General features: G+C 42.6%; 1 protein-coding gene and 1 pseudogene across 2 annotated transcripts; one reads left to right on the top strand and one right to left on the bottom strand.

Moving 5' to 3' along the window:
* Positions 1-43930: 43930 nt before the first annotated feature.
* Positions 43931-103587, bottom strand: ZNF800 (zinc finger protein 800). Of its 2 annotated transcripts, none has more exons than XM_062204288.1 (6): positions 103486-103587; positions 102899-103017; positions 95846-95941; positions 81215-81358; positions 75031-76723; positions 43931-44117 (listed from the first exon to the last, which is right to left on the bottom strand). In XM_062204288.1, the coding sequence occupies exons 2-6, from the start codon at positions 102957-102959 to the stop codon at positions 43931-43933; spliced, it is 2181 nt and encodes a 726-aa protein (XP_062060272.1). In that variant the 5' UTR covers positions 102960-103017; positions 103486-103587. The 2 variants fall into 2 exon arrangements, with proteins under 2 accessions (XP_062060272.1, XP_062060363.1); XM_062204379.1 differs by lacking the exon at positions 43931-44117 and adding an exon at positions 72115-73835.
* A 36795-nt stretch (positions 103588-140382) lies between these two features.
* LOC133762174 (coilin-like) lies at positions 140383-141892 on the top strand (annotated as a pseudogene).
* The last annotated feature ends 2287 nt before the right edge of the window (positions 141893-144179 follow it).

Here is a 144179-nt window from a genome sequence, read left to right as displayed (position 1 = left end):
CAAGTCCCATCTCTAATCTTCGGTGGCCTGAACTACAAGTCTATAGTCACAGGCATGTTCTGTAGTAGTTTTTCTAAGGTAGACAATGCCCATGAGGAAAATTATATTCTCACTTGAAAATTTTCTTTCCCTTTGGTCTGAAAGGGAGGTTTTTTCTACTTACTGTATACTTTGCTGATGGCGAAGTGAATCTAGCTATGAGATTAATATTTAAGTTCTTATTTTGGCTATGCTATTACAGAAAAATGTTAGCCATATCTTTTATAAGGTCTAAAGATTAAATTGTGCATCCTACAGATTCCTTCATAATAGAATTAGTTTCCTACCTTGAAGAGAATAGAGAAACGAAAGAACAAGTTGGGCTTAGAATAGAGAAATGAGGGAGCAAGTCTTAGATCACTTGCTGACAATAGCAATGTTACATGAATACTTAGCAAACCGTTTCAACCATTAGATAACAACTTAAGAAACATTTACCAGAAGGTCCAATGCCTTCTATAAATTTTAAGAATCATGTATTTGAAAACACCTCTTAAATATCTAACATGGTGTAGTTTGTTTAGCCAGTAAACTTAAGCACAAACATATAAATTGTTTTTAGTTTCTTTCTACCAACAAGTTTAAAACATATGACACAGAGATTCAGGCCACATGAATTAAGATGTATCTTTGATTAATTTTAGCAGCTTAAAATAATGGATAATCTTATCTACAAGCCAATTAAAATAACTCTTAAGAAAATTTCCCTATGTGGACATACAATATGTACACACATAAAACATAACATAATAGACCAATATAGCAATTTTAATAATAGCTTTTAAAATCTTTAACTTTTTGTAAATTGCCAATTGATTTGAATTGCTTTTTGTTTTTAGTAACTTTGCCCTGCCATTTGCCAAGGATATTTTCTAATATATACTTTGAGCTTACTGTGATCTTTTGCTGTGAGGTTTCCTTCCTTTACCTTCTTTCATATTGATGACCGTGTTTCTGTGTTTCTGTGTGTAACACATCTTTAAACATCTTTTGCAGGGCTGGACGAGTGGCAACAAATTCTTTCAATTTCTGTTTGCTATGAAAGGTCTTTATTTCACCTTCATTCACAAATGAGAGCTTTGCAGGATATAATATTCTGGGCTGGCAGTTTTTCTCTCTTAGTACCTGGGCTATGTTTCGCCATTGCCTTCTAGCTTGTAGGGTTTCTGATGAGAAGTCTGCTGTGAGTCTAATTGGAGACCCTCTGAGACTAATCTGACGTTTCTCTCTTGCACATTTTAGAATCTTTTCTTTATGTTTCACTGTGGTAAGTTTGATTACAACGTGTCGTGGTGAGGATCTCTTTTGGTCATGTTTACTAGGGGTTCTTTGAGCTTCCTGTACTAGGATGCCTCTGTCCTTCTCCAAACCCGGGAAGTTCTCTGCAAGTATCTCACTAAAAAGGCCTTCTAATCCTTTCTCTCTCTCCATGCCTTCAGGATCTCCTAGAACTCGAATGTTGGGTTTTTTAATAGTATCCTGTAGATTCCCAACAATAGTTTTTAGATTTCTAATTTCCTTTTCTTTTCTTTGGTTTGACTGTATACTTTCCTGTGATCTGTCTTCTAAGTCCGATATTCTCTCTTCTGTTTCACTGACTCTGTTTTTAAGACTCTCTAATGTGTTTGTCATTTGATCTATTGAGTTCTTCATTTCATTTTGATTTCTCTTCACTATCACACTTTCCTGTTCTACTAGTTTCTGCGTTTCATTTTGATTCCTCCTTAAGATTTCATTTTCTCAAAGGAGATTTTCTATCCTGTCCAGTAAGGAATTCCGTAGCTCTAGCATTTGTTTTTGAAAACTTCTAATTGTTTTTATCATAAATTTTTTGAAATCCGTATCTTGCATTTCTTCCATCTCATCATCTTCATAATCTTGGCTTGAGGTGTCTTGTTCATTTAGGGGTGTCATGATGTCTTCCTTGTTCTTGTTTCCTCTGTTTTTGCGTTTGTTGCTTGGCATTGTAGAGATATTCATTGGATTCTTCTTCCCTCACTGTGCTGTTTTTTCTTGTTATACTATGACTGTATTAAGTGGACTGTCTGCTTTTGATGGAGCCTTAGAGGCTTGAGATGGGTGTGGCCTGAGAGTTCTGTTTGGTTCCTCAGGGTTAAGGGTGTGCCAAAGGTGACACTCCCAGGTTAAGCATGGTAAATCTCTCTTTCTTTCTTTCTTTTTTTGATTCAAAAGGGAAGTAATTCCACACAGCTCTCGTTCCAGCGCTGGTGTGTTGATTCTGCCACTGGTGTCCCAAACCGTGGGCTCCCACGGTCTCTACGCAGGTCCACTGTGAATCATTAGTTCCGGAAGAGTTTCCTCTGCTGTTTCTTCCCCTACTCTTCCTTGAACCTGCAGTATTTCCACTTTTATTAAACTGTCTCTTCCCGGACTATCAGTGTGCTCCCTTCCTATTCCGCCATCTTGCTGCTCTCTTCAGTACTTGTAGTATTTAAATATCCAACTCTAATTATATGTTCACCTCTGTAGTAATGTATTATTTTACTGTAAAAAAATCTACATTTGAACTTATTTTGTGTACATTTGTAAAGCAAAACTAGTGCTCATTATTTATTCCACTTATTGCTCAGTTCTACATCTCTCCATCATTAAGTTCTCATGACAGCACCAGTCCTTCCTAACTTCTCGTCCTCAGAAACTTGAAATATAACTTCCACTCCCATCCCATTGACTCTTCACTCTTCTATAAAATTCCTTTCCTAAAGGTCACCAGTGACTTCTGAGCAACTCAACCCAAGAGGCCTTTCTTAGCCTTCTCTCTCTTCATGTGCTTTGATGTGTGACCATGTGGACATCTGCTTTCTTAAAAAGTGCATCAATAATCATTCATTCATCAACCGTCTTGTTTTATCAACTCTCATTCTTACTGGATTAGTTTGAAGCCAATGGCAGCTATTGTACTATTTCATTCATAACCAGTTTCCTTATGAATCTCTAAAGACAAGAACTCTGCATATCATAAACACAACCCCACTACCACTTTTTAAAAATCATTCTGTAATATTCAGTAGCCATTCTGTAATATTCAGAAACCCCACCTGTTTCATGGTCAAATTGTTGGATCCAAATAAATCCATAGATTGCAATTGGTCAATATTGGACCTGAGTAGTTACCTGGCAAAATCCTAACCAGAGTTAAACCAAGCCAACCGCTTGCCTGCAGAGAGCCACACAACTGCCCTCCCCTTGCACATGTGATGATGGCAGAGTAACCTCTAGGGCTTGGGGTGTCCCGCAGAGCAGACACACCCAGAGCAACAATACTGGCCTTCCTTTCCACCACTTTGCTCATTGCTCTGCCTCCCCGTGGTGCTGGTGGGGGGGTGGGGAGCAGGGATGTCAGGATGCTCAGAGTAGCTTGCAGCTAAGTAGCAAGGCCTAGAGCTGAGATCAGTCAGTCTGATTCCTGGACTATTTCTCAATAGGTCTGAAACAGGACAGAACAGAGAGAGTGCTATTTATTTTTAGGGAGACCACATATATACCCTATTGCAGCTTTACCCACTACGCCACAGTGCCAACCCCTTTAAGTCTCTTCTAATCTACAGACTTTTCCCTCTGAGTTTTTCTTTCCCTGATATTTTCCCTGCTGGAAAATTCATGCAACTTGACTCGGTTTCCCAGAGTCTGGGTGAAGCTAGTTGCACATGCGTAGAGCAGTTCAATATGATCTTCCATCCTCTGTGTTTCCACAGCTAGATCTAGGGGCCTGGTTCGACTCAGCATAAATCCTTTAGGGAATGCTGCAGTTCATTATTCAGCCTCACTTATGAGGCTAGCAGCAATCAATGTTCATTGTCCAGAACCATTAATTCATTGGGAGTAGTAAAATAGTGAGATTCTATGACTATCATTTTATCATTATTTATTAGCTAGAATGATTTTATAAACACAAGAGGGCTCAAAACATGGAAAAGCCACACATGGATTTCAAATGTTCTTGCACCAAAACAAATTTACCTTTTAATTTTATTTTTTCATGAACTTTAAAAAAAAAGTTTTGTTTATTGGGCCAATGTTGTGGCATAGCAGGTAAAGCTGCCACCTGCAATGCAAGAATTCCATATGGGCACCAGTTCGTATCCCGGCTGCTCCACTTCCTATCCAGCTCCCTGCTAATGGTCTGGTGAAAGAAGCAGAAGATGGCCCAAGTGCTTGGATCACTACTACCCATGTGGGAGACCTGGAAGAAACTCTTGGCTCCTGGCCCAGCCTAAGCCATTGTGGTCACCTGGGGAGTGAACCAGTGGATGAAAAATATTTTTCTGTCTCTCTTCTTTGCAATTCTGACTTTCAAATATTAGAAGATCTCTCTCTCTCTCCCTTTCCCACCTTTCTTCCCCCCCCCCAGTTATTTGTAACACCATATAAGCATACCTATTATCAATCCATCTTCAAAAAATTACCTTGAGCCTAAATCCCTCCATAATCACCACCCTGATTGCATGGTCCCCTTCATAGAACATTCAAGGAATATGCTCTCTGTTTTCTTTGCCTCCAATATTCTACTTGACCAACCCACATAAATCTTTGTTCTTATTGAGCTACTGAAATGGCTTTCATTAATTAGTAGTTATATGCATAATAAATTAATTAATATCAATTAATTTACTACTGTAATAAATTACTTTATATTGATCAGTGTAAATAATGAATTATGTATAAATAATACATAATTAACAATAATTAATAACTGACCTACATCTTTTTTATTATTATTTGCTAAGCAATGAGACAGAGATAGACAGAGGGAGAGAGATCTCCCGTACACTGGTTCATTTTCCAAATGCCCACAATAACCAGGGTTAGGCCAGGCTGGAGCCAAGGACTAGGAACTCAATGCATATCTCCCACAGAGGTCCAGGGACCCAGCTACTAAAGCTATCACCGGCCGCCTTCCAAGGTGTGTATTAGCAGGAAGCCAGAATGGAAAGCAGAGCTGGGATTCAATCGCAGGCACTCCAGTATGGGCTGCAGGTGTCCTGAGCAGCACCTTAACCAGTAGGTTAGATACCTGCCCCTGACTGCCACTTTGACAGTGGGACTATTGGCCATGGTGATCACTCCATTGTGCTAGAAAATCCTGCTGTGACCCCTACACCTGCTTGGCTTTCTTCCTGCTTCAAGGGCTCCTTTTCTCAGTCTCCCCTGCTGGATCCTTCTTCTCTCACAAACTCCTACAGGGTGAAGTGACCCAGAACTACGCCATAGCCTTCTTTTCTTCCCTTCCCTCAGCTCCTCACTCTCTTTCTCCATCCCATGACTTCAGTAGCACCAGTCTAATGGGCCCAAAGCCCCCTGCCCTGTCTAGCTCCTTGTTCTTGCTCACCACCTGCACTGTGACATCTAGGAGGCATTTCAAATCAATAGGACCAGAACAGAGCGATTGATGTTCCTTGCTTCTCATCTGAACCAAGTGTTCTCTCCTCCCCACAAATTTCCCCTCACATTAATAAATGTCTAATAGTGTTTCACTAAAGACCAATTTTCTACCCACCTTCTCTCCCACACATACATCATCAGCCCCACCGTTTCTCCATTTCTTGGTGACTGGCTCTTCGAGTGAAGGTAGATATATTTGGGCAATATTTGTAGCAAAATCTGCCTTAATTATGATCTCTGTTTGATAAAATAATTTTTCTAGGTAAAGAAAAATTAAGGGTGGTGTAGAGCTTCTGGGCTAAAATCAACACCTCATCAAGGAGCACTGCCTTTGGGTCTCCTGTGCTGGGAGCCTAACTCCAAACACAGTAAGCATCACAGGCAGCACACAGCTGCGGAAGAGCTGCGACAGACAGGTGTGACAGGTGTGACCAGGGGCCAGTCACTGCCTCTGTGGGTCTCGGGTTCCACACCTCGGTCAAATGAGTTTTCCAAGCATCCTTCAGCTTTATAATTTTGAGATTAAGACATCTTGGATTATTCAGAAACATTTGGAAACATTTAACAGTAAATGATACATTCTTTTTCTATTGTACTTTTTTCTTAAAGATTTTATTTATTTGAGAGGTAGAGTTACAGACAATGAGAGGGAGGGAGAGAGAGAGAGGTCTTCCATCCACTAGTTCACTCCCCAAATGGCTGCAATGGCCGGAGCTGCGCTGATCTGAAGCCAGGAGCCAGGAGCTTCCTCTGGGTTTCCCACGTGGATACAGGGGCCCAAGGATGTGGAACAGCTGGGACTAGAACCGACGCCCATATGGGATGCCAGCGCTGCAGGCAGGGCTTTAACCCACTGCGCCACAGTGCCAGCCCCTCTATTGTACTTAGTACCATTATTATGACATTTACCAAAAACTTTCCTTGATCAGAACTAGTCCAGGAATTGTACGACTCTTGCCTTCTAGATTAAGGACCCCTGAAAAGAAAGAATACACCCTACTCGTAGTCTTTCTCCCCCTCAGCCTGCACCATTGTATAGATACTGGATAGATTTCCTGGATTAAATTGCACTACAAGATTTAAGAGCTTACAGTCTTAGAAGACTATACTGTTGGATGAAACTTCTGTATTATGGAGATGTAATTTGAGGCATAGCTACTGGTAACCCAATGTAGCAAATAGCTTATTTGGTAACATGGAGGAGGAAAAGACAGGAAACAAAACCCCATTTCAAACTAAGCAATTAAAAAAACAAAAAACTGGCAGATCCCTTATGCATTCTGCACTCTATCCTGTACTTTCAGAGCCTCTCAGAAACATTGAACCACACCCCTTTCTTGTAGGAACTAGACAGTGCTAAGAAGATGGAAACCACTTCAATTCAGAACATTCCAAGTTCATGGCCCATTTATCCCACGATTCTGCTGCCATGCAAATAGGCAGGAAGACAAGGAATGGCACAGGCTTTTCAAGTTCCTGTCTCCTGTTGTGGGGGAAGCTAAGAAGGCAGCCCCCATATATGAGCTTTGAAACTCCTTGATAGAGTTGAGCCATGGAGTACAATGCAGACAGGCACACATAGGACTTGGCCCTGCTCTTTGTCTTCACGTTCAGAAAAACTGAAGAGCAGAAGCAATTTCCTTCTGTTGCAAGAATTAAAAGAACATGAATAATGTTAAAATTATTTGGCATCAGTGTGTTCAAGATGGATTATAGCCATATGCTGGTTATTTAAATAAAGCAAGAGACAATGTAAGCATTTAGCAATTGTTTAATGAAATGACTTGCTATAGATCTCTTACTGCTCCGTGGAAAGCCATGTAATTATTGGCTTTCCTGTCAGGGAAAAAAAAAAAGACATCTTACTCCTAACTTATGCTTTAAGAAGCTTATCAGTCCCACAGCGCATTAAACATAAAAATTCTCTGTTTCAAAGATAGTTTTTAAAAGACTTCTGCTCTGGAAATATGTAGATACACTTTTTTTTCTTTTTCTTTTCTTTCTTTCTTTTTTTTTTTTTTTTTTTTTTTTTTTTTGACAGGCAGAGTGGACAGTGAGAGAGAGAGACACAGAGAAAGGTCTTCCTTTTCCATTGGTTCACCCCCCAATGGCCACTGTGGCTGGCACAATGCGGCCGGCGCACCGCGCTGATCCGAAGCCAGGAGCCAGGTGCTTCTCCTGGTCTCCCATGCGGGTGCAGGGCCCAAGCACTTGGGCCATCCTCTACTGCACTCCCGGGCCACAGCAGAGAGCTGGACTGGAAGAGGAGCAACCGGGACAGAATCTGGCGCCCCGACCGGGACTAGAACCCAGGGTGCCAACACCACAGGCAGAGGATTAGCCTATTGAGCCGTGGCGCTGGCTGTAGATACATTTTCAATAAATGCTATGAAAAATCTAGGTGTTACATATAAAATAAATGTAAAATGACTTGCTTGAAAGAGACAAGTACGTTTCTTTACCTTACATTAAATGGATGCCCTGCTTCAAGATTCACCCTTTAGTACCTTGTTCTGTATCAATTAGTGTCATGCTGTTTCATTTGCCCAAATAGTGCCTATGAGGAAGGTCTCTTTGTCAGGTAGTTCTGTGGAAGGCATTTCACCACAGGCCAATTGCAACAATGTTTGTTTCTCTCCTTGATCACCTTGGACTAAGCAAAAACAAGCAGACTTCAAAAGCATCCAAGTAGTGGCAAAGTCATAGTCCCAAGTAGGTATGAGACTCCTTATATGGCCTGATATGTGGTCTGTTCTGGGCTGAGAATTTTCAAAGTCCCAGAGCAATCAATTCTTCCTCTTACTAATAACTAAGTATCAGCTCTGTGTTATCAGCTATGATTCTTCTAAGTGCCTTAAGTAGGTTAGTAGATTTAATGCTCAGCCTATGAATTAGATCTTTTTATTTGGAACACAGAGGAACGGAACGGTGGCATAGTTGCTCAAAGTCATAGAGAAAGTGGAAGAACCAAGATCTAGACCTCAAGAATCCAACCTCCAGACTTCTCCAGCTACATGCGTTAATTTGTGTTTTTCAAGTTTGACCCAAGGTATTTGCTTCAGGATCGTAAGGCAGAGGGAACATTTGTCATGGAGCCGATTCCTGGGTTCCATTCCAGCATTTACCAAATCTGAACTCCATGGGTAGGAGTGATTCTCATATACTTCAACTCCTGTGAGGGAAAAAAAAAAAACAACTATTTCCGAGAGAAACCAGACACAAGCCCCTCTTGGCAGCCCAGAGAGTCTTTTCTTATTCCATTCCACGAAAATGGAAGTCAGAGTCAACAAGTGAGCCTGGCTGCTCCAGCACAGAGTTCTGGAGATGGGTGCTGGGTGAACACCATGCACAAAGGAGTACGTTTCTGTTTTTCTTTGGAGCTTTAGTCCAGGATCCTAATAACACTCCACTCCCAGCAAATGAGCCAACCATTTAATGATCAATGGACCTGATTAGAAAAGTCTTAGTATGCTGTTTGCTTATTTAACTGAATTTTATTTTATGCTTCTGACTTCTATTCCAGACCATGTTTCTTTTTTTAAAAACAAAACAACCAAGTGAATGAATAAGCAGATCAATACTATGTACAAGCCATGCAACAAAATAACTCACAATTTTACCTTTTACTTTAAGCAACATCTCTGGACGTACCACCACTTACAAGTGGAATTACCCGTGTTAAAACAAAAGATGTTATCAAAGTTCATTTGCCCAGAGAGCAGTTGTCTTCTGAGCCATTTCAGATGTTCATGGAAATGGAATAAAAAAGATAGAAATAAAAAACAAACTTAACTTCTCAAGACGCATGCCATCACATTTCAAGCAGACAGCAGCCATTCAGTTCCTCCAAGAGCTGAGGGCCATGTTTGTATCCGTATGGTCTTTTTTTTATGCTACTAACTGAAAGAAAAATAGGTGATCTTTAAAAACATTTTATTTATTTGAGAGGTAGAGTTACAGACAGAGAGGGAGAGACAGAGAGAGGGAGAGACAGAGAGGTTCTTTAATGATTTTTTTTTAAAGATTTGGGAACAAAAAGAAGTCAGCCCAATCAGGGTTGTAGGGTGGAGGCCTAATGATTTCCCATCAAAACTCTCATCACATTGCCCTTGTTTGATGAGAGGAAGGAGCAGGAGCACTGTCTTGGTGGAGAAGGACTCTCTGACAAAGACTTCCCATTTTTTGCTAAATGCTTGGCCAACTTTGTCAACAAGTTGTCACCATGATTTGCCCTCCCCCGCCTAGAAATCTGGATCAGACTGGTAAAGCCATATTTCACCCGTTACAGATCTTCAGAGCAATGCTTCCGATCTTGATCTTGTGGGTTGAAAGTGTCCGCTGTAATCTTTGTGCTTTGCTGCAGATAATCTGGAAACCCATTCAGCAGAGAGTTTGCTCCACTGTAACTTTTCAGTCAGAGCTGTGTAGGCTGGGTCAACCGGGAAGTCTGTGGCATCGGCTATTGTTTCCTTGGTCAATTGTTGGTCCTCTCCACTAGAGCATGAACAAGGTGGATGCTGCCTTTGTGAACTGATGTGGATGTTCTGCTACAGGCTTCATCTTCAACATTATCTTGTCCCTTAAAATGAATTATTCAGGGACGGGCATTGTGGTGCAGTGGTTAAGACGTTACTTTAGATGTCGTATTCGGTATTGCAGTGCCCGGGTTCAAGTCCCCAGTCTGCTTCCTGCGAATGTACACCTTTGGAGGCAGCAGGTGATGGCTCAAGTACTTGGGTCTCTGCCATCCTGGTGGGAGACCCAGAAGGAATTCCTGGCTCCTACCTTTGGTCTGGCTCAGCCCCAGCTGCTATGGGCATTTGGGGAGTGAACCAGTAGATGGAAGATCTGTGTGTGTGTGCGCATGTGTGTGTGTCTTTCAAATAAATAAAAATGAAACAAAATGAGTTATAAATTCATTGTTTGGGCCACTGTGCCCATAAACTTTTCACAGAGCATCAATGATTCCACCATTCTTCCCCTCAAGCTTCTTCACACGAGGCAGAACTCACGCTGCTCTGCCAAGCACCCTTTTCAAGCTGACATTTTTTTCCTTCTTAGTGCCTCAACCTAGATCCTGCTCAGATGTGTGATAACAAATGAGTAGGAGTGGCCGGCGCCGTGGCTCAATAGGCTAATCCTCCACCTGCGGTGCTGGCACACCGGGTTCTAGGCCCGGTCAGGGTGCTGGATTCTGTCCCAGTTGCCCCTCTTCCAGGCCAGCTCTCTGCTACAGCCCAGGAAGGCAGTGGAGGATGGCCCAAGTGCTTGGGCCCTGCACCCGCATGGGAGACCAGGAGAAGCACCTGGCTCCTGCTTTAGGATCAGCACGATGCGCCTGCCACGGCAGCCATTGGAGGGTGAACCAACGGCAAAAGGAAGACCTTTCTCTCTCTCTCTCACTGTCCACTCTGCCTGTCAAAAAATAAATAAATAAACAAACAAATGAGTACGAGTTTATACTGGGGCAAAAAAAGTTTTTTGAAATCCATGCCTAGTTTTTTCATAATAGGAATTTTCCTTGAACCATTAAAAATTTCATATAAGTATGTCTTTTATGATGTAAGATTTCAAAGCTAACCATTTCCTCAAGATAAAAATTGATGGGATTGAGTTGGGAGTAATGGGAGAATCATTGTAAATGTTGGGCTAGGGGCCAGTGATGTGGTGCAGTCATTAACCCACTGTGCGGCGCTGGCATGCCAAAAAGGCACCGGTTCGAGTCTGGGCTGCTCCATTTTCTATCCAGCTCCCTGCTAATGTGCCTGGGAAAGCAGCAGAGGACAGCTCAAGTCCTTGGGCTTCTGCACCTACCTGGGAGACCTGGAAGAAGCTCCTGGCTCCTGGCTTTGGTCTGGCCCAGCTCTGACTGTTGCAGCCATTTGAGGAGTGAACCAGCAGATAGAAGATATGTCCATCTGTCTGTCTGTCTCTCTGAATTCTGACTTATAAATAAATCTTAAAAAAAAAGTTGGGCTAAAGAAACTAAATATGTCTCTATAGATAACAAGTATTGTTAAAGTAAGTACAGCCATTAATATGGAAACATCAATGGCCTAATGTAAAAGACAAACCTAAATAGAAGTATCAGGAGTTTTCTTTGGGTAATGCTTATTGATAACCATGCAAACATATTTGATGGAAGCACTATGTTTGCTGTAAACTGAGGCTAAGATTAGTAATTAAAAATTAAGAGTTGGTGGGAAGGTCTAAGAAGATGGATGGGTAATAAACATTTAATAGAAAAAGGCTAACATAAATTTTGTGAAGTAGAACTGGAGTGGAGGCTCATGTTTTTCCAAACTTAGGCTATAATGCATTTGTGCACTGGACTCGGGTACAAGGTTGGACTATTTGGATCCCCAAGGCCACATACATAATGAAAATATCATTGGCTATGTAGTCTAGTGACTCCTAGATTCAGATCCTACTCACTAGCTGTGTTATTGCAGCCTGGTTACACAATTTCCCAGAGTCTCCTCTTCCTTCCCCATAAAATGGGCATACTAGAACATACTCTGCAAATCCCAGAGAGCTAATCAATGAAATATCAAGTGTTGAGCACCTAGCACAGAGGCTCACATGCATCAGCACTCAACACCTGTTAGTTCCCTTCTGTCTTCCCCATGCAAGCAGCCACAATTAGCAAAATGCAAAAATAAGGCTCAGATGCAGGCAGGTTCACAAAAAGGGGTTCCTTGACACGCAAGCAGAAGATAGCATTCTATGGAAGTGTGCGTGCAAAGATTCATTATATACCCGGCATTCCTGAATAAAGAGAAAGTGATTACTGAGCTTAGCTCTTCTTTTGAAAAACATGGCTTTCAATTTGTGTGATTAGTGGGACTTCCCCCCCCCACCATAGATTAGTAAAAATAAAAATTGCAAAAACAATAGCTTTCTGCTGGTTTAAAAAAAATTATCTTCTTACAACGACTGTTAAGTACATACGGAAAACTCTAGCTGTCATGCAGCAGGCATCTTGAAGTTACTGGAATGAGAAGTAATATGAAGCTCTGAAAGCTCCCTTCCCTCACAGGCTGCTTCGGAGGTGGCATGGCCAAGGGAGGCAGCTTAGCTGAAGGTGTTGCTGCTAAGGTAGGGGGTGATGTACAAAGCAGTGGAAACAAAGATGGGGGAAGTGTGGAGGTCACTGGGCACCTGGCAATAAAGAAGCCTGAGCAATAAGGAAATGAGTAGAGTGGAAAAGCCCCTAGTGATCTGCCTCCCAGATTATAATCCACGTTGCAGCTGTTGTCGGCATCCAGCTGGCCTGCAGCCTCCTTGCAGAGTGGAAAGCAGGACTCAGAGCCTACCAGACCTGCTTGCCCGCCGCACACTCCCAGAGGGTTTTAACCAATCTAACCCTGCTCACTCCTCTCTGAGTTCTACTGCTCTGGTGAATTCTTGCAGCACCCATGACACGGGTCTCAATCAGCTGCTCCCTGGGCCAGTCTGGTGGCCCAAACAGGGACTTCTCCTCTGGTCGTGAGGAGCTACCCTCCAATGTGGGGGGCAATAGGCAGTAGCAGCTCATCCAGGTGAACCCACACATGCCATTGGCCCTCTGACCACCTCAGCCCTTTCTTCTCTTCCGTTTCTGGTCCTCAAAGATTGGTTTGCCAGGGTAGGGGGAAACTGGAGGTTTCTAGTTAGGGCCACCAACCAGACCGTGTAACTCGGGATTGCCACACCTTGCCTCCTGGACCCCGTCCAATTTGAAAACAGGAAAGCTGGAAATGGAACTTCCCTTTCTCCTTTGTGTGAGGGAATCATTGTGCAACCAACAATTCCAACTGCAAGGTCATCCAAGAGAATGGCGAATGTCCTTGTGTCCATCTCCTGACCACAGCAACCCAATGAAACAGAAAGAGGCTGTTGCGGTCCAGAGGTTATGCTAGCTCCCATGTTTTCCGTCTCCATGGCTGATGCTTGAGTAACCCAGGGTTGGCAGTTAGAAAATGGAGCTCTTGGTAAACAGCAGAGTCACATACTCAGCCCTTCCCATTATAGGCCTGAGGCCAAGAATGGACAGCACTGTAGAACTCTGTCCTACCTGTGTCCAACGATTATGACTGTCATTATTAAATTTATCATTTTAACCATGACCTTTGTTCAATCTTTTGCCATCTGTAATTCCAACTCTTCCCTAGGAAAAATTGCAATCAGACTCATGGAAAAGACTAAGAAATGTTCCTGGGGAACAGGTTTCTGATCGCTTTAAGACCAAAGAACTATGACCGGCGCCGCGGCTCACTAGGCTAATCCTCCACCTGTGCCGCCGGCACACCGGGTTCTAGTCCCGGTTGGGGCACCGGATCCTGTCCCAGTTGCTCCTCTTCCAGTCCAGCTCTCTGCTGTGGCCCGGGAAGAGAGTGGAGGATGGCCCAAGTGCTTGGGCCCTGCACCTGCATGGGAGACCAGGAGGAAGTACCTGGCTCCTGGCTTCGGATCAGCGCAGCGCGCAGGCCGTAGCAGCCATTTGGGGGCTGAACCAACGGAAGGAAGACCTTTCTCTCTGTCTCTCTCTCTCACTGTCTAACTCTGCCTGTCCAAAAAAAAAAAAAAAAAAAAATCAAAGAACTAGATAAGACTTTCCAGAACTTTGAGGAAAAACCAGAAAATCTGCAAACAGCTAATAGAGATCAAACCAGACAAAGATTAGTTACTTGAGACTGAATGAACTAATGAAATCTGTAAAACAAACAAAAAAAAGTTTTGTATTTAAAGGTTTCTGCTTCTAGCGTCGGGAAAGCCTTGCCCTGTGGTTGCAGTTGTTCACAGCGCTTTGGGATAGCTTCATAATCAGATGGGTGCTTACTTCTCCACCTTGCTAATTCTCTAAAATTTAAAAGCTTTTATGAAAACTCTTGATTTTTTCATGGCAATGTGATTGCCTGCATGATTCAGTAAGATTCTGTTCTCTGTGTAACAGGATATAGTTGGAAATGTAAGCATATCTAAAAATTATGCACAGAATGCCTGGCCGCAGGGGTTCCCAACCTTGCAGTGGGTAAATAAAGTTGTCACTTCTTAGTGGGCCCTGACACTTCAAAAGATTAGGCACTATAGTTAAAAAAAATCAAATTCTGCCTTGGGGTAGCTTTTTGGAGAGTTTTCTGAATCTATTATTATTATATGGTAAGGCAACATTTGTTACTGTGCTTAATACAACTAGTCAATCAACAAACTAAAATACAGCTCCCTTTAGAGTATAACTGTTCATTCATTTTTGGCTTGTTATCTCTGATTTTCTTGTTGGTTTTGAACTTTGTCTATTGCCTGTCAGAATTCTACAGAAGTACAATTTCCAGCAAGGTGATGCTGGCCTGGAACTCTGGGGATGATGTCTGGTGTCTACAGAGTAGATAAAGCTAAGATTAACAATGGACTCCAGGTAAAGTTAGCCTAAGGACTGCTCCTTCTAAAGCTTCTTTGTTGCTCAGTTGCAGCTGAAGGGGTTTTTGACACTGATTCCTTGTGGTCGAATATCCTCCTCCCAGTATGGAATTGGATCAACATCCAGGTCAAGCCCAACCTGGCAAGGAGGGACAAATGGAAACTGGCTACCGTGTGACTGACCAGCAGAGTACTCAGAACAAGACCTTGAATCACAAAGGGAACAAAAGTCAAGATGGAGTCACTGGTGTCAACTCTAAACAAAATTAGATACAGGAGCCAGTGCTGGCACAACAGGTTGAAGTCATGACCTACAGTACCTTCATCCGATATGGGCACCAGTTCGAGTTCCAACTGCTCCACTGCTGATCCAGCTCCCTGATAATGTGCCTGGGAAAGCAGCAGAGAATGGCCCAAGTGCTTGGGACCCTGTACCCACATGGGAGACCCGGAAGAAGCTCCTGGCTTTAGTCTGGCCCAGTTCTGCCATCATGGCCATTTGGGGAGTGAACCAGTGGATAGAAGACCTCTCTCTGTCTCTCTCTCTCTCTCCCTCTCTCTCTCTCTCTGACTCTCCTTCTCTCTGCATAACTCTGTCTTTTAAATAAATACAATAAATCTTTAAAAAATCAGATATAGCCAAGAGGTGATAAAGGAGTTGGTATGCAATATTGCCCGATAGTAACTGTCATGAAAGACTTGCTACAAGCATACCTTCCAGAGAGGGCCTCCATTTCTAAAGAGATCCAAAACTGACACTCTACTTGGTATCCTCACACCTAACACTAAGAGCTACACACAACACCCACAGTGAAGGGTTGAGGAAGTTACCTCTTTGTACCTGGGAAGCAAGGATTATGACTGGGAATAGAGACTCAACATTGGGAAAAAAATAAAATGACTGATGGTGTATACTTCAAACATCTGAACCTTGTCACTCAAGACTTGCTGATGCAGCTACTTTATGCTATAGGAGACAGATCAATTCACTTTTGAGCAGCTCACCACAGTGCAAACAGCTCACTGTGTGCTGCCATTTTTGCACAGAGTTGTCCTTGTTAAAGCAGTTCTCCAAAGCAAAAGTCTCTAGACATCATTACAGCTGCCCAAGGGGAACCTGTGTCCTCACTAAAATAGAATGTTGTGTAGATATCTCCCTAGCTCTTTAAATATACACACCCAGATTAGTGCTGTGTCTGATCCCACACTCAGTCTTGATCAAAGGCTTTCCTCCTGGTTTTGGACCAAAGTCCAGAAAGCAGTAGCAGAGACTACTAATTGTTCTGGTTTTCATTATTAATACAGGAAACAGTAGCACTGCCACAAGGTATCTAGCCTGGAAGGCTATACTCCAAGCCCTCGCCATGACTTAAAGGGGGTATAGCAATGCTCGGATGTTGTTGCCGTTATTTTTGTTGTGGAATGTGGATGCACCTGCATCATGATGCAGAATCTCTTCCGATGAGCCAGAAACAGGGATTTTCTTAAGGAGAATGTTTACAATCTCCTATCCTTCAATCCTGACACATCTTTCTTTCACTCCTTTTAACAGCAGGCAATAGCCAGAATGATAGGATCAGCGCCCCCACTCCTATAGATGGAAAAGTAACCAGGAATGGGGGGATTGAAGCTAAGCTCTCAACAGTGCAGATGCCAGATCTCATTAAGCCCCACTCTTGTAAGCTTAAAGTCTTTCTTTTTTTAAAGAGAGGCAACGGCCGGAGCTGTGCCCATCCAAAGCCAGGAGCCAGGAGCTTCTTCTGGGTCTCCCATATGGGTGCAGAGGCCCAAGGACTTGGGCCATCTTGTACTGCTTTCCCAGGCCATAGCGGAGAACTAGATGAGAAGTGGAGGAGCCAGGTCTCGAACCAGCGCCCATATGGGATGCTGGCGCTTCAGACCAGGGTGTTAACCCACTGTGCTACAGCACCAACCCCTAAAGTCTTTTTGTCCTGCCTTTTGATAGCACTAAAATTAATTCACTGCATTGAGGGAGGAGTACAGCTGGCCCTACAAGATCCCAAGCACCAGACTCAAAATCATTTGCTTCTCTAATAGATAACACTTCATGGTCACAGGATCTCATATCAGGGGAATTCCAGGTCTGGGGCAGAACGTAACCACCATCTGCCTGTAAACCCCCCGACTGACTGAAGGCCATCATAACACACCCTCGAGAGCAAGGTATCCCTGACCCACCACAGGAAGGACACGGCTGTAACGCTGCCTGGACTCAGCACTCCCAGAGGCTGAAGAGAAAAATCATCCCTCACTAGATCTCTGGGTTATGTCACTGTTTTTCAGCTAGACTTGGTTTCTGTCCTGTGTATGTAAGTCCTTATGCTGTTTTATCAAAGTGAACCAATGCAAAGTAAATGATATGTGCCTAAAATAATGGTTCAAAAATTATATTAATCCAAATGCTTGTTGGTTCACAGAACTAAAGTAAATCTTTGATAGATAAGCTGCTTAAATTTTTTCCTTTAAAAAGGCAAAAGTATTTTCAGAATTGTTAAACCTATTGTGCCTGGGTTTACTGGCTATTGTGTTTCATGTATATATTCTTCTACTAAAAATGTTTCTTCTTACTTTAGAGATTTTTTTAAAGAATAATTTCAAAATATAAATTAAAGGAACCAGTAAATAGGAGAGAGAAACAGAAAGGAAGCTATAAACATGAGAATGTGTTCTTGGCAAGGAAGGTTCAAGAAATAATTTTATTTAAATGAAGAAAGGCATTGTATATGAAATTTTTGTCCTAAAGTAAAATAACTGATCTGGAACAGGAAAAGGCAGGACAAATAACTGAGGGAATATGATGTAGAAAGTCAGTGAAGTTGAATGTTGTGTGAGATGAGGTTAGAAAGTCAGAGACCCTAGATATGGGTTCTCAACTCCCTGTGCAGAGAGTTTGATTGTCATTTTCTCTCCTGGCCCCAAAGATTCCTCTAATAGCTTTTCTCCTTTCCCTAACTCTTGGGCCTCCTGTTTTGAACAAACTAATTCATCAGTTTATCTCATCCAGAATGCAGCAAATCCAGCTCCAAATGGTAATACAACTCTTTCACCATCAAATTCCTAGAGATGTGGCCGCCCACAGTCCCCTGAATAACACGGCAGACATTTCTGAAGCAGATCAGCCTCTCTTCCCTGGGGCTCTACCACCTGCTGGATCCCTATAGTCAGGACCCTGGAACACCCTAGACCCCTAACATATCAATAGTCTTAGGGCCAAGGCAAAGCCCCTGTCTCAGCATGAAGCAGTTACAGAAAATGAGATCTTCACCCAAATTCCAAAGATTTGTCATTGTGACTCTTGGTGGGGGAGGGAGTTGTGGAAGTCACTGGGACCCCTAACAATAAGGAAGCCCCTAGTGAAAATCCCCAACAATAAGGAAATCTCTAGTGATGGAAAAGCCCCTAGCCATTGGCAGTCTGCCTCAGATCTGTATCTTCCAGATTATAATCCATACGGCAGCAGTAGTCAGCTTCCAGTTGGCCTGCTCACCTGCTCCTGCTTGCAGTGTATTTTGACAAATCTAACTGTGTTCAGTCTTAGTGCTCTACAGTGCTGGGGAATTCTTCTCAATCCCCATGGCACTACCTCAATCATTCCCCTTTTTGTGACAGGAAGCAGGACTGAGATTGTCACAACCCTAGAATGCGCGCTGAGCATGCTGGGGCTTGGGTACTTATGCAGAGGTACTTGGAGAGGTGATCCTATCACATCATCCTCTCCTTTAAAAAAGAAACCTCTGGGAATGTGGTTTCCAATAGGTGAGAAAGAGATCGAAGGTCACTAGTAGTGGCCATGCTGTCCTAATTTGCAGCTTTAGGAAGTCCCTTACTGAACCTGGGAAGCCATTCCTCCCCGAGTCTCATGCTGCACCTACCTGCCTGCAAAGTGTGCTCCTTTTGGCTGTGTCTCTCCTGCAGGGCTCTTTCCCAGAAGCCAGTGGTCATATTTCCAGGCCCAGGGGCTTAAACCCAACTTGAACTGAGATGGGATCACTACGGTGGCTCTCAAGCCTTGGCCCAAGTCTATCTCACCCTGAACCAGCTCCCATACGGCAGAGCACAAAGGAGTCCCTCTCGCCCTCCCTCCAGCCTGTAGTACCTTGCCTTTGTCACTGGCCAGTGTCTCTCTCAGTCCTTTCCCCTTGTTCCACTAGTTCAGCAAATGAGAAGGCTCCAAAGTTTGCTTCCTGTAAGTCAACAGCTGTGGTTCCTTGTCTTCAAATCACCAACCTCTCTATTGTCCATTCTCAATCATGTTGTCCAGCAGGGGCAGGAACAAAGAGTCAAGGTCCCAGCTTTGAGTTGCATTAGAGCCTTGAAAGCTCTGATGATTCATTTTAAGAGCCAGGTATTTGTGAAAGAAAATATTTAGGGGGAAGGAGTTGAAGGGGGTGAATTTCAAGATCTGCGTTTGAATTTCAGGGGTAGATCAAGAGGATTCTAAGAATAGCAGTTAAGGATGTGTGTTCCTTGCCTGCTTCCTGGAGTTGATTCTCAGCTGTAGAGGACAGGAAGTTGAAATTCTCCTATAGGTTGGGAGTTGTTCCTGCCCATCATAGATCTCTGCAGAAGACAGCCTCAACAGACTCCCCACCCCAGGGAGCCACAGCAGAGTGGACGCTGGGAGCTCACCACTCAAGTAGACATGGGTGTGAGATGAACATCACTCCCCAGCCTCAGTACTCAAGACCTCCAAGAGGCCCAAGAGGGCAGCTGGGAATTGCAAGTCTGCAAAGCAACAGTGGTTCCAGGCCAGCTGACTCCTATTGAGGATGTAAATGGACCAGGAAGGACCCAGAGAATATTGATGACTCTCAGAATAGCAAGGCCCAACAGGAGCCGCAGTGGGGAGCTGATATGAGGAAGGAGATGCTGAGCTCCTGGGTAATATTTTCTGGGTGTGGCCTGTGCCTCAGAAAATTGATGAGAACTCATGTGGATGTGGAAACCAACGGGGAGCCACACAGCATTCCGTGAATGCCAGGATAATGGCTAAAAGCTCTGGGACTTAGATCACATCCAAAGAGAAGAACAGGAGAGGAGCAATGAGGACTGCATTTGACAGTGATTGATTGGTTTACCTTGAATTGGCCTGGTTGCCTTTTCCTCTATTGATTTTGTTGTAAATTAAAGATCATATTTTTGAATGGAGGAATCTGGAAAACATCATGCTGAGTGAATTAAGCCAGTCCCAAAGGGACAAATATCATATGTTCTCCCTGATCGGTGACAACTAACCAACCACAAAAAAGGAAACCTGTTGAAGTGAAAGGAACACTATGAGAAACAGTGACTTGATCAGCCCTTGTCCTGACTGTTGATGTACAATTTAATACTTTATCCCTTTTAGTATTTTTTTTGTTCTAGTTAATACTATTGGTTGAACTCTGTAATCAACACACATTTATTCTTAGGTGTTGAAATTTAACTGAAAAGTAATCCCTGTTAAATATAAGAGTGGGAAAAAGAGAGGGAGGAGATGTACAATTTGGGACATGCTCAATCGGACTTGCCCCAAATGGTGGAGTTAGAAATGTGCCAGGGGATTCTAATACAATCCCATCAAGATTGCATGTACCAATGCCATCTCACTAGTCCAAGTGATCAATTTCAATTCACAATTGATCACACTGATAGGTCTAAGAGTCAAAGGGATCACACAAACAAGACTAGTGTCTGCAAATAGTAATTGATAGAATCAAAAAAGGAGAGAATGATCCAACATGGGAAGCGGGATACACAGCAGACTCATAGAATGGCAGATGTCCTAAATAGCACTCTGGCCTCAGAATCATCCCTTAAGGAACTCGGATCTGGCTGAAGAGCGCATGAGAGTATTTTAGGCATGGAAAGCCAAGACACTCTGGAAAAAAAAGACCTAAATGAAAGGTCTCTGTGAGTGAGATCCCAGTAGAAAGAACGGGCCATAAAAGAAGGAGGTACCTTTCTCTGAAGGGAGGAGAGAACTTGCACTTTGACTATGACCTTGTCTAAATAAGATTGAAGTCATCGAACTCAAGAGGCTTCCATAGCCTTGGCAACTCATGAATAGAGCCTAGGGAGATTACTGATGCCATAAACAAGAGTGTCAAATTGTTAAGTCAACAACAGGAGTCACTGCGTACTTACTCCTCATGTGGGATCTCTGTCCTTAATGTGTTGTACAATGAGAATTAGTGCTATAACTAGTACTCAAACAGTATTTTACACTTTATGTCCTGTGTGGGTGCAAACTGTTGAAATCTTTACTTAATATATACTAAATCGATCTTCTGTGTATAAAGATAATTGAAAATGAATTTTGATGTGAATGGAATGGGAGAGGGAGCGGGAGATGGGAAGGGTGCAGGTGGGAGGGAAGTTATGGAAGGGAGAAAAAGCCATTGTAATCCACAAACTGTACTTTGGAAATTTATACTTACTAAATAAAAGTTAAAAAAAAAAAGATCATATTTTTGATCACTTGAATTTTGTAACTCTGTATACATCCCGCCTACCACAAACAAGAAACTCATTATGTATTTAATAGATGTCCTCTTCTCCCCACTTCTCACGTCTCTTTCTGCTGCAGGCTAGGAATTCAAATTTCTTAATTGGCCCCAAGAGGAACACTTAGCTTTGTAAAACTCCAGTCTTTTTTGTTTTTCAACTTTGGACTTGCTGCATTGGTTTTTGACTAAATGTTCTCGTAGAGTAACTAGTGGTAAATTGATTTCAGAAACTATATGGCCATTTATAAAGTTGGAATAAAATGGATCGGTGACCAACAACGTGGAGGGTGGCCCCAGGGCATTTGGTGGAGTCCTCTAAACTAAAGATGTTGCAGGCTCCCCAGTGTCACCCAGATAGAAATGACCTACTCAGGAGAACCTACTGGGAAACTCACCCTAACTGAGGAAACACAGCAGTTACAAGTATGCTTCCAGGATGTGGTCCATACTGCAATGGACAACGTCTGGCTGGCCTTTCTGCTGCTCCCTTGCGGGCACATGGTAACAGTCACCCAAGTAACAAGGGCCTGCGGCTGCAGGTACGCCTCTCAGATTCCACTCCCTCTTGCAGGGTAGTCAGCCCCTACCCTCCCTGCTTCTCCACTGCTTCCTGGTAGTGTGTTCAATAAACGTAGCACTGCCCAGTGCCCGCTCTGATGAATTATTTCACCGCCCACAACAAGGCCCACAACAAGGCCAACAACAAGGCCTCAACTGGCCACAGCTTATGACAACCAAGTTCTTTAGAGGACAACAGAGTGTCCATGTGACAGTGAGGAAGTGGCAGCCACATTATGGCTCTTGTGACCCTGGGAGCCTCAACAGTGGAAAAATGAGCTTCCTCCACCCTCCGACCCCCAACCCCCAGCCCCCAATATCCTTCCCAGAGGTAAGGGCGATTTTGGTAAAGAGAGGAGTCTATACTGTGGACTGCTTAACTTGGGGAATAAAATATGAAAATGTTTTGTTTTACAGGCTACTAACTCATCTGAACAATTTCAAAGTTGAGATTCTTCCTGAACATGAAAAATTTAACCGTGCTCTAACCCTGTAGTGGGCTGGACATAATTCAAGGCCTTCCATAGGGCCTGTATTGTTTCACATTATCTAGAACTGACATCATCAGGCTCCATGACATTTCCATAACACTAATAATGCTAACATCCATTGCTATTTATGTATTGCATTTACTTATGTCAGGAACTGGACTAACGACCATAAGTTAATTCATTTAACTCTACCAATGCTACCATTTTCATGTCCATTATACAGATGGAACAGTAATTGAATTTAAAGCCCATCTCAAATCACAAATTCCTGTTTAGGTTTGGTCTTTATAACCATCACTTTTTTGATACTTTAACTAAAATATCTGAGAGGAGCGTCTCAGGAAAACAGAAGATTAATTTTGGCTTAGGGTTTTGGAGGTTCAAAGTGCAAGGCTGAGCAGGCCCCATCTGTTCAGTCACTTGGTGAGGCTCGGGTGTGACAAGGACAATGGCAGAACAACGTGTGCAGAGGGAGGATGGCTTGGCTAGCCAGGAAGCGTGCTCTTCCCGAATAACCCACTCTCTCCTGAGAGCTGACTTCCTTAAAGACCTCCTGCCAGGCCCACCTGCTGCAAACAACAATCAGATCAAGCCTCTACCTTTAACCCAACCATTCACATTAACTCAGCAACTGTGAGGCTGTGGGGTCTAAATAGCTGCATGAATTTGGGGAGCGAAATCCTGTCCAAGCTAACAGTCTTCAAAGCGTTGTAAAACTCTTTGAAAGTAGGGATTGTCTTCCATCCGTACTACCTATCGTAATGAGCAAAAAAGAAATGATTTTTAACATGATCTGGCTTATAGAAATGAAAATATCATCGGTCCACTTTGTGGCTCTAACACAAACCATCTTATTTAACAATTGGCTTCACAAAAGAATCTCACTTTTGGTCATCTTATTCCAATTCCTGATGGGATACAGCTGTAGGAAAAAAGTCTCTTCCATCTTGTGGTAGGAAAATAAAAAGTTTTGATTTGACCTCTCTGAAACACACTAGTACCTCATTTTCATCTATTCAGAAGTCTTTATTTGTTTAACCAAGGCCTAACATTTACTTAAAACAGACATCTCATAGGAGTACTTCTTGCCATATGTGGTAAACATTTATTCCTGGAAAGCCAGGTGATCAACTCGAATTACAGCTGCATTTGGAAAATGTATTTCTTAGATGCAGTCTGTGTTGAACCTTCTATAAAATAAAACCTTATGCTTATCCTCCGCCTAGCGGCGCCGGCACACTGGGTTCTAGTCCCGGTCGGGGTGCCGGATTCTGTCCCGGTTGCTCCTCTTCCAGGCCAGCTCTCTGCTATGGCCCGGGAGTGCAGTGGAGGATGGCCCAAGTCCTTGGGCCCTGCACCCCATGGGAGACCAAAAGAAGCACCTGGCTCCTGGCTTCGGATCAGCGCGGTACGCCAGCCGCAGCGGCCATTGGAGGGTGAACCAACAGCAAAGGAAGACCTTTCTCTCTGTCTCTCTCTCTCACTGTCCACTCTGCCTGTCAAAAATAAAAAACAAAACAAAACAAAACAAAAAACCTTATGCTTTTAACTTTTGAATAATCTATATAAGTTACATTTGTGTTGGTCTCCTTGGAAAAGGTGCTCTGTTCCCAGCAGCCTAATTAGGTGGCTAAAGCCAGTATATCTCTTGGTAGGTGAAGGATGCCTCCCCGAACTAAATGTTGGGTAAGGTCCTGCAATCTCTTCCGTGAGGCTCTTCCTGGGGTGCCTCTCAGAACACACCCATCATCGCTCTCAAGTTCCTGGGTGAGTCAAGAAAAACCGAACACTAGCAAATTGCTCATTGGCTGGGCTTGCCCCTGCTTGGCTTCTGGTTTCTGTTCCCCAGCTGACTCACTGATAACCTTCTCCTGTAAGCTCAGGCGTTGCCTGGAGGCGTGTTAACATTTGCATTGGCTGCAAGCCTTCTTACCCATTAGGGGCAGGCAGTGAAGTCTCCTGCAGGATTCAGGAGCCAGCTACAGCTGCTGGGTTCTTCCTTTGGTACCAGCCATGTCTCCACCCCACCTAGGCTTTCTTTACACACCACTGGGTCGTGTGTGTGTGTGTGTGTGTGTAAGTCATTTGGGCATCTTTCAAATGGAAACAACAACCCAACAGCCTCTTTTACAGCTAAGAATTTCTGTGCCAGACCAAGATGCCCTAGGGATGCACCCAGGGCCTGCCTTGCTCTAAACCGGCCTTTTGTTGCCATTGGTGGTGAGAACTGAGAGTTGGAAATGAGCTCAAGAGAAACAATAGTCTCTCAGCCTGGCCGGGCCAGGAGCTTCACAGCTGCGCCTTGTGGCAGCCACAGGAATCCTCTACTCCGAGCTTTTACTGCAGGGTCTGGAGCCAAAGCATTGGTGCACACTTGCAGACTTCTGTCCTCTGCGCCCATGTTTCTCTCAGGTCCCTTAAAAGTGGCAAGTTGCTTCAAGACAACATTTACAGATATTTTAATTCCATATTCTCTTCATGACTTATATTTACATAGAACAGGGACTTCTGACCAAATATTACTATTTTTTTAAGATTTGTTTTATTTATTTAAAGGCAAAGTGACAGAAAGAACCAGGGAAGACAGTGAGGGATCTTCCATCTGCTGGTTCACTCCCCAAATGGCCGCAAAGGCCAGGGCTAGATTAGTCCGGAGTCAGGAGCCTAGAACTTCATCCGGGTCTCCCACTTGGGTGGCAAATGCCCAAGTGCCTGGCCATCCTCCACTACTTTCCCAGGGGCGCTAGCAGGGAGCTGAATCAGAAGCAGGGCAGCCAGACTTGAGCTGGTGCCATACTGGATGCTGGCATCACAAGTGGTGGCTTAACCTGCTGCACCACAAAACCAGTCCTTACCATCTTATTTTCACTCATGATTCTGTATCCCTAGCATGCTGAAATAATCCCTTATTTATGTTATAATTCAACTTTTTTATTAAAAACTGTACTGTCTGGATTCTAAAAGTTCTAGCTAAATTCTTCTAATTTAGTATAGAATATTGGATAGCTCAAAGTACTTCATGACAGATGCCAAAAAAATTTTTTAGTACACTGTATTTATCTAACTGAATTAATATTCTTAGTTGTTTTATTGGAAGAGTAAAAAGTAAAGAGCAGAGCTCCCCAGAGCTGAGGTTAAGGGGTATTTGCCTGCATTTCCACGGATTGATTCCAGTGGGGATAGATGTGCACCACCAACAGCCCGAGGGGATGGCTTCATTTTTTGCAGGGAACTAACAACATCTCCGATGGTCCCATTGATCTTCTGCTCACAGCAGCCTCAGACCATTCTTTACTTCTTAATAACAGTTCTTTTCTCCTTTCTTAGGAAGAATTGATTTTTCGGTTTACTCCTTGCAATTTGCAGAAGAAAGATATGAAGATTTTTGCCTTTAGAAGATGAAAGATCATGAAGAGAATGTGGAATTAAAATGGATTCTTATTTTTAATATAATATCCTTTCTGAAAAATCAATATGGTTTAAAAAAAAAAAAGCCCACCCCATAAAGTTACTGAAAATAGATTTAGCAGCCCTAAATCAGGGAGAAAATATTTAAGTTAGCTTTATTTAAACTGAAGAATAACCAGAAAGGTCTCTCTGAGAGAGAAAGAAACACACTGCTCTTGGAGGATTTCTACTGCTAAATATATTCGTGAAAGCTTTTGAGTTTGCCCTCGTAGGGCTTGGCAGCAGCTAACACCTGCTTGGGCGCTGCACCTCACTTAACTGTGTGCCAGCACCTGGCTGAGGTCCTCAAACGCCCAACTTCTTCTACCCCTTAAGGAAACCTGCAGGTGAATACTATCATTGTTATTACTCCCATTTTGTAGATAAGGAAACTAAACCGGGGCGGGCGCTTGGTGCAGAAGATGTTGTTTGGGATCCCCACATCCCATATCAGAGGGCTTCAGTGTCTACTCTGCTTCTGATGCCCGAATTCCTGCTACTGCACAGCCTGGGAGGCAGCAAGGGGTGGCTTAAGTACTTGGGGCACTGCCACCCACCTGGGAGGCCTGGATAGAGTTCTGGGATTTTGGTTTCAGCCTGGCCAAGCCCCTGATGTTGCAGGAATGATGTTTTAGGAATGAAGCAGCAGGTGCAAGAGTTTCTCTTGCACGTGCGCTCTCTTGTGTGCTCTTTCAAGTAGATAAAAATAAATAAAACTTTTTTTTAAAAAAAAGTGAAAGAGAGAGAGAGGCGGAGAGAAAGGTCTTCCTTTTTCCATTGGTTCACCCCCCAAATGGCCCCTACGGCCGGAGCTACGCTGATCCAAAGCCAGGAGCCAGGTGCTTCCTCCTGGTCTCCCATGCGGGTGCAGGGCCCAAGGACCTGGGCCATCCTCCACTGCCTTCCCCGGCCACAGCAGAAAGCTGGACTGGAAGAGGAGCAACTGGGACTAGAACCCGCCCATATGGGATGCCAGCGCCGCGGGCAGAGGATTAACCAAGTGAGGCACAGCGCCGGCCCCAAAGAAAACTAAATTTCTAAAAAATATAAGTAACTTTACTTGAGGTCACATAATTTGGAAGTGGTAAGGCAGGATTTGAACCCAGATCCTGATCTAGGCACTTACCCTCAGGACTGGAACAGTCCTTATATGGTCTCTAATCCAATCCCTCATTTTTGACATTAAGGGGCTGAGACCTAGACAAAACATGATTGATGCATGGCAGCATCCCTAGAGTTAGTGAAGCACAGGTGAGAAATCAGGTCTCCTACAAAAACCAACGTAGCCCTGATTCCTTGTTGGAGTAAACCTCAAAGTCCAGCTGGTAGGATAATATAAGAAGAGATGCCACGATGTGTACCACCATGAAGTGCACACACACACACACACCTGTCAAGAGCAGTACTTGATAGGCCAAGCCACCAGGTCAAAAGGCAGAGTACCTGTGTGGTGAGCAAAGGAGTCAGTTCCATCCAGGGAATGATCAGCCTCAAGCGAGAGCTGCTCCGAGTGAAGTTTTGTTTAAAGGCTGACCAGGAGATACATGCCTCATCCCTCGACTTCAGGAAGAAAGCATCTTCCTGAATAGGTGTCCATATGCCATGTGCCTCCATTATTTTATTATAGAACATTTCCAATATACAGAAAACTGAAAGAATTTCAGCATGCACCTGAATTCCCGCACCTTCATTTGACAATATTCTACTACATTTGGTTTGTAGCATATTTATCCATCTATCCATCTCTCTATCCACCTCTTTTTTTTAAATTTTTGACATGCAGAGTTAGACAGTGAGAGAGAGAGAGAGAGAGAGAGAGAGAGAGAGAACGGTCTTCCTTTTCCATTGGTTCACCCCCCCAAATGGCCACTACGGCTGGTGTGCTGCACCAATCTGAAGCCAGGAGCCAGGTGCTTCCTCCTGGTCTCCCATGCGGGTGCAGGGCCCAAGGACTTGGGCATCCTCCACTGCCCTCTCGGGCCACAGCAGAGAGCTGGACTGGAAGAGGAGGAACCGGGACAGAATCCAGCGCCCCAACCGGGACTAGAACCCGGTGTGCCGGTGCCGCAGGCGGAGGATTAGCCAAGTGAGCCGCGATGCCGGCCCTAACCATCTCTTTTTAATATTTTGCATTTCCCCACATTTACATCTTGGATTTCAGTGCATTTTCTTTACAACATACTAATTCTTCTACCCATTTTCCATCCATTCTTATTTTTGATGCATTTCAGTGAGTTGCAGATATTAGTACAGGTCACTCCAAAATATATCAGCATGCATATTGTTCACTAGCATTCTTTGTTTATAGCTCTTCTCTTTCTGCAATTCAATTTACATGCAATGAAATGCTCAAGGTTTAAGACACTCATGTGTGTTGACAAATGCACACACCTGTCTAACCCACACACCTATGAGAGTATAGAACATTGGCACTTCAGAAAATTCCCTCAGGCCACTCTTCAATCAATCCTCATTGCCCATACCAGAGGCAACTATTGTTCTGATTTTTTTTTAAGTATAGCTCAATTTCAGTGTTGTCAAAGATTGTTGAAATTAAATCATACATTGCATACCCTTTTGTGTAAAGTTATGTACAAGTCTTTCAGTGAGATTAGAGATGGGAAACAGGCACTCCCTTGACTTGCATCCTCTGGTCTGCTTTAACACAAACCAGGAGGAAAAGAAAGCTAGGCATCAGAAGCAATGGGTGGCAGGCCTATTAATGGCTGATCTGTACAGTGATCTGCCCTCAAGGAGACCCAACAGGCCAGTCCACTGCAGTGGCTTTCAATGTGGTAAGCCTGGGCTTCAGCAGAAGTCAGCTTGTGAAGAGCCCTGGCAGCTCTGCCAAGAGTTGGATCACTGGAAATGGACCTGCCCTGGAGTCGAAGGATGCCCAGGTCAGAGCCACATATCTTATTGGCTCTAATCTGAAAAGCCCTTCACTCAGCCCAGCTTCCAAAGTGACCACTACAGCTGAGGGGATGGTCAAGTAGGGTCAGCAACATTGCAGGCAGAACTGTAAATTTCTTGTTAGAGATGCCACCTGCCTTTACCTGGCCAGCTCTCCTCCCAGGCCAGCCAAGTAATGGAAGTCAACAGAGTGCCTTCCCCTAGGAGGTTCACACCTCCCTTAGGATATACCCCATGGGAAGAGATAGATAGGTCTGGGCCTCTTAACTTACAAGGCCTAAAGCCCACCAGATTATTATCAAGCCCCTTCTATCAGGTTCTATTTGCCTCTCAATCAGAAAACTTAATTGTAGCTTAGACAGCACCTTTCTTAGCTCCTCTAATAATGACTCTGTCCTTTGTTCTAGACCCTGTCTAGCGCACTTGGGCCTCATTCCTTTGTAATCATAACCTCTACTCTACCACCAATGGCTCTACTCCCAACATGTGTGTACTGATGGTCCTCTTCCCCACTTAATGCTGTATAATTGTTCAAACCTGGTAAATGCCACTCTTAGGATCATTGGTTACTATCCTCACTCTGTCTTTTATGACCTTGTCTAAATATGATCAGAGTCGGCAAACTTGGAAGGCTTCCATAGCCTTGGCAACTCATGACGACAGCCTAGGATGGTTACTGGTGCCATAAACTAGAGTGTCAATTTGTTGGGTCAACAACAGGAGCCACTGTGCACTTGCTCCTCATGTGGGATCTCTGTCCTTAATGTGCTGTCCATTGTGATTTAATGCTATAACTAGTACTCAAACAGTATGTTTCACTTTGTGTTTCTATGTGGGTGCAAACTGTTGAAATCTTTATACTAAATTGATCTTCTGTATATAAAGAGAATTGAAAATGAATCTTGATGCAAATGGAAGGGGAGAGGGAGCAGGAGAGGGGAGGGTTGCGGGTGGGAGGGAAGTTATGGGGGGGGGGGGAAGCCATTGTAATCCATAAGCTGTACACTGGAAATTTATATTCATTAAATAAAAGTTAAAAAAAAAAGTCTTTCAGTGAACAGAGAAATCTTCTCTCAGCTGGCCTTCATTTCTCCTGGGTTAAAACCTGAGAGTGAAATTTTTGGGTCACTGGAAAATTTAATTTTAAAAGAAAATGTCAGAAATTTTTCAAAGTAATTGTATCACTGCAGTAATGATGTTAGAGAGCTCTTGTTACTTCAAATGCTCAACAACACTTGGTGTTGCCAGTCTTTTATAAGTTTAGCCATGCTGGTGACTAAAATTCATTCACATAATTTTCTATCCCTTTTCCCCTCCCATAATTTAGAGGGGGAAAGCGATAGTCACTAATGACAACACACATCAGGCACTCGCATGCCAAATAGGAATGCCTTTCTTGTTATCATTTTACAGGTGAAGGGACTGAAACACACCACAGCTTCATCCAGGCCATATGCCAAGTCACTGGCACCACCTGCACTCGCCTGGCTTCTCCTCAGCCCATGGGCACAGCCTCTTTGCCGTTCTACACCTGTCGCTGGTGCTGGGGCAGAAAACAATTCCACATTTGAGGTGACTGCCTCTCCTTTTCTGCTAAGTCTCCTTTGATGAGACGCACAAGTCCTCCTTGGCTAGTATGTAGAATAATTGGAGCAAACTCTTAATAAGAATCCACAGAGCCACAGACAACCCAACTGAGTGAACAGCCTTCCTTTGAATCAGCCTCCTTTGGGACTTTACCCATAACATATAAAATAGACGGACCTTCTATGCCTCATTATGTTTTAAGAGTGTTTGCTGTATTGATGAATGCTTTCCAAGAACATTGACTTAAATGAGAATTTCATAGGTTCCACTTCGTTCATAACCAAGAAGCCAGTATGAAAAGATACAATTAGCGTTTATGGCCCAAACCTCTTAGAATCAGACCTCCCCCATCAGGCTTTTGCTTATCCTATGAAACCACACTCTGCTTCCATTTGCACTTCCACTCCATCATCTTCATTTGTTTCCCTTAACTTGTTCTAGCAAAATGAACTTTTTTTTTTTTTAATACAGTCTCCAGGATGGCAAGTGCTCCAAAGCAAGCTGTTTCTCCCCATGCAATTCTGTTATCATCTTTTCAACTTACATGAGAACCCAGATATTTAAATGAAAAAAAAAATTGAAGAAATTATAACATTTAAAAAAATAGTCAATTATTCTAACACATTTATAGTAGCCAGAAGACCAGTCTTTTCACAGTGGATTTTCTTAAGTTACATATCTCTAGTTGCTTATTCCATTCCTTTGATTTTATGCATAAGACAGAGTGCTGGATGTGAGCATCAAACTAGAAAAAGTTAATGTGGGCAATTAAGAGAGATAATTTACGACATTTTTTCGATTATAATCCACTGTCTTGCCTGTTAAATAGACAGCGAATATCCACATTATGAAGTATGAATAGGAGCATCTCTGCAGGTGGTGAACTTCAATTCTTGTCCTGCTTTTTCTTTCAGGACCTCAACCTACATTTATTAAATACAGAGCCTCTACTGACTCAGAGTAGAGCTCAAGTGCTTCCAGAAGATTAGCTTTCGGCCATTGTGTCTGACTCATTATGCACAATGATAAATAATCATACACTGAGGCTGGCACTGTGGCGAAGTGGGGGAAAGCCGCCACCTGCGGTGCTGGCATCCCGTATGGGCACCAGTTCGAGTCCCGACTGTTCTACTTCCAATCTAGCTCTCTGCTATGGGCTGGGACAGCAGTAGAAGATGTCCCAAGTCTTTGGGCCCCCTGCACCTACGTGGGAGACCCGGAATAAGCTCCTGGCTCCTGGCTTCGGATCGGTGCAGCTCCAGCCATTGCAGCCAATTGGGGAGTTAACCAGCAAACGGAAGACCTCTCCTTCTCTCTCTCTCTCTCTGCCTCTCCTTCTCTCTCTGTATAACTCTGACTTTCAGATAAGTAAATCTTTTTTAAAAAAATCATATATCATGGCGTAAGTAGTAAGAGTTGGGCAAGTAAAACAATAACAAACTAGTTCCCTTTTTAATTGGCGTCCTTTTGTTCCTCTTCATTTTAATTTGTTCGAATGGCAGAGAAGGAGACAGAGATAGAAACAGAGAGACCTTCTCTCAGCTGGCTCATTCCTCCAAAGCCCACAGTGGCCAGGGCTGGGCCAGGCTGAAGCCAGGGGCCAGGAACTCCACCATGGTCTCTGATGTTGGTGGCAGGCACCAGGACTTGAGCCATCACCGCAGCCTCCCAGGGCGCATTAGCAGAAACTGGAATCAGAAGCGTAGTCGGGACTTGAACGCAGACACTACGATATGAGACACGGGGAATCCTAGGTGGCATCTCAACCACTGCACCAGACACCCAGCACTCAAGTGTCCCTTTGTCCTAAGAAGCTGGGGTGTGTAGACGCCATTGTCAGATTTCTGCTAATGCTACAAACAAAAGCCTACAACGGGGAATTCATTATATCATTTGCAAAGCCCTTTACAACAACCTTGTCAGAGACAATTATTAAAGCAACCAATAAATAAAATTGTGAATTGCATATCCCTTTTAGTTAGAAACTATTAATAATGTTAAAGAATGGCATGAATGTAAAACTGCAAATTTAAGGTTTGTAATTTTGGGAATCTTGTTCATTCAGCTCAGAGTTAGTCACTGGCAGTGAACAGTGAGGCCTTAATGTTGGTTCCCCCACCCCCAAGCATATACAAGCAATGAAGCTATTTAGAAGGGAGTTATGCCAAGGATCCATGCACCATGCTGTTTAAAAATGAAACTGAAATCAGTCTTATGACAAGTCCAAGGGCATTTTAAAGAGACTACTCACCACCCTGGGTGATCCCAACCAAGACATGTCCCTCCAAGTTTGAGGACTTTGGCCTGACTCTTGCTTATACTGGTTTCCTATTGCTGTAACTTAAAAAACACACATTTATCATCTGACAGTTCTGGGGGTCAGAGGTCTCACTGCCAAAGTCAAGGCGAGAGCAGGGCTGCACTACTTCAGGAGGTTCCCGAGGAACATCAACTCCCTGGTCTTGCCCAGCCTCTAGAAGCTGCCAGCACCCCTGCCCATCACTCCCACCTCTGCTTTTGTTCCAACAGCCCCTTCTCTGACCCTCCCGTCTCCTCTTTCACTCACGCAGGGATGACATTGGGCCCAGCTAGATAATCTCCCTGTTTAGGAACCTTAACTTAATTGCATCCCTTTTGTAGAGCCCCTTTTGCTATGTAGAGTGAGCTGTTCACAGGTCCCACAGATTTGGGCATATTTACCTTTGGGGGGAACACTGTGGGAGAGAGCAATTATCCTGCCAACCACACCTGCTGGCTAGTAGCTGGGACATGAGCCAGAGAGGCAGCCCCATGGGGCAACCTGCCCTCTAAGACCACGGCAGAGCATAGGATGCTTTGGTGTCTTCCACGGACCAGACTTGTGAGCAACATGGCTGGCAGAGAGGGAGATTCAGTCCTGGTGAGGGGGAGAGAAGCCGCAGAGGAGCGAAGCCAAATGTCACTGGCTCTCAGGCACCAGGGGAGGAGCAAACTATGAGCTAGACCTAAGCTCTGCACAAGGGGTCTGAAGACTGGCGTTGAGCCTCAAACTGTTGCTGCTCCACAGTAGAGAAAGTGCGGAAATTCAAAGTAAGATTTTTAGAAGATTTCATCCAGTGTTACAGTCATTTTGAGTCTGTTGTGTGCTATTTAAAATGTGGGTTTCTATTTCATGTATTTTTGTTTTCATTTCATCTTCCCGGTAATTTGTTTTTAAAATGTATTTTCAAAAGTACCCATCCATGGCAGACTGGAAATTAAAGCAAAACCAAACCCTGATTCTTTACCCAGATGGTTTTTTCAAGAAGCCCTGAGCTACAGAAAGGACCATCATTCACAAAAGGCAACTTCAGGTGACAGGTGCCCCCAAAATACCCAAGCTGATAAAATCAGCTGTAACATCCGCCAGGAGCAGAGGGGTCCGCACGAACTCACTGTACTTCAGTCCAGTCAGACTTTCCTGGTGGGCCAGGCATGGTGCTGCCATGAGTTAAGCTGCTGTAAAGGGCCACCCACATCCCATAGCTAGCCCGCTAATGCATCCTGGGGGGGCGGCAGAACATGGCTCAAGTGCTTGGGTCCCTACCACCCACATGGAGGCCCCAGATGGAGCTCCATGCTCCTGCTGGCTCTGGTCTGGCCCAGCCCAGGCTATTGTGGACATTAGGTCAGTGGGCTTGTGAATGGAGAATCTCTGTCTCTCTCTCTCTCTCTCTCTCCCTCCCTCCCTCCCTCTCTATCTATCTATCTCACTATAGCTCTGCCTTTCAAGATGAAAACAAATAAGCATTATTTAAGAGGACTTTCTGGAGCTCATTCCCCTCTTCCTGCCCCAGGCCCCGAGCCCAGAGGTTTGGAAAGCATCGAAGAAGCCTGCCATGCTCCCTTGCTCTAAGCAGCCTTCTCCAAGCCAGGGCAAGGGGAGGCTTAGCTTTAAATGAAACTTGAGTTTTGATCATTACTAAAGGACAGCATGGCTCAGAAAAATGTCACTCTCTCCCCTCACCCCTGCACTGTGGGAGATCTACTCATGGTCCCCCTCTCTCTCTCTAACCACTTGTGAAAGGCCTCCAAGGCTTCTGGAGAGCCCCTGGTGCCAAGTTCCTTCGGCAACCAGACCAGATAAAAACCCAGCCCTACACGTGCCCTGCACGCAGTCTCTTCTCAAGAATAGACTGTGGCCCCTCTGCCTCAATAAAGCAACCTGTCTCTGTTGAGGTTGGCTCCGTCTCCTTTTTCTGTTTTCTGGGGGTATGAAAGGCCAGAACCCCGAACTATTTCAAACCTAACAATTACAAAGGACTAGACATTTTAATTACTGAATTGAGAAGGTACTCAGTAGTTTACAATGAAGATGGGAACTTATCATATAACGGTGACCAGAAAATTCACGATATGCCCAAGTACTGAACAACAAGCCCCACAGAACCATTAAAATGAAGATCAGAAAAGTTGTTCATCCCTCAGACAAATCTGTTCAGAGCCTTCACCATAGAGCACTCCAAGAAGGACTTCAGCCAGACTTGTGTTCCCACTTTTGCCGTATTGGGCCAGGGAGCCTTTCACCATTGAGCCACCGCCCTGGGCATCGTGGAAGTTCAGCAGCATCCTGAATCCCTCACTTCTAACCTCGGTCCGAAGTTGCGACAACCCAAATGGTCAGCAGACATCGCCAGATGTGCACTGGGTGTGTGTGTGGGGGGGGGAGGGGACACACACAAAAAAACTGTCCCAGCTCAGAACCACTGATTTAAGGGCTCTGAAAACTTTTCCTCCTGCTCTCCCCTGACTCCTTGTCAAGATCAAAAGCATCTGAAACCCCATCATTCAACATACTCAGTGCCCATTCCAGGCACTGCCTTACACCTACGGGCTGTTGTCAGTCTTAGATACACGCGTGTGAACGGGACCATCAGATTTCTCTCTTTTACAGTTCCTTCCATTTCTGGAACATCTCTGTAGCCCGCCTTCCCTCCAAACCCAACCACAAATTCTTTCAGCAGCTCCACCTCTCCCCTATACTATGGCAATTAATTTTTACCATTCTTTCGGAGTCATTTTCACATCCCTCAAAGTTGATCTCTATGTTGTTTTTGGAGTAATCTTTCTCAGTCATTAGAGACCCATACTAAAACATCCAAGCTCTGTGACAAGACGCACATCCCTCACTCCACCCTTGCCAAGCGATTTCTCCCAAGCCCTTACCTTTGCCGGTTCCTTGCTCTTTCTTTCACCATCTCTTTCTTTCTGTCCATTTTTGACCTCTCAGCTAAATATTACTTCTTCAAGAATTTTCTCTGGACCTCCAGACCAAGAGAAGCCCCTCTGTTTTACTCTTCAGGACACGGTGTGCTTCTTTGTGTACTGTATGTACTACAGGTTAGTTAGTATAGCTCTCATACCATTGCACCCAGGTTTAAGAGATGTGCTATCTCTTTAATTTTCTAAATAAAATTAAATCTGATTCTGAACTACACATGCAACAGTGCAGTCAAAAAAACAAATCAAAAGTACACATGTTTTGGCAAGCCTGTTAAAGAGAACAGAAGAGTTATGGAGGCTCCTGTAGTGCCTAGGACTTGATAAATGCCTCTGGTCTTTAATCTATGGGGGCCAAGGTCCCTTTAAGACACGCATTGTCCAGTTTGTGGTCCATGTGAAGACAGAAGGCTCTAGTGGTTCATACCAAGCTTTGGACTCCCTTAGGCGGAGTGCCGTGACATCCAGGGTCTTCCCAAGAGGCACCGGCAGCCACTTTTCTCTGGGGCCCCAAGACTTCCCAGTGCTCTCAGAAGTGCAACTTTTGCTTCTGGTTCCAAGCACCACAATCTCCCCCGAAATTATGCAGGGGCCAGCTCAGGAGTAAAATGGAGGCTTACATACCATACCTCCAAATCATTTCCAAATGCTGCCACAACTTTGTATAAGGCTCCACTCTAGAATTCTTGGATTCCTCAGAGTCCTGCATGGCCTGGTAAACGATGGCCTGGAAAGAACCGGCTCTATCCCGTGTGCCCGGATGAAGCTCACACTCCCTGGAGCAGAATCAGCCTGGGCCCACGCCCTGCAACGGTCATCCTTCTGGCCTACAGGTGCTCGGCTGATAGCACAATAGGACGGACCTGCAGAGTTTCCCGAAGGTGAAGCTGTTCGGTGGAGAATTTCTGGTCCTGGGAGCCCAGATTGTAGTCTAAAGAAGAGGGCCCAGGGTGCAGGTGGATATATCCACAGTCTTCACCCTGGCAGAGGAAGAGTGAACAGAGAGGGACAGAGCAGGGCTCTTTAAAACAGGAGGTTTTCCAGCCTTGGTGTGAAGGAAGCTCTGAGATCAGATCCTCCGGCATTGCTGGGAGTGATTCCTCAGTACACAACAATAGCAGGCACCAGAAAATAAACTCTTTCTACATGTGAAATCAATTAAGAGTTGACTATCAATACTAATTTAATGAGACTGATGCGTGGAAGCCAAGCTGAGGGGCTGTTAGGATTTCGCAAAGTTACATTAAAATTATTAACAGGTATTTTGTTAGAAGAAAGCATTCCATAATTTAAATGTTTGAAATACATATTTTTAAAGCAAAGTTTTTTCCTTCACAGCAGAACTTCTAAGAGCTTTTAATGTAAGAATGTGACCTCTGCACCATTAAATAGGCAAATAAAGTAAGGAGTAGTTCCCAAATTCCCATGGGGTGTGTGTGCATGTATGTATATACATGTGTACATGTGAATGCCTGCACATGCATGCCTAATACAAGGATTTTTTTAAAGTTCATGGAAAATGGAATTTAAAAATAAGTTTATTTTGGTGCAAAAATTTTTGAAACCCATGCAAGTTTCTTTATAATATGCATTTTCCATGAACTTCTGGAAGATCCATCATATATTTATGGCACTAGAATTCTGAAAATGTTATCAATCAAATAACATAAAATCACTGAGTCGGTGAAAGTTCTTGCATGCATGTGACAAAAATTACTTATGACCAGCTTAAGGGAAAAACAAAATTCATAGAAGGACATTAGAAACTGTAGCAGGAGGAGTCCTGTGCTTATGCTACTACTGCTAAGATAAATTCTCAGCCATCTCTACATCCTTACATCACAGGGAAATGTTCCCAAATAATCAGTGTATAAAAGCAGACTCAGAAGAATACGTAACCGTTCATACAAAAAATAAAGAGAGGACTATGTACTGAAACAATCCTAGGAATACTACAAAATGTTAACAGTGCTTTTCTCTGGGTAATGCAGTTATGGTAATTTTAATTTTATTTATGTAGATGCAATTACACTTGTAATTATAAAAATATACAGCTTTTAAACAACCAGTTTCAAGTCTAATATTTCTCCTAATACCAAAATTTTGACAAAGTCACAAATGTTTATAATATTCAAATCTTCCCTGGTTTCATAAACTTTGATGAGTTTTCCTAGTAATAACTAGATTATCTTTTAAGTTTCATATTACTTGAGGGCTTCTGATGCAATAAACATTTTTAAAGCTGCTTCTTGACTCTTACATGGGTAACTGAGACATTCTAGAAATTACAATTCCAGTAAATATTAGCATTAGTGGTATACCAAATCCTTATTATAAACTGCCACTAGCTGGCGCTATATGTAGGTCTCATAACAAGGACCTCTCCATATTGCTTGTATACAACTTCAGATAAGACCACAGATAATTCCACTCTTTCCAAACAAAATTAGCTCTTTATTAAAATAGCAACATAAATAGTAATAAATTTATTCTTTATTAAAAAGAAAGCAAGATTAACAATGTCAAAAACCTCATAACACTATCCTAAATAACACCAGTCAAAAATGAAATAAAACCAGAAATTAAATCCATTATTCTTAAATAGCAACAATTAAGACACTACATACCAAACTTTTGAAATGCAGTCAAAGCTGTGCCCAGAGGTAAATTTATAGTCTTATGTGCCCTACTATTAAATAAGAAAGATCAATTAACTAAGTCATCAATTGCAAAGGAACATTATAAAACAACAAAATAAACTACAAAAATTAAGGAAAGAATTAAAGATCAAAAGTTATATTAACAATGTAGAAAAGGAATGGAATTGGTAAAATATCCAAGTTTTGGGTCCTTAAAAAGATTAGCAAATCCTAATAAAAGAAAAAATACAACTAAAAAGATTAGAAATGAGAAAGTAGCTATAATCATAAACACAGAGAAAAATACTTTTAACTATAATTATATATAGAAATCTGCTAATAGATTTTAAAATTCTATGAAAATGCATGATTTTATTTTAAAAATATATCTTTTTAAATTGACACTCAATAAGTAGTAGTTAACCTGCCTATCCCAAAACCATAGAAAAGCTTCTTAAAGTTTTCAGTGAATTCTCTTCTACTCACACACCCCGAAAAAGCATGAGGCCTAAACAGTGTTACAGGTGGGTTCCTCCAAACCTTTCAAGTAGGTAATTCCTGTGCTATGTATTAACCAAGAGCATACAACAAGATGGAAGGTTTTTGAAGTTAATAAAGGTAAACTATAAAAATGTAAAACTACAGCCCAATCTTTTAATGAAAATAAACATATGATCCCAAATAAAGTATAAGGGGTTAAATTCAACATTCTTATACTACAAAAAGGGGGGCATGGGAGGGAATCCATTATGATGAAACGGATGCATCTCATGCAAAAACAATCCAAAACGGAGAAATCCCTTAAGAAATGTATTGTGATGGTAGGCCATAAGAGTAAAATCATAATGATCATCTCTAGTTGCCTAGAATATACAATATAATGCGACCATTGCCAAGAAAGGCTTAGTATACTTGAATCAGGGAACCATTTCCTTAAGCAGATAAAGACCTATACTTCAGTCCAAGGGCTAACATTAAAAGCTGGTTATACCCCATAAACATGTATAGTTTTAAAAAATCATTTAAAGAAAAAAAGCTGGTGAAAAATATTAAAGGTATTTCTAAAAATGTGAGGGAAATTTATTTAACTATGTGAGGTATAAATGTTATAAAGAGAAAAAAAAAACTATCATTGATGACACTTAAAACGACTGGCTACTGAGAAGAGAATCAACTAGGATTCACCAAAGAGTTCAAAAAAGTTACCAAACACAAAAATCAATAGTTCGACATCACAAAAGCAACCAGTTATAAAAAAAAAAAAATGGAAAAATGACCCCATTCACATAGCAACAAAGATATAAAATACTAATAATACAACTAATAAACATTTATGATACACAAAATTACTGAAGAGCATATAGGCCATCTTCAGTAACCTTGACATGGGACACATTCCTGAGCAGGACAATCAATGTCACAAAGATGGAAATTCTCCCCAAAATAATTTACAATATTAAAGTAATTCTAAACAAAATGCCAGTAGAATTTCTTTTCGAATGTGATGAAAATATGGCTAAAGCTTATCTGGGAGAATAAATGCACAATATAGCCAAAAATATTTTGTAAAGGAAGAACAAAATTTACTCCATTGAAAAGCTAAACACAAAGTAATGCAAATTATAAAATGGCAATAATCAAAACAGCATGGTTCAGGAGCAGAAAATACCAAATACAAACAAGCAAGCAATAAATCCAGAAACCATTCCAAATATATGTAAGAATTTAATATTTGATAAACGTAGAATTTTCAAAACAGTAGAAAAGGCAGTTTTCAATGGATGATGATGAAACAGCTAAATAAATATTTAGACTTTAATTACACCTATATCAAAAATAAATTCCATTTGAAGATTCAAATCTAAAAAATTGAAATGAAAGAAAACACAGACAGCTATTTATATAACATTAGGATGTATATCTTTAACATATCACCAAAAGCAGAAATCATGGGATAATAGATATTCATCTAAATTTAAAATGCAATATTTCTGTATATCAACAATATCATGAATTAAATTGGTACATATCTGAAAAAGGACAAAATGTCTGCAGCATACAGAATAAACAAATGGTTAGTGGTTTTAATATATAAAGAGCTCTTAGTAATCAGTAAAAAGTGAACACCCCCAAGAGAAGAATTAGCAAATGCATTCATTCATTCAATAGAAGTTTGTTGTGCACCTAATATGTATCAAATATTGTGCTAGGGGCTGAGAATACAACGCTGAAAAATCTAGACATCTTCTCTCATACATTCCAGTATGAGAAACAGACCCCCTCCCCCCAAAAGCAAATAAATAAATAAAGTTACAAAATGAGAGAAGGGATTTGAGAAACACAGGAAACAAAGAACTGGGATGGCAAATGGGGGTGGGGGGGTGGAGGTGGAGACTACTTTCAGCTGGCTGCTTGGAGCAGGCTTTTCTCCGCACACTGCGGTTATCAGTAATCCAAGGGGTCGCGTTGTGGTAAGGGAGAGGGAAGCTGTGAGGAGCAGCCTTATTAAGCCCCTGAGGTGCAGAAGGGATCTGGGCAGGTTGGAGGTTCCAGTGTGGCTGCATCATAGTGGGCAACAGAGGGGAGCTGAGGTGGCGCTGGAGACCCAGGCAGAGGTCAGATGCTACAAGGCTGTGTGAGGCCGTGGAGGGAGGTTGGATTTCATCCTGTAAAAACAGTAATATACTTGGTTCAACTTTTCAGAGGGGTCACTGTTGCCACACCATCAGGAATGTACTGAAGGTAGTCAAAAGAGTGGTGGCAGAGAGCTGACCAGGTAGGACTGGCTGTCACAACAGTCAGATGGGAAAACAAACAAACAAAAATACATACACATATATATATATGTTAGGACGAAATGATGGCATTCAACATGGAAAGGAGCAGACAGATTGAAGACATATTTGTAGGGTGAAATTGATCAGTTGGACTGGTCTATCTGACATAGGGGACAGAAAGATCAAGGATGATCCAGGTTTCTGGCTTGAGTAACTGGTTGAATGGTGGTGCTATTTATTGCAATAGGGAAGATGAAGAAAACCAATTTGGGGTGTGAATGAGGAATTAGATATTGGAAATGTTAAATTTGAGAAATCTGAGTCATCCAAAGGAAGATAATTAAGGAAGCAATTAGATATGTGAGACTACAGCTTAGAGGAAAGGTCTGGGGGAAAAGCATACATTTGAAACTCATTAGCATAAAGATGATACTTAAATCTGTGGAAAATGATAAGATTATCCTGAGAAAGAACAGAAAGGAGGGACCAGAATAGAGATGAGAAACCCTAACTTTTAAAAATTAGGCAGGAGAATATCAGATGTAAAACCGAGGACCGATCAGTGAAGCCAAAAGAAAACCAGGAGCTAACACCGTCTTGGAGACAATGTAAGGAATCAGAAAGTGACCAAAAGAAGCAGAGGTGAGTGAGGACAGGAATTCACCTTTTAGACTGGGTAATGTGGAAGTGAGCAGAGTGATGACTGTGGAGACATGCCCTGATAGAAGATTAGAAAATGGGGACAACACAGGGCCGGCGTTTCTGGAGTAGTGGCACCTATGGTGCCCGCATCCCATATGGGAGCAGGTTGGAGTTCTGGCTGCTCCACTTCTGATCCAGCTCCCTGCTGATGGCTGGGAAAGCAGCAGAGGATGGCCCAAGTGCTTGGGCTCCTGTACGCACGTGGGAGACCTGGAAGAAGCTCCTGGCTCCTGGTTTTGGATCGGCCCAGTTCCAGCCGTTGCGGCCATTTGGAGAGTGAAACAGCAGAATTAAGATTTTTCTCTCTCCCTAACTCTGCCTTTCAATACAAAAACAAATATTTTTTAAAAAAATAAGTAAAATGGATAAAGTCAACAAATAAAGTCAATGCCACAAAGAGATAAGATTACAAAGAAGAGCTGAAAACAGTTCATCGATGGAGAAGATGTGCACCAGCCGAGATCTGGAGGACATGGACACAGGAACATGTCTGCTAGCTGATGAGAAAGATCTGCGGAGGGGAGGGAGGGCTGACGATGCAGAAGAGGGGAGAGGGCAGGAGAGCGTGGCGTCCAGAACACACGAGGAGGGGTTGGCTTCTAAGCTTCCTCTATGCACAGGAAGACGGTCACCAAGGGAGCTAGTTTGGAGGGTCCTGCGGTGGCGAGATGAAGTTTGTGTGACGTGGCTTCTGCTTCCTCAGGGAAACGTGAAGTAAATGGGGAGAGAGGAATCAGAACATGGCGGGGAGATGAGAATGTAGAATCAGGGGGCCTAGAAGTGGGGAGCTGAGGCTCTGGTAGGAACAACAGCACCAGTATGAGGTTTGAGATAGTGGATTCAGAGTAAAACGAGTTGGTTGAGTTGTATGATTTTCTAGAAGAAAACAGTCAGTTGGTCCTGTCAGGCCTATGAAAGGTAGATGGCAACGTTTATCCAGGGTTGGATTTTGTCAGGAAAGTTAAGTCTGAATAAATTGAGATTCGAGCGTGCTGAGAGCATTGTACTTCAAGGAGAATGGACCATGGAATCCAGGCTGGACAAGGAAGTGGACCCAACGCTGGAGCTGATCAGGAAAGTGGTGGAAATGAGGTTAAACAATTAGCTGTCAATGGGCAAGGAATGCGGGATGGAAGATGGTGACAGAGTGGAATGTTTTAGTTCAGGTCCAGATACCAGGACAGGATTCGACCTGCAAGAGTTTTTACTAAGGGGACACCTGGAAAGGATAAAGGGGAGGAGGCCTTCATACCGTAAGACAGGTCTGACAGCTAACGAAAGGAGCGGGGAATGGGAAGAAAGCCTCGTGCTGCGAGATTGTAAGAAGGTTCTGGCCAGGCTACTGGGAGTCCCCAGGCCAAAACTGCTCATAAGGAGTCCTGAATGTCGTATGAACCAGCCAGAACCAAAACCCTTGTTGTGCTCGGTCCCTGGAGCCGGGCAGCCCAGAAGACGGAGGCCTCAGTGCAAGTCCAATAGTGGATTCCTTAGGGCAGGAGATCCGACAGGTGCATTCCCGGGGTCACCACAGACAAGACTGTACAGAGAAGCAGCAGGTGCTAACGACGACCAAGGTCTAGAACCGTGGGAACAAGAACTGATTCCGAAGGGAGATGGCCGCTGGAGATGAGTCTACAGGAAGGAGGGGACCAGAGGCCGGAGTTCGAGTCCAACCCTAGTTGTGAATTACACAAGGCCAGGTTGCGTCACAAACCACGACAGTCTTGGGGGATCTGGGCAATTACTAGAACCATCTTCGGGCGGAAGGCAGCAGTGGGGCGGGGAGGGGCTGGCGACACTACGAGGGGGTGAGGTGCAGCAGACTACAGGAGGAGCTAGTCTTTGAAGAGCCAACAGCAGAAGACACTGACCAGGAAAAAAAGCCAGTCTATAAATTACGAGGGAGGAAAAGGAGTGGGTGGCACTGTCCAGCGGCAAGTTTCTCAGAGAAGCCGGGGCTTTGGCAGGCAGGGCGACGTCGTGCTCGGGGGCCTCCCCCGCAGCCCGGCCCCTAAGGCACGCGGTCCTTCGGAGGGGCTCGGCGGGAAGGCGTCTGGGCTGCGCCGGGATCCGTGAGGGCGTGGGGCTGAGCGCGGCCCGCGCACAGGCGGAGGACACGGGGGAGTGGCGACGACAGCGCTCCCCGAGGGCCCGGGGCCGGCCGGCGCGGCCTGCGGAGGCGCCTGAGGTACGGCGGCTGTGCGGCGTGCGGCCGAGGTGCGGGGCGCTCAGGGCGCCGCGGCTTTGCCGAGCCCCCGCGCCGCGTGCTGGCGCTCCCGGGCGGCGGCGCCGCGGAGCTTGGCGCGGCAGCTGGCGGCGGCCTGACGCGTGGTGACGGCGCCCGCGGGCGGGCAGCGGCTCCCGGGGGCGGCCGGGCGCAGGGCGGCGGCGCTGCGGGACGACGGCTTCGCGAGGCTTCGGCCCGCACGGGCGGCAGCGGTCCCCAGGGAGGAAAGACAAAGACACGCCGGTTAGCAACGGGCAGGGAGGGCGCGGCGCCTCTCGCTCCCCAGAGCCGCGGTCCCCAGCGGCCGCGAGCCGCCCCTTCCGCCCCACAGGCCGCGGGCCGGGCTGGCACTGCGGGTCCCGGAGCCGGCGGCCCGCCGAAGCTCCCACCTCAGTGGGGAAACACGTCAAAACCGGCAACATTTTTTAAATGCTTTGACCCAGAAATCCTCATTTGAGAATTCTCCCCTGAGGCGAATACATGCATGGTTTTTCACGCAAGGTGCTAAGGTCAGTATCCACCCCGAGGTCTTGTAAAAGTTTCTGGAAAATACATCTTACCCTTCCCCCCCAAAAAATTGCATGGATATTCAAGTTTTTGCACCAGAATAAACAATTTCATGTCTCCACGAACCTTTTGAAGTACCCTCGTATAACAGCAACTAACAGACGTTTTTAAAAACACGGGAGAGGAAGAGAAAATGAAAGAAAAAGAAAGAAATGGAGTATCTCCTACCTGACACAATAACGTATTGGCTAGGCTTTCGTGTTTTTCTTACAGTGGATCCTAACAAGGTGCTGAAACAAGGCTGTGAAATAATACCTAGTGATGTGACAAAGCATTTCTGTCGTGTGTGCATGTGCGTGTGCACGGGTAGTGAGGGCGGCCGTGTGGACACACACCACGGGGAGCAGCACACCCGTGTGCCCAGTGCTCATCCCCGGGTGATCTGGCTGCAAGTCCTCTTTACTTTCTTCTTAGTTATAGTTCCCAAACTTTATACACATTTTTATAATAAAAATGTTAACTTACGCCACTCTGTTCCCATTCTATCTTTACCCCAATTCATATTTAGGACAGTAGTGTGGGCTGTGTAGCACAGCTGTGGACATCCAAGGATTTTAAAGAACAGAGTCCACAACAACGGTTTATCTTCCATAAAGAGTTGTAAGTAAATCTCAGTTACAGAGCAGTTACCCTTCAACCTCAAAGCTACCGTCTTTGGTGAAGTTATACCTTATTTTACTTTTTATTATTTCTACCTGGGGGGAGGAAAGTTTTCTGAGCTTCTAACAAACATAATTTGATGTGTAACTTCCACAAATTTGGAAACACAAAATTTGCTTTAAAATGGAACAAAGTTACCATACTTTTGGAATAAATGTTTGCAACACTAATGTTTTATAATTCAATAATATTCTCTTGAGTTGGAAAGAGTAAAAACTAAAATTTTACACTGAAGTAGTCTAAACTTCCTAGTCTTCCAATCACAACATATTCAAAATTTTAATTTATTAATATCTAGGGAGTCTGCTAAATCTTATTTCAGGAAAATGAATAAATATGATAATAAGGTTATAACACAATACAGAGGATTTCCAGGAATTTATTATTAAAGTGGCAGAAGACTCTTCATAAGTTCCAAAGGTATTTTAAGCCATCAAAGTTGTGAGACTGTTTTTATTTAATGATCAGCAAATCTTTAAAAATTCTTTGTTTATTGGACTATTACTTAAATAGATGATGACCTAGTGAATCACTCATCCTTTCCCAGAACAGAGGCACTGGATGTTGGAATACCTTTTAGTAAAAAATGTGCAAAAGACATAAAACTTAGAAGAAATCCTAAGAAGTCAAGTCTGTGCTAATGCCCTGAACAAAATGAAGGCTATGGGGGATTTTTTATAAAGTTATCGTTTCTCAAAAGCCTTCTTGCTCACCAAATGATTTAACAAAACAGGATTACATGCAGGTAAGACAGAAAAACCTTTATTATTGGTGCTATATCCAGCTTTCATTATCCATAGGATGGTTTCAATTTGATTCAACATTTCTGGAGTGCCTGTTGTGTCTTAGGCACTGCGCTCAGACACAAAGAACTGAAAAGATAACAGTTTCCCATCTCTGAGAAGACCCAGAGGATGCCTCAGACCCTGGGGCTAACCTGAATCCCTAAACCAGTCGCAGTCCTGCCAAAGCTTTCCTGCCCACGTTCTTCACGTGAGCTTTCTCATTTCCTGTCCTTCCTTTGCTCAGAGTCATCCAGAACATAGCTCTGTCTCCACTGGCTGAATCAATAGTTTCTAACCTTCCAGGGGAGTTTTGCAAAGACCGGCATGAGATTCTGACTAAAGATAGGAACTTCCTGCTCCAGGAACATGCAGAGAAATCCTTGATTCCACTAGAAACCGGCTCCCTGAGCAGATGCAATCTATAAAACAGTGTTTACAAAGGATTATGCCTCCCTTACCTTATTATTTTTTCATACAAGAAAAATGCTCACTTCCTGGAAAAAAATTTCAAAAATTCTAACTGCTCATAGTGAGTCTCAGTAAGACTTGATTTAAATGAGTTAAAGGTAGGATGCAGCCTTTGACACAGCAACACATACTTCATCTTTGATAGTCACAAGTTTTCCCCTGCAGCACCAAGTGCTAAAGTCCTTAATTCACAAAGCTAAGCAGAACTGAGAGCAGAGTCCCAAAGGATGCTGTGCCAGGTTAAGGGAGCCTGTGCACTGTTAACACCAAACTCCTCCACGACTTTCAAGTTAAGAGTCAAATCACATTACTCCTTCTGCCTTCAGAATCAACTTCGTATCTCTGGAGTCAGCAAGTTTCTGTCTAGTGGAGAAAAGCATCAGATTCTGGTTGCTACTTTTTGGCAATACCTCCTGGAAAGCAATGCGGCACAGTGACGTGCAGCAATCCCAGCCTCGTCAAGCCAGAGAACACGCTGGCCTCTGGCCTCACAGGTGCACTATCTACCCTCACAGCACTAGGATCTTCTTTTCCTTCCTTTTGAATATTCACTTGAGACAGAACAAGGGCAAGAGCAAGAGTGAGAGAGATTAAGATACTGATAGTCTTTACAGTTTCCAAAAACAGTATTCTAAAACAAGATTCTCCTTTGGTGACATAGAAGGCACATGAAAACATGAAGCTGGAAGCACTGAGAGGTTTAAGTAAGTTTCATCTGGTTGCATGCTCCCCATTTTTCCCCCAAGTCTGGAGTTAGTGATGTCATTTGACAGAAGTATTGCCTTGATTGTCCTTCATAGACCACATTTAAGAACCTCTGAGCTAAATTAAATTGGCTCGTCATTCCCTTAACATACTATATTTATAGAACTATTTTTCACCTCTGCTTTTGTTCCTGGCATCTCACCCATCAAAAAAGTGCTTTCTCTCTCCTTTTATCTATTCAAATACTCTCCATCTCATGATCCAGACCAAAGCTAGTCTCTTCCATTAAACTCCATATCACTGCAATCTGACATCTTGTGTCCCTCTTCCAGTCTCCTACCAAGGTTGCTATGACACCACCAGATTCACAGTACACCATAACCTGTGTTTTTTACAACATACAAAGAGCTTTGGACAATTCTCCCTGTTCCCCAATTTTTCCATTCTTGAAACAATAACTCATCTTCCCGATGGATGCAGAGGGGAAGGCTAATAATGCTTATTGTTGCTGGAGTAACCAACTAATTTATCTGAGTCATTCCTTTCTGTACTCATTTTCACACAGAATGTTTTATCAGTTGGGTACTTGTCAGATCTGTGTCACTGCTGACTGCTGAGTTCACTGTCATCCTACCTCTGGCCATGGATTTTCAATCATTACCTCCCAATGCCATAGACATACTTCCCTTCTAAGGATTCAGATGCTGCTACCACTTTCAAAATAGCTTCACACTCTGAGAAGGAATTTAAGCAAAGCTTGAAATGAAGGTGAGCACAGTTATTCAACAGAAAGGGCCACAACTGGCATCATCTATTCAAGTAAGATAAAATCAAATGTATTCGAGAGCTGAGCAGGAACTTAAAGATCATCTCTTTCAAGAGATGCACATTACAAATGAAAGAACCATGGGAAATGGAGTATTTCAGAGCAATTTAAAATAATAGAGACCTCAAACACAAAGTAGGTGAAAAAATCACAAAGAGGCAAAGGTATTGTCCTAAACAACTCATGAATTCAAACACTGAGGATCCATGAAGTAAATAAAAAGAATTAAAGAACAGAAATAACTCAAAACATAAAAGATGAGAGTGATCAATCATCTATAGAAATGGCCCAAAAGGCTGCTTTGACACTGTAAGTAACATAGGGTACTTGGACTCAATGCCAGTCACACTCATGAGTAGTTATTATTTACGAGTATTTACTATATGCCAGGCATTGGACTAAGTCACATAAATTTGCTCAATTTTATTAACCTGTAATTAAGAAAAATGGGTTGAAGGAGATAGTCTATTTACCTCTGAAATAAACCATGAAGGAAAAGTTGGACGTGTGTCTATACCCTGGAGCAGAAAGGATGCTCTGAAAATTCAACAATATCTGGTCTAAGTGGCAGCCGTATCCCTAGGAGAAAGATGAATGTAACAGCCATCTGATTCAATGTTCATCAAGCACCATTCTGGTTGTAATTTAGTTTTCCATGTGGATTTCCCTACTAGGAGAAAATGCACTGAACCATAAACATCCTGGCTTCTTCACTGTAAATTAAAGAACTGGCAATGTGGTACTTACACACCAGTACCTATCAGGGTGATTAGAGTGAGACAGCCCTCCAGTACCCAGTCACCTCTCCAGATGAACCAACAATCAGGACAAGTCTTAGAAAGTAGTAGCTATGCAAGTGTTAGCTGGGAGGTCTGGCAAGGCAGCTGGTCTGCCACCTTGCTGTTCACCTTTGAACCACAGTCCCATGTGATCACACACACACCCACAGAATCAGAGAGAGAGAGAGAGAGGAAATCATTCAATCAGAAATGGAAGGAGGAACAAAATAGTGTTGTTTCTCCATGCTCCAGAGCACTACTTTGTGAATCTGGAGTTTACTTTTTATAGCAGAGAAGGCTGAAGGTTTTGTTGTTTTGTTTTTTAAAATGCAAAGAAGTGTTTATTTTGCTTATCAAAAGAATTAGCCAATCTAAGCAACAGGAAAAAAGATTTTGACACATAAACTTATATCAAATACTAAATATCAAAACATTTCATATGTCTGCAAAGATACGCAATATGTTGTTACTTTGGGGTTTTCTGTTTAGGGTGCTTTGTCAGCTTTCATTTTCTGATTTTATCCCCACGGAAGAGAGACCTATCAATCTAGCAAGTTCCTACTACACAGATCACAATTCTTGACAAGACTTCAGTTCACTCTCTTACACCAAGAATTCCAATGTCAAAACACAGTAAGACCTTAGTACCTTGTGCTCAGGGTTGAGGATAACACAAGTTAACAGCTGCACTAATGCCGTGAACCTCAAGGATATGATCTTAACTTGTTCTAGTACTGAATTTTAATTACTGTGTTGATGTTATGAAAATATACTTTGCCTGATTAACTTTTTTCCAGTCAATGGTTGGAATTATAATATTACTGTTTTTTGGCCGGCGCCACGGCTCACTAGGCTAATCCTCTGCCTTGCGGCGCCGGCACACCGGGTTCTAGTCCCGGTTGGGGCACTGGATTCTGTCCCGGTTGCTCCTCTTCCAGGCCAGCTCTCTGCTGTGGCCCGGGAGTGCAGTGGAGGATGGCCCAAGTGCTTGGGCCCTGCACCCCATGGGAGACCAGGAGAAGCACCTGGCTCCTGCCATCGGATCAGCGCGGTGCGCTGGCAGCAGCGCGCCAACCGCGGCGGCCATTGGAGGGTGAACCAATGGCAAAAGGAAGACCTTTCTCTCTGTCTCTCTCTCTGTCCACTCTGCCTGTCAGAAAAGAAAAAAAAAAAAAAGAAAAAAAAGAAAAAAAAAAGAATATTACTGTTTTTTTTTCCCCAATAGAATTACCCCATAAACAATACATTGAGAAGTACTGCCATCTTTAGGAAGAATGCAGGATTGCTGACTAATTAACTATCTAAAGCAAAATTCAAATATAATCCTATGATAGATATTTGGCATGGGAAGCATATTTTTATATAGATTTGTCTCTGTGATACAACTGTTCCATCAGATCTAAAATCAAGCAGTTCTAAAAGAATCTCAGAAAAACAAGTCAGTAAAATTGTTATATTGATAAACAAGCTCACAATGATCAAAACTAAAGGTGTGTTTTTATAGATGATCATGGATCATATCAAGATTAAAATATATAGTTCCAAACTGGAGAAATAAATGAAAAACCATTTCTGTAATTTGCATGAGAGACTGGAGATTTAAAACTTTAGAAAATGAAACAGACATTTGTGGTTTGGTATTTGCCATATCTTTGCTTCTCACAGCTCTGAGATAAACTGACTGGTTTATACACATCAGATAGATTTTTACTTAAATCTAAAGGTAAACTGATTTCCCTGGAAACATCAACTGCCACTTCTTTCTCAAACAAAAAAGTCAGTACCTCAGTTAGCTATTTTGGGTAACTATCAGCAAAGCTAATAAATTTCTAGTTATTTTTTCACTTCAACATTATCATAAAATGGATAATCATGATCCCTCTCTCTCTGAAAGAAATATGAAATATTATATTATGCTGCAAAGGAGGTGCTACCATGATATACTAGAAATGAATAACTACTTAATACTCCATTTATATCAACAAAAACTGTTTAAATGATAGGCAGTGTTATAAAATGGAAAGTTCAAAAATCAAGAAATAAAAAATACTTTGGTTCTACAATTTTCAGACATTGTTAAACATGTTAAAAAAAAGCAACGTATGGAAAAGTGTATACAGCATGCTATCATTTGCATGAAGAGAAAGGTATACATTTATACGGCTGAATACAATAAAAACATGAAACTGATAACTTCTGCCTCTGAGGAAGGAAATGAGAACTGAAACATGGGGTAGGGAGAAAACTTACCTTTCACTGTATTCCTCTTTTTGTACTGTTTTTGGTTTTTCAAATGTACATGTTATTACTTAAAAAAATGATCTTTAAGAGACAGCTGGCTTCCATTCCTGACTTATTCATTAACCACACATGTGACCTCACATAATCACTTACCTCAATTTTATCCATTTTAAAATGAGATCATACTCAAGGTCTAGATTTCCCATCTACAATTCAATAGAATTATGGCTCAAAAGGAGGTATACACAAAATTCCACGTAGTGAAATTTAAAAAAATCCTTATTTTGCAGTGATTTACATGACATGATATTATAATTATTTACATTTCTGCTGGCTCCATTCTCTCAGGCTGTAAAACAGCATAATAAAAGCAAGAGAGTTTGGGAAGAAAATTCAGGTTTGCGGACTTGATGGTGTTCCCCTTCTTTTTATTGTGTCAAAAGTAAAAATCTGCTTGAATGATTCCTCTTTCTTAATATACACAAACTGTTATTTCTAAAAGGTCACTCTCAAAACATTTTGATAAATAAATATTAAAAATAAATGTAAAGAAGTAGAATTTTTATGATAGAGTTTCAAAATAGATCCTGAGAAAGGAAAAAGGGGAAAAATCACTTCCTGTATTCTCCTTAAATTAAATTATCCCAAGAATCTCATAAAATCATCTATAATCTTCCAAAACAGAAGATACTAACAGAACCAGAGGAGGGTAGCCAAGAATGAACCAACAGAAGGCTTGGACATGAAGACTTGGGAAAAGAAGAAAACCGAAACTTACACCTTACAGGACACAATGGATGCAGACAGGCCCAGTGGCCCACTCATTCATAACCCTACATGCTATCGGGTAAAAACACTAGTCTTGAGTCTCAAAGGGCATTGCGTCTAATCATGGGGACCACATAATTAATAATGTAAAAATAACACAAAGGACGAAAGTGAAAAATAAATGGTAAGGCAGAAGATGTGAATTCATCAGAGGAGGAGGTCACCATGGTTCAAACTGTCAAGAACAGATTCATAAAAAAAAGACAATGGAGTTTGTATAACAATCAAAGTGAAGGCACTGGCATAGGCAAAATGAAATTAGCAAGAGAATTCAGTCTTTGAAGGATGGTAGCAAAGCAGTAGTTGGTAGTAGGATGATTATTTTAGTTTGTTGTAGTGTGATTCTAAACCGTAACCTGGCTACATATGCCAGAAATTATTTTTAAATATTACTTTGAAAATTTTTCTTTATAGAGTACTATATAGGGAGCAAGAGTTTAGCCTCGTTATGAAGATGCCTGCATTCCACATTGGAGTGCCTGGGTTTCATTATCAGCCCTGGTTCCTGACTCAGCTTCTGGTCACTCCCTGGGAAGCAGGGACAATGACTCAAGTTACTGGGTCCCCACCATCCAGATGCAAAAGCTGGGTTGAGTTTCTGACTTCAAGCTCTGGTCCCTGCTCTGGTCCCAGCCCAGTCTCAGCTGTTACCATAATTTGGGGATTGAATCAGTCTCTCCCCAGACTCCCTTCCCCCCCCCCCAAAAAAAAGGTTTCTCCATAGGAGTGATGACATGCTAGTAATATATTCAAATTGATTGACTATGCTTAAGTACAAGATCAACATACATTTAGATTCAACTCTGTCATAGGGCAGGATCCTTATATATGAGAAAAACTATACTTATACATGATGTTTGGCATCCTCTTCCAGTATTTTCTTACAGGTACCTAATATTATTTCCTATCGCAACCTTCTTGCTCAGGAGCCAGCTCCACCCAAAAAACACAAAGCCAGGAAATCAAGAAGTACCAGTTTTACTTTTCCATTGATTACATTTGTGAACTGGGGCCTAGTTGACGAAATAGAATGCTGTGAGTTTTGCTACCAAACACATGTGAATTAAAGTAAAATCTAAAAAAAAACTATCTTCTATCTATCAGTGATCCAATGATCTTATAAAGCTAAAGAAATAATGTATAACCACTTAGTAACTTTTGGCAAAATACACAATGTAAACTCAAGGTATTCCTTATCACATGGATAAAGAATGTGTGTTCTTGGTAACACACTGATACACCTAAGAGAGTTCTAAACAAAATTTATCTCTAAAATGATGGAATAGGGAAAGAAAGAACATCAACCAATATAAAGAAGCTATTAAATGAAGTCTTCAATGTAGAAAGTACCTAAAACTCTATTCTGTTGTCCATTTTTATTACAATTCTTCTAACACCTAAGTACACATATTACCTTAGTCAATAATCTATTAGTAATTTACTGAGGTATGAATCCATATATAGAGCTTCCCGGGGGGGGGGGGGGGAGACGTTTAAACAAATGTATTTAAGAGGAAGATTTGAAACTAGTATTAAAATCAGTGGTTAATACAAAGGCACTTCTAAGAATTCATGGAAAATGGAATTAAAAGATGTTTTATTTTGGTGTGAAACTTTTGAAATCCATGCACAGAAGAGGCCTTCACAATGGCCACAGAATATATTATGAAAAAAAAAATGCACAGATTTCAAAAACTTCTATCAAAATAAAATTACCTTCTAATTCTATTTTATATGAACTTTGTGAAGTACCTTCATACCATTCTGTGCTATTTGATGACAATATTAGGCTTTTACGCTAATCCCTATTAGCAATTAAAAGTTCAAACAACAAGGAAAATAAACCATTTTCAACACACTAAAAGTCTGCCTCTTTTCCCCATTTCACTATACATCAAACAAGAAAACCTTAGCTGTCTCCTCGAGTTCAGATCTGTCAGCACTCCTTATTACTGATTTCAGTTTTTAGGAGTCATAACTTATCCATGAAACTTACTCTACTGAAACTTGACATACAGTCTCCCAGGAATTCTTCCCTTTAAAAGCAGATTTTAAAAGTTACTAAAAACAAACAAAAAAAAAGCAAAAAACTGGATGGCTTTCTGTATTAAATCAATGGTTTCAATCTCAAGCAGAGCAGACTTCAAAGTAATTCTGTACACCCTGGTAAGCACCCACTGGCCTGTGGGTATAGGGGGCAAACAGGCTGTTGCTTTTCAGTCTCGGGAGGACAAAAATTTCCATTTGATATCCAGTGATTATCTGGATGATAAGATCAAGAAAGTCCTACTGTTAGGTTCCTCCTTCAAAAAGGGGGTGAAGGGGCTGGCACCGTGGCTCACTTGGTAATCCTCTGCCTGTGGTGCCAGCATCCCATATGGGTGCCAGGTTCTAGTCCTGGTTGCTCCTCTTTCAGTCCAGCTCTCCGCTGTGGCCCGGGAAGGCAGTGGAGGATGGCCCATGTGGTTGGGCCCTGTACCCACATGGGAGACCAGGAAGAAGCACCTGGCTCCTGGCTTTGGATCAGCGCAGCGCCGGCCATGGAGGCCATTTGGGGAGTGAACCAACAGAAGGAAGATCTTTCTGTCTCTCTCTCTCTCTCTGTAACTCTGTCAAATAAATAAGAAAGGGGGGGGGAGTGAAAAGGGAAGAAACTAGTGAGGGCCATAAGAACATATACAACAATGCGGCACCTACTGTTTATTATTTTAAGTATTCACCAGCCCAAAAAGTGCATCTTTGCAAAATAAAATTAATGTATTTCAACTATTTGCTCAACCTCTAAGAACATCTTGTTTTCCCTTGGACTCAGGCTGTGAATACTAAACTCCTCAAGTTGATGGCATGGGTCATGTTGGAGTATCGGGACCCCACAGGCCTGATGGCTTCCTCCTGGTGTTCTGGCCTAGATGAGCTACACCGCCACAGTTCCTGACTTTGTCAGAGGCATCCGGGCTAAAGCAAGAACTACTCCTGGACAGATCAAAGCAACGGGACTCAATAAATAAATCCTGTTTGGTCTAAGAAGGCTAATAGATTGTTTTATTTTTTTGAAATAAGTTACTTCCTTTTTAAAGAAATATTTTTAAACAGATCTAATAGCTTTTACTTCAAAATCATCTGAAAACAACACAGTACCTAATACAGCTACAACCCAGGAGCTGGCGCTGTGGTGTAGTAGGTTAAAGCCTCTGCTTGCAGTGCTGGCACCCCATATAGGTGCAGGTTCGTGTCCCGGCTGCCCCTTTTCCATTCCAGCTCTCTTCCAGTGGCCTGGAAAAGCAGTGGAAGATGGCCCAAGTACTTGGACACCTGTACCCATGTGGGAGACCCAGAAGAAGCTCCTGGCTCCTGGCTTGGGATGGGCCCAGCTCTGGCCATGGCAGCCACTTGGGGAGTGAACCAGCGATGGAAGACCCTTCTCTCTACCTCTCAAATAAATGAACAAAATTCTCTAACAGGTACTCCTAATCTTCAAGATAGAGTTCAAACTACTTACTTAACACGTATGATCTTTCTTGATATGGAATGCACTTGTGGTTTCACATTTCTGTCCTGACCAGAAAACTTTTTCTACCAGGCTAGCTCTTTCGAAACTCAAGAATTGAATATAGGATTTATGAGATTTCTTCGCTTTACGGCATTCCCCTCCCAGAGTGCTTGAGAAGAGGAGCTGTGCTGCTCCTCTCTGCAACTTTAGCCCAACTCAGTGCCTTGCACTACAACAGGAGCTCAGTGAGCCAACTAAGACACTGAAATCCTCTAGCTTTTGATACTTGGAAATACTCAACATGAAAAAGGTTTAATTAGCTTACTATTACTCATCTGTCCACTGATACTATTTTAAGCAATTTCATCTTCTATTCAATAAAGTTTAAGTTGCAAACTTTCATTTCTAAAAGGCAAATAAACATCTCATTTCAAACACAACTAGTCCTGCAAGTAATAAACTCTTTAATTAACATGTGACACAAAGGCTTACACCACGCACAAGAGTAAAAAGGAATCTGGGTTAATTCATTCCAGCAAATACCTGTTTGCCTGCATACCTAGGGTACCACCTATGCATCACTAAGAAGTAAACAAACACGGCTGCCAACACCCACAGCCCCTAAATCAGCAGTAGTCACATCAGCAAACCAGCTTCCTATGTTCAGCCCCAGTGAGACCTGGGCTATTTTTAATTCTTAGGAGCAAAGATAATATGGTTCAAGGCTATAAAGCTATTTCCACCCCTATATTGACCATATAAAACTAAAAGTAATAATGAAGAGGACCTGGAAACAATGTTTTTAAAAATTTTTTGAATGCACAAAGTTATTTTTCAAAAACTAAAATTGTCAGTTAATGCCTAAATACCAATAAACAAAACTACTCCTAACAATATTATGCTGAAAATAAAACACATGCAACCTTCAGAGAGTCGAGTTTTATTTTTAAGGAGACAACTTGCTTCTACCTGTATCTGTCTTTTACTTGACCTCAAAAGACCACAGCTGACAGGAGGTATGGACATGAGAAATGACTTTCAGACTCACATTTATCATACATCTGATGGTAATGAGAAAAAAGACAAAAATTCACCTTCTATGTATTGAAACTTTAATGACAGGGAACATCCAACACAAAACTATTTTAGACTGGATCGCAAGCCCATGAAATTCATGAAATAAACAAGAGTAGGTACATGTATACTATTTAAAGAAAAATCTAAAATGCAGGAGGCTATCATTTACAGCCTTACTGCTCAGAGCAAAGATCAGTGACTAACAGCATGGACATCACATGGAGACTTGTTGGAACTGGAAAATCTCAGGTCCCTCCCCAGATGGAGTCAGAAACTGCATTTTAATGAGGTCCCATATAGTCTGTCTACATATTATATGTTTATATAGTTAAGCAGTTCTGGCTAACCCATCAAATCACCCATATAATTGGTACAAAGTGCAGAAGCTTAGATTCTACCAACAGAAATTGTAATCTCTCAGATGTGGAGTTCAATAGTCTTTATGTTCATAGGCAATTCAAATTCATGCCCTGGTTAATCAACCAACCACCAGTCTAACCAAAGAAGTTTTGGCTTTACCAGAGTACAGAACTCCTTTATATACCAAACTTCTTCAGGACACTGAAAACAGGATTGTAGGCATTTATTTTGTAAGAGACAAATGTTAGTTTGCATAGTTACATATAATCCTTCATAGAAATTCAATGACTTTTCTCTAGAGAAGTTGAGAAACTCAACCTAGAGGGAAGCCCTTCTCCCAAGAGACCCAAATTGGTTCCTTACTAGAGCAAAATGTATTTGAAAACACAAGGTATCACTAGCACAAATGTGATTTTTTTTTTATTAACATGGTAAGAGTCATCCAAAAGGGCACTTTTATGCATAATAATAGCAACTGAAATAATTCAATCAACAACAAAGTTAAAATAGAGTCAAGTCAGCACTGTGGTGTAGCGGGTAAAGCTGATGCCTGCAGTGCTGGCATCCTATGGGGCTGATTCAAGTTCCGGCTGCTCCACTTCCGATACAGCTCTCTGCTATGGCCTGGGAAAGCAATGGAAGATGGCCCAAGTACTCAGGCACCTGTACCCGCCTGGAAGACCCAGAGGAAGCTCCTGGCTCCTGGCTTCAGACCAGCTCAGCTCTGCTGTTGCAGCAATGTGGGGACTGAACCAGCGGAAGACCTCTCCTTCTCTATGCCTCTGCCTCTCTGTACTCTGCCTTTCAAATAAATAAATAATTTTTTAAAAAAATAAAGTCAAGGCCGGCGCCGTGGCTTAATAGGCTAATCCTCCGCCTTGTGGCACCGGCACCCTGGGTTCTAGTCCCAGTTGGGGCACCAGATTCTATCCTGGTTGCCCCTCTTCCAGGGCAGCTCTCTGTTATGGCCTGGGAAGGCAGTGGAGGATGGCCCAAGTCCTTGGGGCCCTGCACCTGCATGGGAGACCAGGAGAAGCACCTGGCTCCTGGCTTAGGATCAGCGAGATGTGCCGGCCACAGTGGCCATTGGAGGGTGAACCAACAGCAAAAAGGAAGACCTTTCTCTCTGTCTCTCTCTCTCACTATCCACTCTGCCTGTCAAAAAGAAAAAAAAAAAAAAAAGTCAAAAGTATGAGAACTAAAATATGAAAAAATACTTCACCAATTTCACTGATTATCACTACAGGCATGGAATCCAAATATGCAAATTTGTGTTTAGAGTTTAAATTAATAATAAATATGACATACACTTGAATTGCTTCTCCTTGATTATGTGCAAAGACGACTGATGTTGACATGTACCTGGGACAGTGTTAGAGGTCATTCAACCCCAGCCTCCATCCAAAACTCATTCCCTTCACAAATTTTGTTGGTCAAATACTGTGTCTAGGGGCTAGCGCTGTGGCGCAGTGGATTAATACCATGGCCTGAAGCGCCGGCAGCCCATATGGGTGCCGGTTCGAGACCTGGCCGCTCCATTTCCCATCCAGCTCTCTGCTATGCCTGGGAAAGCGGTAGAGGATGGCCCAATCCCTTGGGCCCCTGCACCCACATGGGAGACCTGGAAGAAGCTCCTGGCTCCTGGCTTCGAGTCGGCGCAGTTCCGGCCGTTGTGGCCAACTGGGGAGTGAACCATCGGATAGAAGACCTCTCTCTCTGCCTCTCCTTCTCTCTCTGTGTAACTCTGACTTTCAAATAAATAAATTTTTAAAAAAAAAAAATACTGTGTCTTAGGTACAATACTGGTCACCAAGGACAAAATGAGTGAGAAAGTGTTGCCTTTGGGGCTGGCTCTGTGGCACAGAGGGTTAAACTGCTGCCTGCAGCAACCAGCATCCCATTATGAGTGCCAGTTCGAGTCCTAGCTGCTCCACTTCCAATCCAGCACTCTGCTAATGTGTCTGGGAAAGCAGCCAAAGATGGCCCATGTCTTGGGGCTCCTGCACCCATGTGGGAGAATGATGAAGCTCCTGGTTCCTGTCTTCAGCCTGGCCCAACTCTGACTGACGTGGGCAGCCATTTGAGGAATGAATTAGCAGATGGGAGATTGACTCCCCCCCACTTCTCTGCCTCTCTCTTTCTATTAGTCTGCATTCAAATATATAAGTAAATCGTTTTTAAGTGTTCAAATAAGTAGGTAATTAAAAACATACTAGTAACTGTTATGAAGCGATAGGGAGAAGGTGGGCACAGCCACTTCTGGGTGATGGGGAAAGCTTCCAGGGTCAGATGAAGAGTGCCAGTGGAGGGAAGGTGACACAAGGGGAGTCTAAGCCCAGGCAGCAGGGACTTGAAGAGAGCATGGCTCAGAATGATGCACTTTACAAACAAGTCACTGTGGCTTCAGTACAGGATGGCTGACTACAGAGGCACAAAGGGGAAGAGGCGTCACCTGGAAAGCTATGTCTTATTGCTGGTACAGGTATGAGACAGAGGTGATCTAAACTAAGAAAGGGCTAGGAGATCACACACAAATAGTGGACGGATTCAATGGTCAGGGAGCAGAGGCAGCAGACTAAGAGGACGACTAAATGCTGTATGCTATGGGTAGGGAGAAGCCAAGGACGACTTTGGTATTTTTAACTTGAATATTCAAGTAGCATACCTTTGTGGAAAAGGGAACATACAAGGAAGTATAGGTTTGAAGTAGAGTTTTTAATATGGTGACTGAGAAACCTTCACATGAAAATATCCAAGAGTGAGTTGAGTGTAAACAGGTCAGGTGAAAGACACAGAAAAGTCTAAACTACACACTGTTTCCAAGTAATCAAGTCTCATTTTTCTTCCAACTCTAAATGTCTGGTACAATCCTTGGCATAAAGTAGTTGCCCACGTTTAGATAAATAAATGGGCAAGTGGAAAGATATTTTAAAGGTCAATTAAGGTTAGTCCTTAAACTAAACTCATCCATTCATTACTATTTATTCATTCCCTATTTTAAAAATGTAACCTATTCTTCATGACCCTGGATGAACAAACTTGGTTGATGAAGGAAGTAAAGTGTTATCTTTTGAAAGGTTCCAATCAGCATAGTTAAGGAAAAGCCTGAAATGTCATTTAAATAGATTATGTCCTAAAATGCTGAATAAATGAGAAGCTACATACTGAACACCCCATATGACATGTGGCATCTGACCTCAAGGAGGGCGCAACGCCTACCAAGACACAATTATTCCAAGCCCCAGTTTATGAGTCACATTTCCCCCAAGAAGCTTTCTGGGAAAAACAAAAACAAAACCACGAGAGAGTATGTGGACTACGTCAAAGGTCTACTTGATTAGAATTTCCTCCGAAATGCCAACCGCCTTCGTGAGGCAGTGTCAACACTAAAACTGCTCTGACAGAATGGCCATCGAGCCTGCTTCCATTTTCTGGTTAGTAAGAGGCCGCATCGCGCCATCGCTGAAGTGTGACTGTGGGTACAGTTAACTGTTGACTCCCATTCAGGAAATCAATGTAGAATGCAGAAGGAGGAAACCTATTACATATCTTAGAAAGCCTAGAGCTACAGACCAAGGTCTGTGAGGATGCACAGTCCAGGACCCTGTAACTCAGCTGCCTTCACTGTGTTTTATCTATTTGCCTTCACTGTAAGCTATCATCTGCCAGCTCATTCAACAATTTTTAAAATTTATTTTACTTATCTGAAAGAGCAACAGAAGGGCTGGTGCTGTGGCTTAGTGGGCTAAGCCTCTGCCGGCAGTGCTGCATCTCATATGGGCACCGGTTCATGTCCTGGCTGCTGCCCTTCCGATCCAGCTCTCTGCTATGGTTTGGGGAAGCAGCAGATGGCCCAAGCGTTTACCCACGTGGGAGAGCCAGAAGTAGCCCCTGGCTCTGTATCAGCCTAGCTCCAGCCGATGTGGCCATTCTGGTAATGAGCCAGCAGATGGAAGACCTTTGTGTCTCTCCTTCTCTCTGTCTGTAACTCTCTCTCACATAAATAAATATTAAAAAAAAAAAAAAAAAGAGCATCAGAGAGAGGGAGAGAGAAGAAGAGAGAAAAAAAGAGGAGGGAAAGAGAGGGAGGGTAACAGGGAGAGAGAGACAGAAAGAGAAAGAGTGAGTCTTCCATTTGCTGGTTCACTTGCCAAATGGCTGACAGCCAGAGCTGGGCCACGCTGAAGTCAGGAGCCAGGAACTCCACTGGGTCTCCTACATGGGTGGCAGGGGCCCAAGCACCTGGACTGTCATTTGCTGCCTTCCCAGGCATGCCAGCAGGAAGTTGGATGGAACTGGAGCAGTTGTGACTCGAACCAGCACTGCAACAGGGAATGCCGGCATTGCAAACAGTGGCTTAACCCACTGCACCACAATGCCGGCCCCCAGCAAATATTTTTTAAACATTACTAGGTCTCAAGCACTGTGCTTGGCAGAGAATCTAAATAACTCCCCAGAACCTAACACAAATCTATCCAGTGGAAAGACAATTACAAATCAGTGCCCACACAGAAGCATAATTATGAACTGTATAGATGACAAAAGGAAATGAAGAAAAAGAACTACAGGGGAGACACTCTTGAGATTATCTTTATTTAGAAGTGACATTTACGCAAAGACCTGAAGGACGAGTAATCAGTCAAGTGACGAACATGCAGTAATGCTGATGTCTTCCAGGAAGACAGTTCTGACAACACATGGAAGGCAGATTAGAAAAGACGGCAGTTAAGAGCCTACTGCAATAGTGAAGGCGACAGATAAGAGTCCAAACTAAACAACTAAAGGTAGAAATGGCTAGCAGGAACCAAATGTGAAAAACCCTCAAAGGCAAGACAGATAGACATTGGTGATTGACTGGGAAAAAAGTGCAAGAGGAAGAAGTCAAGGAATTTGCCAGGATTCTAATTAGCTTAGGTAACTGGGAAGGTAGGCATGAGAACACATAAGGAAGGAGTAAGGCTAAAACGAAAAGGTAAGTCTGGCTTATTGAAAAGAAGGTGAGTGGCATTTCACAGAATATGACAGGCATGGGGCCAGCACTGTGGCATAATGCATTAAGGTGCCGCCTGTAACACCAGCATCCCATATGGGTGCTGGTTCAAGTCCTGGTTGCTCCACTTCTGATCCAGCTCCCTTCAAATGTGCCAGGGAAAGCAGCAGAAGATGACCCATGTCTTTGGGCCACTGCACCCACGTCGAAGACCCAGATGAAACGCCTGAGACCTGGTTTTGGCCTGGCCCAGCTCTGGCTATTGTGGCCATCTGGGGAGTCAATCAGCAGATGGAAGATATCCCTCTCTTGCTTTCTTCCTCTTTCATAGAAATAAAAAATAAATCTTTAAAAAAGAGAATATGATAGATATGAATTAAACAGAGGTAAATCTTTGGAAAAAATTAACCAAAAACCACCAAATGCACATCCACACAGTGTGTGATTAATTATGGATTAATACAGTCAACACAGTGCTCCTATGAGCTTGAACTTGTCTGCTAGGGTGGCAAAAAGGCAGGCAACATGAGCCATAAGCTAACAGAAATGAAGACAAATTCACAGGTTAAAAAAAAACTATTAAAATTAGAAAATGGAGGATGGACAAAGTAAAAGCAAAGAGACTGTGGACTACTGACGAGCCTGAAATGGCCAGCGCCACAGCTCACTTGGCTAATCCTCCGCTTGCGGAGCCAGCACCCTGGGTTCTAGTCCCAGTTGAGGCACTGGATCCTGTCCTGGTTGCTCCTCTTCCAGTCCAGTTCTCTGCTGTGGCCTGGGATGGCAGTGGAGGGTGGTCCAAGTACTTGGGCCCTGCACTCGCATGGGAGACCAGGAGGAAGCACCTGGTTCCTGGCTTCGGATTGGCGCAGCAAGCTGGCCTTAGCGGCCATTTCGGGGGTGAACCAATGAAAAAGGAAAACCTTTCTCTCTCTGTCGCTCTAACTCTGCCTGTCAAAAAAAAAAAGCCTGAAAATACTTCATGTGATGTTCCTAACCTCTTCCTTTCTTTCACTCAATATTCTATTAGCACTTGTCATGTGCCATGTTCACCACATTGGTGACACAAAGCACAGACAGAATTCTTGCTTATAAACTCAAAATAAGCTCATGTACTCAGCTCCTGATGTTCACCAAAAAAAAGCAAGCAAGCTGCCTAAGTTTTGCTACTCAAAACTACATATTGGCGTTGGCATCTGGCCTACTGGCCTAAACAGTGGTTACGACACTCACTAGTTAAGACATCCACATCCTACATTGACTGCCTTCATTTGATAACCCAGCTCTGGCTCCCAGCTCCAGCTTCCTATTGATGCAGACCCTGGAAGCACTAATGGCTTTAGTAGCTGGGTCCCTGTGAACCAGTGGATGAGAGAGCTCTCTGTTTCTCTACCTCTTGATAAAAAATATCTTTTTCAAAACTACACATTGTTCAATAAGACATTTATCATGGTGACGCAAAAGAATATCTATCTAAAGGTCAGCAAATTCTGGACAAATTAATAAAATGGCATCAAACTCCAGCATAAATTAAAAGTCCATAAAATAATGATATGCTCTAACTTAATAAACTGCTGTGGACCTGGATTTATCACAGATGTTACATCTGACGTTTCATTAAACGGCTGAATTAATGCCAACAAAAAGGCAACGGACATCAAATGGCAAGACAAGATAACCAGAAACTATGTACCAGAAAGTATATCAACAGTAAAGTGATACCAATTTTAGTGATCTCCACAACAGGGATGATTATTGAGGTCTTACTTGAACCAGGCATTAAAGTAGGTTAAGCTGGCGCTGTGGCTCACTGGGCTAATCCTCTGCCTGCGGCGCTGGTTTTCGGGTTCTAGTCCCAGCTGGGGCGCCGGTTCTATCCCGGTTGCTTCTCTTCCAGTCCATCTCTCTGCTGTGGCCCGGAAAGGCAGTGGAGGATGGCCCAGGTGCTTGGGCCCTGTACCCACATGGAAGACCAGGAGGAAGCACCTGGCTCCTGGCTTCGGATCAGTGCAGCGTGCTGGCCGTGGCGGCCATTTGGGGGGTGAACCAACGGAAGAAAGACCTTTCTTTCTCTCTCTCTTTCTCTCTCTCTCTCACTGTCTAACTCTGCCTGTCAAAAAAATAAATAAATAAAGTAGGTTAAGTACAATATTACTTTCTGTATTATTTTAGACAAGGAAATTGAAGCTTAGAATGACTGAGTAACTTGCCCAAACTATATAGCTAGTAAATAAGGGAGTCAGGACTTGAACTTAGATCTGCGTAACCCTTAAAAATCTACACTCTACCCACCCCAACAGGATGGAGAGATGCCAGGCACACGACGAACACCTGATAATGTCTGTCATTGAAGGAATAAATAACAACATGTATCTGTAAGAGAGCTACTGCAGAACAAGCCAAAATGTGGAAGACACATAGGAAGGAACGAATGACACTTTATGAGTGTTTTAAATCACCAGCTCGAACTGGGCAGCATAACTGTGGGTGTCCAGAAAGCAGCAATCAACAGAATGGTCCAGTATGCTGCTACAGGAAGTGTAACATGTCTTTCTGTGTTAAGACTTCAGGCTATCTATGCGTCTACAAACGCAAAGACTGCAGATGATCACCGAAAGATACTTCCTATATGTTCTGAGGAAAGGTTTCTTGACACTGAATTAGCCTAGCAGTCAAGACCACAGGTTGCCTTTACCTTTAACAAGGAAGAAAACCAGAAAGCTTATTACATGCTAGCACTGTACTCTTAAAACACTCCATGTTTTATGCCACTGACTCTGCCGCCACGGCCACAAATGACAGCAGCAGAGAGCACCTGCTCCCCCAGCAGCAGTCAATGTATATAGACTGGCCGGCGACCTATGAAGAGACTGGCACGGGGGATTTGTCCAACAGGCAGTGTGCCTAACTGAACCAATCAGATCTACTCTTAGAAGAATCTGGACTCAAGCTACATGGAGGAAAGAGAAGGCAGGCAGCAGAAATTATAAGGCAGTTACAACCACACTGACAAAATACTCATAGACAGCGAGGTAACTGGTTACAACAAAACAGGGCTGGCTTTAGGCAAAGCATTTAACTCTGCTTGAGATGCTTGCATCCCTCACGGGAGTGCCTGAGTTCAAGTCCCAGCTCCACTCCCAATGCCAGCTTCCTGTTAATGAGCACCCTAGGAGGAAGCAGGTGATTTCTCAAGTACTTGGGTCCCTGCCACACACTTCAGGGACCCAGAACTGCATTTCTGGCTCTTGGCTTCAGTCTGGACCAGTCCCAGATGTTGCAGTGATTTGGGGAACGAACCAGCAAATGGAAGAAGGTCTGTCTGCCTCTCAAAAAAAAAAAAAAAAAAAAAAAACAAAAGAGGAAAAGGGCTAATAACAGCAAAGAAGCAGAATATCTCCTAAGAGAGCAACACCAGATCAGCAGAGTTACACTGATTTTTTTTTTCTAGTTTCCCTAACACCTACCAGAAATCCACAAGGCAAAGTTATACAAATACTTCTGATTCCCATAAGACTGGCCATATAATCCCCAGAGAAAGCTTTCTAATACTCCTCTCCTTACTACCTACATACCAAGTAAAATTCTGTGCATGCAAAGAAAAAAAATTTAAAAGCAAGCGTGACACGGTATTTTCTGACATAGGTGGGTGATCTGCACTCACACAACTGCAATTAGAGGACATTAACAAGAGGGTCCGCACTGTGTAACCCACTTCCCTCTTCAAGCATCTGTAGTTTGGGCCTTACCTAGCCCTACTCAACTGATCAGGGGTGGGGAATCTTTTTACTGCCAGGGGCCATTTGCATATTTAGAACATCAGCCTGCTAACAGATTTATTAAATTTCAGGTCCCACCTACGGTTGCCTTGGCAGGGCCTTTACAGAAGGTCTACAGCCCTCACCCCCTTCACACACACACACACACACACATACCCCCGCTGGTTCTGGAGAGAAGGGCCTTCACAGTCTCCTACAGCTTCACAATTAACAAACCACCACAACTGTGCATTTAAGAAATTTTTAAAAAGAGATCCAGGGAAGTGACAGGAAACAAAACAATTTCTCTTAACAGTTTCCTGCCCTTATGTTTATGTAAACCTGTGTATTAATTTCGTGGCAAGTAAGTGAATCCACTCTTAGAATCACAATAAAGGATACAAGACTAGTCAAGATGGACAGGCAAAGAAAGGCGAACTTGGAAAATTACTAAGATTTTTTTGAGGATCTAAGTCTTAAAACTAATTCATGAGTGTTACTAGATGTGTTTGCTCTACCAAGCCCATGAGTCTATCCTATCTTCTCAAAGCCTGATCAAAGGGAGGAAGAAAGCTGAAACATCTACAAACACCCAACACCTTGCATCCCAAGGAACTCGGCAAGTACCTAACCAGAAAAAAAAGCACAAATACGACAAAGCCACTCTCCTGCAGAAGCTTATAAAAAACTACCCTATTGTCTTTTTTCCAAACTTTATGTCCAAAATTAAATACACAAAAATTCCTTTCCTAAAAGTCCTCTTTCCCTCATAATTCAACCACTTACACACAGTGTGTTCCTAGTGCTTCCCTATTTTTCTTCTTAGAAGAAACATACTTCTTGGTTTTTCTTCCCATTCAAAATAAAAGCTACCAGTCACAACCACCAAGTACTTTGGGGTTCAGGCCTGCCAAGACACCTATCGACCCAAGAAGAGCTTTTGCACAGCTGAAAAAGCAGCTCTGATGAAAAGCCACAGTCCCACTTCTCAGAACCGATTTATTTTCAGGATAATTCCAGAGATCGAAGAGATTGGATTTGAATCCAATTTTCAAAATCTGAATTGTGATGAGCTATATGCAGGTAAGGTTCATACTGGTGTAATAATTTCTCACCTGAATATAACATCACTTTCACACTTTGTTACCAGATCACACAGAGTAGGTAGAACACCCAAGTAAGATGCCAAGCCACTACTACTCAAAACATCCAAAATGGGGTGTTTATTTTGGTTTGCCTATTTTTTTCAACCAGGTCCTCCTATTACTTAACTACTACAATGTTTCATGTGCCAGGAACATGCTCCAGATATCTGACACAAGCATTTGAGTATCAGAACCATTTAGGCACACAACAAGTTGTAGGAACCCCATCACTTGAACTGAAATTCAAGACGTAAGCGTTCATCTGAGAGGCTGATGCTGTGGTGTAGTAGATAAAGCCTGGCACCAGCATCCCCCGTGGGCACCAGTGGAAGTCCCAGCTGCTCCACTTCCCATTCAGTTCCTGGTTAATCTACCTGAGAAAACAATGGAAGATGGCCAAGTGCTTGGGGACCTGCACCCACCTGGGAGACCTGGAAGTTCTCCTGGCTCATGGCTTCAGATTGGCCCACTGACTGGGGATTGAACCAGTGGATGGAAGATCTCTGTCTAACTCTGCCTTTCACATAAATAAATAAATCTTATTTAAAAAAAAAAAAAAAAGGGTTCATCCAAATTTAGGGGCCAGGGTTTCCCAGTTTTTAGTTCCTGAAAACTAAAATTTCTAGGATCAAAAGCAACATCAACAGCAGCCAGTTGCTTGGGCAAACTCTATCAGAGATAATAGTACTGGGACTTAGCTGAAATTTGGAACACTGCCACCAGACCACCACTGGCAGAACATTGATGAGTGCCGCTTCTTCTTATCTCCCCATGACACATTCACCGAAGAAACTCCTGACTCAGCTGAATTATATTCTCTTTAACAAGCTCTCCTAACTGAATCTTTTCTTTCAAAAAGTACTACATGTCTACAGGTTTTGTTTTATAAAAATTTTTCAGCAATGTTTCTAAATTAATACTTGCTCTGTGTTAGTGTCTGATCAGTAACATCTGCATGACAGGACACATGCTAATGAGAATTCTGACAGATGGGTTGTTCTGGAAAGGAACCACCAAAATCAAGACTGGCTACGAAGGTGTGCAGAGCTACCTAATGCCTTTCTAATCAAAATGAGAAGCTCACAAACAAGAAGCAGCTACTACTATCTGACTGGAAGAGAACTGCAGCAAATAATATAGTTGGTTGTCTTCACTGTTCCAATGTATAGAAAAGCAACAGGTAGAATCTGATGTGTAGCAATGACATTCTTTTTAATGCACAACTTTTGTCTAAATTTATGTTTAATCAGGAATAACAAAATTCCACATTTGTAAATGCTCTCTAAGTCACTTACAGTAACAATATTTACTGTACCACACCAGGCACTCTTGTAAGTGTTTCACATAGAGTTTTCATCTGAGCCTCAGAACAAGCCTACGAAGTGAGAAATCTCATAGCTGAGGTAACTAAGCACAGAATGTTTTTAATTCGCACAAGGTCATATAGGAAATAATTTGTGGAACCAAAAACTTCACCAACTGACTGGGCTCCAGATGATTACATACAAGCTGCCAATAAGGTAATGCAGTGAATATGTAAATGTAACATTACACTAAGGGCACAGAGTGTTGTCAGATCTAGGATCAAGTGTCTTAACTATTATGTGACGCTGAGTAAATCACAGACTTCAATTCCTGTTCAATAAAACAGGGTTAATGAAGAAACAGGTCTGACTTCATAGGGCTGCCAGTAGGGTTAGGAGCACGTAAACACAGTGCACTCAGCATACAGCAATCGCAATTCCATAAATGTTCATGATTAGCTATTACTAAGAATTTTCAATATTTCAAAAAACTCTCATCCTGATACTGGTAGTATTTTGTAAAATAAATAGGACTTCCCAATGAGAAAGTTTATAAAATTAGGATGCAAAGTCCCTAAGTAAATGATACCACTATTTTGAGAAGGAAAGGCTACTACCTGCTTTGAAACCATTATCAAACATTGCTTTAGAGTACCTGGGTATACATAAAAATGTTCAAGGCACTGTACAAAATTATCAAGACACAGTCTCTGACCGTAAAGATACACAATCACATATACTAATTCTGCTGAGTGGGCACAAGCAGCAAAACATCCAACTCTGCGCTTTTCCCCAACTATACACAGCTGTAGTCTTTAAGCTCCCCTTGGCTTGTGGTGTTACACTGGAGAAAGCACATAGAGGAAGAAGCCTGAGAACAGTGAACCTCCCAAGTCCAGTGCAGAGAGTTAAAGATTCTGGCAGAAATGAGCTGCATTTTCCACACTATTACCCTTCCTAGTAATAGTTACAGCTATCTTGGTACTAATCTGTTAATCAGGCCACGAGAAGACTGGAAGCTCATAGGAAAATGATACAGAAACAGACTATAGGGGCTGGTGTTGTGATGCAGCAAGCTAAGCTCTGGCTTGCGATGCCAGCATACCTTATCAGAGTACTGGTTCCAGTCCTGGCTGTCCACTTTAGATTCAGCTCTCTGCTAACGTGCCTAGGAAAGCAGCAGGTGATGGCCCAACTTGGACCCCTGCCACCACATGGGTGACTGGGTTGTAGTTCTGGGATCCTGGCTTTGGCCTGAACCAGAACTGGCTGTTGCAGCCATATGGGGAAGTGAACTAGCGAATGGAAAGATCTCTGTTACTCCGCCTTTCAAATCAAAGACAAGAGAAATTCAAGTGAGAAATGAAAAAAGCCAAAATGATTTTATGTATGGGAAACCTGTTTTCATTTTGCATTCTACTATATGGCTACTGCCTTAGAAACAACAGAGCTGGTCCTAACATTGCTGATCCTTGCTGCTTTTCAGCCCCAAAGATACTTTTAGCTCTCAAAGTCAGAGGGAGGGGAAAAGCAGGTGTTTCACTTAGTATTTAAGACGCCCACATCCCGTATCAGAGCTCCTGAGTCTGACTGCTGTCTTGGGCTTCTGACTCCAGCTTCCCACCAATACAGACTCTGGGGAGGAGTGCAGGGAAGGGCAGCAGTGACAGATCAAGTAACTGGGTCCCTGCCACCCACGTGGATTGTATTCCCAGCTCCTGCCTCTGGCCTCAGCCCTGCTCTAGCCATTACAGGCATTTGGGGAGTGACAAAGCAGGTGGGAGTACAGTCTCTCTTTCTCTGTTTGTGTCTCTCTAATAAATAATAATTTTTAAAAGTCAGAGAGAAAGGAGAGAGTAAGAGTACAGAAGGATCTTGTTTAAAGCACAGCCAATACCACAATGCATGTATCTTACAGCTAGGCTTCAGATCAACTGGGAACACCATAGCTAATCCATAACCTCGGTAGTCTGTGGATTTCACCAGAAAAGCAACTTTCAAAACTCCAAACTAAGGATCTAGAAAATGGCCAGGGGTCACGGCAGAGAACTCAGAAGCCTAACTTCCAAAATGTTAGAAACTTTCCTATCTCATTTTCAGGGGTCAAGCTATGTCAAGAGATAACTGCAACTTTACAACTAGGAAGGTCACCCACTTGTCATACACTGTTTCCACACATATTTGCCAGAATGAGCATGGGGAAATTCCTCTTTCTCCCATAGCAAACTACAAAATTCCCTGCCACTGCATCCATAGTTTCTTTAAAGCAAACTGAGTAAAGAGCCTATCAGCCATTAAGCAATATAACATATTCCTGTAACATGGGAAGGTACTTTTCAACAATAAGTGCAATCCTTGTCAACCAAAAACATAGCTCATATACACAAAACCAGGCTAAGATTAAGGGTGGGTAATTTATATATTTTTCAAGGGTTTTCTTCATAGCAAGGGGGAAAAAAGCAGCAGCAACAAAAAGTTGTATATTCAAGAAACATCTTGTTCATAAATGAACACCTGCCCAGTGTCAGTTGTACTTCTTCCACGTCACTATCCAACTTACAAAGTGGAACCACAAGCTACACCTATTACTGCTTCTCATCTCCTACCACATTTACAAATGGAAAGTACCATTAGAAAGAAGGATGAACTGAACTCTACAGGAAAATTTAATTGAACAAATACCAACAAATGTAAATGTAATTTATAGCTGGAGATAAATCTTAATATAAAATAAGCCATTTATCTGCTTATTATTCATTACAACAAAAAGTCTCATAAACATGTTTATATAGCCTATGTGTAAAAAGGCTTGACACAAACTTCTTAGGCATTTTCTCAAGTCTCTGAAATGACAGAGCTCAAGAGTCAAAATCATCTAAAAGTAAAAATGGGGTGGGGGAGGTGACGCTGTGGTACAGTAGGCTAGGCCTCCACCTGCAGTGTTGGCATCCCATGCTGGGCACTGGTTTATGGCCTCGCTGTTCCTCTTCCAATCCAGCTCTCTGCTTATGGCTCGGAAAGCAGTGGAAGATGGCCCAAGTGCTTGGGCCCTTGCACCAACATGGATGGATGGAATGCCTTGCGTCTGGCTTCTGATCAGCTCAACTCTGGCAGTCACGGCCAAATGGGGAGTGAACCAGCAGGTAGAAGGCCTTTCTTGCTGTCTCTCCCTCTCTGTCTATAACTATACCTCTCAAATACATAAATAAAATCTTTAAAAAGTAAAATAAAGTAAAAATGAAGACCAGAAAGGAAGAGGAACTAAAAATAGTTTCTAGTCACTTCTTGTTTGGTCTACCTTTCTAAGCTATTCCCATTTTCTCACGTTAGCCTCTTTCACATCTGCCATAAGCCATGAATTTGGTTATCAAGATAAAACGTTCCGGCCAGCACCGCGGCTCACTAGGCTAATCCTCCACCTGCGGCGCTGGCACACCGGGTTCTAGTCCCGGTTGGAGCACCGGTTCTGTCCCGGTTGCTCCTCTTCCAGTCCAGCTCTCTGCTGTGGCCCGGGAGTGCAGTGGAGGATGGCCCAGGTCCTTGAACCCTACACCCACATGGGAGACCAGGAGGAAGCACCTGGCTTCGGATCGGCGCAACGCACCGGCTGTGACAGCCACTTGGGGGGTGAACCAACAGAAAAAGGAAGATCTTTCTGTCTTTCTCTGACTCTGCCTGTCAAAAAAAAAAAAGATAAAACGTTCCCAGTATCTCTAGGCCTTTCTAATTTAAGCAAGTCCTGATGCTGTGCTATTTTTTCTATATGATCCAGATGAAATCTTTTGACAGACTGTGGAACTCTTTTTTTCCCCTTCGATAGTCTGCAATTATTACAGAGGAGATATACTGAGAAATGGTCCTGGAGAAACAGGCGACTAGAGTAAGGGAAGTCCAGCAAGTGTGTCTCCCTCTTCCAACATCAGTGTATTTTTCTTTCTCCCCTACAGTATTTACCAAGTAAAGCAAAGAGGGAAAGGCTGACATACAGAAGAGAAAATGTAGCAAACAGTCACTCCCAAGTTTTTTAGAAATCCTCTTATCTTTTCATTGGTTACAAGTACTGAAGTCTGGAAAAAAAATCTTTGGAATATGTCTTGTGTGCAGGAATGCATAAAAGATAACACCTTGCAAAAGTCAAACATACAGGTTTAATAATGTGCAACTAATGAAGATGGTTTATAAGTGAAATACCACCTACACATTTAGTTCCCTAAATATATTATACTATTAGTCATTATAGTTAGACCTATAAGCACAAATCTTCCATATGTGGAAAAGTAAATCTGTTTTTAAATTAAGGAGAAATTATTATTCTATTACTTAAAAATAAAACTGTCAGGATATAATTCAAGTGTAGCTGCTCACAGTCACTGAGTAAGTTTAAATTCGATAATAAAACATTTAAGTTTCAACCAATGCACCTTTTTTTGAAGCACATTTAGCTGAAATAACTTCGAGTCTGGTTTATTTCCATCACATTTTTCCAACATTTTTCCAACAAAAGCATGTACATTCAATATAGAACATTTCCAGCAACAATAACAGTCTCTCTAGTTTCCTTTCACAGTATATTTTAGTGCAAAGCACTGGGAAGGGTAAATGTTTTTTAAGCTATCAAAGCATTTTATTATGACCTTGTAGGATCTTCAACATTTTAAAATTTTATACAAAAATTATATAGGTGGACAGGGTCCCTTCTAAGTACAAGTGTGAACCTATATAAAAACATGGTATATTTCTGCTGTTCCTTTTAAAATTATAATCTGACACAAATTACTAAAAAATAAAATATTCCCTAAAAAGTACAAAATATTAATGCACAAAAACCTGCCCAAAATTTCATATAGATAGATGTACTTCTGTTTTTCCTAAAATCTTGATTACAAAAATGGCCAAGAATTCATTATTTTCAAAATTTTAGTCGGAATCAAATATTACCTAAAGTAGTCACTTCTGATCTTTCTTGAAAGAGAAAAATCAGGGTTTTTACCCTCATTTTCCTTTTCTAGCAGTATTTAAAGAAATAAACTAGTCTCATTAGAAGTGGTTATACATGGATTGTCTGCATCCACAAAACATCAGTAGGTTATTTACTACTTTCATGTTAACATTAGTAAATGTGTGTGGTCGTTTTTTAAAAAAAAAAATAGAAACTGAAAAATAAAGTTGCATCTATCATTAAAGTGCTTTGTATAAAATTTCAGGAAAAACTGGGGAATGTTTAATTTTCATAAAAACCTCAGATGGTTATAAATGAAAAAAACCTAATGATCCATTCATGAAAATGAACTAGAATTTTCCTGCAGTAACTATTTTAGAAAGACTATTCAAACACTTAAGTGCTAAAGAACAAGTTAGAAATAAAAAGATATAAAAATAATTACAAATATTTATTTGACTAAATATTTATAATATGTTGATACTAATTTGTCTTTTGTTTCTATCATATACTCACTAAAAGATCATATATATATGTACAATCCAGATGAAACTTGTGCCAAATAAAGTGAACCCAAACTAAAATCATTAAGATGTGAAGTCTTTTTGTCAATTAAAAACTGGTAGTTTCTTCAGGGTGTTGACCATTTTAATCATCAAACTGTTTGGAAAACAAAACGTACAACGTATCTGTAGAAACTGCAGACCAAATGCACAAGGTCAAGGTGGCTAGCGGATGGACTGTGATGACGACAAGTAATGTCGCAGCTACTGGAAAGTGCTGGGATAGGCACTGCCTCACAAACAAGTGGTTAGATGGTTATTATTTTAGTCAGAAAACAGCAGTTACAGTTGAAAACTTATGAGAATGTTTTTCTTTTTTTCCTCATAGTACCATGTGAAGATGTTTAGTGGTTCTAACACCAATTTAAAGTCTTTCCACAAAAATGAACTCCAAACCTTTTCGTACATCACTTGAAGTTATCTGAGGAGAAATGGGAATAAATGAACACTTTTGAGTTTACCAATAAAACCTTGCTTTTAAAATTATACAACAGTAAATGACTTCCTAAAGGATGGTTTTATGTTGAGTTTTCCTCACACACATACAAAAATGTGTGTGACAATTAAATCACAACACTTAACCTACTCAACACTCAAACTAAGTAATTTGCTTTAGAACCTGAAACTAATTAATACTCATTAACTACATTAAATGCCTTAATACAAGGGACACAAGTACTGAAGGTAAATTTTTGAAATATATGCTTTCAAAAACAAGTTCAGGGAGTCTACTTCTTATTTTATATTGCATTTTAAAAGTCCACATTTGTTCCAAAACTTTCTAAAAATATTTTTCTGCCTTCCAAATGGGTATTTTCCTTTTCTTGCAACATACAACCACCAAAAAATTTTTTTTCTCTACTTAAATAATAACTATGTTGAAATGATCACTGAACAGTTTATTAAACAGAACAAAAAATAACTGGATCTAATAATTAATTTTCCCATAGAGCAAAACTGAAAAACAGCAACACACACTCCCAAGAAAAAGGGGGGGAAAAACACCCAAGCTTTTGCTTTGCCACCTTCCCCTTTTGCTTGCAAGCACTATGTTTAAAGCAAATAATAAATGCTAATCCTTCTAAAGTCAATTTGGGGATTTTTTCTGAGTGCACCACTTTATTCAGCTGTCACAGAAATTAATTTTTACAATTGCAGTGCCTCAAAATATTATTTTCCTATAATTATTGCCTTCACAAATTCATCCTAATATATTCAACTTTCCTACAATGCATAAATTAGTAGACTAAGTCAATGAATCAAATTAAACCCATGCAAAGTTAGTTAAACAGAAGACTTCTATTGTAAACATAAGCCAATATAAAATGTATGTACTTTAGAACATTAATAGGAAAGCACTGACCCTGTGCCATCTACCTACAACTACATTGCATTGTCCTATGGAAGATATGGAGGTTAAATTTTGTTCCCAAGCCACTGGAATAAAGGTCACTGAAGAGGTAAATGCAATACGCACATTACTCTTGCAGTTCCCCTTGCCATGAGATATATGGAAGCAAGTACGTGTTAAAATGGAACCAGCTATAAATTATGGTCAAATGATTTTTTTAGTTCGATGGGGAGGGGAAAGCAAAACTCTGTTAACTGTTCCTCACCAGACAAGAGCCTTAGATCTTGTACTTCGGCCTTTGGTTTTGTTTCCTTCAGGTGAATTGGAAGCATTTGCCTTATGAGTTTTCTTATGATGTTCAAGATAAGTCTTTTTGGCAAATGCCTTTCCACATTTATTGCATCTGTGAAGAGAAAAGTTTTTTGTGACTTTTACTTCAATACCGACGTCTGCTACTTCGTACTTTTTACTAGGAGAATTAGAAGTGCCATCGTGTTTTGATTCACTATGTTTTGCTTCGTCCCTTGAAGGGCCTCTTTTTGCCACTTTATTTAGGACAAAATCAATAGGCTTTTTTATAGCTCTGATCTCTAAACTGGCTGTTATTTTCCCAAGATAGCGAGATGACTTTTTATGAACCACAGTTATATGTCGGATCACATCGCGTTTCCGCCGAGTTTCGTAAGTGCAAAGAGGACACTTGTAGAATTTAACATAAATGTTATTTCCATCTGTGTGCAACTCAATGTGTTTAGTCAAGTTTTGTTTAGAAGTAAACTGACGTTTACAAAGTTTACAGTAAAGTTGCTTAAAGTCAAAGCCAGCTGAGAGTTTTGGTTTCCTAGGTTTTTGTAGGCCACCTGCAGCCGACGGACTAGTTGATTTAGGACTTTCAGAGTCTTGCTTAACTTTATTTTTCTGTGCTGCCGGTGTGTTCTTTTTTTCATTTGAATGATTTGTTCCCTTTAATTCATTCTGTGGAGAATGGATAATGGAAGGGGGTGAAGATTCTACAGAATCTGCTGGTTCAACTTTAACTTTTATTTCTGAACTGTTGGCAGTATTATTAGGGCCTTTCTCTCTTTTAGAGTTTGTTCCAGAAAGAGTTATCTTGTGGACAATTTGCATATGTCTTTTAAGCATTATTTGTGAACTATATTTCCTCTTGCAAAGGAGGCATTTGCATGCAGTTAAATTGTATTCAGCCTTTGAAGACGACTTTTGTTTTCGAGTCTTAAAAGATTTTTTAGGAGAAACAGAATCCAGGAACAAAGGTTGCCCAGGCTTTGTTGCTATATCAGGAGTAATTGAATCCCTCCTTAGTCCTCTATGAACTTCATCAAAATGCCTCCTCACATTCGCTTTTGTAGCAAATGATTTACAACATACTGGACAACTCCTACTTAATGGAACTAGAACATTCTTAGTGCGTCCTTTAGAGGGCTGATTTGGATTCTTTCGTGTTTCAATGTACTTTTTTAGTTCCTCCATCTTTTTCTTGTGTACTTTTCGAATGTGGCGACGAACACCTCGTCTAGAATTGAATTCTTTTCTACAAAGACAACATATCAACTGGTGGCCAAAATCAGAATTGTCCGAAGTTTCCAAGTCAACCTGTGACTCCTGAGGTTGTTCATCTGGTGCAGGTGCAGCTTCATCTGCAACAATCTCAACAGGCGGGGGCTCTTCGGCTTCCACCTCAGTGTCTGTAACTGGCACTGTTTTCGGCTGCTCAGTGGTAGCCTCCTGTATTTCCACTTCAGTTTGTTCAGGAGTACTGCTTGACTCTGTTACTTCAGTGGGATTATCAGTCCTTGAAATATACTGGAACACTGCATTCTGATTTGTTTCTATGGGTTCTAGCTTAATAATATATTCTCGCTTGTCCACACTTGGATATATGGCTTCTAGGAGATCGTTTATGGCTTGGCTTTGTTTATCATTTACATCAGGAAGGTCTGTTAAGGAAAAAAACAACATTTTAATCTGGAATAATTAGCCTGCTGTAGCCCACTAATATTTTAACATATAATATGAGCCTCTTCCTTAAAATTTATCACTTTATTGGTTCATAGTTATTTTTATAAGAGTATCATCTACTCTTTAGTATTTTATGAAGATAAAAACTAGTATTCATTAATCTAAAATTTGCCTTCATTTAAATTCTCATCATGGCACACAACTGCTAAGGAACAGGTGCAATCTGAAAAGCTATTTCTGCCTCTTAGTGCCTTTAATATAAAACATAAGCACATGGGTGTCCCAACAATAAAAATAGTACTTCATGCTTTAATTTCAATGTTTTAGACTTGCAAAGGCAACTCAAAGTTCTCACAATCCAGGATGCATAAAATATCATAAAGAATGTTACTGCGTAAGTAAAATTATCATCTTTAAAGAAAACATAACAGTATTCCTATTCATCTATAATAATTTATCTTGTCTAATCATATGGGGACATTTGACTATCTTAGGGAAATGAGAAAGCTAAGATTGTAAGCAATTATATAAACATGAATGGAGAAGTATTTGCTAAATTTAGTCCTACTATATGTCTTCTTAACATGACACACTTTATTGAAACAAATGGCTTAAAACTATAAATTTATTTCAAAAGTAGAGCAAGTTGTATTTTCTTGCATAATAAGCAACCAAATATCCTCCTGTAACCAAGCTGCCTAACATTGTTTATGTTTCCATATACAACCCTACAATCTAACTACAATAGCACCAAATCTAATCCATGTTTTCAGGTATGGAGAAATGATTCATGACAGCTATTCTAGCCTACTTATCTTGCCTTCTAAAATGGATAGTATCTACAAGGGTAACAGTTTCACAGAAGTATTTCCACAATGAGTATTGTCAAAGACTACACAATAATCTGGCAATGCCTTCACCTATTTCACTCTATCAGTAAGGTCTACAAGTGAAAACCAGCAAATAACTACCCAAAATAAACTAATTTTTTAGTAGTATTTTAACTAGAAGGTCAAATTCAAAACTCATCTCTATAGACTTCCTTTTAATTTATATCTCAGTAATAAAAAGAAGCTTAGTAAGAAACACTGGTATGAAATTACCAAATATGAAATTTTTGTCTCATCTATGCCTGACAATATACTTTCAGTCAACTTCATGATAACTAAAGCAGCCACTCTGATATCTGGAGTCTGCATTTGTACAGCTGGTCTCAGAATGAAGCTTTTGGCACAGGCTGTGGTTACATTTAAGGTTTGCTTGAGGGCTAAGGCCTACAACAGGGCTTAGGGTTACAGTGACTGTTAGGGCTGGGTTCAGGATTAGAGTGGGAGCCTAATCAACCCCATGCCAAAATGGTTAAGTTCAAAAATGAATAAAATCCATACAGTATGAGACTGGCAAAATAAGTTTGATATTTTGTTAAGTCCACAAAGTTAAATCCCTGAATAAGAAATAAGTAACTTATTATTAAATATTTTAAGGAATTTTTGTTAATTACTTAAAGACAAAAAAATACTATCATATATCCTGCTACCTTAATTATACAGGAACAGGACATTCAATTCTACAAATATCTGGTTCTGCAGACTTTATTATTGTGCTACCCGCCTTCATCACATAGCTATTTCTGATCTGAAGTTAGCCTGCTACACAATCCAGTATCTGATAAAGAGAGACCTAAATAAACTTCACTGAGAACAAATCTAATCCTCAAATGGAGACCCAAAAACACTAGAATATTTGTAAATGCTCTCTACTATTCTCAAGAAATCAGTTAATTTACCCATTCTTTGTTCTTTATTTCCAACCTTCTGATTTACTTAAAGAGAATTAAAAGGGATCATATCTGGTAATAAGTTATTTTAAAAAAGACAGGGGCTGGCGTTGTGGTACAGCGGGTTAAGGCCCTAGCCTGCAGTGTCAGCATCTCATATGGATGCCAGTTCAAGGCCTGGGGAAACAGCAGAAGATGGCCCAAGTCCTTGGGCCCCTAAACCTGCGTGAGAGACCCAGAAGAAGGTCCTGGCTCCTGGCTTCAGATCATCACAGCTCTGGCCATGGCAGCCATCTGAGGAGTGAACCAGCAGATAGAAGACCTCTCTCTCTGGTTCTACCTCTCTCTTCTCTCTGTAACTGTCTTTCAAATAAATAATAAAATAAGTCTTTTTAAAAATAAATAAATAAAAAGAGAGTGTTTGGCCCAAAGGCTAAGATGCTGCTTGGGACACCTATATCTCATACTGGGTTCAAGTCCCAGCTCTACTCCCTAGTCCAGTTTCCTGCTAATGCACATGTCCCTGCCTCTCAAATAGAAGAAATTTAAAAATTTTTGTTAAGGAAGAAAAAGGGGAAAATATCAAGAAGTTGTTCTCTTTAAGACAGCATTAATATTTTAACTTATAAATACTTTGAATATAAGCCATATGGCCTGTATTAGATATTTTAACCTGAGCAAGCATTTATTTCTTTGCTTTTTTTGAGACATCGTATTTTTCATTTACATTATAGCCAAAGGTTTAACTGCCTTACTAAATAAAGAGTTCAACAAATACAATGTAAGATGATTGCAGTCCAACAGGAAACAGGCAAGGACCATAAACAATAATCACATTATAAGATGTTCAACTTCACTCATATAAATTGTAAAAGTCACAGAATCACTAAAACTACAGTAGTGTACAATTCTTATCAATTTGTTTGACAAACACTTAAAATTTCAGAAAACACTATATTTGCACCAAACCTAATAAACATGGGCATTTCTTTTTCTTTCTTTTTTAATTTTTAGCTTCCATATAGAAGGGAAAACATGCTGTCTGGCCTATTTCACTCAATATGATGTCCTCCAGTTCCAGCCATTTTGCTGCAAAGGTTAGAATTTCACTCTTTTTAATAGCTGAATAATATCCAGTGTGTGTGTGTGTGTATGCACATCTTAATCCACTCATCTGATGATGGATATCTTATTTATTCCATATTTTCACTACTGTGAACAATACTCCTATAAACATGGTAGAGCAGATACCTCTTTGTTAAAATGAGTTCACAGCTTTTGGGTACAAATCCAAATAGTGGTTTTGTTGGATCATATGGCAGGTCTATTTCTAGTTTTTTTTTTTAATTTTTTTTTTTTTTGGACAGGCAGAGTGGACAGTGAGAGAGAGAGACAGAGAGAAAGGTCTTCCTTTTGCCGTTGGTTCACCCTCCAACGGCAACCGTGGCTGGCGCGCTGCAGCCAGCGCACTGCGCTGATCCGAAGCCAGGAGCCAGGTGCTTCTCCTGGTCTCCCATGCGGGTGCAGGGCCCAAGGGCTTGGGCTATCCTCCACTGCACTCCCGGGCCACAGCAGAGAGCTGGCCTGGAAGAGGGGCAACCGGGACAGAATCCGGCACCCTGACCGGGACTAGAACCTGGTGTGCCGGCGCCGCAAGGCGGACGATTAGCCTATTGAGCAGCGGCACTGGCCTATTTCCAGTTTCTTAAGAAATAGGGATGCTGTGATGCAGTGGGTTGAGGCCATGGCCTGCAGTGGCAGCATCCCATATGAGTACCAGTTCAATTCCAAGTTGCTCCACTTCTGTTCCAGATCCCTGCTAATGCACCTGGGAAAAGCTGTAGATGACAGCCCAAGTCCTTGGGCCCCACTCTCAAATGGGAAATCAGGAAGAAGCTCCTGCCTCCTGATTGGCTCAGTTCCGGCTGTTGCAGCCTTTTGAGGAGTGAACCATCAGATAGAAGACCTCTCTCTGTCTCTACCTCTCTCTGTAACTCTGTCTTTCAAATAAATAAATCTTTTTTTTTTTTTTTCTTTTTGACAGGTAGAGTTACAAAGAGTGAGAGAGAGAGAGACAGAGAGAAAGGTCTTCCTTCCGTTGGTTCACCCCCCAAATGGCCGCGATAGCCGGAGCACTGCGCAGAAACGAAGCCAGGAGCCAGGTGCTTCCTCCTGGTCTCCCACGCAGGTGCAGGGCCCAAGCACTTGGGCCATCCTCCATTGCACTCCTGGGCCACAGCAGAGAGCTGGACTGGAAGAGGAGCAACCAGGACAGAATCTGGCGCCCCAACAGGGACTAGAACCCAGGGTGCCGGCGCCACAGGCGGAGGATTAGCCTAGTGAGCCGTGGTGCCGGCTCAAATAAATAAATCTAAAAAAAAAAAAAAAATATATATATATATATATATTCACTGCTTTCTACAGTGGCTGCACTCACTTAAAAACTAATATTTTAATACAAATAAATGTAATCATAGATCTAACTTCTTATATATCTTTAGGAAAATTCAAGTGGAAAAAATTATTATGAAAGTGTCTATGAAACTGAATATCACATTGAGTAAAGTACTTCATTCTATTCTCCATTATTAAATTATCTATAATATTGATACCACTTTAATGCAAATGTACAGTTATAGTATAAGAATACCTAGCTGTAAAAGGCATAACTGATTATATGAATAAAACTTACTGTCATCCATCTGGAGACTTGGTGGGCAGTAGAATTTTTTATGGGTAATTAAGTTTGGTAATCCTCTGAAGAGACTGCGACATAATTTACACTCAAAAATAGTGTCCACATCTTTTAACAAAATATGCTTAAGTTGTTTAGTTCCTGAGAAAAAAAGAAAGGAAAACTTAACACAAAAGGTAATTTTAACATGCATTTTTAAACTGAGCAACCACTGTTCATAATCCAAAAGTGCAGTTGCTCTTTGAAAACAAAATATTGCCACTGCCAATTTCTACCACAGTATATCAGAACTAAGTTATAAACTACATTCTAAGCAAAAACCTACTATCATTTGGACAGCTAAAATTGATGCTTTTTCTACTTCAACCACATACTTGATCTTAGCCAAAAGGCTGAGAAGCGATTCTACTTCAACCAATCAATTCTTGGGATATCCTAAGGCAGAGGTTCTGACATCGGTTGATCACTACAATGGGTTAGGAATAAAGATGCAGGCAACCTTCCCCTTGAGATTCCAATTCAACACTCTGGAGTAGGCAGAAAATTTAAATGGCCCACCACTTCCCGCGGAACAGTTTAGCTGGTTCTGCCAGCTCTTTCCTGCATTAGGAAGTGAACAAGAAGATTTTTAAGACATATTCCCTTAATCCCTTGAAGAAGTCTGAAATTTTATCACATGATTGCCTGTAAGTTCTCTTTTTAAATTCAGCTCCAATTACTTCAAGTTCTGGGCCAACATGAGATTTTGGCTTTTTAGTGCTATACCAGGGAATCTTTGTCCTTAATGAGAGATAATTTTGAATTTTGCTTAGGCTTCTTAACAGTACTATCAATTTATTCAAAGCCCCTCTCCCACAAAACATTTACCCCAATTGCAATTAATAAGCACTGATGTGATTACCGGTTTAATGCTCTTCTTTACTAGATTATAAATTCCACAGCAGCCAACACCAAGCCTATCTTATAGCTACAAAGTGCTACAAAGCTCTACTGATGCTCAGTAAGTGATTGTTAAAGAAACGCCAGTGAGGAGTCAGCGTTGTGGTGCAGTGGGTTAACGCCCTGGCCTGAAGCGCTGGCATCCCATATGGATGCCGGTTCTAGTCCCGGCTGCTCCTCTTCCAATCCAGCTCTCTGCTGTGGCCCGAGAAAGCAGTAGAAAATGGCCCAACTCCTTGGGCCCCTGCACCCGCGTGGGAGACCCGGAAGAAGCTCCTGGCTCCTGGCTTCGGATCGGCTCAGCTCCGGCCATTGCGGCCAATTGGGGAGTGAACCATTGAATGGAAGACCTCTCTCTGCCTCTTCTCTCTGTGTAACTCTGACTTTCAAATAAATAAATCTTTTTAAAAAAAAAAAGAAAGAAAGAAAGAAACGCCAGTGATTCAGAGAATCTAAGCTTTATGATGGAAGATCAAAACGCAAAGAAAACAGTAAATGAAAACAAGAATATAACCTTGAAAATAAAAATATACACCAGGAACAAAATACACACGGAAGACCTTGTGTCACGACTTGCTACAGGTCTTTAACACAGGTAGGTTGACAAAATTGATCTGTAGTACCTTATTAATTATTGTGTTTTTAGTTTCCTCGAGTAAAAAATAATAAGGGTTCAGTGTTGTGGCACCAAGGGTAAAGCCAACATTTGCGACACCAACATCCCACATGAGCACCGGTTCATGTCCCGGCTGCTTCACTCCTGATCCAGCTCCCTGACAATGGTCTGGAAGAGCAACGGAAAATGGCCCAAGTATTTGGGCTCCTGCTACCTGCATGGGAGTCCTAGATGAAGCTCCCGGTTCCTGACTGGCCTGGCTCAGCCCTGGCCATTGCTATTATTTGGGGGAGTGAACCAATGGATGAAAGATCTGTCTCTCCCTCTTTCTGTAACTCTGACTTTCAAATAAATAAATAAACCTTCTTAAAAAAAAAGGTAATAAATATTGACATAAAGAGGAAGTAACCTAAGTGCCCTGAAAAATACCCTTAAGACTATGTAGGTGCAAAACTTTTTGTCATTCAATAAGCACTTAACTATCCATCAAACTCTGGAACTACTAATGAGAATCAGGTATCAAGTATCTTATTACCATAATTAATATTGTAGGGTTTAGAAAAGTTAAATGTTTCCATCAAATGATTCAATCAATTTGCAGTATGTTTGCGTGTGATTTTTTAAGTGTACTGTACCATTTTTAAGACAGGTCAGCTCTGAAAATTCTCAGAATCTGATTGATTACCAGTTCTTAGAACTTTACTGTCTAGAGATTCCAAATCTGGTACTAATTAGTTGTGCAACCTTAAAGAGCTATATCATGCTTGCACTTCAGTTTACCTATCTTATAAAACACAAGGCAAAACTCATCTTGAAGAACCACGAAAGAAAATTGAGTGTAAGTCCCAAAAACTTTAAATTGTACACCTGAATTTCTACTGGAAAAAAATCAAGACAAGGAAGTGTACTGGTACCAATGGGATGAAAAACAGATTTCTGCACACTCATCCTAAAAGACCGGCTGGACCCAAAACTAGAGATTCAATTCTGAATTTAAAGACATCAATAAATATTGAAGATGGCAGGCGCCGCGGCTCACTAGGCTAATCCTCCGCCTTGCGGTGCCGGCACACCGGGTTCTAGTCTCAGTAGGGGCGCCAGATTCTGTCCCGGTTGCCCCTCTTCCAGGCCAGCTCTCTGCTGTGGCCCAGAGTGCAGAGGAGGATGGCCCAAGTCCTTGGGCCCTGCACCCGCATGGGAGACCAGGAGAAGCACCTGGCTCCTGGCTTCGGATCAGTGTGGCGTGCCAGCCGAAGCGCGAGAGTAAACCAATGGTAAAGGAAGACCTTTCTCCCTGTCTCTCCCTCTCTCTCTCTGTCCACTCTGCCTATCAAAAAAATAAAAATAAATAAATATTGAAGAGGAACAAGGAAATAACATGAACTAGGTTTAACTTGGGAAGTTAACAAAGATTTAAATAGTACGTGGTAGCAGATTTAAAGCATGCAATAGTCTGTAAACAACAACAGATTATGCATAAAAGTCGTCAAAGGTAAAAATATCCATAAAGCAGACATCTGACTTGGTCTCCCAGGTTCTCTCAACCATATCAGACCCAACACATTACTAATTTCTTTTCCCCTGGCAGTAAGCAAGCTAGCAAAGCTCACTGAAGAGCATGCACCTGACAGCCCAGGCAGGCATCTCAGCAAAGAACTGAGAACACAAACGGCATTTAGACGAGTCTGTACAGGTACAGACCCACTATCTCTCCTCCTGCCTCCCCCTTTTGTGGGATACTGCTATGTGGAGGGCTTTATGGGACACATTAATTTCTTAATCAGCCCTAGTTATTCAAGTTGTATTCAGCAGGAAGTACCTATTTATTATCAATAAACATCTAAAAACATCTGACCCTGACTTTGACTAATCAATCATCAATCACAAATACTTCCCCTCAGCACGCGCGCACACACACACACACACACAGTTATTATTAATCCAGACATACCAAATTTCTTTGAGTTCTGCAGATAATACCAAATGTTCTCTTTCTCCCTCACTTTTCACGTTTCACCTACATTTTTCTTTTTTTCTCTCTGGCTGTATCAATTCTCCCACTTCCCTAGTCTAGATCACTTACAATAATCCTTCAGATCCCAGGGTAGATGGAAACCTTCTGACACTTTGTAAGAACTTTTCACTTATACTCTCTATCACTCTGTACATCCTGAACTAGTTTATCCCCCTCTTGTAATTAATTACTTTTCTGTATCCCCATTAAACTGGAGATTTAGGAGAACAGAGAAGGCATCTTTGATGCTCACCGTTGTATTCCAGGTCCTCAGGTTAAATGACACATGGAGAACCCTGTTTAAGAAAATCTTCTCTAAAGAATTGAAAATGAATCTTGATGTGAATGGAATGGGAGAGGGAGCAGGAGATGGGAGGGTTGTGGGTGGGAGGGAAGTTATAGGGGGAAAAAGCCACTGTAAAACAAAAGCTGTACTTTGGAAATTTATATTTATTAAATAAAAGTTAAAAAAAGAAAAAAGAAAAAAAAGAAAATCTTCTCTAAAAATAAGGTTTTTTTTTTTAAATCTATGTAAAATGGACATGGGAGGTCAAAATTATCTTAAAGACTTCCTAATTATACTTTCTATATTTTACAAATGAGAAAAATAAGTGTGTCTCATTCACAAATACAGACTACAATAAAAACCAAATCATTTTCTCTGTGCTGCTTTCAGGCACCATTCAAAGTTTTATGGGAACAGGCATTTGACCCAGTAGTTAAGACTGCTTGAGATGCCCAAGCCCATACAGGAGTGCCTGGGTTCAACACGCAGCTCTAACCCCTGACTCTAGCTTCTTGCTGGAAGGCAGCAGTGATGGTTCAAGCGACTACATTCCCACCAGCAAAAAGAAGATCCGGACTGAGTTCTTGGCTCCAGCTTCAGATACAGCTTCAGCCTTGGGGCCTTTAAAGGCATTTAGGGAATGAAATAGCGATTGCAGGGAGGGGGTTGTCTCTCTCTCTCTTTCTCTGCCTCTCTGTCTCTCAAAATAAATAATCTTTTAACAAGAAAAAAAAAGGAATAACTTGTTCTTGGAGATAAATAATTAAAAATAAATGAAGTAGGCCGATGCCGTGGCTCAATAGGCTAATCCTCCGCCTTGTGGCGCTGGCACACCAGGTTCTAGTCCCGGTCGGGGCACTGGATTCTGTCCCAGTTGCCCCTCTTCCAGGCCAGCTCTCTGCTATGGCCCGGGAAGGCAGTGGAGGATGGCCCAAGTGCTTGGGCCCTGCACCCGCAAGGGAAACCAGGAGAAGCACCTGGCTCCTGGCTTCGGATCAGTGCAGCGCGCTGGCCACGGCGGCCATTGGAGGGTGACCCAACGGCAAAAGGAAGACCTTTCTCTCTGTCTCGCTCTCTCACTGTCCACTCTGCCTGTCAAAATAAATAAATAAATAAACAAATAAATACATAAATAAAGGTTTTACGTTTTTCCATAGGGATGTAATGGCTGTATTCAAAACCAGCTACCATTTTCTAATTGCTTTGCTCACTTAAAATTAGACACAGAAGGAGCCGACGCTGTGGTGTAGCAGTTAAAGCCACCGTCTGCAGTGCTGGCATCCCATATGGGTGCCAGTTTGAGTCCTGGCTGCTCCTCTTCCAGTCCAGCTCTCTGCTATGGCCTGGGAAAGCAGTAGAAGATGGCCCAAGTCCTTGGGCCCCTGTACCCACGTAGGAGACCCAGAAGATCCTGGCTCCTGGCTTCGGACTGGCACAGCTCTGGACGTTGCGACCATTTGGGGAGTGAACCAGTGGATGGAAGACCTCTCTCTCTCTCTCTGCCTCTCTGTAACTCTGCCTTTCCAATAAATAATAAATCTTTTTTAAAAAAAGATTAGATACAGACAACTAACTGTGCACCTCTATCAATAGCTAAAACTTCCTGTGACCCGAGACATCCCACATGATCATCTAGACAGCCATACAGTTCTTCTTCTCTAGATCCTGACAAACAGAAAGGCATGCCTTCCTTCTAATTACTCTTTACACTCTTTCACTCTTTCTTGACTTAGGTTTTTTTTTTTTTTTTTTTTTTTTTTTTTTTTAAGATTTATCTATTTATTTGAAAGGCAGAGTTAAAGAGAGGCAGAGAGAGAGAGGAAGGGGTAGGCAGGGAAGGAGGGAGAGAGAGAGAGAAAAAGAGAGAGAGAAAGTTGTCTTCCAGCCACTGGTTCACTCCCTAGATGGCCACAACAGTCGGAGTTGCATCGATCCGAAGCCAGGAGCTTCCTTCAGGTCTCCCACACAGGTGCAAGGGCCCAAACACTTGGGCCATCTTCTGCTACTTTTCCTAAGCCACTAGAAGAGAGCTGGATTGGAAGTGGAACACCCAGGACACAGCCCAGCACTCACATGGGATGCCACATACCTGCTATGCCATAACATTGGCCCCACTACTACCAGTATCTTTAAAAAACAAAAACAAAACAAAAAAACTAAGCCCTTCAAAGGGCAAAGGTTTTGATACCTAAAGAGTAATTAATTAGTGTATATCCCAGATTTTCATATATAATAGCTGATCAATAAAAATTAAACTTTATCAAAGGTTTATCTGTGCTACTCCTTAACAGCAAGTTTACTACAGTATACTACAGTACTAATAAAAACAGTTAAAGTATTTTTTTCAAAAGGAATTTGCATGGCAGTCACTTTATAACAGAATAATTCTACCTTTTCTGTGCTGGACAAAGACAAACTTTCATTCTTTCTCCTTAATATGCTGACATTTTGGTCAACAATCATTTTAAAGCTGTGACAAAGTGTTTTTTACATGGCATATCACGTGACTGTTGCTGGCTCACGTGAGTTCTTTCTTCTTTAGGATAATTTTTAACCACAGCATTTAATCCCAACATTGCAAGCAAATCTATGTTTCTCATCAAAACTCTTGAAGGAAATTTCTAACCTATCATCCTTTATCGGGTGGGGAACTCTTTTTCTGCCAAGGACCATCTGAATATTTGTAACATCACTTATGGGCCATACAAAATTATCAACTTAAAAATTAGCCTGCTACAAACATATTCAATTTGGAGTCCCTCCTGCAGTAGTAGCCTTGGCACTACCAGACCAGATGATTTTGAGGGCCTTATATGGCCTAAGACCCGAAGTTCCCTACTCCTGTAAAAACTCAAAAGTAAAAACTAAGAAAGCTTTGGGGCTGGTGCTGTAGTGTAGCAGGTTAAACTGCTGCCTGCAATCTGGCATCCCATACAGGTGCCAGTTCAAGTCCCACCTGCCCTACTTTGGATCCAGCTTTCTGCTAATAAGCATGGGAAAGCAGCAGAAGATGGTCCAAGTATTTGGGCGACTGCGCCCACATGGGAGAACCGGATGAAGCTCCTGGCTTTAGCCTGGCCCATACCCAGCCATTGGGGCCATGGGGGAAGTGAACCAGCAGATGAAAAATATGTCTCTGTCCTCCCTCTCTCTCTGTAATTTTGGCTTTCAAATTAACAAATAAATCTTTAAAAAAGAAAACGTAAAACAGAAATTGTCATACTGAAATCATGATCTATAAGAGTTGGTTAAAAAAAACTAGATTTATTATGGTAGATTAACACATACCAAAATAAATTTATAAGTAGAATAAAATTACTTTAACAGTGCCCACTTGGTGAATCCTTTAGTTTAATCTAATAAACACTCATTGAGCACCTATTAAATACCAGGTAAAATGTTACAGAAAATATCAAAACGAAGGATGTGCCCTATGCCCCTGAGAAATCACAGACTAATATAAAGGACTGTTCTCCAAGGAATACAGCCACAGAGACACGCTATGAAGATGAATTTAAGAACAAATCTACATTTTTCTTATTTGTCCAAAAAATATCTACTCCCATTTTAAATTTTTTTTTTTTTTTTTGACAGGCAGAGTGGACAGTGAGAGAGAGACAGACAGACAGAAAGGTCTTCATTTTCCTTGGTTCACCCCACAATGGCCATTCCGGCCGGCACTCTACAGCCCACGCACGGCGCTGATCCGAAGCAAGGAGCCAGGTGCTTCTCCTGGTCTCCCATGGGGTGCAGGGCCCAAGCACTTGGGCCATCCTCCACTGCACTCCCTGGCCACAGCAGAGAGCTGGACTGGAAGAGGAGCAACCGGGACAGAATCCGGCGCCCCGACCGGGACTAGAACCTGGGGTGCCAGTGCCGCAGGCAGAGGATTAGCCTATTGAGCCGCGGCGCTGGCCTCCCATTTTAAATTTCTTACAATTGCTATGTAACAACAACCTCCCCCTAATGTTGCACAAAAAAAAAAAAAAAAAAAGTCCATCATAGCAAATGGCACTCTCCTATCTAACTAGACAAATCGCACTTCCGTCCTAAACTTTTGTTACAGAGTCAAGACTGAGACATCATCCTTCAGGTACAGCTTATACTAACTGCAATTAAAACTGCTTCAAGTAATTAGGGAAAAAACTAACAAGTTAAATGAGCAAACCTAAACTTAGGAAATTAATAACAAACCACACAAACTAGTTCTCATTTTTCACTAATATATTCTAAAAGAAAAGTTACAGGGGGCTGGTGCTGTGGCACAGCAGGTTACAGCCCTGGCCTGAAGCGCCAGCATCCCATATGGGAGCCAGTTCTAGTCCCGGCTGCTCCTCTTCCGATCCAGCTCTCTGCTGTGGCCTGGGAAAGCAGTAGAAGATGGCCCAAGTCCTTGGGCTCCTTCACCCATGTGGGAGACCTGGAAGAAGCTCCTGGCTCCTGGTTTCGGATCAGTGCAGCTCCGGCCGTCGCAGTCATCTAGGGAGTAAACCAGCCGATGGAAGACCTCTCTCTCTCTACCTCTCTCTAACTCTGGTTCCAAATAAATAAAATAAATCTTTACAATTTATTCTTTAAGAATCAAAAAAGATTAAGTTCTCTATACACAGTAGTTCAATATATACTACAGATAGAATCTTTTTTCCACAGTATTATATTTTTCAAGAATTGAAAAAGATTGGCCGGCGCCGCAGCTCAATAGGCTAATCCTCCGCCTTGCGGCGCCGGCACACCGGGTTCTAGTCCCGGTCGGGGCGCCGGATTCTGTCCCGGTTGCCCCTCTTCCAGTCCAGCTCCCTGCTGTGGCCCAGGAGTGCAGAGGAGGATGGTCCAAGTCCTTGGGCCCTGCACCCGCATGGGAGACCAGGAAAAGCACCTGGCTCCTGGCTTCAGATCAACGCGGTGCGCCAGCTGCAGCAGCCATTGGAGGGTGAACCAACGGTAAAGGAAGACGTTTCTGTCTCTCTCTCTCTCACTGTCCACTCTGTCAAAAAAAATTTTTTTTTTAATTGAAAAAGATGTTAAACTCAGTGCGAGATGTTAAATTCAAGACAAGTTCTGGACACTGGAACAAATCTTTTTTTTTTTTTTTTGCTCCATATCTCTATTTTTGCTCCATATCTCAGCTTCTAACCTTAGAGCATTCCACAGTTCCTCTAGCAGATAAGACATCCCAAAGTCATCTCTAACCAGGCGACTAAACCACTAAGAATATTATATTCAACAAAAATCTTAATAAATATCTAAAGACAATACACCTTTTACTTGTTATTTAAAATTTTGCTTTTTTTTTTTTTCCTTGGCGGGGGGTGGGGAGGGTGGTCAAAGAGAAAGACGTAAGTGCTAATAAAGAGGAAGAAAAGGGGCCAGCACTTGTACACTGTTATTTAATGCTATAACTAGTACTCCAACAGTATTTTTTTCACTTTGTGTTGCTATATGGGGGCAAACTGTTGAAATCTTTACCTAATATATACTAAACTGATCTTCTGTATATAAAGAGAATTGAAAATGAATCTTGATGTGATTGGAAGGGGAGAGGGAGCAGGAAAGGGGAGGGTTGCGGGTGGGAGGGAAATTATGGGAGGGGGGAAGCCATTGTAACCCATAAGCTGTACTTTGGAAATTTATATTAAATAAAAGTTTAATAAATGAAAAATTAAAAAAAAAAAAGGGGGGGCCAGCACTATGGTGTAGCAGGTAAAGCTGCCACCTGCAGTGCTGGCATCCCATATGGGCACCGGTTCATGACTCAGCAGCTCCACTTTGGATCTGACTCTCTGCTATGGCCTGGGAAAAAAGATGACCCAAGTACTTATGCCCCTGCATTGGCATGGGAGACCCAGAAGAAACTCCTGGTTCCTGGCTCCAGACTTTGGATCGGCCCAGCTCCAGCCATTGAGGCCAACTAGGGAGTGAACTAGTGGATGGAAGATCTCCTTTTTATTTAATAAAGATTTATTTATTTATTTATTTATTTATTTGAAAGAGTTACACAGAGAGAAGAAGAGGCAGAGAAAGAGTGAGGTCTTCCATCCGATGGTTCACGCCATAAAGGCTGGAGCTGCATTGATCTGAAGCCAAGAGCCAGGAGCTTCTTCCCTGGTGCAGGGGCCAAACCACTTGGGCCATCTTCTGCTTTCCCAGGCCATAGCAGAGAGCTGGATCGGAAGTAGAACAGCCGGGATTTGAACTGGTGCCCATATGGGATGTTGGCGCTGCAGGAGGCAGTTTTACCCAATATGCCACAGCACCAGCCCCATCGGCTACCCCCCTTCTCTCTCTGCCTCTACCTCTGCACTCTGTAACTCTGCCTTTCAAATAAATAAATAAATTATTAAAAAAGGAAGAAAAATTGAAGACAATGTATCACAGACATGTTCCTAAAAGGACTAATATAGTCAAGGCATGATTCCCCAAAGGGTAGGGCACAGTCAACCTCATACCAGAAGCCGTTCTCACATCAGGGATTTCAAGAATGGAAAATCTATAGCTGCAAAACAAGCAGATTTCTAAAAAGTGAGGCCTCCAACTATGGACTAATTGCAACAATAGTCCATTTACTGTTAATACAGAAGTACACAAGAGCGTACAGTGTTCGCTACCAATTATACTGGGAAGAAAAAGGTGTCTTCCAAAACTTCATGGAAAAAGTATGTTATGGAAAGACAATCCATAGATTTCAAATATTTTTACAACAAAATAAACTTATATTTTAATTCTGTTTTCCACAAGCTTTTTGAAGTATTCTTGTATATTTGTGTATGCATAGAGCGTCTTTGGAAGAAGACATATAAACCATTCAGCATGGCTGCCTGAACAAAGCAGAACTGAGTCAGAGAACTCTAAAAGGTTTCTTTTTTTGATCTATACCCTTCTGTACTTCATTATCTTGTTGAAGCCACAGGCATATAATACTTATTCCAAAAAGAAAAATCTATTTACATTAATTTACAAGTCAAGCAGGCAGAAACAAATGCCAAAGGTATCTCTTAATTTGTAACTTAAAGCCAAAAACAGAGTACAAAGCAAAAAGCTGAAGTATAAAGCAAAAAGAATGGGTTGGAACTGGTCACCATCACACACAGTGTTCATGGGGTTATTGGACTTTAAAAATGAGTCAACTCCTTCCTCAGAAGCCACTTATGAACTTACAGCTTGGACAGGATATAATTTCAGGACACACACTCCCAGGGTAGGTGGAAGACAGTGAGACACTTTACTAGAGATGATACAATATATGAAGACAACTATCTGAATAAAGCCAAATACCCTAATTTATCACTGTCCAAACCGACTTAGCCTCTCAGGGTAACCAGAGCAAAAGCACAGACTTCAGAGGTCTATCGCCCAGTATGTGCCAAAGATAAAGCACCACCAGGATAGTTCTCTAACCACGTGTGACCTAGCTGAAATGGGAAGAGGCTGGAAAGAGATGAGGCGTTGAGGGTGTGGTTGGGAGATTAAGTGGGACAGGGAGGAACCCAGTGTCTCTGGGTTAGAAGGATGCTCAGTCTCTAAGTCATGTGGTACAAACTTTTATCACATCCTTTCAAGATGTTAGGCAACCTTAATTTCAATACCTAGGTATTAAAGAAAAGCTACCTGAGACTTTAGATCAGTGGTGGGGAATGTCAGGTCCCCAGGCCATACGAAGCATGTGAAATCATTTGGTCTGGCCCTGATAAGGAAATGTAGGTAGGATTTGAAATTCAATAAATCTATAGCAGGCTAATTTTTAAACTGATAATTGTGTATGGCCCACACATGATGCTATAAATATCCAAATGGATCCCCTTCGGGATCCAGATATATCTTGAAGAAATTAAAATTAATTTTAGTTACTGGACACGATAAAGAAGTAAAAGGATTCTTTTGTAACCCAAAATTATTTTCTCTGTACATCTCCTCATATTTCTAAGTTACCCATAATTTAAACTGCTGGGTACTCAGAGAATTAAAATTACAGTATTTTCAGAATTTGTTTACACAAAAAAAAGTACTTGAAAGGCAAACGCGGTGGGAGTATTTTAAAAAGAAAACATTTCCAAAGATAAACATATGGGGCAGGCATTTGGCCTAGCAGTTAAGACACTGATTAAGATGCCCAAGTCCCATATTAGAGTGCCTGGGTTCCGTGCCTATCTCTCCTGCTCAGGACTCCGGCTTCCTGCTAATACAGACCAAAGAAGCAGAGATGATGGCTCAAGTGTTTAGGTTCCTAACACCTATGTGGGAGACCTGACTGAGTTCTTGGTTCCTGGCTTTGGATTTAGCTATTGTGGGTATCTGGGGAGTGAACCAACAGATGGGAATTATGTTTATCTGTCTCTGTCTCTATGTCTCTCAAACAAACTTAAAAAAAAAAAAAAAGATATGGGTCAGCATTGTGGTAAAGCAGGTAAAGCTGCTGCCTACTATGCCCAGCATCCCATATGGGTGTGGGCTCCTGTCTCAGCTGCTCCACTTTCTGATCCAGTTCCCTGCTAATGGCCTGGGAACAGTAGCAAAAGATGGTCCAAGTGTTTGGGTCCCTGCCACCCAGGTGGGAAACCTGGATGAAGCCCCTGGATCCTGGCTTCAGCCTGGCCCAGCGCTGGCCACTGTGGCCATCTGGTGAGTCAACCGGCAGATGGAAGATCTTTCTGTCTCTCCCCCTAACTCTTTCAAAATAAATAAGTCTTAGAAAATATACACATAAACAATTCTGAAATTGTATCATTTCAGATCACCCATTTCATAGTCTTCAGCTAAGACAGTAAAGAAATGGCAAGCAAAGAAAACAGATCATAATCACAGTAACACTAAGAAAATAATGGTGTCTTTAAATATTTACCTTTCAAAATTAAAAAACATGCATTGTAGGGGACAGGATCCTGTGGAAAAAGTTTTTTCACCAGTTCAAGTATTCATCACTTAACCAATTCTAATTCCTTAATCAAATAACATTAGAATGAACTGAAGCAGTAGGAAATAATCTTAATTTCATATTCTAAATTTTAGGAAAAAATCCTAGAGCCAGCAATATTAGTAAATGTAAAAAGCTGTTACCCTCATATCCATGGTATAACAAATAAACAGAATGTTTGTCTCCATAATAAAAGTAGCAACGAAAATTAATCATTCTTCTGTTTTGCCAGAAATATACCATTCCTAATAAGTGAAATTTTAACTATTTATAATAGGAGAATTTGACCTACAAACTTATTACTGTTAACCAAGAGCAATTATCAAAAGCAAAAAGAAATAAGCCACAATACCCTAAAACAGTTTATATACCATAATCCAACATAAGGATAAGTACACTGTACACACTGAATATCTATTGAATTAAATATACATGAAAGCAATACCATGAGTGCTGTAGATGAAAAGTCTAAGAAACGGATCTTGAGGGGCCAGCACTGTGCTGTAGTGAGGCTACTGCCTGCAGTGCTGGCATCCCATATAGGTGCCGGTTCGAGTACCAGCTCCTCCACTTCCGATCCAACTCTCTGCTAGGAGCTGGGAAAGCCGTGGAAGATGGCCCAAGTCCTTGGGTCCTTGCACCTGCATGGGAGACCCAGAAGAAGCTCCTGGCTTCTGGCTTTGGATCGGCATAGCTTTGGCCATTGCGGCCATGTGGGGGAGTGAACCAGTGGATGGGAGACCTCTCTCTCTCTCTCTTGCTGCCTCAGCCTCTCTGTAACTCTGCCTTTCAAATAAAATAAATGAATCTGTAAAAAAGAAAAAAGAAAGAAAGAAATGGATATTGAAGAGTAAGAGGAAAAAAATTTTTTTCTATTAAGGGAAAACCTATTTTTTAGAATCCTAAAGTTTGACAAATATATGCATTCCCGTTTTACGATTTAAAAATAGGCTTTCTTTAAAAGTGTCTTCCATACTAAACTAATGCTAAACATGTAAGTTATCTCTTCTTTTGAAACTTAGACATTTTTCACTAAAATAAGCTCTAAATAATAAGATATTCTAATCCCTGAAGTGTCCATGAGTTAGCTGTTCATCAGTTGTATTTATTTACTTGCTTGTAGCTGACTGAAGAGTCTATAGCCTCAGAGAAGCCAAATCTGTAGGGGGTGGACAGGTAGATCACGATCACGACGGTAGGATCGTCAGAAGCCCAGCAACCTAAAACCCCACTGGTAACACAGGAGTTCTAACAGCTCTCAATCATTTGTACACAGTAACACCTATTTTAAAGCACCAGATTGCAACTTCACAAGTGTATTTATTATAAAACCAATTCTTACAACAATCTAATAGAAAAAGCTGAACAAATATATCTAAAGATATGAGGACTAGAATTTTTTTTTATCTTGTGTTCTATTAAAGATATTGACATTTCAGAAACTACAGAGAAGTTTCTAGTAGGAAAAGCTAAATCACCCCAACAGAGATGATGATGTTGTAGAAAAGTGACATCTCACCATCCTGATGACTAGTCTACTGTGCCAAAGCTTAGAGAGACCCAGAATAATTTACTGCCTTTCAAAGTTTAGAAAGAACATACCAAAAGATAGGAAGAGCTTTACTAGCAAATACACCATACAACATATTTCCATCCCATTAAACTAATTTTAAAATCAATATATAATGTATAGTACTAAAAACTAATTTTTAGATCACTTTGTAAAAATATGACAATTAAAAATATTCTATAAAGAAAATCAACATATATATCCTAGTATCTTTAAAAATTATTTCTAAAGACTTCTAGGTAGTTTCTAACTACTATTTGAAGATTGAAAAAATACAATCCTAAAACATTCATACCTGATCGAAAGCATTCAATTATTTGTTGAATACCAGATTTGGATGTCTGTAGTGGTTGCTGTAACAAAGGAGGATCTCCAGGTTCCAGGATATAAACTACATGGAAGACAAACACCCACCCCAATCCCACAAAAAAAGGGTTATTTAAATCATTTACTGTAAAGTACAACAATGGCTTACTACAATTATGTTAATGATTACCACAACTGCGTATACACACATACATACATACATATATATATATATAAAAACGCACCATCTTCTTTGTAAGGCACCAATGGAACAATGGAAGAAATTAAAATATTTTTCAAGTAAAGGCTAAATTAAGGCTACTTAAGGCCAGATACTAAGCCCAAACAAATGTTTTTCCTGCTTTTTAATTTCCTTTGAAGAGGGACCCCTATATTTAGCCAAAATTCTAAGGCAATCATGGCCTAGCCATACCTCACAAACATCCCAAAATCCTTTGGGTAATATGATACATCTCTCTGGCAATAATGAGAGTAAAACTCAAAACCATTGCCTAGGAAAGTAACTGGACAGGCACATGATGGACTAGATGCACTGCAGCACTCTAGCACTGAACATATCTGAGAGAAATTTCAAACAGCCTGGAAGTCTCTCAACAGGGACTAGACCAGGGATAGGGAATGTCCAGCCCACAGGCTAAACACGGCCTGCAAAACCATTTGGTCAAACCCTGCCAAGTCACCTAACTGCAGGCAGATTTTGAAACTCAGAAACTCCACAAAGTTAAGTTGATAATTTTATATAGCTCACTAACAATGTCATAAATATCCAAATGAGAGCTGATGCTGTGGTGTGGCCGGTAAAAAGATGCCACCTGCAATGCCGGCATCCCATATGGGCGCTAGTTCAAGTCCTGGCTGCTCCACTTCCGATCCAGATCTCTACTATGGCCTGGGAAAGCAGTGGAAGATGGCCTAAGTCCTTGGGGCCCTGCACCTGCGTGAGAGACCCAGAGGAAGCTCCTGGCTCCTAGCTTTGGATCGGCACAATTCCAGCCACTGCAGCCAATTGAGGAGTGAACCAGCAGATGGAAGACCTCTCTCTCTCTGCCTTTCCTTCCCTCTCTAACTCTTTCAAATAAATAAATTTTTAAAACAAACAAACAAACAAATAAATATCTAAATGGTCCCTGCCAGAAAAAAAGGTTCCCTATCCCTGTGCTAAACTATGAAATATCCATTTAACAGAGTATCTCACAGTTGTTAGAAAGCATAAGGTGTAGCATACCAGGTTAAACTACCTGCAATGCCAGCATCTCATATTGGCGCCAGTTTGAGTCCCAGCTCCTCCACTTCAGATCAAGCTCCCTGCTAATGCACCTGGGAAAGCAGCGGAAGATGGCCTAAGTGCTTGGGACTCTGCTACCTATGTGGGAGACCTGGAAGAAGCTCCTGGCTTCAGCCTGGCCCAGCCCCAGCCCCAGCCATTGTGGCCATTTGGGGAGTGAACCAGTGGATGGAAGACCTCTCTCTTTCCCCCTCTCTGTCTTTGAAATAAATAAAATAAATCTAAAAACAAAAGAAACAAAAAACAAAGCAAGCATAACGTAGAGCTACATGTAGTCAATAAAAGATGTCAAAAATTGTTAAGCAAAAGGAACATGTTACAGAATATGATCTCAATTACGTTAATATGCACTTGGATAGATTCAAAAATACATAAATTTAAGGTATGTTTATCTGTATATACAGATGCTAATAATATAAACAAAAAATAGTCTCAACGGGATACCAACAAAATTTCATGAAAAGCCTGTCAGGGTAGGTTTACAGGGGGTAATATTCACTTTCTTTTTCACAAATCACTAGCTACTTCAGAGCCTAGGCTTTCAGAACTGTGCACTTTAGAAATATTTTGATAATAAGTAAAAACAATTTTTCCATTTTGAAAATAAAAATTTTCACTTTCATATCCAGGGATTGATATTAGCCCCACCTTGCAAAACTAAGAGCATAAATATGTAGTGCTAGATCAAAGTAATATGAAACAAGGTAGCTGAAAAGGAAAACTGACTTTTTCTATCAGTTATCAAATACAGAAGGTTGTGAGTGAGAAAAACTGGCACTTTTATTTACCTGTCTTTCACACGGTATAACGTTCTACAAGTATCAGCATCATAAACCGGGACCACCCACTCATCGTGGGGAGATAAGGAGGGTTACAATCCAGTGTGTGCTTCCACTGCTTCAGGGCTTAGGCGTGGACAGCAGTTTTCTGATAAAGCGCTAAAGCCAGCTGTACAGCGTATATAGATTCAGTCTTATATTCTCCTTTATGCTGCAAAGCCAGTGCTCAGTGTACACAAAAAGAGGACTATGTCTCTGGACCACGTCATTTCATTACGCAAAGTGTTCCATTTTAAGTGACATGATAGAGTTGTTTTAAATGAATCAAGAACATATGTAACTCATTTTAGGAACAACTGACATTTTGTAGTAACTGCAGTGATTAAAAGTAAGTATCTGGGGCTGGTACTGTGGCACAGCTGGTTAAAGCCTTGACCTGCAGTGCCAGTATCCCATATGAGCACTGGTTCGAGTCACAGCTGCCCCACTTCTGATCCAGCTCCCTGCTGGTACACCTGGGAAAGCAGCGGAAGATGGCCCAAGTACTTGGACCCCTGCACCCACGTGGGAGAGACCCAGAAGAAGTTCCTTCAGATCAGCTCGGCTCTGGCCATGCAGCCATTTGGGGAACGGACTAGTAGATGGAAGACTCTCTTTGTAACTCTTTCAAATAAATCCTTAAAAAACCAAAACCAACACAAAAATAAGACTCCATACTGCCTACACTTAAATTTTTTTTCTCACCACTCATTAGATATAAGCAGGACAAATTAAACTCTTCCTCTCTCCTCTCATCTCTAAAATAGGGTTTAACCTAAATCATAGGGTTGTGTCAGGACTAACTGAGCTAATGCAGGTAACCTGCTTAATACAGAGCCTGGGATATAATAAAAAAAAAAAAAAAAAAAAACTATCATCATCATCATCATGTACAAATCAACTGCATCCCTGATAGCAAAAACTGGAAAATTTGATTTTAGAAGTCTCAAGTAGAATTCAACCTCTTAAGAGAATAGCAGGAGTTTGTAGACACATTAATAATAACTATTTTCGGGCCAGCGCCAAGGCTCACTTGGCTAATCCTCCACCTGTGGCGCCGGCACCCTGGATTCTAGTCCCGGTTGGGGCACCAGATTCTGTCCCGGTGGCTCCTCTTCCAGTCCAGCTCTCTGCTGTGGCCCGGGAAGGCAGTGGAGGATGGCCCAAGTGCTTGGGCCCTGCACCCGCATGGGAGGCCAGGAGGAAGCACCTGGCTCCTGGCTTCAGATCAGCGCAGCGCGCCGGCCATAGAGGCCATTTGGGGGGTGAACCAACAGAAAAGGAAGACCTTTCTCTCTGTCTCTCTCTCTCTCATTGTCTAACTCTGCCTGTCAAAATAATAATAATAATAATAACAACTATTTTCAGTATTTGTACATTATAGTAACCAATAACTTTTCATTACAAAATGATGACAGGGTGAGGATGAGGGTTGGCGTCATGCAACAGTGGGTTAAGTCGCTGCTGGTGACGCCTAGAAGCCATATCAGGGTGCCTGGTTGGAGTCCCAGCTACTCCATTTCCAGCTAACACACCTGAAAGAGCAGCTGTTGATGGCTCAAATACTTGGGTTCCTGGCCCCCACAAGGGAAACCTGCATGGAGTTCTGGGCTCCTGACTACAGCCTGGCCGAGACCTAGCTGTTGCAGGTATCTTGGGAGTGAACCAGCATAAGGGAAATCAATCTCAATTTCTCTCTCTCTCTCTTCCTTCTTCTCTCCCTCCCTCTCCCTCTGCTTATCCCTCTCCCTTTCCTTCTTCCTCTCCTTTTCCTCCATTACTCTCTTTCAAATAAATAAATAAAACTTTAAAAATAGAGGTGAAAACGCACACAATTGTAAAGAATGAAATGCTTCAAGATTTGGCTCCATAAGTGGTATGAATTCTAATCAGAGGTTGAAAAACCAGAAATGATAAGGGAGGGATTAATGGGGAGAAACAGCAACTTCTCCTTAGAGCTGTTCCCTCAGTCAGGTGTATGCTCCAGAACACTTCTGCCACGCACCAACTTTCACTTCCATGGGACAACACCTGATTTTAAAGGGAGAGCAAACTTTTCTTACCCATCACATTCAGAACACTGCTACCTCCAGAACACATACACAACCTCAAAGAACATTCTTAGAGAGTACAGGGTTAGCTTATCTTACACATCCACTTGGTATGCATTATCTGTGAAGCTCCCATCATAACAAACAATTCTTTCTTCATTGGAAAACATACTCCTAACTTTAGAAACCTTTATACATTAACATATTCTACAAAATTTCCTCTTAAATTTCCTATCATCACTCCCAAGATCAAGCCCACTCAAGTTACATGACCAACTAGAAAAAAGATCATCTCCTTCCAACCAAAAATCCAAGGCTTCAGAACATCTTTCCTTACATCCTTTCAACAGTTCACTTTCCAGAAAATAACATCCACCTTTGTGAGAGCCGTGCTTACCTGGAAATGAGACCCTGAGAAGATCTACTTGCTATAGTAGAGAAGGGAATTGTGGAGGTAGAGGAGAATGTAAATGAAGACACTGGCCTTGTATTGGTTTCTGATAGTTATGTGATGGTTATATCAGGTTCCTTATATCATTCTATTTTTGAAGCTCTGAAAAATCTCTATTAAAATGTTTAAAACCTAACAAAGAAAATACTCCATCTGGGTCTTCCATATGGGCAGCAGGGGCCTAAGCACTTGGATCATCTTCCACTGCTTTCCCAGGCACATTAGCAGGCAGCTGGATAGGAAGAGGAGCAGCTGGGACTTGAAATGGTGCTCATATAGGATGCAAGCATTACAGCTGGCAACATAACACAATGTACCATAACGCTGGCCACCAAAGAAAACCCATTATACAAATCACCACGCTTATACCACCATCCTTCACTCCAAACTGACCCATCCCATCAAGGCACACCAGCATCCTCAGGAATGCTCCACTGTCATCTATGGACTCACCCACTGTCCATCATTCAACTGAAGACAACTCATTGAAGAATTTCTCAAACACCACCTCACACTCCAAAGATGTCCCCTTAAAAACCAGCACACTGTATCTCTTTCAGTCCTGGAAACACCCAGGACTCTCAGCATACACCCTTCCCTGAAATACTGACAATAAACCACCCTATCAGTTCACCAGCTCCTAGCTTTCCACCGAGCTGAATCTTCACAAAATGTTTAATTGGAACCAAGAAAACAAAGACATAAGTTCTCCTTTTGATCTGGTGAATCTGAAAATTAACCCACACTAGAAAAACTTTCTGGAAAAAGAAAAATGGTAACTTTACTTTAAAGGAATTTATCTGGTATCCTTTTAATGGGGAAGGAAAAAAAAAAAGAAAGATCCAATACTGAAAAAGTTCAGCTCCAGAAAACACCTTTTTTTAAAAAGAGGTTGAAGTCTAGAAAACTTTTATTATTATTAGAATACACTAAATAAAACATGGCCACAAACTATCTTTGCAGCTTTGTCTTCCCACTCAAGTTTTATGAGGAAAGAACCTTATCTGTCTTGTTTGCCTCTTATATTCCATTGCCTTAGACAAAGGCTGGCACCCAATAGGTATTCAATAGTAATCTGTTAAAGAAATGAAAACACAAATAAACTTCTTCCTAGATAAGACTATTTTCTAATCAATTCAACCTCAGTGACTTCAAAGTGTTTTTAAGGGAAAAAAAAAATGGAGTAACAGCGGAACTTAACATATAAAGGGCATCCATCCACAACTTCATACTTCAAAACTAACAAGCTTCATTCAACATTCAGTGAAACTAAGTGATCTATCTTCACTTCAAATATACAAAATACGCAATGTAAACAGCTACCGAAAGTTAGGTCAAGGGCAGATGAATGCAAATTGGATCGCATCCTAGGACTGTTTTCTTAGTGCAGGTGAGTTGCTACTAATCTCAGCAAAGCACAAAAGAGATAGACAGGTATAAATTTTACTCACACATGTACCCAAGTTTTCTGAAAAGGTAAATTCTTCCCTTTTCTCTGATACCATTTTCCCATTAATCATAATTCCCATTAAAATGAACCCTACTGGGATAAAATCCAAGTACATAAGTGTAATGAGAAAACAAAAAACAAGCAAAAGCATAAAAAAAAACTGAGAAAATATTTAGGTGCAAAATAGTGATATGCACCTACTTTCAAAGTAGACTGAGATGGCCTGTGTTTGATTTAGTACCTGCATGTATAGAACGACTCCTTTTGAAGTTGTACCTCTGGATGTGTGTACAAAACACATCAACATTCTAAGTAGAAAAACTGTCAAGAGTCTATCACTAAACAAATTAGAGTTTGCTCATACTTTTCCCTTCCATAAACTCAACTGGGGAAGGAAAAAAAAAGCTGCATTGAATAAAGACCTTTAAAATGCTTCTGTACTCAATGTAAATAGTGAGTTTTTCCCATTATTTTGCAATACAGTATGTTCTGTCCAGGAATTTGTGTTTTAAAGGTTGCACTTAGCAAAACCTGACGGCCCGGAAGAGTTCCACGAACGTTTTTACCCAAAAGTCCTGTTCAGACTTTCAGCATCAGAACCTCTCACTTCAGCTGCAAGGGAACCCTGGCGTCCCACTACCAATGCCTGCCCCCCTCTTGGGTTTTAAATATTCACCGGGCACAGGAGTATATATACTGCAGGCCGCCTCGAAAGCCAAGGGCGAAGGGCTGAGCGGCCGACCTCGTGGAAACGATTGGGGGTGACACTTGCCGGAGTTTCTTTAAGGGATCGGGCAGGGGGGGGATCTCGTCCGTACAAGCTCTTAGCTTCATCACTGGTTTTACGCTGGGGAAAATTACAGCCTGCCCTGCTTCGGGAGCGATTCGTGGGCAGGAGGAAAAGGAAACCCTAAGGTGGAGAGGAGAAGGCAGAGCGGCCGCGACCGAGGGCGAGGAGGGGCATACCTGGTTCACAGCATCCGTGGTGATGGTGGTCAGTCTGACAGTATTTGTCCCGTAAAGGCATTTTCAGTGGGTGCGACCTACTTTCCTTTCACTGGGAGAAGCTCTTCATCGCGCCTCGCCTGCGGAAAGAAGCACAAACTCGTCACGCACCCTGAACTTCCTAGGGGGGCTCCGGCTGCGCTTCCCACCCGCCTCCCCTTCGCCCTCAGCGTCGCGCGCGCTCCTCCCGACACGAAAGCAGCAGGGCGCACGATCCCTTCCTCCAGCCCCCGGCTCCTCGCACAGGTTCCTCGCCCTACCCGGAAACGCAGCCGCGGGCGCGCAGCGCAGCGCACGGCCGAGGCCTGGCCGTCCCGGGCGAGCGAGCGGGCGGGCGGGCGGGCGGGCGGGCGGGCGCGCGGCGAGGGGCCCTCGGGGCGCGGCGGGCACGGCCGGGCTGCGGGGCTCCGGGCCGGCCGAGGCTCCGCTCCCGCGCGCCGCCGGGCCCCCCGGCCGGCCCAGCCCGCGTCCTGCCCGCCACGCACGTGCGTTGAGGGGGTCTCCTCGGCGGGACCCCGGTCCCCAAAGCCCAAGTGCGCCCAACTTACTGAACTCCGAGGGCGGGCCGGCGGAAGGCAGGCGGGCAGGCCGGGCGGCCACCAGGACAGCCTGGCCCCACCTGGCGCAGCCCGCCTCGGGCCGCGCGAAGGGAAGCGGGGTTCGGGCCGACGCGCTCCCAAAGAGTCCCCGCCGGCGCTGACGCGGAAGCGCCGCAGCTCACCGGCGGCGGCGGCGGCGGCGGCTCACGGCGTCCCTCCGCGCTGTGGGGCGGACGGCCGGGCGGCGCGCGGGCGCGGGCAGTTGACAGGAGGAACCGCCTGGCCGCCGCAGCGGCGGCCGCCCAAGGAGCCGGAGCCGGAGCGGGCGGGACCCGAGGCGCCCCTCGCCGGGGCAACGGCTGCCGCCGCCGCCGCCGCCGCCCGGCTCCTCCCAGCGCCGCTCCACCTGCAACGGTCCCTCAGGCTTTTGGAGAGGGCGGAGGAGAACGGGGGTCTCCCCCCACCGTGGGCTTTTTGGTAGTAGTTGTTGTTTCAGGAAACTTTTATTAAGTCGGTCTCTCGCTCTCTCGCGTCTCCCCCTCCCCGGAGAGCCTGAGCTGCCGCCGCGGAGCGGGTAGGAAGGGGGAAGCAGAGACTGTACGGCAGCGACAGGGAGCGACTGACTGACCCCGGACGGAGATGGGGCGAGGGCAGGAAGTGACAAGCTCGGCGGTGGGTGGGGGGAGTGTGGCCGGCGCGCCCGGGAGCGCCGCGCGCATGCGCCCGGCCGGCCAGGGGAGGGCGCCGGCCGCTCGGCCGCCCGCGCTCCCGCCCGCCGGCCGACCGGGCTGCTGAGGGCCGGCCGACCCGGACGGTGGCTGCTGCCGCTCGGCCCGGGGCGGGAGAGCGCGGCGGAGACCCGATAGGAGAAGAGGCCCGGCAGCCGCGGGACGGGAGGCGTGAGTAAGCGGCAATCCGGCGAAAAAGGGCCTGTGGAAGTGGCAAAGTCGAACTTTTATTTATTTTTCTCTTTTCCCCCCTGGCCGACGCCTTTCGAAGTTTGCCTTCCGGAAGTTACGGGGTTCTTTTTTTTTCCTCAGGCCTCTGTCCGGGGAGGGAAAGGAAAAACAGCGATGTCGGGGAGCAGGCGGGTGTTTGGCCAGTGGCTCGCCGCCGCGCTCTGAGCCTGGGAGCGCCCTGGGGGTCACGTGGGCCGGGCGCGCTTTCCCTCCGGTCCGGCGTCCGTGTCGTGCGTGGAAAATTCCCCGAGTGTGGCAGTGGCCGCCAGGTGTGCGCACCCGGGGGCGGCCGCATCAAGCTAGTGGGTGTAGAACTGCGCGCCGGCGCGGAGAGTTTGGACGGGAAAAAGCCGCACTCCTCTCCTCGTGTTCACCGGCCGCCTGCACTGGAGATCCACCTGTTGGCCCTGTGTGTGTGTAGCAAGAGAAAGTGCCTGAAACCCCATTTTCAAAATGCGGAGGAAAGTGTGTAAGTTAATTTGTCTTCGACCGTTTGCGCACCAGCAGCAGCTTGATTTTGGGCAGAAGCAGCAAAGGGACTGAACGATGATCTACACACACAGAGCGACGAGCCAGTCACATAAGTATTGCATACGGGCATTATCCCTCTATATAAAGCCAGGCTATGAATCAGTGGAAGAATAAATTGTGATACTTTTGTATGGTGGTGGTACGCAACCAATAAAAATCACATTTGTGTCATATTTACTTGTTTGGAATGTACTTAAAAATGATTTTTGGGGGGAAATGTGACACCTTAGCAATGGGCTCTGATGTTGGAATTAGGATTTTTGCTTTTTGCACTTTAAAAATTTTGTGAATTAAGCATTTAAATCTTTAATAAGTTTGTAAAGTCAAGATGACTGCAATGTAAAATAATAATAATAAAGCCAAAAAATAAGATACTAAGTGAAATAAACATTGTGAATGGGGGCAGGATTGGTGATGTAGTGGGCTGCTCCACTTCTGATCCAGTTTCCTGCTAATGGCCTGGGAAAAGCAGTGGAAGATGATTCAAGTGCTTGGGCCCCTGCTATCCACATGGGAGAGCCAGGAAGAAGCTCCTGGCTTTAGCCTGGCCCAGCCCTGGCAATTGTGACCATTCTGGGGAGCGAAACTGCAGATGGAAGATCTGTCTCACTCTAGCTCTTTCAAATATTTTTTTTAAAAATCATGAATATTATCCAAAAAATGCAGTGAAGAAGGACCGGAAGGAAAAGTAAAGATATCAACGATGGAGATCTTTGATAAAATAGAGGTGAAGTATTTGGGGAACATCTTTTCCTGCTTCTATATGAAAGCATGTTTATTGCATATTTGGAATACCCAATTCTAAATTTCCATAAAACTGAAAAGGTTTGCTTCAGATATGAAAGTTGCTAACCAAATGTAACTAAAAAAATTTTAAGTGTTTTATGAGTAAATGCAGTGCTATTTATACCCAGGTCAAAGTGGTCATTACTAAAGGGTCCTCAGAATTTCTTGCCAGCAAACAATGTTAGTCTTATAAAATTAGAGACAAGATTGAAATATCTGTGTAGGTAAAGTAAGTATTAAACACTAAGTCATAGAATTTTAAAGACAGAAATAAACCATGGAAGTTATCTAATAAACCTAATTTTATAGATAGGAAAACTAGAGAGATTAATGTGCCATAGGTCAATCAGCAATAAAACTCTGGGTAAAGGACCTAGAATTCTCCCTACAATAGCAATAGCAATGGCTGATATATATTGTATGAGTAATATGTTTTAAGCTCAAGTATTAACTCATTTAATCTTATCACCAACCCAGTGAAGTTTTGCTACCCTTCTGTTCTACAGGTAGAGAAACTGAGACAAAGAGGATAAATTGGATAGATAAGTTATTGGCTGATAGGCAGCTAAGCCAGCATATGAACCCAACCAGTTTGGCTTTGACACTCATGAACTTAGCCATTATGCTGTGTTGCCTCACTAGACCATAGCTATTTGAGCTGCCACTGTGTTATTTGAATAATAAGCCAGTAGACCCTAGCAGTTGTGAAAAATACTACATATTTAAATGTTGTGTACTAGTTGATGAAGTGGAAATGGAGTTGCTAGATCATAGGGACTTAATTGAAATTTCACAAGGCTATAGAGTTTAAGAGACTTTGGACATGATCTAGAATTATCATCCTTTGAAAATGCACACAAACTATGCCTTCCATTTAATTGTTCAGTGTCATATTTAGCAATACTCTTTGACCCTTGAAAGCCTAGAAGTACATTCTATAGTTAAAATTATTTTGAGGTGTCACTTGAGGTGACAACACTGAAACACACATACATGAAAGACTTTCAGAAAGATAACAAAATACATGTTATGAAAATGCAATGCATGGGTCCCCCCTCCCAAAAAAATAAACTAACACAACAGGATCTAGTTTGAGGCACAAAAAGGACCTCAATTTGAAAAGAATCCCTATCAGAGCAACATGGATTCTGCTAAAATTGAAGCAAGAACAAATGCTAAATTTATAGTGGTGAAGTTGGGATGGAAAAATGGTAAAACTACCAGAAGTTTGTGGAGAAAATACCTCCCAGAGAAATCTGAAGTGTCAAATAGATAATTTGTTTCAAGAAAGGACACAACTGTTGTAGATGAAGCCTGCAGCAGTAGACCCTGCACATCAATATCTGAGGAAATGAATCTGGTTTGTGTTGAAGAGAACAACAGAGACAAAAGCCAGCACCACAGGCTGAAATAATGGAGCAAACTTTCTACTCCATAAGTGCCGAAACTGTTGTGCCCAGATTGGCTGCAGACAGGAACAGAACTTTCAATGGAAATGTTCAACAACTGAGACCAAAACCCTGAAGCATTTCTTCAAAGAATTGGAACAGAAGCTAAAACGGCTTTACCAACATGATCCTGAAGACCAAACACAGTCAAAACAAAGGCTGGCAAGAAGTGAAAGTTCAGTCAAAACAAAAGTGAACCAACCAGTGGAGAGCCAAGGTCCTGACAGTAGTTTTTTGGGGGAATGCCCAAGGCGTTTTGCTTGTTGACTTTCTAAAGCACCAAAGAATGATAACCACTGCTTCTTAGGATGGTGCTGTGAGAAAGCCAAAGCTTTGGCAGAAAAACACCAAGACAGCTCCACCAGAGAGTTCTTCATCACCACAACAATGCTCATTCCTGTCATCAAACAAGGGCCATTTTGCAAGAGTTTTGATGGGATAGCATTAAGCATCCGCCTTACAGTCCTTATTCGGCTCCTTTTTGTTTCCTAATCTTTGTAAGACATTTTTCTTTAACAATGTTAAAAAGACTGTTTTGACACGATTAAAATTCCCAGCACCTTTAGTGATGGGCCAAATGGCTGGTATCATTTACTATTTTAAAAAAAATCTGGAACTTGCTGGAGGTAATGTTGAGAAATAAAGTTTATATTTTTTTCTTTTCATTCCATATTTCCATGAACTTTTCAAAGTCCCGTTATACAGAGAGTCATATATATTGTTAAGGCACAACAGACTGCTCCAAAGTTAGTGGTTTAAAGACAGTTCTGTGATCTCAATTCTTTAGATCAGTGATTTGTGGGCAGGCTTTGTCTGGAATAACTCACAGAGGTGCTACGGTTATCTAGCGGTTTGGATGCACTAAATGCACTCTGATTGCTGGTGTTGACTGTTGGCTGGAACTGCCTTCTTGTAGCCTTTAATCCTCAGACTAGCCTGAGCTTCCTCATATAGTAGCAACATGCCCCACCAATAGGGAGTAGAAGCTGCAAGACCTCTTGAGGCTCTAGGCTTGAAAGTTACATGACATTACTTGCACCACATTGAGTTAGTCAAAGCCAGCCAAAGACTGGGCGGATTCACAAACTGAAGAAATAGACTCACTTCTTGATAGGGGAAGCAGCAAGGTCACATTGCAAAGGAATATGTATACACTAATGGGAAGAAATACTGAATGATCTCTGATATAATCTATTACAATATTGGGACAAGTATTGTGGTGCAGCAGCTAAGCCATTGCCTGCAGTGCCAACATCCCATAGTCCCAGCTGCTGTACTTCCAACCCAGCTTCCTGATAATGTGCCTGGGAAGACAGTGGAAGATGGCTTAAGTTCTTGGGCCCCTGCCACCCATGAGGGAATCCCAAATGGAGTTTGAAGCGCCTGGCTGCAGACTTCCCCAGCCCTAGCTGCTGCTGTAGCCATATGGGGCGTGAACCAGTGGATGGAAAAGATATCTCTAAGTCTTTTTTTTTTTTAAAGACATACTACAATATATAATTATTTCAAGAATGATACCAGCTAATAAAAGCAGTTGACTTTTTTTAAAAATGCTTAGTAATTCCTTTAAGACTAGCCAAACAAGGAAACATTAGTCAAACCTATTCTTTAAACTGACTTGGTAGATTTGTGACCTTCTATAGCCAAACTTTGATGATGCATTAGCTTTTCTCAGTGGACTTGTTTTTCTTATCATTGGCTTTTTAAAAAATCCATTCTTAGATCCCCATTCTGTTCTAAAACAGAGTAAAAATCTTAACATCAAGTAGAAGCAATTGCAGTTCCTTACAAGACCTATATACTCTGTTCCATATTAGCTCTGACTATGATATGGCATTTTATAACATAATTAAATCCACTATTGTGTAAAATATAGGCCAAAGTAGGTCAAGAGGTTAGAAAGGGTCATGGACAGGCCGGCGCCGCGGCTCACTAGACTAATCCTCCGCCTTGCGGCGCCGGCACACCAGGTTCTAGTCCCGGTCGGGGCACCGATCCTGTCCCGGTTGCTCCTCTTCCAGGCCAGCTCTCTGCTGTGGCCAGGGAGTGCAGTGGAGGACGGCCCAAGTGTTTGGGCCCTGCACCCCATGGGAGACCAGGATAAGTGCCTGGCTCCTGCCATCGGATCAGCGCGGTGCGCCGGCCGCAGCGCGCCAACCGCGGCGGCCATTGGAGGGTGAACCAACGGCAAAAGGAAGACCTTTCTCTCTGTCTATCTCTCACTGTCCACTCTGCCTGTCAAAAAAAAAAAAAAAAAAAAAGAAAGGGTCATGGACAAATTAATTTAGAAGAACAAATATTAAACTTGTTCATTATCATTATAAAGAACTTAACACATTAAATATTATACAAACAAGATGAAAAGAAAAGAAGACTTTCCCTAAGATGGTTGTTTTAAGGAGGGTAGGAAATAGAATATTAACCGGTTGGATGCCCTTGCATGGCCTGAAACCTTCCATTGGTATTGCTAAAGGCACACTTAGATCTTGCTGCCTAGATGACACAATGATATACCATACTGCTTTGTGGACACCAAGCCATACCTTACCAGTCTTTCATTCAAATGCATGCCATGTGCCATTTAACTGAATTCCATGAAAAAAAAAAAAATGCTGCTTGGTGGAGCTTTTCCATAAGTCTCTAATATAATGTACTACATTTGCTAAGTACTGTATATTTTTTCATTGAATCCTTTCCAAGATCTGGGTTAGATAGCCCATTATACAATTAAGGAAACAGGCAATTAGTGTCTGAGGTAGGATTTAACCCTAGATCTGAGTCTAGAGCCTGTGCTTCAAGTGATACATGAGGACACTGCAAAATGTAGAAAATGAAATAAAAACGTTTATTTCAGTGCAAAAAAATTTTGAAATGTGTGCATAGTTGTTTCAGTAATACACACTATCCACGAACTTTTTGAAGATCTCCTATTCTAATTGCCTAAAATGCTTTTCTCCGTCTCAGTCCTGTCCTTGGAAAGATCCTCTGAGTTACATTGCTAAGTGCTCTTGAAAGAGACCATCTGAGTTTTCCTAGTCTGCAAAACTAGCAGAGCCAGGGCCAGTGCTGTGGCATAGTCAGGTAAGGCTGCCACCTGCAATGCTGCCATCCCATACGAGTGCTGGTTTGAGTCCCAGCTACTCCACTTCCAATCCAGCTCCCCAATAATGTACTTGGGAAAGCAGCAGAAGAAAGCTCAAGTGCTTGGGCCCCAGTACTCCTGTGGAGACCAGGAAGAAGCTTCTGGCTCCTGGCTTCAGCCTGGCCCAGCCCCAGCCATTGCAGCCATTTTGGGGGATTGAACCAGCAGATGGAAGATCTTTCTGTCTCTCCCTCTCTCTTCCCCTTCTCTGTAACCCTGACTTCCAAATAAATCTTTAAAAACAAAACAAAATTTAGCAGAGCCAAAACTGAGTTTATCTCTTCCTTTTCCAAATTTTAATAACAGTGCTGTTGTCCATTCAGGTGCTTAAGGTAGAAGCCTTGGAGTCAGAGGAACAAATGTAAAGTAATGAAAATTAGTTAATTACACAGTTTCTCCTCTCACTTATCCCCAACACCTAATGTAGAACCACATGCTGTTGGCTATATCTCAGAAAGGTCTTCAAAAAACAGTTTCCTCTCTGCATATGGACTGTCAATATTCTATTCCCAAACCTTATTGCTGAACCATTGAAATGGTCTCCCTATCACCCTTTATGTTTTCTTTGACAGGCAGAGTGGACAGTGAGAGAAAGAGACAGAGAGAAAGGTCTTCCCTTTTGCCATTGGTTCACCCTCCAATGGCCGCCACGGCCGGCGCACTGTGGCTGGCGCACTATGCTGATCTGAAGGCAGGAGCCAGGTGCTTATCCTGGTCTCCCATGGGGTGCAGGGCCCAAGCACTTGGGCCATCCTCCACTGCACCCCTGGGCCACAGCAGAGAGCTGGCCTGGAAGAGGGGCAACCAGGACAGAATCCAGTGCCCCGACCAGGACTAGAACCCGGTGTGCCGGCGCCGCAGGTGGAGGATTAGCCTATTGAGCCACAGCGCCGGCCTTCTATGTTTTCTCTAGCACAAATCTCTTCCCTTATTCTAGTTTTCTACACTATGAACAGAATTGTAGTCCAAACAAATTTGTTACTCATTAAATCAGATTCCTTATGACTGCCAATTGCATACATGAATAAGCCAAATTTAAACAAGGATTAATAAAAATGTGTTTGAAAGTCAGAAAAATCTGAAACTTCCAGCTCCATTACTCATGAATTTTGTTACTCTAAGCAAGTGATAACCTCACCTGAACTTTAATTTCCTCAGCTGTACGTTACTTTCAGAGTTGTAAGATATCAGTGGGGGCTGGTACCATGGCTCACTTGCTTAATCCTCCACCTGTGGCACCGGCTTCCCATATGGCCACCGGGTTCTAGTCCTGGTTGCTCTTCTTCCAGTCCAGCCCTGCTGTGGCCCTGGAGGGCAGTGAAGGATGGTCCAAGTGCTTGGGCCCCTGCACCCGTATGGGAGACCAGGAAGAAGCACCTGGCTCCTGGCTTTGGATTGGCGCAGCGCTGGCCGTAGCAGCTATTTGGGGAGTGAACCAACAGAAGGAAGACCTTTCTCTCTGTCTCTCTCTCTCTGTCTATAACTCTACCTGTCAAAAAAAAAAAAAAGATATCAATGAAGAAAGCACCCAGCTGGACCTATAACACAGTACACAACAAATACTAGTATACCTGCTCCTCCCACATCTTCATATACTTCATACTTCAAATACATTAGATTTCTTATCCTTTCCAGAAATCAGCAAATCAAAAAATAGTTAACCTAGGTGGGAAGGAGAATGGGACATAAAGGAAATGTAAGGGGTCATAACAGAGATGTTGGTTACTTAGGTGTATCAGTTGGAGTTGTACCACCATGGCAGGAGGTTAAGTTGCAGTTTGCATTGCCTGCATCTCCTATTGGAGTGCCAGCTGGAGTCCCTGGCTGCTCTACTGCCAGCTAATGTGCCTGGGCAAACAGTAGCAGATAGCCCAAGTAATTGAGTCACTGCCACTCATGTGGGATACCCAGATGGAGTTCCTGGATCCTTTCCCCTGACTCCTGGCTTTGGCCTGGTCCAGACCTAGCTGTGTGGCCATTTGGGAAATGAATTAGCAGATGGGAGAGATTTTCTCTCTCTCACTTTTTCTGTTGCTCTGCTTTTCAAATAAATATTTAAAATTGTACCAACTTTAAATTTTAAAATTTTTTAAATTTTAAAAATTTAAAAAGTTGAAGTAAGAGTGAGGGTGAATGTGGGTAGCAGCACAGATGATGCATGGCTGGATGTTGATAACAGGTATGGCTCTGTGATAAATACAGGGGTCATTTTACTGTTCTATTTTGTATCTTTAAAATTTTATGCAAGTTAAAAATATGAAAATATGGTCAAATTTATTAATAAAATGCTAATTAAATCTTAATGAGCTACCAGGGCACATCCAACAGAATGGCTAAAATTGAAGACAGATCTAAGTGCTGATCTGGAATTCCTATTGAGGGGCTGTGGAGCGACAGGAACACCCATTAACTGCCTTCCTAGCTTGGATTGGTGCTGCTCTGGCCATTGTGGCCACTGGGGAGTGAGTCAGCAGATGGAGGACTCTCTCTGCCTCTGCCTCTCTGTAACTCTGCCTTTCACATAAAGAAATCTTTTAAAAATTTTTATATATATATGGAATAGATGGCTTCATAAAAACCTTTGGGGAGAAGGGAAGTAGTAGTAATTCATGGGGAATGAACATAGAGAAGGCTTCTGGGCACTTGGTGATGCTCTGCTTCAATAGCAGAACTAGGTGATTGGAGGGGCATTGTGGCACAGAGGATTATACCTGAGTCCCTATCAGAGTCCCTTGTTTGAGTCCCAGCTACTCCATGCTTCCCGTCTAACTTCCCAATGATGGAAGGAAGCAAATGATGGCCCAAAACTTGAGTTCTTAACCACATACATTGGAACCCTGGTTGGAGTTCCTGGCTCCTGGCTTTGACCTGGCCGGCTCCTGGCTTTGACCTGGCCTGCCCCTGGCTGTTGTGGGTATTTGGGGAGTAAATTTATGGATGGAAGATTTCTCTCTCTCTCTCTCTGCTAGTCTTTCACATAAATAACTCTTGTTATGTACCTGTTTCTATTATGGTAAATCATTGAATTGTCACTTTTTTTGACAGGTAGAGTTATAGACAGAGACAGAGAGAAAGGTCTTCCTTCCGTTGGTTCACTCCCCAAATAGCTGCTATGGCCACCGCTGTGCCAATCCAAAGCCAGGAGCCAGGTGCTGCTTCCTGGTCTCCCATGCGGGTGTAGGGGCCCAAGCACTTGGACCATCCTCCACTGCCCTCCAGGGCCACAGCAGGGCTGGACTGGAAGAAGAGCAACGGGGACTAGAACCCAGTGCCCATATGGGATGCTGGCGCCACAGGTGGAGGATTAACCAAGTGAGCCACAGCGCCGGCTCCAAATTGTCACTTTTGATTTTGCATTTTGTATATGTTTTATTGCTTTCAGATTTCTTACTATGTGGTATTTAGAAATGAATTTCTGAATAGTGAAGAAATAGACAGATCAGAATAGTGGTTAATACTATATTTGAAGTGAAATATCACTGGAAAGTAAACTGTGATAAGGTAAAATGTATACCATATAAATCCTAAAACAACTTTTAAAATAATTGAGTAGTGGTTACCTTTAGGGGAAGAGGATTGGACATTGATACTGGATAGGAGTTGATTTTGGAGTTACTGGCCATTTTGTAGATTTTTTGCCTTAATGATGGTTGCATGCATGTCTTCTTTAAAATAATTCATTAATGGCTATGTTTTATGCACTTTATGAATGTGTATGGTATTTCACCATAAGAAAGTAAAAGCAACTAACCTAGATTTTAATGCCCCTGAATTACATCTGGCATAAAATTAGAAATGAACCTTCCAAGGTTTTGTTCCTTTGTTCATGCCACTCCTTAGGCCTGAACATACCCTTCCCCTCTGCCCGGACAACCCTTTACTCCATCCTTCAGAATGCATTGTCAGTGCATCTCCATGGAACCTGCTCCACAGGCATTAGTTGCTCCATCCTCTGCTCCTACAATATATCTCTGATCAGTTGTCTGACTCCCATTAGTGTGAGTTCCCCAGGAACTTAGTTGACAAATTGCTCCTCTTTGCCATGACATTATCTAGCACACTTCCTAGCACATAATAGGAAATCATTACCAGATATTGGATGGGCTTGAGTGAGTGACTTTCCATTTCTATTGAGCTACGGGAGAAATATTGACAATATTCATGCTTTACAACAAGCCTAAGAAGGAAAAGTTTAGTGGTGAAAAATCAATTTTGGCTGTTTGGTTTAGTTAGGTTCTTAGCCTAATAAAAAAATCATTTTTATTATAGAGAACTATAAAAGGAAAATTAAAGGAACCACTATTTTATAGCATTAGAAATGCTATGGAATATATGCCATATCTGGATACTTAAAGCTAATGGTTGTCAGTAAAGAATGTGATTTTTTTTTTTACAGGGATGGTTTTTATTTTGTTGTTTGATTGGCTTTTGTAACTTTTAATTTTGTTTTTTTAAGCATTTTTTATTTGAATTTTAATTAGCTTTTTAAAGATTCATTGTGATTTGTAGATACAATTCCAAGCATATAATTATATCTCCTTTCCTCCCTCCCACCTCTTTTCTTCTCCCTCCTTTTTTTTTAGTTTTGATATTTAAAAAATTACATTACAGCAGCTGGTGTTGTGGCATAGCAGGTAAAGCTGCCACCTGCGATGCCAGCATCCCATATGGATGCTGGTTTTAAATCCTAGCTGCTCCACTTCCCATCCAGCTCCCTGCTGATGGCCTGGAAAAAGCAGTGCAAGATGGCTCAAGTGCTTAGGCCCCTACACCCACGTGGGAGACCCAAGAAGCTCCTAGCTCCTGGCTTCAGCCAGGACCAGCCCTGGCCTTTTCAGCCATTTGGGGAGTGATGGAAGATATCTCTCTCTGTCTCTGTTTCTCTCTCTCTCTCTGTAACTTTCAAATAAATAAATCTTTTAAAAAAAATAAAGAAATTGGCATTACAGTAAAAGGCTTAATACTTACTGAGTAATAAATTTAAGAAGAACCAAAAAGACCCTAGTTTAGTGTCATTATAGACAATGATAGTTAAATAGAAAAATAACCATTTCGCCCACATACAGTAAATTTTAAAGTAATCAGACTATTAAAACTATAGTATAACTCTCTTAATCATTGGTTTCACAAGGGTATAAAACAGATCTTTACAAACTTGCAGTAATACTGATACAGGCCTTGCTTTTTTCTTTCTTCCTTGTTTGTTTTTTAAATTTTAGCTACCTCATATAAGGGAGAATATATGGTATTTGTCTTTCTGGGTTTGGCTTATTTCACTCGACATGATATCCTCCAGTTGTGTCCATTTTGCAAATGGTAGAATTTCATTCCTTTTATAGCTGAATAATATTCCATTGTGTATGTATACCATATTTTCTTTATCCATCTAATGATGGACACCTTGGTTGATTCTAAATTTTGGCTGTTGTGAACGGTGCTGCTATAAACATAGGTACAGGTATCTCTCTCTCCTTTTCTTTTTTTCTTTTTTTTTTCTTTTTTTGCAGGTGTCTCTTGGATACGTTGTGCTCAAGTCTTTTGGGTATATGCCTAGTAGTGGGACTGCTGGATCACATGGCAAGTCTATTTCTAGGTTGTTTCTGTTTTTGAAGATTTATTTATTTATTCGAAAGGCAGAGTTACAGAGAGGCAGAGGCAGAGCTAGAGAGAGAGGTCCTCAGTCCACTGGTTCACTCCCCAAATGACTGCAATAGCTGTAGCTGAGCTAATCCTAAGCCAGGATCCAGGAGCTTCCTCCAGGTCTCCCACGTGGGTGCAGGGGCACAAGGACTTGGGCCATCTTCTGCTTTCCCAGGCCACAGCAGAGAGCTGGATCAGAAGTGGAGCAAAAGAGACTTGAACTGGTAGCCATATGGGATGCCAGCACTGCAGGTGGCAGCGTTACCTGCTGTGCTACTGCTCCTGCCCCCATTTCTAGTTTTTGAAGAAACCTCCACACTGTTTCCACAGTGGCTGCACTAACTTACATTCCCATCAATAATGTATAAGTATTCCCCTTTGACTACATCCTCGCCAACATTTGTTACTCTGTGTTTTGGATTTTAGCCATTCTGACAGGGGTGAGGTGATATATCATTATGGTTTTGATTTGTGTTTCCCTGATGACTAGTGATGCTGAGCATTTTTTCATATATTTCATGGCCATTTGTATTTCTTCTTTTGAGAACTGTCTATTGAAGCCTTTTGCCCATTTCTCAACTGGATTGTTTTTTGTTTTTGTTTTTTTATTGTTGGGTTTCTTTAAGTTGCTGATATATTCAGGATATTAATCCTTTGTTGGATAGATAGTTTGCAAATATCTTTTCCATTCTGTTGGCTATCTCTTCTGAGTTTGATATGGTCTCATTTGTTTAGTTTTGATTTTGTTGCTTGTGCTTTGGGATTCTTATCCAAGAAGTTATCTCCTACACCAATGTCTTGATGTGTTTCCCCTACTTTTCTTCCAGCAACTTCATAGTGTCAGGTCTTAAATTTAAGCCTTTGATTCATCTTGAGTTTATTTTTGCATATGGTGAGAGATATGGATCTAATTTAATTCTCTACATATATAATCCAATTTTGCCAACATCATTTGTTGAAGAGATTAACCTTACTCCACTGTATGGTCTGAGCACTTTTGCCAAAAATCAGTTGGATGTATGTGTGTGAATTAATTTCTGGGCTCTCTATTGTGTTCCATTGGTCTATGTATCAGTTTTTATGCCAGTACCCTGCTGTTTTGATTACTGTAGCCTTTTAGTATGCTTTGAAGTCAGGTATTGTGATGTCTCCAGCTTGATTTTTTTTGTTCAGGATCACTTTGGCTATTCAGGGTCTTTTGTGATTCCACATGAATTTTTGGATCTTTTTTCTAACTCTGTAAAGAATGTACTGGTATTTTGATAGGATTGCATTGAATCTGTAAATTCTTTAGGTAGCATAGACATTTTAATAAAGCGATTCTTCTGATCAGTGACCAAGGATATATTTCCATTTTTTCTGTGTGTTATTGATAATTTCCATCATCAGTATTTGATAATTTTCATTGTAGAGATCTTCCACTTCTTTGGTTAAATTGTTCCTAAATATTTGATAATTTTTGTGGCTATTGTGAATGGCAATTTTTTCTTGATTTCTCTTTCTCTGAGTTCACCATCAGCATACAAACAAGATACTGGGGTTTTTTTTTGTTTGTTTATTTTGTAACCTGCAATTTTTACCTTATAACTTTAGTGTCTATTATCTGAAATCGGGTATACTATTCTTTTAAATAACCAGAAGTTCAGGAAACTTAAACATTGATACAATACTGTATTTTAATCTGATTTTGATTTTTGTCAGTTATCTTAATAATGTCTTTACTGCATGATTTGCTCCATGTTAATTTAATGTTCCATTAAATTGTCATTGCTCTCCTTTTACCTGTAATACTTCCTCAGCCTTTCCTTGTCTTTCATGACAATGACATTTTGAAGAATACAGATCAGTTATTTCACAAAATTAGGCTATTAAGATTTGTCTGATGTTTCTTCATGATTAGATTGAGATTATATTTTTTAAATGGAATACAATATCAGTGATATGGTCTCTTCCTCATGGTATCACATCCAGAGGCAATGGTATGTCTATTTGATAGTGATCCTGATCAGTTTCTCAACTGTTGAGTTACTATTTTTCTTTTGTTATTAATAAGTAATTTGTGGAGAAGTAAAAATGGTTTTATTACATAATCTTTTAAATAATGGTCATAGTAATCCTACTTAGGTTTTATAAAGTATCAATGTCAATGCAAAAGTAAAAGATTAAAAGTTCTCTCAACCTGTTGCTTGTTCTTGGAGAGACCGCCACTCACCCACTCTTCTAATTATCCAGGAAACACCTGCTCCACTATTAGGCTGAGACATCTGTTCCCAGACTCAAGTGCAGCTCCTATTACTTGAGTCAGGCTGTTTTCCCCTCCTGGAGCTAAAGTAGACCCTCAAGTATGGACAGATGGGACAACTGTGGGACAAGCAAAAATAGTAACTCCCATAAAAGTCAGCCTTAAGTATCCTGTCTATTTTCCCCATCAAAAACAATATCCTCTTGGGGCAATGCTATGGCATAGTGGCCAAAGCTGCCACCTGCAATGCCGGCATCCCATTTGAGCACCAGTTCAAGTCCCAGCTGCTCCACTTCTGATCCAGCTCTCTGCTATGGCCTGGGAAAGCAATGGGAGATGGCCCAAGTCCTTGGGCCCCTGCACCTGCGTGGGAGCCCCAGAAGAAGCTCCTGGCTCCTGGCTTCAGATTGGCCCAGCTCCAGCCACTGCAGCCATTTGGGGAGTGAACCAGCGGATGGAAGACCTTTCTCTCTGCAACTCTGCCTTTCAAATAAATTAATTAATTTTTTAAAAATCCTTTCATTCTGGAGGTAAAGAAGGTTAGAGCCTATCATTAAGAGCCTCCTCAAACAAGGAGTACTTAAAGGATGTGTCAGCCCCTACAATTCACCCATTATGGGCATTAAAAAGGGACCAGATAAATGGAGAATTGTCCAAGAGCTGAGACTCATTAATGAGGTAGTGGTCCCACTCCATCCAGTAAGTCCCCAGTCCTTTTACACCGTGACCCAGATATGCAAAGCTGCCAGTTTCTTTTCCATACTAAACCTTAACAGTGCCTTTTTCTGCATACCTCTAGACCCAGAAAGCCCAATCCTTTTTGCTTTTGAAAATCACTTGATGGGTTAGACAGCTCACCCGGACAATACTGCCAAATAAAGATTTTAGGGGGCCAGCGCTGTGGTATAATGAGTAAAGCCACCGACTGTACAGCATCCCATATGGGTACTGGTTCAAGTCCCAGCTACTCCACTTCTGATCCAGTTCTCTGCTGTGGCCTGCGAAAGCAGTAGAGGATGGCCCAAGTCCTTGAGCCCCTGCACCCACATGGGAGACCCAGAAGAAGCTCCTGGCTCCTGGCTATGGATCGGTGCAGCTCTGGTCATTGCGGCCATCTTAGGAGTGAACCAGTGGATGGAAGACCTCTCTCTCTCTCTCTCTCTCTCTCTCTCTCTCTCTCTCTCTCTGCCTCTCCTTTTCTCTGCGTAGATCTGACTTTCAAATAAATAAATAAATCTTTAAAAAAAGATTTATAGACAGCTCCCACCTATTTAGATGTGTCCCCTGAAAAGGAACTAAAGGAACAATCTCTTGAGGGGTGGTGGAGAGATGATTTAAAATGGAGATGGTTTGCTAGTCAGTTTCCCAGCTGAGACTCCAATTTTAGGCATTTGACTAGCACTCTTAACTTGCTAGCAAAACATGGCTACTGGGTGGGTATGCAAGAAAAAAACACAACTGGTCTACCAGGAAATAAACTATATAGGACTCATCCTCAATTCTAGGGAACAGAAACTGGTCCTCAGAGAGAATAAAATCCATATAGCAGATTCCTGATCCTACAATATTAATACAGCTCCAACTAACAAGTTATGGATCCCTAGGCAAAGGAAAACAGCAAAGCTCCTATGCCAGGCTCTATATCAGGCTCTTAAGAGCAAGTCACAGCTCCTCTCCTTTGTGAAAGAACCCAATAGCCTTTGCCCAGTTAAGAGCTGTCATGACTGGGGCCCCTGAACCCAGGCAGTCAGTTAGACTTGCTAACTGCTACTCAAGAAGACATCTGTGTCATGCTCTAAAAATGTTTTTTGGGGAGGGGGTTCAATCAGATTGAACAGGTATGAAATCATGTTCACAGTTTCATGGGTAAGTCCAGACAATTCTAGCACCAGGCTGAACAAGGCTAGAATTTTTGGCCTAATAACTAGTCATGGAAATTCTGGGCCCTACAGCTTCCACACTCTTGCTGCTTCTCTTTGGCCATGTGTCTTTAATGTTCTTGTCTGTTTTGTCTCTAACAGTACAAGCTATCCAGCTCCAGATGGTCATGAGACAGGACTTTCAGTCTATCCCTTCAGGTGATATGACCAGCCCTCTGGACCATGCAAGACCATTTCTCAGGCCACCTCGGAACACCATAGGACAGACAGCAAGAGACAAACCCCACAACCAGCTCTATGCCCATATGTCAGTTCTGAAGAGAATGCAGAAGATGGACCTTCATCCATGTTATCCCCATAAGAGTATGGGTTAATTCTAAGAAAAATGGGAATTTCTGTGTGATGGAACAAGAAAGTAGGACTTGGAAGCAAACTAGCATTTACATATCAAAAGTCTTGCCATGGGGCCAGCGCTGTGGCACAGCAGGTTAAAGGCCCAGCCCGAAGCACCAGTATGGGTGCTGGTTTGAGTCCTGACTGCTGCACTTCCAATCCAGCTCCCTGTTAATATGGCTGGGAAAGCAGTGGAGGATGGCCCAAGTGCTTGGGCACCCACGTAGGAGACCCAGAGGAGGATCCTGGCTTCAGATCAGCTGAGCTTGCAGCCATTTGGGGAGTGAACTAGCAGATGGAAGACCTCTCTCTCTCTCTCTCTCCCTCTCTCTTAACTCTCAAATAAATAAAATAAATATTAAAAAAAAAAAAACAGTCTTGCCATTGTTCAATAACCTGGCTGGGTGGGTCCCAGCCCTCCCCCTGGGAGCAGCTTAAGGGAATCTCATCTGCTCTTTACCAAAGGGACTATTATGAAGTTCCAGGAGAGATTCCACACCCAGAAAACCCTCCACTTAGCAACATTCCAGAAAGGGTGTAAGGAGAGGAAGAAGAAGGCCCACACCCAATATCCAAAAAACTCCAGTCTGAATGCAGACTGGTCTCAGTTCTTTACTGAGATGCCTCCTTGGTCTGTCAGATGTGCTGTCTTCATTATTTCTCTTCATTAAACTCTGCTAGCATGCTTACCACTTAGAAAAGTTAGGGGCCGGTGCTGTGGTGTAGAGGGTGGAGCCACTGCCTGCAGTGCTAGCATCCCATATGGGTGCCAGTTCAAGTCCCAGTTGCTCCACTTCTGATCTAGCTCTCTGTTTTGTCCTGGGAAAGCAGTAGAAAATGGCCCCCATCCTTGGGCCTCTGCACCCGCATGGGAGACCCAGAAGAAGCTCCTGGCTTCTGGCTTTGGATTGGCACAGCTACAGCCATTGTGGCCAATTGGGGAGTGAACCAGTGAATGGAAGACCTCTCTCTCTCTCTGCCTCTCCTTCTCTCTGTGTAAACCTTTCAAATAAATAAAGAAAAGAAAAGAAAAGCTAATTGAATCCTCAAGATAATTGGAAACTAATCATCAGTTACATGGCTGGAAACTTGTTCTGTTAACTCTTACAGGGTATGGTGTTGGAAATAGTTTACCATTGCCCTCGTGCTAATTGATTATCAATAAATCCATTTCAACATTTATCAAATATCATATTGCAAATATCATGTCAAACTGAAACTGTACTGATGTTTAGTCAGCAAAAATTTACTTGGTGCATATGTGCCAGGTCCCTATAATATGACCTTGAGTAAGATAGGAATTTCCTGTGCTCTTAGAGTTTCTAGACTAATTATTGAGGAGTGCCTAGTCTAATAAATGGAGGCATGTAAAAAGTATATTTTTTCATGATCATCACACAAGACAGGCACAAGAGAGATGATTGAAGCCATAGAATTTAACAGGTGCCTAAGAGGTTGTGTAGATAACAGCATTTGAGGGAAGGGAGCATTTGCAAAATGCTCTCATAAATTAGAGAAGAGATAGTAGATAATGAATAACAAACTTTTTTTTTTGGACAGGCAGAGTGGATAGTGAGAGAGAGAAAGAGACAGAGAGAAAGGTCTTCCTTTGCCGTTGGTTCACCCTCCAATGGCCGCTGCGGCCAGCGCATCGTGCTGATCCGAAGGCAGGAGCCAGGCGCCTCTCCTGGTCTCCCTTGCGGGTGCAGGGCCCAAGGACTTGGGCCATCCTCCACTGCCTTCCCAGGCCATAGCAGAGAGCTGGCCTGGAAGAGGGGCGACCGGGATAGAATCCGGCGCCCCAACCGGGACTAGAACCCGGTGTGCCGGCCCCGCAAGGCGGAGGATTAGCCTGTTAAGCCACGGCGCCGGCCATGAATAACAAACATTATGGTGGAGTTTTTTCCCAAGAAATTTTAGTAAGTTACCAAGACCTATCTCATAAAGATACCTGACTAATGGATTACCTATTGCTAAATGTCAGCAAGTTGTATTTCTCTACAAGTTTAAATAATTTCTGAAATTATACCCTCATTTGCAAAATTATCACATTTTAAATATTTTAGATTGACATTAGTTTTCCTCACTGAAACATTTTCAAAGGGAAATTATATTGTATCTTGAATCTGAGAAATCTGTAGGATCAGAGTACACGAAGAAGTATATAAAACCGGGCCGGCCCCGTGGCTTAACAGGCTAATCCTCCGCCTTGCGGCACCGGCACACCGGGTTCTAGTCCCGGTTGGGGCGCCGGATTCTATCCCGGTCGCCCCTCTTCCAGGCCAGCTCTCTGCTATGGCCCGGTAAGGCAGTGGAGGATGGCCCAAGTCCTTGGGCCCTGCACCCCATGGGAGACCAGGATAAGCACCTGGCTCCTGGCTTCGGATCAACAAGATGCGCCAGCCGAAGCGGCCATTGGAGGGTGAACCAATGGCAAAAAGGAAGACCTTTCTCTCTGTCTCTCTCTCACTATCCACTCTGCCTGTCAAAAAAAAAAAAAAAAGTACATAAAACCAAGAAATTTGCTAGGTATTTTTTAGATTATTTATTTGAAAGCCAGAGTTACATAGAGAGAGGGAGAGACAGACAGAGTAGACAGAATCTACTGGTTCACTCCCCAGATGGCTGCAGCAGCCAGGGCTGGCCCAGGCTGAAGCTAGGAGCTTCATCCAGGTCTCCCACCTGAGTGGCAGGGGCCCAAATACTTGAGTCATCTTCCACTGCTTTTCCCAAGCTATCGGCAGGGGCATGGACCAGAAGTAGAGCAGCTGGGACTCAAACCAGTGCCCATCTGGGATGCCTGCACTGCAGGCGGCAACTTAACCTGCTCTGCCACAACCCCAGCCCCTGCTGGGTGTTTCCTCTCCTTTTTTTCTCCTCTACTTTTAAGTCAGCAGCTGTTTACATTCAACAGACTACAAAGCTGTTTTAGTGCTGTGATTGTTACACATAAAGGGAAAGATTCGACAATTTTGAAAAAGGATATGTAGGGGATTACTCCCTCCACTCAGGCAGAGCAGTTTCTAGTTAGGAAAATGCTGAACAGAATCCAGCATTCCTGGCAAGACCTGTGATGCCAGGCAGCACTAAATCATCTAGTGACACTTAGATGCTGCAGTCAACATAACTGTTTTCAATGGCAAAATGCAGCTCCTTCTTCCTGGTGCTTTGTGGGAGAATGCCTGAATCTACCATCACTCTTTTCTAAAATAAACACCTTTGAAGAAAAGTCCATCAAAGTTCAGTGTGTTTTTAATGATCTTACTGCAAGAAGAGACACTGTACTAAAGTTATCAGTAATGGAAGTTCCATCTATGGGAACAAAGTTACTTTACATTTCTCAGATTTTTTTTTAAACAGGAACAGCTACTATCATATTCAAAAATTTACCCATCAAGGTTAGTTCTTTTTTTAATTGTTTGTTAAATTGAGACTATAATACAAGATATTTGACACTTCTATTTGCTCATTTTAAACACATAAATGAAAAAACAAATAATGCACAAATTAACTAGGTACATTAAATAAGTATAAACATTGTTAAACTAAAGTGCTATATTTTATTTTTAAATATTTGAGACATATCTAATATGTATTTCAACTTACAGTCTATTTGGGTTTCACTGCAAAAAGAAAAGACTGCTGTCTTCTGGAAATTGAGTCTACAGAAGATATTTTATTGTCTACTAGTTCATCCTTTCATTATTCTTGCGTTAAACTGAGGCAAAAACAATTCAAGAAAAATAAAGAAGGTTCAAGGGGAAACGAAAAGCTAGGATTTGTTGACTGACTGCTCTGGACTAGACACCAGGCTAGGCACTCTACATCCGTCTCGCACACAGAGCCAAAACCAGCCAGCTTTATTTTAGCCCTCACAGGACCCCTTAGTATGGAAATAAGAGGACATACATGTTCTCTCTGGTAGTTTCTATGTGACATAGGAAACAATCAATTCTCCCAACCTTACATGCTGTAGAGTGGGAAGGAATTTTGTCCTAGTTAAGATGCCCCTATCCCATATTGAAGTACTTGCATTCGATTCCCAGCTCCAGCTCCTGAATCCAGTTCCCTTTCAATACATACTCTGGAAGGCAGAGATAACGGCTCAAGTAGTTGGGGAGGGGAGTTTGGACTAGTGAAGACTTCAAATGTATGGGGATGCCGGATGGAGAAGAAAGTACCCATTTTATGTACCCATAATTGCTGCAGTATGAGAAGCACAGAGAGGCCAGTTTCAATGCTGTGGACTAGACTCTTTCAACCACATGTCCTGAACTTGAATGGATTGATTAAATATATATATATATATATATATATATATATATATCCCCCATCATTATGAAATTTGAAATATTATGAAGGGGGTCAAGCATTAAATGAAAGATTGGCTTAAAAAGAGTGACTCTGAAGTTCATTCCAACCCTGACTGTGCAAAAACGAAAGGGAGACAATGTTTGTTGAACCAAACTTTCATCCCTTTGAACGCACAGGTAGAAATATAGTAAATCTGAACAAACGTCTCACATGAACCATGCAGAAATAAATCATTTTCTTGACCTTTCTTTTTTTTTTATTTTTTTTTTTATTTTTTGACAGGCAGAGTGGATAGTGAGAGAGAGAGAGACAGAGAGAAAGGTCTTCCTTTGCCGTTGGTTCACCCTCCAATGGCCGCCGCGGCCGGCGCACCTGCACTGATCCAATGGCAGGAGCCAGGTGCTTCTCCTGGTCTCCCATGGGGTGCAGGGCCCAAGCACTTGGGCCATCCTCCACTGCACTCCCGGGCCATAGCAGAGAGCTGGCCTGGAAGAGGGGCAACCGGGACAGAATCCGGCGCCCCGACCGGGACTAGAACCTGGTGTGCCGGCACCGCAAGGCGGAGGATTAGCCTGTTGGGCCATGGTGCCGGCCGCGTTTTCTTGACCTTTCTAATTCAAAGGTAGAATATACTTTTTATTCATTAGTTTCTTTCATAAACTTAGTCACAATCTAATGACTTATTAATGCCAACACTGAGATCACACACTGTTAGTTTATCTTCTATAAATAGCAAGTATGCATTTAGGGTATTTTTACTTTTTCATTTAACAGATATTTGTTAAACCAACCACAGTCTTAAAAGTTAGAAGATGTAGGAGCCAGTGCTGTGGTGCAGTGGGTAAAGCCACCGTCTGCAGTGCTGGCACCCTCTATGGGCACTGGTTTGAGTCCCAGCTGCTCTACTTCTGATCCAGCTCCTTGCTATGGCCTGGGAAAGCAGTGGAGGATGGCCCAAGTGCTTGAGCCCCTCCACCCACATGGGAGGCCAAGGAAGAAGATCCTGGCTCTTGGCTTTGGATCAGCACAACTCCAGCCATTGCGGCCATCTGGGGAGTGGACCAGCAGATGGAAGACCTCTCTCTGCCTCTCCTTCTCTTTCAGTGTAACTCTGACTTTCAAATAAATAAGCAAATTAAAAAAAAAAAAGTTAGAAGATATAATAGTGAACAACAACAACAAAAACCATGATCTCCACCCACATGGAGATTACAGTTTCATAAAACTACCGCCTCCCCTTAGTTTTGAGTTGAGCTGGAAATTTGGTGAGAGGATTAGGATAGGAGTTAGAAAAAAGCTTTCTGTTTTTTAAAAAATTGGGTTTTTAAATTTTTTTTTCATCTACCTGAAAGAATGCCAGAGAAAGAGACTGAGATAGAGAAAGAGATGTATCCTCTGGTTCACTCCCCCAAATGCTTACAACAGGCAATTGCTAGGGCTGCTGTGCCAGGCTGAAGCCAGGAGCCTGAGCTCTATCCAGGTCTCCCACATGGGTGGCAGAAGCCCAAGCACTTGAACCATCTCCCAGAATGTATCAGCAGGAAGCTGCATAAGAAGTGGAGCAGCTGACCCAAACCATCCATAATAAGCCTGCCAAATCTAACCTCGGCATCCAGCCCATGTGGGAATCTGGGGAGAACCAGGAAAGCACATTAAACCTCTCTTTGACTCAACACATCACTCCACCCTTCTAACTATGATACATACTGGGGGCAGCACTGCTTGCAAACCATGAGTGAAGGAATAATTTACCTATTCTTGGTGTTTTCCCCAATTTATCTAATCTATTTGTCTATAGTGGGCACGGCTAGGAAAAACCCAAAATGTCTCATTTGCCTTCTAGAGTGGATTAGGGTTTTGTGGGTTTTTCGTTTGTTTGTTTTGTTTCTCTTCTTCCACTATTCCGTGATCATCAGTAGAAGATTTTTCTGGAACTCTGTCGAGGCAGTATTCACTGTCACAATGTTTGGGAAATGTGTTCGCATTTGGTTGAACAGGCTGGGGCATACAGATGTCTCACAGTGCTCGGGACCATCCTTTGCGATGTTCTACCTGACAGGTTTTAGAGGCAGCTTTATTGACATATAATCCACAAACCATGAAGCTCACCTACTTAAAGTGTTAGTCAATAGTTTTCAGTAGATTCACAAAACTGTGCAAGCATCACCACAATCAATCTTAGAACATTTCATCACCCTCCAAAAGCATCCTGTACCTATTAACAGGCACTGCCCTTTTTGCCTCAACTCTCTATTCCTAGGAAACCATAAATCTACCCTCTGTCTCATTAGATTTACCTGTTATATATAGTTTTAATGGAATCACATAATATGTGGAATTTTGTATCTGACTTGTTTTGGTCAGGATAATGTTTTCAAGGTTCATTGATACTATATCATGTATCAGTACCTTGCTTTTATGGCTGAGTAATACGCCATTATATCTGTATACCACACTTTATTTATCCATTCATCCGTTCATGAACAATTGGGTTTTTTCTACTTTTGGCTATTAGGAATAATGCTGCTATGGACAATTGTTTACAAGTTTTTGTGTGAGCATGCGTTTTCCTTTCTTTTGGGTGTAGATCTAGAAGTATAATTGCTAGGTCCTATAATATATGCTTAACTTGTAGAGAAAAAGGCAGACTATATTTCAAAGTAGACGCCCCTTTTACACTCCTACCAGTGGTATATGGAAAGTTCCAGCATCTCTACATCCTTGCAACACTTGTTACTATCTTTTTTTCATGTTACTCGATGTGAAGTGGTATTTCACTGTGGCTTTGACTTGCATTTCCTCTCAGCTACTGAGGTTGAGCATCTTTTTCTGTGTTTATTGGCCATTTGTATGTCTTTGGGGAAATATTGTAATATAGCAGATTAAGTTGCAATGCTAGCATCCATATCAAAGCACTGGTTCCTGTCCTGGCTGCTCCGCTTCTGTTCCGGCTACTTTTTTGTTTTTGTTTTTGACAGGCAGAGTGGATAGTGAGAGAGAGAGAGACAGAGAGAAAGGTCTTCCTTTTTGCCATTGGTTCACTCTCCAATGGCCGCTGTGGTCGGCGCATCGTGCTGATCTGAAGCCAGGAGCCAGGTGCTTCTCCTGGTCTCCCATGCTGGTTCAGGGCCCAAGGACTTGGGCCATCCTCCACTGCCTTCCCGGGCCACAGCAGAGAGCTGGCCTGGAAGAGGGGCAACCGGGATAGAATCCGGTGCCCCAACCAGGACTAGAACCCGGTGTGCCGGCGCCGCAAGGCGGAGGATTAGCCTATTGAGCCACGGCGCCGGCCACTGATCCAGCTACTTATAATGCACCTGGGAAAGCAGCAAAATATGGGCTGAGTGCTTGCAACTCTGCCAACCACATGCAAGACTCCAATGGAGCTCCTGGCTTCAGCCTGGCCCAGCCCCAGCCATTGCAGCCATCGGGGGGAGAAGGAGTTGCCCTCATCCGGGCATTCTCTCTCTCTCTCTCACTCTCTCTCTTTCTTCCCCCTCCCCGCCTTTCAAATAAAGTAAAAAAAAAAAAAGGAAATATCGTGTCTGAGTTTGAATATCCCATTATACTTTCCTAAGTGTAAAATATTCTTTACCATTTTGTGAGCCTGGAATCTAACTCCAGTTTCTGTAGAATCAGAATCATAAAGTGTTTTTGGCATGGTTTTAATATGTGATGAATCTGGGGGATGTAACTATCATGTAAATTTAAAGTCTACTATACCTTGTTTTATTTACAAGCTTAGCAAAATTTTCCATTATTTCAGAATATCACATAACCAGTGGCAGCACCCTCATGGTATCTGAATTTTTGGTGTGATGTGCCTTTCTTTATCAGTCTGCATCTGTGACATGCAGATATGTCTCAAACAGACTTAGAAAACAGAAATCTCATTGAATGTTAACAACAAGAATTGCTTACATTTTATGCGATTTCCAACATGCATATTTTAATGTATAAAAATGTTATCTATGCTGTGAAAGTTGCATATTAAAATTATGTAATTCTCAATGCTCTATTATTTTTCAATTTTACATTGACTCTCCTCCAGTAGGCTGTCAAATAACTCTCATGGTAGCCTCTTCCGATGCTTTGTTTTCCAATCTGCTTTCTTTTTGGCCTACCCAAAGATGTAGTAGGCAAAGTCTTTTTAAATACCGAAGCTTGGACACAGTAGGATTCTATGAGGGAGATATGCTTTTGGCGGGGGGAGGGGGGTGGAAGCATTACTTTATCACTATCTGTCCAGTGTCATAACAAAAGGCTTTATTTTCCATTGTACTAACAAATAAGACCAAGTTCACTTGTATGAACATACTGCCTCATTTTCTCCTTTTCAACCATCTGTCATTTGTCTCAGCTGTTATCCACACTTCAGTTATGGCTAGTTCCCCTTTCTCTGATCATATACAAATAAGTCTGGTCTGTTATTACAAACTCCTAGTCTAGTTTAGATTTTCTTTCCCACTCCTACTCCTATTCTCTCATTTTCTTGTATTTCTTGTACAAGAGAAGAGTTTCTTCTCTTAAATGCCAACTTTTTCATTATTACAAGACAGAAGCATCTGACCTCTTCATTCTATGTTCTAGTCTAGACATGACCAGGCATTTGCACATTGAAAGACTTATTACTTTATAATAAATTACTTTCTCCTTATTTCTCTTTTATATGAGGCTTAGATTATTATATTGATTTTTGAAATTGTATGTAGAGATAATTTATATTATCTATAACTTTCATTTCAGGATAATAATGCATTATACAACAGTAGGTAGGAAAATGGGACATTGGTGCTAAGAGGGTTATTATCAGTGGCCTACACCAGACCCTCATCTCCCATAGGGCAGCAAGTTGCCTGGCCTGGACACTCCAGTGGGAAAGGGTTTCTTCTCTGCCCCATGGCAGGCATTCAGGGCGGGGGGTGGGGGGAGAATGGGCTTCCTTCTATGTGCAAGGAATTTAGATAATTAACTCTAGCCCAGGTCTGGTTTCAAGATTAAAGAAGTCAGGTACAATTTGACACTTTGAGATATGATGATTTTGGGCCAGCGCCGCGGCTCAACAGGCTAATCCTCCGCCTAGCGGTGCCAGCACACCGGGTTCTAGTCCCGGTCGGGGCGCCGGATTCTGTCCCAGTTTCCCCTCTTCCAGGCCAGCTCTCTGCTTTGGCCCGAAAGTGCAGTGGAGGATGGCCCAAGTGCTTGGGCCCTGCACCCCATGGGAGACCAGGAGAAGCACCTGGCTCCTGGCTTCGGAACGGCGTGGTGCGCCGGCCGCAGCGCGCCTACCGCGGCGGCCATTGGAGGGTGAACCAACGGCAAAAGGAAGACCTTTCCCCCTGTCTCTCTCTCTCACTGTCCACTCTGCCTGTCAAAAATTTTTTAAAAAATGAAAAAAATGGCCGGCGCCGTGGCTCAACAGGCTAATCCTCCGCCTTGCGGCGCCGGCACACCAGGTTCTAGTCCCGGTCGGGGCACCGATCCTGTCCCAGTTGCCCCTCTTCCAGGCCAGCTCTCTGCTGTGGCCAGGGAGTGCAGTGGAGGATGGCCCAAGTGTTTGGGCTCTGCACCCCATGGGAGACCAGGATAAGCACCTGGCTCCTGCCATCGGAACAGCGCAGTGCGCCGGCCGCAGCGCGCTACCGCGGCGGCCATTAGAGGGTGAACCAACGGCAAAAGGAAGACCTTTCTCTCTGTCTCTCTCTCTCTCACTGTCCACTCTGCCTGTCAAAAATTAAAAAAAAAATGAAAAAAATGAAAAAAAATGAGATATGATGATTTTGAAGAGTCCTTGACTTGACTTTTGAGGAACAATGGTTTTTTTTAATTTTATTTTCACACAATTTGTTGAACTCTTAGTGTAGAGTTAACCTGATGAGTATAAAGTTAGTTGAAAATAAATCATTGTGAAAAAAAATAAGAATAGGAATAGGAGAGGGAAGAAGCAGAAAGGTGGGAGTGTGGGTGGGAAAACCACTATGTTCCTAAATTTATATGTATGAAGTGCATGAAGTTTGTATTCCTTAAATAAAACTTTAAAAAAGGAAGTCGGGTACCTACCCTCTCCTCCCTAGGACAGGAGGCTCAACTTCAGAGGAAGACAATGAAATCATGATGGAAGCTGCAGGTAAGATTGAAATGTGTGATATTTTAAAGATCACTAACTGTAAGGCCTTAGGGGAGAAAGTCACATCATCCTGTTTGGGTTCTGCAAGTTCCAGCTGCTGTGCAGAGAATTGACTTTGAAAAGCTCAAGAGAAATACAACTGCCTCTCCGATTTTCTCCAAATTCCAGCCCAAAGGTGGCAGGGATGACCCTATGCAACCCCCTGCTACCAGGTATCATTAAGTCAATCCTTTATCACTAAAAATAATCCAGGAATTTATAGAGATTAACAGCATAATAGTATAATTTATAAAATCCTGAAATACATAGTTGGACAGTAGCTTAATTATTCTAAGAATCTAACTCCTGGCCGGCGCCATGGCTTAACAGGCTAATCCTCTGCCTTGCGGCGCCGGCACACCGGGTTCTAGTCCCGGTTGGGGCGCCTGATTCTATCCCGGTTGCCCCTCTTCCAGGCCAGCTCTCTGCTGTGGCCCGGGAAGGCAGTGGAGGATGGCCCAAGTGCTTGGGCCCTGTACCCACATGGGAGACCAGGAGAAGCACCTGGCTCCTGGCTTCGGATCAGCGAGATGCGCCGGCCGCAGCGGCCATTGGAGAGTGAACCAATGGCAAAAAGGAAGACCTTTCTCTCTGTCTCTCTCTCACTATCCATTCTGCCTGTCAAAAAATAAATAAATAAAAATTTTAAAAAAAAAAGAATCTAACTCCTTGGTGTCCTACTTTTTTTATTTTTTTTTTTATTTTATTTTTCTGACAGGCAGAGTAGACAGTGAGAGAGACAGAGAGAAAGGTCTTCCTTTTCCATTGGTTCACCCCCAAGTGGCTGCTATGGCGCTGCGCCAATCCAAAGCCAGGAGCCAGGTGCTTCCTCCTGGTCTCCCATGCGGGTGCAGGACCCAAGGACCTGGGCCATCCTCCACTGCACTCCCGGGCCACAGCAGAGAGCTGGACTGGAAGAGGAGCCACCGGGACAGAATCCAGCGCCCCAAACAGGACTAGAACTTGGTGTGCCGGCGCGGCAGGTGGAGGATTAGCCTAGTGAGCCGCAGTGCCAGCTTGTGTCCTACTTTTATCAATGATCTTCAGTTATCATTATTGCTCAACTGTGGCCAGAATCTCTACAGCTTCCAGTGAAAAAGGCCAATCTTCAAATGAAAATCTACATGAACTGGAAAATGTGGATGCTTCATGCATCTCACTTTCTCACCCTGAATTCTCCTATTTTATTTGTCTCAATATATAGGGGACTTGGACAAGTTTATGGCAAGATGGAATTAAAAGATGACTTTCTTTTGATGCAAAAAATTCCTTTTGAAATATGTTCTTTGTTTTGTTTTGTTTTGTTTTACAGGCAGAGTGGACAGTGAGAGAGAGAGAGACAGAGAGAAAGGTCTTCCTTTGCCGTTGGTTCACCCTCCAATGGCCGCTGTGGCCGGCACACCGCGCTGATCCGAAGCCAGGAGCCAGGTGCTTCTCCTGGTCTCCCATGTGGGTGCAGGGCCCAAGGACTTGGGCCATCCTCCACTGCACTCCCAGGCCACAGTAGAGAGCTGGCTTGGAAGAGGGGCAACCGGGACAGAACCGGCGCCCCGACTGGGACTAGAACCTGGTGTGCCGGCACCGCAGGCGGAGGATTAGCCTGTTGAGCTGCAGCGCCGGCCCATAGTTTTTTTTATAATACACATTTCCATGAACTTTTTTAGAGACACCACCTATGATTTAATGCAATTTAATTAAGTAAAATATCAAGACATCTATAATTATCACAAGGTTTTATGTCAAGGAGAGTCACATTGGTCCATGTGAATTGTTTAACAAACATTGTATTAATCCACCCATTGATACAACTATGATGCCCCAGACTGAAGAGAAAGAAAAAGGTATCAAATTGCCTCAAATTCCTGAAGGGAGGAAGTAGGCATAAATTGGAGATTATGGGATACTCAAGTCAAAATGACCAGCAAGAAGAAATTCCTTATAAGGATCGGAGAATTTTTTTCATGGGAAACATATAACTCCATAAGAAAAAAAAAATAGACCTGTTTTCTAGTAGAAATAAACAGAGACAAGACTGGGCATGCTGTACTTCTTTGTCCCTTTCAGACACAGGATTCTGGGACTCCTTGAGCTGTATGGATAGGACATTTGGTACATCAGTTGAGACATTGTTTAGGCTGCCCATATGCCATATTAGATGAAGCGCCTTCATTCGAGTCCCAGCTCCCCCTCCCAGTTCAGCTTCCTGCCCAAAGTTCACCCTGAAAGGCAGCAGGTGGTGGCTCAGATATTTGGATCCCTGACACTGACGTGAGAGAACAGGATGGAGTTCCCGGCTCCTGGGTTCTTCCTGGCCCATCCTCAACCATTGCAGGCATTTGGGGCATGAATCAGCACTAACTCAACCACTCTCCCTACCCCTCCCAAATAAATAATCTTTTTAAACAGTTATAACTAAAATAGAAGGACTTGAGGTTCTTTATGTCATTTGCCAGCTGCTTACCTGCTTGAAATCGCTGTACATTAGTCACACATCCTTTCTGTTGCTTGTGTTAGAATCTGTTACTTCTTAATAAAGTGAAGAATCTTTATGAAATAGGACTTTTTATTTTAAAGCTGTAAGCCATACTTTCACTTACTATCTGAGTTTTCTGGGGATGCATTACAAAGGATCACAAAGTGAGTGAGTTAAGCAACAGAATTTTCCTGTCTCCTATTTCTGGAGGCAGGAAGTAGAAAATCAAGGTCTCAGCGCAGCCATTCCCTCTCTGACGGCACTGGGGGAGGATCTGTCCCAGGCCTTTCTCTGAGTTCCCTTGGCTTGCTGGTGCACAATCCCAATCTTCACATCATGTTCCCCTGTGTGCATCTTTGTATCCAAATTTCTCCTTCTTTCTGAACTTGAGGCTTCCTCTACTCCAGTATGACCCCATCTTAAGTATAGAACTCCTCTGCAATGACCCTGCTTCCAAATAACACCACATTTTGAGGTTGTGGGGGTTGGGACCTTGACATATAAATTTGGTGTGGGGAGAAGGAACATAGTTCAACTTACAACATCCAGCCTTTTGCTGTGGGAAAGGAAGTAAGATCGCAGTTTTGAATAGTGGTGTAACAACTATGACTTCTAGTTTCAATTTCTAGTCCTCCAGCGGTGAGGAAGGAAAATACCAGAAGTCTTCAACAAGTGTCCATAAGTCACCCAGCACCATTTTTTGTGAGAGGCTGTATAAGGCAGGGCTACAACTACTTCTCATAAAAGAATATTCAAAATTACCAAATGTTTGTATACTAAAAATTACAGATTTGAACATAGGAAGCCCCCAGCTTCCTGTTGCTATTTGCCACAAGATTAAGGATCTTTGCAGGGATGGACATTTGGTCTAGTGGTTTAGCCACTGGTTACTACACTTTCTTCTCATATCAGAGCACCTGGATTTGAGTCCTGGCTCTGGCTCCCAATTCAAGCTTCCCACTAATGCGCACTCTGGGAGGGAGCAGGTGATGCCCTGAGTGGCTGTGTACCCACCACCCATGTGAGAGACCTGAACTGAGTTCCTGGTTCCAGGCTTTAGCCATTGCAGGCATTTAAAGAGGGAACCAATGAATGAGATCTCTACCTGTCTATCTCTCTACCTATCTATCTCTGCATCTGCTTCTCAATATATATATATATATATATGTATATATATATATATATATACATATATATATATATTTAGAGAGAAGGCCAACACAAGCAAACCTGTGAGGTAAAGGAGAACTGTCTGACTATCCCCTTTCCTTGATTCCTCCTCTCTTACAGTATGCCTGAGGCATTTCATGTGTTTTAAAGATAGAGAGAGAGACAGAGAGAGAGAGACAGAGAGAGATACCTTCCATCTACCAGTTCACTCCCCAGCTGGCTGCAACGTCTAGGTGCCCAGAACTCCATCCAGGTCTCCCATGTGGGGGGCAGGGGACCAAACACTTAGGCCCTCTTCTACTACTTTCCCATGTGCATTAGTAGGGAGCTGGATCAGCAGTGGAGCAGCCAGGACTCAAACCGACACTTGGATATGGGATGCTGGTGTAACAAGCATTGGCTTAAACCACTGTGCCACAATGCCTGCCCCCTTCACGTGTGTTGCTTGTCTCCCTGTCCTGGCCAGGATCTTCTTCTAGCCACACTGCTTGAACTTTGCTCTTGGGCCCATGCTGAGAATTTGTTATGAGTTCACTTGCAGAAACCTGTCAGCTCTGGTTTTCCTCAGGGTAAGACACTCTGAAATGACTTCTTTGATCAAAATTAGCAAAACTACACACTGACCCATGCTAATGTGGTAGCAGATGACAGGTAAATAAATCACCAGTTTCCTTCCATGCTTTCTGGGTAAATCCATGTGTTGAAAGAAAACACAATGGCAATGCCTCAGTGGTCTGTGCTGGCAAAGACCCTCCAGCAGAGCCTCCGGTGCAATGTGCAGGGCCCAGTGCAAAATGAAAATTTAGGGCCCACACTCATCACCCCAGATCATGGGAGACAAGCATCCCCAAAGGATTAGAATGTCCCTGCCAATGTATGATTCCGTATATGGAGTGGGTGTGTTCATGAGATCCCTACCAAATATGCCACGGTGCTGTCAGCCTGGTGAAGATAGCTGCTAATTTGTCCTTTCCTGAGACACTGTAGGGCTTGCACCTGTCTCCAACCATTCTTGCACCTGTGTCTAGGACTTGAGCAGGGGGACAACAGAATGAAGGTTTCCTTCCTCTGCTGAGGTGACCTGGCTGGGTGAGACTGGGGACGATGAGGTAGGGTGGACCCAGGGAACCGGGGCAGAGAGCTGACAACAGGAGAATTTGTCTGGGGAGGTTCATGGGAGCCAAGGCTCCACTCTGTCCAGCAAATGCCCCACTGTTCCATCAGACTTTACTTACAAAACGCAGATTCAAAGATAAAAGTATTAGCATTTCAAAGAGCCATCAGAGAGCATTAAACGACAAGTGCAAGGGACCCTTAGACAAGGGAGCAATATTTTCATGCAAGGAGATCTTTGTAGAGTTCCTTCAAACTCATGGCATCAAAGATACCAAAATATCTTGCAAAAAGTGTAGGATTTGGGGTGAGAAGACCCAGATTTTGTCCTGAGTCTCAGACCTACTACCCAAGTGATGCTATCATTAAACTTTTCAAAGCCATGCTTTTGTCCTCCTATGAGATTATCATATCAGGCAGTAGAGGGTTAAACTGAGTAAGATTAGTGTGACAGAGTCTATGAGATAACCACCAAAATTCACTCACCTACCTCTGGGGACACAGCTGACTAGGTTGCCTAATCTCTCTTACAGGTAGGTGGAGCCCTAAGACTAAGTTCTCTCTAACAGAACAAGAGCATGAGGGACACGGGCCACTGCCAGGCCAGGCCCTGAGAACTGTCCTGTAGCCAGCTCCCCATGCCTTTATAGACTGGTTGTAGGTGATGACGAGGCCCTAGAAATGGGAATTTTTAACCAGGAGCACGTGAAGCCCCAAAGGATCTAGGGTTTGGGGAGTCTATGATCTAGATGAGAGAAACCTTTCAATTTTTCTTTGTGCTGTCTTTTTTTTTTTTTTTTTTTTTTTTTTTTTTTTTTTTTTTTTTACAGACAGAGTGGACAGTGAGAGAGAGAGACAGAGAGAAAGGTCTTTCTTGTCCATTGGTTAACCCACAATGGCCGCTGCGGCTGGCGCACCACACTGATCCAAAGCCAGGAGCCAGGTGCTTCTCCTGGTCTCCCATGGGGTGCAGGGCCCAAGCACTTGGGCCATCCTCCACTGCACTCCCGGGCCGCAGCAGAGAGCTGGACTGGAAGAGGAGCAACTGGGATAGAATCTGGCGCCCCGACCAGGACTAGAACCCGGGGTGCTGGTGCCGCAAGGCGGAGGATTAGCCTATTGAGCAGCAGCGCTGGCCACGTGCTGTCTTTTGTTTGAGTAGAATTTCCTTTCACTATTAATTGTAAGCATCAAAACACGGCAATATGAGCAGTAACTGACTCTCCCCAATAAAAATCACCAGTGTTGCATATTTTATTACAGTTGTTGCAGACACCTCAAAATACTATATATTCTCGTAACTTCTTTTTAAAAAAAATAAAGATGCATTTGTTTATTTGAAAAGCAGATTTACACACACAGAGAAAGAGAGGGAGAGACAGAGAAATATCTTCAGTCTGCTGATTCACTCCCTTGGCTAGGCCAGACTGAAACCAGGAGCCTCAAATTCCATCCGGGTCTCCCATAGGGGTGCAGGGGCCCAAGGACTTGGTCCATCCTCTGATGCCTTCCCAGGCACATCAGCAGGGAGCTGGATAAGAAATGGAGCAGCCAGGACTGGAACCAGTTCTCATCTCATATGGGATGCTGGCATTGCAAGTGACAGCTTAACCCACTGTGCCACAATGTCAGTCCTCTCTTATAATTACTTTGCTATCCTAGTAGTTGCTATACCTACTGCTTGAATTTATTTAGTGTATTACTATGGAGTACCTATATTAGTAGATCACAAGTTAGTTCTTTTAATATTATAACATAATTTTATTGTATAATGTTCTATATTTTATCTTAAGCATTTGTAAGCTTAATCCCAAGAAAGAAGTTTTGTGACTCAAGAGACTAAATGGATTCTGGCACAAAAAAATCAGAAACTCTGATATTATAATGCAAAGGAGAAAAAAATCTAGACACAAGAAGGTGACTTACTATCTTACTCCATCTATAAGACAGTGTGGAAGACGCAGCATTGTGGCACAGCACCTTAAGCCGCTCTCTGCATCCCTGTGAGCACTGGTTTCAGAACCCCTGCTGCTCCACTTCCAATCCAGCCTCCTGCTAATGTGCCTGAGAAAGCAGCAGAAGATGGCCCAAGCACTTGAGCCCCTGCTCACACGTGGGAGATCAGGGAAGCTCCTGACTCCTGGCTTTGGCCCGGCGAGACTTGGCTGTTGCAGCCACTTGGGGAGTAAACCAGCAGATAGAAGATCCCTCTGTCTCTCCCTCTCTGTATGTATCTCTGCCTTTCAAACAAATAAACCTTAAATTAAAAAAAGACAATGTGGAAAGGCAACTTATAGGGAGAGAACTTGGTGGGGAGAAGGAGGTTGACTACAAAGGAGTACTGGTCCTTTGTGGAGCTTTAGACATGGTTATGTAAATGTACACATTTGTCAAAACTCCTTTAACTGTACACCAAAAAAGGGAGAATTTTACTATATGAAAATTATACCTAAACTTGACTGTAAAATAAGAACAGAACCCAATGGGGGAAGAGAAGTCACAAGAGGAAAGCAGGCACAAGGACCTGGAAAGAGATCCACGCCTTGGGTTCATGTGCTTGGGGCTGTCTGTCACCACCCCTACGAGCTCTCGTACACTTTTAGGGAAAGTGCTTGTGCCTCATTCCAATGATGAGATGAGAATATTCTTCCTACTTTTACCTGTTGTACAATACATGTAGTGGAGCCTTAAGCCTATGATTATAAAGTCAATTGAAAGTATGTTATCACAAAAAATAAAAGAAGAAATAAGCAAGGAAGGAAGGAAGAGGGAGGGAGGGAAATATCATTATAGTCTTAGAATTGTATCTATGAAATACATGAAATCTGTTCTCCCTGTAATAATAAAAAGAAATGAGAATATTTGAGTCCTGATGCTGTTGCTTAAGAAGTTTGCTCAATTTGGAAACCACTTCACTTCTCTGAACATCAATTTCCTCATCCATAGAATGGATAAAATTGATAACAACCCATCCCTTGAACGACATTGTGAAGACACAAATCTCAGCCTTGAGCACCCAGTAAATGAAGAAGTTACCTAAGCAGCCACCAGCCCTGATGTATTTGGAACATTACCAGATGTAGCTGTAGTCCCAGCCCTATAAAATACAGTATTATACTTTCTTTAGCCAAACTATTTCTTGAGACCTAGTCCCTTCCTTTCTCAATACATTTTCTTTTCCTTTTCCTTTTTTATTTGAGGCTGACACACAGAAAGAACTCCTATTTGCTGGTTCACTCCCCAGATGACCAACTCCAAATGCCTGCAATGGCCCAGGCTGGGCCATGCCAAAGTCAGAAGCTGGCAATTCAGTCTAGGTCTCCCACATGAGTGGCAGGGACCCAAGGACTTGAGCCATTATCTGCTGCCTCCCAGGGTGTGCTTTAGAAGGGGGCTAGAACTGGGGACAGAGCTGGAACTCGAATTCAGGCACCCTGATATAGAACGTGGGCATCCCAACATCATTCTAATTGCCAAACATCCTCCTCGCCCCTTTCATTTTATATTTCTGCTTGGGGTGGGTGGGGGGAACCTGAAGCACTAGTGTAACTTTAGGTTCTGAGCAGCAGAATTGGCAAGTAAGACCCACTGCTGCAAAGGAGGGCCAGAAAATCTCCATGCTGTGGTCAAAGCCACAGGTATCAAGGGCAAGCCGCCATCCCACAGGGCTTCCACCGTTCTGAATGAACTAAGGAGGGGAGACCTGAGAGGGAGGAGGGGGCCTCAGTTTGGGAGTGTACAGCTTCATCGAAATGAGGCTCTCCTCTTCCTTGACTTCCAGAAGGCCAAAGAAAGTCAATCAGAAAGACTGTGGATCCCCAAATTCTCCTCTTCAACCAGACATCAGCTACAGATAGTGTCTTGTCTAAGAGGAGATGGGGAACTGGATTAGCCAAGTTTTTGCTTCGGAGAAGGATGCTAAATCTGAGAGATCTGCCTGGGAGGGGATCCTTGAGTGCCGGTGGGCAAGCACTGCAGAAGGTGTGTGATCCTGAACTAACTTATTTCTATTCCACTAAACAAACAGCCAGAGGCGAGGGGAGTCGGCCACCTGCAGCGGGGGCTGCAGCCACAGCAGCTGTGGAGTCCCAGCTAGAGCTACCAGGTGAGGGATGGCACAAACACAAGGCCTCTCCCAGCACCCTTCAATGAACCAACAGATGCATCTCAGACAGAACCTGTATTTGGGTGCCACCACAAAAGGCAGACGGAAAAGGATCAGTCAGTGTTAGAGAATGACCAAGAGTGGTAACTGCGACCTCACTGTGAGCCATTCTACAATGAGATCCCTGCCTCTGCATCGCCTGCCACTTCCCACCCCAGCACTGGAGGACAAACAGTGAGGCAGGGTGAAGGGGGAGTGCCTCAGCCAGACCCACGGTGTGCCTTCTCACACTCCATTTCAGCCAGGCCAGGCTCACTGCTCTGGCTCCTACCACCGCTACTCTCCCCACCACCATTACCGCAGCCACTACCACCACCACCATCACAGCCACCACCGCCATCACTACCACCCCCAGCAATGGCAGCAACAACCTGTGCTACTGTTGCCGCCACCCCCCACTACCCGCATGGAGCAGCAAGAACGTGCTTGTATCGACGGCAATGTGGGTAGAGATTTTGGTAAAGGATAGGTTCAATACTTAAAAATGAATAGAACTGGAAAGGTGGCAGCTTCTGACATGGTTAGGTTTTGGTTTCAATTTGATTATCCACCACCAGCCACGCCACACTGTACAGCCTTCTGGTCAACTGGAACGATGCCAAATCATCACGGATCTCATTGGTCTCATCCACAAGTGCTTTAGCTTCAGTTCCGGGGCCTCCTTGGCCTCTACTTGGAGTGTGGGACTCCTGCCCCCGCTGAGAGCGTGTGCCTGGTGAGGGACAATGACTATGTCAGAGTTAAATTAGAAGAGAGAGGAGTTGCTGAGGATTCTGCAATAGTCAGTAATGGTGATAGCACTCATATATCTATATAGAAAAGCACGGAAGCAGACATATATAAGTTGGAAGAGGATGAAGACAGTGACATAGGTTGCAAGTACTCAAAGAAGCATTGGAAAAGGCAAGAGAACAGTAATGATAATGAGAAGGTCTTGGTTCCGCACACAAAAGCAGTCACAGATCAGGCTATGAGGGAAAAAAAAAAAAAAAAAAAAAAAACAAGAGAAAGAACAAAGCAGCCTGTGGCATGATGATGAAGAAGAAACCATCAGCCTGTGGCATGATGAGGATGATGAAGAAGAAACCAAAAGGAAATCACCAAGGAAAAAGGAGAAATGTGGATATGAAAAGCAGACCAGGAATTCCAAGTCTCCTAAAGCGCACATGGTAAAAGACTGGACCACCCAGAACTGTAGAACTCCAAAGGTCCTGCTGCAGACAACCTGGCGAAAGCCACAAGGAAAGCTGGTGTAGGCACTGTTTCAAAAGACAGCCCAGTTCCTCCTCAGGGCTGGAGTCTTGTCACGAACCCAACTGTGATGGGCTCAGCAATGTCACTCTGGAGGTCAGAAATTCCTCAGAGATAATTGCCACTGAGTTAGCAAAGGAAGAGTCCTCTACAAAAAATACAACTGCAAACAAATTGCCTGCGAAAGGCGGCGTTAGCCTTACTCTGTCCAAGTCAGGGCAAGACCACCAGAACAGCATCGTCTAGTTCAGACTTGAGTTCAGAGTCCGAGGACCAGTGCTTGCTGCCCAAGAGCACTCCCCAGGGGGGCCGCAGGGTTCTTCAAGATGGCTGGCCTCTTCCCAGGGAGCAGCCGCCCACATCCAGGGCTGTCCTCGCAGGTGCCACCTGCTGCCAGCTGGAAGTACTCTGACTTAAGTGGTGGCAGGTAAGTTCCTGGTCCTCCCTCCATCGCGACTCTCCCCTCCAGCCTAGGAAGAGGATGGGGTCAAGGAAAGGTGAGGACCTTCTTTCTTGAAAGGGAACGGAGCAAGGGGGAGAGGGCGAGGGAGGCTTTGTCTGGTGTTGCAAACAGAAATGCTATCAGAAGCAGAAGCAATTAAATGAAATAACAAAAAATTGAATAGAACTGAATCTTAAAGCATGGTTGAACATGTGTTCTAACAACTGTTTTGTCTTCAAAGTTGTCAAAGTTGTGGAATTCTGTCGCCATGGCTCAGAGGGAGCCTATTACCCAGAGGTAGACCACAATTTTGAAAAACAAAACCCATTTCATGTTTATACCTACAATAACTTGAGACTTTTTGATGAAAGAATAATAAATTGACATTCACTGAGCACCAAGCACTGAGTCTGGGATTGTTTAAACATGATCTTTTTCACACCTAGAACTTCCTTCCATGCCAAGGTGAGCTGATACAGTCTTCCAAACTCCACCAACAAAATTATTGGTTTGACAATGAACTATGTCTCATTATGTCTTATACACACTTACTGGTGTGATAACCATTAGTGCTCAAGAATTAAAAGCATGAGGCAGGAACAAGAGGTCCAGTGGATCTCAGCATTTTGCCAGGCAAATGTTTACCAGGACATTAGTTTTTGCTGGTTATTGGATGTCCACATAGAATAAAACATGGAAATGTGAGAGTTATTTCTTGTCACTAATGTATTTAATTTGTGGATCAGCAGTCTTAATTTGCAGAAAGGCAATGGTTCTGAGACACATATAATACCAACAGTTACACCACAACCAACTGCTTCCCTCTAGATTTTGTTGGTGACGGTAGTGGTACTTGGTTTATTTTATTTTTGCTTTTAGAAAACCGAAAGTTAGCATGAAGTGACTTATCAGAACAGAAACTGAAAACCAAAAGGACAAAATTATAATAATTCTTCATCAAACCCATGTGGAAGTAAAAAGCAAAATGGTATGCTTAGCTATCATGGGTTGAATCATGTTCTCCCCCAAAAATAAATACTCATATGTTGAAGTTCTAACCCCCAGTACCACAAAATATGAGTGTATTTGGGAATAGTGTCTTTAAAGAGGTAATTAAGTTAAGATGAGGTCATTAGAATAGGCCCTAAGGCAGCAGACTGGTGTTCTTATATAGAGGAGGAACTCTGGACAACACAAAGAGAAAAGGCAATGCATGAAACAGGAAGAACACAGTCATTTACAAACCAGTAAAGGAGGCCTCAGAGGAAACCCACTCTGCTGACCCCCTTGATCTTAACCTTTGGGCCTCCTAAAGCAGCCATCCATATTCCTCAAGGATCTGTTTCACCTAGAACCCAGCAGGTTTGGCTGGAAGGTGCTACCTACCCATGAATCAGTGCCACTGTATCACGTCAGGCAGAGTGATAATAACTAATAGTGCTGAGTGCCCAGGCTGGCAGATACTACAGAGATTCTGATGGATAACAGGATATTGACATCAACTCTGTTCTGTGGCCTTATTGTTATTGCCATTTCTACAGATTCCCAGAGCCAGTGAGCACCATAATCTAAGTTTCAAACTCAAGTCTGCAAGACAGCAAAGATCTGAATTCCTAAACACTACATCAGAATGAATGGGCGATTTGCCTAAAGTTAGCAAGTCACAGCAGAACTAGAGCTAGCATGGAGGTCCTTTGACACCCAAACCAGTATCCTGCCTCAGTTTCCATAAAGACATTTTAAAATACAAAATTTTTATAAAGTTAGTGAGCCGGTATGTGGATGCCTGGTACAGCTCTGAGGCCACTGAGCCTGACTCATGCTCTGTAGTGTATTTGCAGATATTTCATAAGACATCTGAGGATTTGATTAGAAAATGGGTGAGGACTCCAAGGACTAGGGATACCAAGAGAGTGACCGGACATTGACCATGGATATCAAAAGGGGCAGAAGCCACACTGATATAGTTTAAGGTTTGAAGACGATAACTCAAGTAGCAGGGCTTAGAACCCAGACACGAGTTTCTTCTGCACCTGCAGATTCATAAGCTCCCCTACATACTAATGCTTCCACAGTGTGTTCAGGAATGGGAAATTCTGGAATTACAGAGCTTTCCTTAGGAGGATTTGCTCTTCCTCTCCTACACTGATAAAAATTTTAAGTTGGACTTCTGTAATCTGTATTCAAACTTGTCCCTAGCCTTCTCATTAAAACTAGACTATAGAATTTCATTTTAAAAATCTGAAACAAGGCCGGCGCCATGGCTCACTAGGCTAATCCTCCGCCTGCGGCGCTGGCACATCGGGTTCTAGTCCCAGTCGGGGCGCCGGATTCTGTCCCAGTTGCCCCTCTTCCAGTCCAGCTCTCTGCTGTGGCCTAGGAGTGCAGTGGAGGATGGCCCAAGTGCTTGGGCCCTGCACCCCATGGGAGACCAAGAGAAGCACCTGCCTTCGGATCAGCGCCATGCGCCGGCCGCAGCGCACCAGCCACGGTGGCCATTGGAGGGTGAACCAACGGCAAAAGGAAGACCTTTCTCTCTGTCTCTCTCTCACTGTCCACTCTGCCTGTCAAAAAAAAAAAAAAAAAAA

The sequence above is a fragment of the Lepus europaeus genome, chromosome 1, assembly GCF_033115175.1.
Source record: "Lepus europaeus isolate LE1 chromosome 1, mLepTim1.pri, whole genome shotgun sequence".
Taxonomy (NCBI): Eukaryota; Metazoa; Chordata; class Mammalia; order Lagomorpha; family Leporidae; genus Lepus; species Lepus europaeus.
This window is presented reverse-complemented; position numbering and strand designations above follow the sequence as displayed.

What these genes read in the sequence shown, in the direction of transcription:
- ZNF800 (XM_062204288.1), bottom strand. Translation starts at nt 102,959, where the DNA reads ATGCCTTTACGGGACAAATACTGTCAGACTGACCACCATCACCACGGA. An exon ending in CCACGGATGCTGTGAACCAG is followed by an intron (nt 95,942 to 102,898) that starts GTATGCCCCTCC and finishes TCTTCCATGTAG; the next exon opens with TTTATATCCTGGAACCTGGA. An exon ending in AGATCTAAGGCTCTTGTCTG is followed by an intron (nt 44,118 to 75,030) that starts GTGAGGAACAGT and finishes TGCGGGCCGAAG; the next exon opens with CCTCGCGAAGCCGTCGTCCC.